This window comes from Microchirus variegatus, assembly GCF_963457635.1.
Source record: "Microchirus variegatus genome assembly, chromosome: 7".
In the NCBI taxonomy this organism is placed as follows: domain Eukaryota; kingdom Metazoa; phylum Chordata; class Actinopteri; order Pleuronectiformes; family Soleidae; genus Microchirus; species Microchirus variegatus.
The window spans coordinates 17774597-17918775 of record NC_139808.1 but is presented as its reverse complement, the minus strand read 5'-3'; the positions used below and the strand labels follow the sequence as shown (position 1 = coordinate 17918775).

Below are 144179 nucleotides of genomic sequence, written 5' to 3'. Positions count from 1 at the left end.
ACTCAACAACACATAAGACAAAACCCCCACCCGAATATGTGACCTATAAACACACACCCCCAGGACATCCATATAAGGAGTTGTGTATTACTCCTACGGCAATTTACCATGGTAAATGGTCTGTATTTATTTAGCACTTCTCTAGTCTTGGTGACTGATCAAAGCTGCTTTACACTACCATTTTTGCCAATCACACTTTCTTACAGCGCATCTGTGTGCAGCACATTTTTCTATCACTCATCTTTCATAGCCATCACGGCCAGCACAGCCGTTAAGTTTCTCGCCCAAGGGTTCAGTGACTTGCCCAAGGACACATGAGCATGTGGAACCAGGAATTGAACCCACAACCTTTGAGTTGAAAGACTCACCACTGAGCTACCACAGATCAGTGACGCATGAGCACTAAAGGTAAACACCCATGAACCTTCTCTGTGGGCTTCTTCTTTAGATAAAAATGAACAGTCATCTACCCACATTATCTACACATCTCTATATTGTGTAACACAATTGCACTGATTGCAAATGCTCCCTGTAGTACAGCATATTCTATTAAGACAAGACTATGACCATGGATGGTTGCTTGCTTGAGATTATGCGAGGAGATGCCCACACATGTACAGTACAACCCATTGCGATGAAAAATAAATAAATACAAAGACATACAAATGCGGGCACTTTACTTGCAAGAAAGTGCCTCGACTGGAAGAGAATATGCATGCATTGAATGCAAGACTGTCACGGGCCCTTTGTTTTTAGTATGAATTAGATTGCAGCTGTATGTACAAGCATGCAGGGAATTGTCACACTGTTAAAATTTCCTGTCAATTTTTTTGCCTAAATCATCTCCTCATGATGCCGGAAACCTATGGTTAAATCATCTACATCCTCAGTTGATCAGATAATGTGATTTTACCCCTTTAAGATAATGGAATATGTCAAGTGTGTGACTTAAAGGTGAAGTAAGTAGTTTATAGTGCCATCTAGAGGAGAGGCTGAAATTTACAACAAAGAACTGCTCCTCTGCTCACCCCCTCCCTTCCCTGAGCGCTACGGTATCCTCAGCCGGTCAAATGTCGTCCTCGTCGTCTTTCTCCGTGTCAGCAGATGAGGTTCGTGAGGTGAGGGAGAGGACGAACTACCGCGGCCGTAGCAGACGAAGCGGAGAGAGTGGAAGCGGGACTTCTGCTACAAGTAAAGCGACGCTTGATTGGTTCTCTCGTGTTTGTCTATACAGGCTCGCGTAGAAACATGGCGTCGCGGCAATGCAGTAGCGGCCCGCGACCATGTTATTTTACATGACTTTTTGAAACATTACGAAAAAGAAACAAACTATTATATAGCGACTAGACAATGCAGGAGCACATAATATGTATACAAAAGTGGATTTTGGGTAATATAAACCCGTAAATACTACACAGTGTCCCTTTAAGGCTATTATTTTCCCAGGGTGACGAAAGGAGAGATGGATTGCTACCGGTGGATGCAACAATTAGGGGTGAAAGATTCTTTTTTTTTTTTGTCAAGATGAAACAAAAAAAAAAGTTTTCTCCACCTAGAATTGTGACATTTCTTCTTGTTTGATTACCAGAAATAGCTAAAAGATGCCAATTTCCCCTCAAACATTTTGGGTTTAGTTTTTTTTTCTACTTGGCCTGATTGTACTTATTTTATTATTAACAGTTAAATGTAGTAGTTACCTTAAAAAAACAAAACAGTTATGTACCAATGTTCCTTTCTGTTTTTGGTAAAAGTCAGCCTGTCAACCCTACTGAACTGCAATGCTTTTAGTATTGCAATGTGAATCAATTATCATCATAAGATTGAATTGTGAGAAAAGCACATTATCCCAGCCCTTGTCACAATGACATAATATACTGTGGTATAGTATAGTGCAGTGCTTAACAATTACATTAGAGCACCACCAACTGCCCTAAATTACCAGCATTAGTAATTATCAAATGCATTTTTTTTTGTCTCTGTGACGCTTAATACACCAGTATGTAGAAGCTGCTTAATCTAAATTATATTTTTAATGCTGAAACATAATTATTATTGTGATCCATGAATTATCAAATAATAATAAAAAAATAGCAAAGCATGTTATTATCTCTTGATTAAGATGTCAAATTATACTTATTTATGTGCATTAACGAACAGAAAAAAATTGTTTTAGTGGTTGAATGTTATGAATGATTAATTTCTTACAGTATAGTGTAGTATATACAGTATAGTATAGCATACAGTATAGTATAGTATCCCTCCTTCTTGTTTCCAATTGTTTTTCATTTTGGTGCCGCTATTACAATGTAGGTGACTTGGTTTTATTACCTCCTTGATCAAGATAAAGAATCCAGCAGCATATTCCACACACTATAAATGATCTCCCTCAAAAATAACAATTACCAGCACAATAGGAGGAATGTAGTTGCATGGACAAGCCCCCACACACACTGTAAAATATATATTTTTTAACTTCCTCTGGATACAGTATGGTGCAGTAACATTCTTGAGGACCGAGCTGAGTTTTCCACGAGACAGCTCGGTAATAGATCACACTGCCCTGACCTGTCAACCAGCATGGGTGAGCAATGTGCAGTGGGGGACTCAGGCAGTCACATGCTGGGGCTTTTTTTTTTCGCTTGTGAAAAGATGAAATAACTTCATCCATGTACAGCTTCATCCATAACCCACCTCAGGTCGAGTTTGGCCCTGCCTGCTTTAGTACATCTGGTGCATTCATTCTGCAATTATATGTACTTAAACCTCAGGATAATCGTAATCGTGAGGCAGACGTGTAATTGTGTTTTTTGAATCTGGAAAAAAAAGAGAAATTCTCAGGCCGTCCAGATGTCATATTGTTAACGGGCCTTCCCACATTCTGTACACGAGTAGAAAAGCCATTACCATGTCAATGCTGCACTGTGACATGGACTTAAGTGTCGAGCGGCTGCAAGATTGGCCTCAGGTGACAGGGCCATATTCTTCCCAGCTGCAGGGGGCTGAAATCTATAATAGAGGACTTGTCAGGACTCTAAAGAGGATTCATAATGATATCTTTGACCATAGACTGCCTGACTGCCAATGGTGCCTTGCCTGTCAGAAGAGCAGAAGCAAATATAATGCCACAGAGGTGCACAGAGTGCTCTCCTCATGGGGAACAATGTGAGATTATTAAGATCTTTAAAAGCCAGGTTTGTACACTTGACTATTTCCCTAAATCATTTAAACCGCTGTCAAATTAATATACACAATGCTGATTGAGCCAATCAGCCACAATCGACTCTCACTACGTTTCTCGGTATAAAGGTGTTTTTTTTTCATGTCACAAACACATTCCCCCACTGCACACGGAATGATGTATTTCACAATACAACTGATGCAGGCAAGGCGGTATAGCACAGGAGCTTCATGCACTAATAAAGCAAGACAGCTGCATACAGTTGGGCGATGGCTGAAAACACCAATGAGCAGCCGTGAGAAGTTCCAGAAGAGAATGATGTGGCTGGAAATAAACCTGGATGCTCAGTAGGGCTGCACAATTGTATTTATTAACAATCACGATTTTGGCTCATCGTGAATGTCATAATCCGATATAGAAAATGTGTGCTCCACAAAAATGATAAATAATAATAATAATAATAATAACAACAACAACTGTGCCACTGTGCTGCTGTTCCTGCACCATGCAGCTCCTGGATGCAAGGCAGATATACAGCGGGCATCTTACAAAATAACTGTTCATGCACATGCAAAAATCTTACTTCAACAGCACTTCATTATACATCTATGATGTATTTTTTTACAGTGCATTATTGTCACTTGCTGAACTGTCAAACCACAAACTATTCCTCAAAACTGCTCAAAACGTCCACCTCCACGTTAACCTGGTAATAATCTCTCTGAATTTTACATTATTCATGCATAAAACTGTGAAAATAAAACGTTTTTGTGAATAATCCTGTACCCTGGTGCGTTCTCATCTTACTTTTCATCGTGTAATGTTCAGATTTTGCTCTCATACTTTACATTTTTCATTTTATTATATTCATATTTGGTACTTGTCACTTGTCTGTCTCTGACCTTTTTGGGGTTGTAACAAGTGGATTTCCCTGGTGTAGGATCAATAAAGTCTAATCTGATCTTACCTAATCAAATATTGTTGTTTATGCCTAATTGTTCTCCACTGCCGTGACTCCGCTGCTGCTCGGAGAAGACACTTTCACTCTCTCAATCTCTGCCTGTTAAATTAATTAAATAGTTGTGATGTTGCGTGATAAAAATAAAACAGATTTATGTATATATATGTATGTGTAGTTACTGGCAACCGACAGTGTTTTGTAGTGGAATCGCAGCAACCGTTTTAAGGGCAGTGCACCTGCAGTGTCTAAAAAAGAACTTTTTTTTTTTTTTTTTTTTTAACCAAGGCTGCTGTGGGGTTGCACTTCTGTCACATCTTTTGTTACTAAGCAACCAAATCCTGAGAGCTGCTGAAGTGACTGAAGTCGCTTCAGCTTCACTGAAAGAATTAATGAATTAAACAAAAACATATTTAAATTGGAACAGGGAAAGTGCTCACTGCACTGAAAAAAGGGTGATATTTTCATCCTGAAAACAGGGAGGTTGCAACAAAAGTGCTGCATAGAAGCACTAATGTAAACACTAATGGCTGCATTTTTACACATTAGATACATCTGCTTTAAGGTAAAGCTTCTTCTTCTTTTTTTTTTTTTTATTTTAAAAGTATTTGATACTTTCTTGGCAGTAACAAAAAAAAAAAAAGGAAAAGTCTTTAGTCCTCTCACTCAATCATTCTTTTTTGCCCCGGAGATGTATAATAACCCCACGCTACCTTTCTTTGTGATAACATACTCCAAGTTCATGGCTCTTCCCCGACATTATTATTACACAGCGGCAAATTGGAGGCGTCTCAGGAGGTTGAGATGACATTCAAATATCCCATCCAGCTCTATTCATTATGGCCAGAGTGAGTGTTCCTCCCCCAAATGGTGAGCCAGGTGAGCAACTCTTCTCTCAACTCTCATCTAATCAGCTCCCCACGGAGATCTGGATTCTGTCCAGAAGCATGCAGTGTGTGTGTGTGTGTGTGTGTGTGTGTGTGTGTGTGTGTGTGTGTGTGTGTGTGTGTGTGTGTGTGTGTGTGTGTGTGTGTGTGTGTGTGTGTGTGTGTGTGTGTGTGTGTGTGTGTGTGTGTGTGTCTGTATGTATGTATGCATGTGTGTGTGTGGCCTTCAAATTTGTATTGCTTTCACTCATTAAGGTCAAATACTTGAAAAAGAAAGTTATGACCCTAATGTTTGTACAAACTCCACAAGCAGTCCGTTTGGGACCGATACATATCTGCAAGGCATTTTCTTTTTTCTTTTTTTAAAATGCTCTTTTCATTATACTTTCAATAAAAATATGAGCTGGTGACAGCTACTCAATAAATATCCACTTATGATTTTTTTCAGGTGGTGTGATATTACCCCAAGGTGCAATAGCTCTTATGCAAGTTATTGACTCTCTTTAACAGAAGTGCTTTCTTCCGCCACTTACGTCCGCTAAAACTGGATTATATAAACTCGCAAACATGGATGAAATTTCATTTTTGTTGAAATAGTACACGCATGTCCCTGTATTGTGTCAATCAAATAAATGACCTAAAGTTGCATGGATCCATTTCCAGGATTTCAATTGCCCTGAAGCAAAAAAAAAATAAAAATCTCAGAGGGAGCGCTGTGAGCTCACATTTCCAAATTAGTGTGTTCTTTTTTTGAACACAGGAAGAAAAGCAGAGGTGGTCAGAATGAACAGGACTCACCCATTTCTACTGTGGAGTTATTGGAGCATATCCCATGAGCTGACATTGTAAGTGGGCTGCGACACTAAGTACTAATCATTTAATGGTATCAAAAAGAGGGGGGATGGTCGGAGTTAGATGATTTTAAAAGGAATATTACTTTGACCTCTAGTGTCCTTTAAAATGACAGAACATTTTGGTCTCTTTTGAAATATGCAGTCTTTAGCAGCTCCTTAAATCTTTGCACTGCCCACATTCACTAACCTCGCTACTGCTTTGCATGTTGGAACAAAGACATTAAGTCACCCACTTTATAATTCAAAAAACAATATCTAGGTCCCAGTATTATCTATCTTCTACTGTATGAAGACTGTGAAGCTGGAACATTACAGGAAGTTTAGGCCTTAAGGGGTTAAACATGAAAATCACTCATCACAGCTGAAAATGTCACAGCACAGAGCCTGAAATACATCTGTTTTTGCAGCACATTTTCAAAAATAACACCGACATTGATTAATTCAACAGGCAATTGTGCTTCATGTGAGGAGTTGTACATTTTAATAGTATAGTGTTTAATGATTACACATCATTTGAAATTTGAAATTGACAGTTGGATTTGGACTAAAACTTCATTGTGGCTCTCAGTTTTGTTTTGATGCTGGCATAATTATTTCTAAGAAAATATGCAAATGCATACACAATTGTTGTTACTGTAAAATGATTGAGGACATGAGGTTGCCTTCACTTGTAATTAACATTCAACTGGTTATTTGCCACAGAGATTTAACTTTTAAAATGTTTACTGGTATAAATTGCTGACCTACAGTCCCACCTTCAACATTATTGTACCTGCATCGATCAGTAATAACCACCCACTATTTCATATTTCATTAAAAGTAAAGGAACTGCCCTAAAATGTGCAATATGCAACACACTAATGACATATTAAAATAATATATATAATAATTTATATATATAATATATAATATATATATATAATAAAACCTTGTAGGCCTCAAAGATCTACTGACTCACAGCAGATAGTCCAAATCAGATATGGTGAAGCAGCATTTATCAGTTATGCCCAGAAGACTCAAGACTCACTTGTTCAGACTTCACCTTGACCATACATAGCACTAACCTAAAGTACTAATAGGTTCCTAGCTTCAGCACTTGTATCATAGCACTTATGGAAAGTTCCTTTCTTGTGACAAATGTACTTATTGTAAGTCGCTTTGGACAAAAGCGTCTGCCAAACGCCCTAAATGTAAATGATAAGTGGAACACCACCAAGTGTTAAAATCGTGTATGTGAGAGGTAAATTTGTGTATGTGAGAGCCAAAAAAGTGAATGTGAGAGCAAAATTGTGTATGTGTGAGGTAAAAAAGGAATTAGGGCCTACACGGCCCCCCATATGTTTGAGCTCTTTCAGGGTGCATTCAAACCAGCCCTTGATGCGCAACAATTCTCTGATGCGCACTCCTAAAAACATAGGTCTTGGTTCGCATCAAGTGAACTAGTGGACTACAATGCAGGGCCCCAAAGAAAAATGGCCCCAACGGACTATTAGGTGTGAAAACGACATTATTATTAATTTCCTGCATATTTTAAGTAAATGCTGTAGTATTTTATGTTACCGTTATAATTGGAATTGTTCAAATTTGATGTTTATGTTTCCAACCTTTAAATGTTATTTTGTTCACATTGAGTTGCCCTTGAGTATGAAACATCATATACTGTAAATAAAGCTTCCTTCTCTTGCCTTCTTTTTTTGTCAGGACTGTATATGTACTTGCATTAGAGTCCCGTGGGAAATGCTGGACCCTCTTTACAGTGTGTTGTGCTTAAATGTGATTGTTCATTACGTTTACAAGATAAACACATTTGAGCACACTTCTGTCTTATTGTCAACCTGTTAACTCATTTCCTGAGAGCTACGAGTTCAGGTTTATATCTTCCAGAGAACTGGCAGAAAGTAGAAGTGTTTTTTTTTTCTCTTCTCCCACTGGACTTGTATGTAACTCAATGCAATACATAACATTAACATAATATTAAATGTGTTTTCACGGTCTGTTTTCCTATCGACATCGACAGCAATTTCAATTTGTTTTGCTATGACATGACGGATACTAAGACTTGCATTTTGCACTTTTTTCCCTTTTACATTTAATGACGTTTACCTTAAATTATATTAAAGAAAATCAGAGACATATGAACCCATTTACACACACGCATGCATGACACAATGTCTTATATATTTATATATATCTATATATATATAGATATATATTTATGGGTTTATATGACCCAAAATCCACTTTTTTATATTTTATATATATTTTATATTTTATGTGCTCCTGCATTGTCTAGTAGATGTATAATAGTTTTTTTTTCATTTTTGTTGTGTTTCAAAAAGTCATGTAAAATAACATGGTCATGGGCCACTGTTGCAGAGCCACTGTTAGCAGCAAGACGTCATGTTTCTACCGGAGCCTGTAAGGACAAACCTGAGAGGACAAATCAAGCGTCGAATATATTAGAACCTCATCTGCTGACACGGAGAAAGACGACGAGGACGACATTTGACCGGCTGAGGATACTGCATCGCTCAGGGAAGGGAGGGGGTGAGCAGAGGAGCAGTTTGTTGTTGTAAATTTCAGCCTTTCCTCTAGATGTCACTATAAACTACTTACTTCACCCAAAACAGAATTTCTTAGTATGGTTAACTAATGGGCGCAACAGATGACAGGACTCTTAGGTTTTAGGTGATTGCTGAAAGTCATATGAGGTCACATTTCTCTGCCCAACAGGTCTTTTCTCTCTCTAAAATAACCAGGGGGAACAATGGCACAGTGATTTAGAAGAGGAAACCTGGAGGATATAACCCAGGTGCATTTTTTTATTTTAAGACCTACCTCAGGTGTTTCATGCAGTTATATTAGATTCACTATGGAGTTTCTATCATTTCTATCAGTTTCTACATTTCTAACATAATTGCTTTGTGTGTTTTTGTGTGTGTGTGTGTGCGCGACATGTCGTCTGAATTATTTTTCTTCTGCACTACGCTTACTACACTACTGGAATTTAACAATAATAGATACATTAAATGATGAACTTGTAAAACTACACAACTAAATGACGAGTTTCATATTTAATAAAGACTATTTCTACACACAAGCACTTATATTCATCTAGCCAGTTGTATTGGTTTATTACAATTCTCATTTCCATCTCTTCTTTTTATGTCCATCTTTTATTTTAAAATGTGTGTTGTTTTTATGACTTACCATCTCCTTTTAAGATTTTTTTTTAGAATCTGTGGTAAGACGAAGGCAAATGTTGACGCTGGTGGAACATATATTTTTAATATTTCAGTAATAATATTTACTGCTTTAATTATTTTCTTCTTTTATTATTTATTTCTACATTCTTTACATATTCATGAATTATTGTAATTCTCCATTAATTAAGTTATTTCCCCTTATTAATTATAAGCTACATACCGATTTATTTATTGATTTATTTATGTACTTACTCATTATTTTGGCAGTTTTGGTCCTACATGCAGCTGAAGAGGAAAATCACCAAAGCTGAACAGGAGAAACAACATGGCCTCACATTTCTACATGTCCTACATGTCTGTAATATGGGTGCAGTCCTCCTGAACACACTGCAGAGAACAGCTCAGGTCAGTGACTGTCATGGGACAGGAAGCCTGTCGTCCTCCTGGATTACAGACACAACAACGTGAGCATGGATGAACCTGGATGAGGCAATTGGACCCTACAGCTGCGGGAGGATGACAGGCTGCCTGCAGGCTCCTGGTCAACAACCATAACATCACTGATGTGTCCTCATATGATAGCTTGCTGATATGAAGGCGGATCAACCCCTCCTGACATTCCTGATGAGCAGAAACAAGAGAAGGGTGGTCCTGAGCTCAGCCGGTGAAGGTATTCATAATCCCCCTCCTCTCACAGCTGCCTCTACAGCACTTTAGAAACCTGCTCAGGAGGATAAAACATGTCCCAATCCACCTGAGGCTGCAGCTGGAGGAGACGAGTCGAGAGGAGATGCCAATTATGGCCCCAGGAGAAGGAGTGTAAAACAAACAACAAGGCTGCATGGAACAATTACAGTACATCCACACACATGCTTACAATGTTCTACGTGCAATTTGGATCAATACTAGTGAAAGGAAATCACGTAATTACAGATTGAACAAAATAATCTGTTGATGGTCTTTAACGAGTCTTTGGTGTTTGGACGCAAGGGAGGTGATTTCTGAGACTCACAAGCAGCAACTGAGGAAACATAATGAGGTCAAGACATTTGGTGGTGATGTTGTTTGGGAGTCATGGTGAGAGGTAAACAATGATGGATTAGCTTACCCGGTTGTGCACATTTTACGCTCTTTCGATCAATTTGGTGTTACAAACAGCAGTTTTTTATCTCACGTCGATTATAACATGAATACATGCATTTCATTATCTGGGCGTCAATCTGGCTATTTGCCTTGGAAGTGTCGTTATTGGTCATATATGTCGTATGTAAAAAAAAAAAATCTATTTACACTAGGTGGTGCTCTCACAATCCCCCCTCCTTTATTGAAAATTATTTATATTTTCTGGGCCTCCCCCATCTAAATACATGATGGCATCATGACAAAAACCTGGCATTTGAAGGGTTAAAATCTTAAAAAATGCATTACTATTCAATATCAATTATTTGGTCAGATAGGTAAAAAAATAAATTCAGCTCATCGAAAGTAGAATATATGATGATTTATAGTATATCCATGGCTTGCTTTTAAAAAGCATATTTTTTGTGCTTAGAGTGTGACTAATATTAGAATCGATCCTAACAGATAAGTCTTCCTACTTATCTGTTAAATGGAGCTCTAAGGCTAGAGCTTCATTGAACCCAAGCACTTCCACATTTGTCACCATGCGGATTATACATGAAACACAACTTCCACTCCAACTGGTGGTACACTCACACACATTTGGTCAAAAGACCCAAGACATAGCCCATGGACACTTGTTCGAGGTTATGCAAGTACCCACACATGAACAACCCATTGTTCATTCAACACAAGGACATACAAATTGGATCAAAATGGTGACAAGAAATTGTGGAATGCCATGACCATGTGCAAGCGTGTTTTATCTCCTGTACTTGGACTGAGGAGGACCACAAAAACATGAGTGAGTCATTTTTTTCACACTCTCCGACTGTCCCAAATATAGGGATTTAAACGATAAAAACTTGTAAGATATTTCACAAGCTAAAAACTACTCAATCTTTCACAAACATATTTTTTATATCAGCTTACAAAAATCACCTTGTGGCCATCCAGAGTAGTGCAAATCCCTACTGGCCACTACTAAACCCGTTTAACACCTAACCCACACAATGTCTGTCTGAACTTTTTTTTTTTTGCTTATTTTAACCATATAAGGACCAGAGAATGTCCTGTAAATAAATGCTTTTGTCCATTTTTCCAGAATAACTTCCAATATCTGGCAGTTATTTACAATTATCTGCATGTTAAAAAATAATATTTTAAAACGATCAAAAACAAAAAGGTTTATTCAGAAAAACACTGCAGTTGTAAATGAACAAAATATTTTGCATGTTAAATTTAAAACTGGAACAGGATAAAACATATTTACAATAACGTTTTTTGACCCATTGTCTCTTCGTGTCCAAAAACAGGCTAAAATGTGTTCTTCCTTCTCTCGCGACAAAGACACTGATTCTCTGGCTTCCTGCAACAGTGCGAGTGAAATAACCGTAATAACCACATATTGGCTTTCAAGTGCAACTCCTCAGCTTTCAGAAACCGCTGGAATATTTCCGATAGCATAAACCATGTGTAATTACGGTAATGCAGAGTGCTCTTAAGCACACGTGTCGTCTGCGATGCGCTTAGTGTTAGAGGGTTAATGGAAATGTAAAAATCTTGATTCCCAAAATGAAATACTTCCACAACCATAAAATAGCTTTAGCATTAATAATAATATTATTAATGCTGGATATAATTACACATATTATTACAACTAATAAGAATATGTGTAATTATATCCATTATAATATTATAATGGATATAATTACACATATTCTTTGTCTTGTATATTATACAATATTAACAAATTAATTATTTGCTATCATTTTTTATTTATAAAATGCATGTGTAATATTCCACCAGTTACAAATGTACCTCAGATACTAATTGTAGGGGAGTTATATCCCTGAGGGAGGGCTTTTCATTGCTTTGCAGATGTCACAGTGAAGCAGGGAAAGCCATGTTCAAATTAAAAATATACAGGCTTAACTCTTGACTGCAACATTAAAAACCACACGGAGGTATTTCCTCCAAACACGGTACCTGCCAACACCGACCCAGTGGCCGCAGGCGCTGTTGTTGATGAAAACAAGCAGTCCGGTGTGTCCTCTAAATAAAAATTCCTGCACTGAAATGTGCCCCTGCAGCAGATTCACTCTGCATTTGATGACACACACACGCACACATTTTTATATGGGGTCTCAAGGTGATAACAGGATTTGATAAGTATTGATTTACGCAAGTAATTTGAGACCCGCCTACATATTGTACATCACAAGTTTTTGACATCGCAGTTATTTGTTTGAGATAAGGCTATCCATCATGACACACTCAAAAATGAGAGCTGAAAAAAAAGGAGAGTAAACCTAAGTGTGTCTCTGGAGCTTAGGACTCATTATGCTTTGATTCCGATGCAGTTTCCACCTCTTTCCGTTCTTTGGAGTGACTATTCTCTGTCGAGCTTTTCTGCTGAAGCCAATCTGTGGTTTGAGCAATGGAAATTTATCCTCAAAATCAGCATATTCTCAGCAAATGTGCCTGCAAAAACAAGAAAGAAAAAAACCAACAACAAAAATAAACCCACCACCCTCCACATCCTGCACACCTCTGACAGAAACTACAACATCACGTAATTCCACGTAGAGTCCCTCCAAAGGGAGCTGCCTATTTCATATTTATACCTAGTGAGGAGATGGTGTACTTCGCTACACCTGTGAGCAAGAGATTTCCCTCGTCTCTAACAAAGAGAAAAAAAGAAGAAGAAAGAAACGCTGCCAGTCTTTAAACATTCAAGTCATGGTTCAGTAAGGTGCCTGCTGTCAATTCTGTTTTTTAACCTCCCTGGCCTTCATTCAGACAGACTCTCTCCAATCCCTCCATCCACATCTCGTTCACTGCCATGAGAGATACAGACACACCACCAACGAGGCCGAGGGTAAACAGGCTCACAGCAGCACTTAATGCAATCACTGGGCAAAGAAAACACATGCCTCAGCAACATTAGGCTACAACACTCTGCAAGGTGTTAAGGTGAATAAAAATGCTTTTGCTCCAGCCCCGTGGCTGCAGACGGGTATATTTCTTCTGAGAGCTGCTTCTCACAGAATTACCCCCCGCTTCCTCTGCCCAGTGTTTGGCTCTTTCGCGCATCAGACAGTGAGGCTGTGTGGAGGCGGGATGGCTCCCTGGTTGGAAGTCTGACGATGGGCTGTGATGCTCACAAACTAAAGTGATGGCTCCCTGTGTGAGAACGCAAAGAGAGACGCCCCAATAAAACCAGATAGATGCCCTGGAGGACGCCAGAGGAGCACTCAAACTGTGGGATTCTAATGACATAATGAGGGCACTTGCATGCATTCTGGATTAATTTTCAGTTTTGCTTCATGCAAGAGGAACACCTGCAAGTGTGTAAAACTCAAGTAAAGACATGCAGCACAGAACTGGTCGTTACAGATGATCCTGTTGTTACTAGTAGTTTAGAAGTGTTGTATTTTATATTTCATCTCCATTCCAAGTTTTACCCCGTTTTCACTCATTATGTGCAATTTGCACCTCCTCTATCAAACACTGTGAAAACTAGTTTTCCAACTTCGATTTGAAGGGCTAAATTGAGAATTAAGTAATTCCCAGTATATGCCCCGATTGAAGCCCAATGGGTAAATACCAAGAAAGCACAACGATAGTTTAACCCTTTAACACCGAGCGTATCGCAGCATTACTGTAATTACTTGACAGTTTGTGCTATCGGAAAAATGTCTTTAGGTTTTTCTTTAGTTTTTGGACATCGAGCCAAAGACTCAAACAATTGTTATTTTAAATACGGCTTATACTGTTAAAATTTCTGGGAAAATGGGCAAAAGCACTTTCTCACAGGACTTTATCTGGCCGGTTTGGCAAACATTGAACATTTTAAGGATGAAAACAAATTAATCGAGAAAATAAACAGATTACTATTATAAAAACAATCATTAGTTGCATTTAAATATTACCATCACAACTAATTAAATGAATCAGTCAGTCACAATAAACAGAACTGAAAGCAAAACATTAAATTAATGAATTGAATTATATTTAATTCACTTCAACAAATAGGTGTCACCAGAATTCAAACGCGGTGCTATATGTGGATAAATATTGACTATTGAGTATTCCTACACTTGTGTAATATACAAGATATATGAAAGACTATGTAGCTGTACTCTGTAACTGCTTTCCAAAAAAAGCATCAATAAAAACAGTTGAGTTGAGTCAGCTGATCAAAATGAATCTCAGAGGGTAATAATTAAATTAATCAACCAGCAGGTGTGTGTGTGTGTGTGCGTGCGTGCGTGCGTGCGTGCGTGCGTGCTTGCGTGCGTGCGTGCTTGCGTGCGTGCGTGCGTGCGTGCGTACATGCGTGTGTGTGTGTGTGTGTGTGTGTGTATTTGGGTGGAATGGGGTGGTGGGAGTTGTAGTCCAGGCGAGTTTAATAAACGGATAAGCAATCATTTATAAACTGTTCCGTCCACAACAGTGTGATCAAAGACTGTGACCAAACTGGACATGAAGTCGCTGCATGATACATGAGTGTATTAGAGTGGAATATTGAATTGCAGTCAGATAAGATGTTCCCACCTCATATATTTGTTATAAGCCATCAATAACATTTTCACTCAGTCGGCAGGCAAAAGAGAAACAAGGGAATGGGCAAAGACTAATGTTCGAAACTGAGAATGGACGTGTAAACTGGAGAGGGATGATTAGGAAACTGGGCCAGTTAAAGTGCTATGGGGTAAATAACAGAATAGCAACTGATTAAATTAAACAGGTGGGTGTGAGGGGACTGGGAGGTTATCTTTACCTTGTCCAATTGTAGGTATTTAATGGTTAAAAGAGATTAGGCAAGGCTTGGGTAATAGTTTATAAACTTATTATTATAATTTTTTTTTTTTTTTATTAATCCAAATCTATTCATAAAACACAATTTGTGCAAAACTGCAATACAAAATGTATGGCAAATAATGCATAAATGAAATGAAATAAATAAAATATGGCAACTAACAAAATTTGTTAGTTGCCATATTTTATTTATTTCATTAAATATTTTTAATTCAATATTAAAATTAGGAGATGCCAAGGTAAAAGTCTGGGTTTCAAGCAGTGCCGGTCCTGGCTTGTGTGCTGGGCGGACGGCCTCCCTGGCACCACAAAAGAAAAGAAAATGATGGCGTTACCTTCTATTTTTCCCCATGTTTGGGCACTTGACAAAGAACTATCAATGGCTCATCAACATGATCTGCCCACATTTCAACCAGCAGTCATCTTGGTTCGCAGATTTGCTTGTTTTTGTTTCATACTGACATTACATGTATAGGCGAGACTCTTGGTGTGTGATATATTAAATATTATTCAATATAATTGTTATATAGTGATCACGTAGATACATGTGCTGCCGCTTGGAAAGCTGAGTTGAGCTTTTTTCGTAACATTTTAGACATAGCAAAAAAAGAGCAAAGAAAAGCAATGGACCTACAATGCAGTTCAAGACTTCATGCTGCTCCATTCAAAGTGAATGAAAAGCATTTCTTTGACACTTCCACTGCAAACAAAAACCATTGCTTCCCCAAGAGACTTGGTTCTCATTCAAAGAAAAATAAATTGCCAAAAGGCTCTGAAAAAAAAAACTCAATTAAAATGAATGAACAGGCATGATCTAATTAAAAGGAGTGTGGCCGTCACATGGTATAAATGTCCCAGGTTAACTGCAATCCTCCAATAGTCGCCACAGAATGAATTAGGTTTCAAAGTCGTCGACTGACCAACATCGCCCTATAGAGTAAACGCTGACAGTGTGACCGGAGAGGACAGAGAATGTGTCTCACTCATTTCATCTCGGTCAGCAGCAAGAGAATGTCTGAATAAAAGCCTGGCAGACAAAAGGGAAGTGCTGTCTCCAGGCCAAGTCCTGACCTGACCTGTCCTCACACTACCCTCAGACCTCCTGCCTCACACTTGTGAACATCATATATGTCACTTGCTATACAAGACAACTGTCCACAGCATGAGCAGGTGAAGGTCACATAGACCACTGTAGGTGCTGCTTACTGATTACTGTATATGTGGTTATATAGAGTCTGCCTGTTCTGGTGTCACAAGTGTCACTCTGTGGTATTAGAAAAGGTAATTTTCTTGTTGCATTGAGTGATAAATGACAGATATAATAAAGGTATTTTACATAGTAAGGTGCAATATACAGTACAACATTCTTCCTTGCAAGATATCAGGTGACAAATATGACCTATTTAAATATGTAGTAAGTTGGAAAAAACTTTATTGGAAGCAACTCAGATCTGTGGAGAACTGAGACAATGCCGAACATAAAACAAGTATGTTAACAGTTGGGCATCCTCTGTCAGTCTGCCTGTGAGTCCCAGCGTTAGGATATTTAAAGGTGTTATAATGTTTTTCCCTTACAGTGTCGCTGTAAGATGCAATTGTATTTAGTACTGTTGCTGACACAATTGAATGATTATGTTAATGCAGCAATAATCAAAACATAATTTGGGCCCAGCCATAATTGCCATAGATGAACACCCACCATACTTGCTGTACACATCACCTGCAAAACTGTGCTCTAACCAAGTACTATTGTGATGAACTTGTAGGAATTATGGTTAAAAACACATTGTCTTTCCCACTAGCCACACAGTCGGCTTCCACCCAGACAGACACCGCCCTCGCCTTCATCAACCTTGTTTGATTAACATAGATCTCTTTGATTTGGTTTAACTTTGCTATAAGAAATTATTGGTGGCCTCTATAGGGTCACACAATTGCCCCAACATGCATGGGGCGTACATTTAGTGCTGCTTGCATCCCTAGTTGTTCATATTATTGGTGAAATTATGAACTATGAGGTTTTTTCTAATGCATGCTTTTTGTCACTTGTTTTTTTTTTTATTATTTCCAAAAAGGAAATAACATACATGCAGCTTAAGGGCACTTGAGTAGTCTTGCCTGTAAATATAACTATACCACTATATAAGCAAGTTTGAGTGAATGAACAATCACAACATCATCATTCAAGCAGATCGCATTGCATCTTGAGTGTTCTCTACACTGAAAGGCCACATGTTAAACTGTTTGTGGCCTTCACTAGCAGACTTGTGTTTGTGTTTCACCGTCTGTTTTACAGTACAGCACAAACAACAGAGCATTAACCTTGACTACATTTTCAGCAGAATGAATTATTGCAGTGGTCAAAAATATAAAAAAATGAATAGATATTAAAACAAATTTTCTTTAAAAAAAATGTGGTTTGGGGATTCCAATGTAGCTGGGAATGTTTTTAAATGTTTAAAAGCCTCTGCAGTTCTAGCAGTCATTACTAAACTTAATCCTCCACAGAGCAAATCTTATACATTGCGGATGTTGAATGTGAAGAAACCCTTTCATGTGCAACTCTGCAGAGAGACATTCTTTCTTTCTCGTCAGCGCTCACGCACAAGAATTAATTTGATTGAAATGTGATTCATCCATGTTGCTCCAATTAAAAAGGGAGAGATGTTTCGCAAACTTTAAAGCTTCAATTTGTGATATCATGTGTTTGCACATCTGAAAATCTACCAAGTGAAAACTAAATGAGACAACTTGGTGACACCAATTCTGAAGGAAGCTGCATCCCCTCACATCCATAACAGATGTCTGAGAACATCTGACTGCGAGTTTGGACATAATGCCCCTAATGTGCATTTATTCATACCTAAACACAAACAAACGACTAGAAAGAAATGCAATATTTATGTAAAACTGAAATGCTATAATATTGTTTTTATTTACAGTGTACAAATGAATATGGTTTATATCGCCGAGCAAATAACACACAGCGACCAGATATTTGTCGACAGACTTCCCTCACAAAATCCACACAGGACTGAGGCAGAAAAGGCTCTGCTGTCGTGTATATTTCTGCGACGCTGTCAATTAGCAACTGATTCTGCCTTTCAGAAAATTCCTCCAATCATCGTGCAGAAACCCAGCGCCTGTGCCAGCCCACTGTTCCATTGACTCACAGAGAAGCTGAGCTTCTGTGGAAGTTACATTTTTTCCACATTTGGCCAGTCAGTGTCGAGCTCACTGCAGTGAAAAAACCTTATTCTGTGTCTTCCCATAGCAAACAGTTGTAGCTGAGCTTCAAGTGGTTTTAAAGGGGAAATAAGTAGTTTATAGTGCCATCTAGAGGAGAGGCTGAAATTTACAACAAAGACCTGCTGCTCTGCTCACCCCCTCCCTTCCCTGAGCGATACAGTATCCGCAGCTGGTCAAATGTCGTCCTCGTTGTCTTTCTCCGTGTCAGCAGATGACTTCGTGAGGTGAGGGAGAGGGCAAACTACCGCGGCCGTAGCAGATGAAGCGGAGAGAGAGGAGGCGGGACTTCCGCTACAAGTAAAGAGACGCTTGATTTGTTCTCTCGCGTTTGTCCTTACAGGCTCCGGTAGAAACATGGCGTCTCGCTGCTAACAGTGGCTATGCAACCGCGGTCCGCGGTCATGTTATTTAACATGACTTTTTGAAACACTACGAAAATGAAACAAAAACTATTATACAGCGACTAGACAATGCAGAAGCACATAATATGTATAAAAAAGTGGCTTTTGGGTTATATAAACCCAGAAATACTACATATTGTACCTTTAATGCGGATGCTGCTATACGGGAAAATCACTTAAAACAATCGGTTATCCGCATAATTCGTTCATAATAAACAGTTGATTCTGAACAAGCTAGTGACACGCACACACAATGTGGAAGAACAACAACAGTATAGCACGACCTAAGAAAGATGAAAACACCTGTAATATGGCTGAATATGCCAGTGAACCCTACTACAAGTGGATTCTACTTAAGAAAAAACAAAAACTAAAAAAGACAGTAGACATTCCAAAGGTAGATGAGATACCAGCGATTGACAACCATCCAATCGTTGGTAGATTCGTGTCCTTATTATTCAATCAAAAAAAAAAAGATTGCTTCAATCAAAATATATATTTTCAATAAAAAAAACGTAATTTCAATTAAAAAAAACCTAGTTAGCAGATGAGAGGCTGACAAACTCCGATCTATATATAAAATAACGTACATTTAGCCTAATGTTAACTTAGCAATTCCAAAGATCCTTAGTATTAATATTCATTCAGCCGTCTCTGCCAGCAAAAGTAATTATCAGTGTTCTAGACATATTATCTGTCATTGTCCAATCAGAATCGTCAGATTCAAGTCACGTTTTATGGTTCCCCCTCTTCTGGTGTGATTTGACTGACGTGGAGCCCAAAAATTCTCCCATTGACTCTCATGTTAAAAAAGTTTTTTTTCGAAAAACAGACCCTCCCATGCATTTTTAATGAGGATTTATGTGCATGCACTAACGTGCTTGCGTCATATGTAAATTGAGCAAAGAGAGGAGGGGATATCTTCTCTTCACTTCACGTCTCTCGATAAGTTGAAAAAAAAAAAATTCCATGCACAAAAAAAGGTTTTGTCACAGAAGGAAAACACCATTAAAATAAATTATTTCATTAGCTGCAAGTGCAGTAACAAGGGTATGTTCAAGTGGTCCTTATAACATTAAAGGTGCATTATGTAATAAATCTAAGGCAACTGGCCATAAAATCCTCCTAATATGTCACAGAGATTCAGGAATAATATTCATATAACAAACTGATCTCACCAGCAACAACAGTACAGCCAAAATATTTACATTAAAAAAAATATTTTGCAGACTGCAATCATGTTCATGTTTTGGCATGTGGCGCCACCTACCACCATCTACCAATCATTGCAGTCAGTAGAGTGTCAGCTGCCGAGCAACCAGGTTGCCACTTACATTAGAAGATGAAACCTAAAAGACCTCCGGATTTTGAATTTGAATGTAGTAACCGTTTTTGGCCACATTCTTACATATGGCACCTTTAAAATCAGATGTAATGCATTTTCAGATACACTTTCACCGTCACACACAGTATGAGGGACGGTTAACATCCAACTGACAAACAAGGGTTATACCTTGTGTTTTGATAGGGCGTGCTGGCAGAATTAATAAAATTAGTACTCTACTGCAGAGTATAGTTTTTCAGATTGAACTCCAGCAACGAAAGGAAACAAGACATGCTGAGCAACTCTGCATTTTACAAAAAGGCCTGGAACCAATACTGTGTTTGGATAATGACAGCTTCATCTGCCATTAATGCTGCAGTAGGAGAAGTTGTTCTCCGTTGCTGGAGATGTAATGATAATGCCGCTGAAGACAATTCTGCCTCCACCCACTCCCACTCCACTCACTTTTGCCAAAATCTTTGACCTAATGGTGCTGGTCAGTAAGTTACATTTTCCACTAAGGCCATTATTGTTTAACCCAAAGTGACCTAAACAATGCAAAGCACTGTTTGGAAGCAGCTGTCCAAATCTGAAAGGTTTTATGAAATACATGATTTCTCAACCCCTGAGGCAGATAAGAATTTTCAAAAAAGTTGTGGGCAATTTAAATGCCTACGTGGTGCAGTAAGAAATGCAAATATTAAATTAAATATTAGAATCATATTGGACGTGTGTGCAAACATACTACAGCTTAGCTATTATTGAAAATGTTCACCTCAGAAAAAAGATGATCAAATGTTGATGATCAAAAGTAAAATGAATAATAAGAAGCTTTAATTATATAGTGCATTTATAAACACAAATACAAAGTGCCAAAAAAAAAACAGCGGGGGGAAACTGTGCAGCAAGATGAAACAAGTAACTGCACTGTAAATAACAAGTTCACATAAATATTACACAAAATTACTGAAAAGCTTTTCAGTTCACTTAAATAATCTTGTAGAGTGCCTTTGTAAAAGGGTTTTAAAAGTCAGCAATGAACTGTTTAAATCAATCCTAATGGCAACTATGAAGGGTTTACCAAGATGGCCTTGGTTAGTGTTCTAGCAACAATAAAGTCAAGAGTTTTAATGTTTTTTTTTTTTTACTAGCCTAACCTCTAATTTGTGGCAGTAAACTTGTTGAAAATCTTCCTCTCCTCAAACATGTCTCTTACACCGAGTCGTGAAGATCATCACAGCAGGCACTTGAAGTTGTTTTCATTCTATGTTTGAGAAGAAACTCTGCTTCTACGTCAGCTTCAGTGCAATCAAGATCACCGAGATCAGCTTGAGATGTTCACTCTCACTGAAAACACGGCTACCAGCGGGGACGCAAAGACATTTTACCACCGAACAAAATCTGTGCAAGCTTAATTCATTAATATTTAAAAAATATCATCTCACTGTTAGACAGCCTCATCTGACTGGAAATGGCTCACTTTCCTGCACCAAAGTTCATAGAGAAAATCAGCATTTTGAGACACCCAGTAGCCACTGGTTCACTATTGCCTCATTTGGTAAGTTTTTGGGTTACTTAGATAAATTTAGATGATTGATTGGTGCATGGAAGAGACAATTGGAACATGGAAGAGACAAGACCACACATTTGAATCTACTGAGTCACTGATTTTCTCGATGGACTTTTGTAAGGGAGAGTGAGTCATTTACAAATGGGAAATTCCACTCAAAAAATTAATATACAAAAAACTACTACTACTCACTACTGACATATTGTGCAAGTACAGCATACATTCACGGCTCAACAGAATTCTGAATCGTGTCTTTAAAAGTATCTTAGGATCATTAGACCGTATATTTTCTTGAAAAATGCATCCTAAACTAAGCCTAAAAAATGTAATCTCAAGAAAAGGAATGTTGTAAATAGTGAGTGTACACATGTGACACAATGACCCATCAGTGGACAAGCTGTCACATCATGTTGGGGTAAAATGTCACAGTGATTGTGCAACAAACAAATACATTTTTAACAGCAAATTAGAAAAATGAAATTCAGCTACAGGGAAATTGGTAACTAAATTGAAATAAATCAATGAAAATAGCCATTAGGTTAGAGCCAATGCCATTTTTTTTACTTTTTAATTATTCAGCCAGAACTCAAACCTCACAATACTGAGGAAAAGAGTCATACTATTTAACAACCTTATTTGCCTTATGGTTCTTAGCATCACATGATCAAGATATGTTCTATTTTTATTACTGATATCTTAAAAACATTCAAACGTTTAAAAAATGTTGGAAAAATATCAAAATAAAACAGGAATTCCTGACACTCAGTAGAATACCTGAACCCATCATGTGTAGACATCACTGAAACTGCTGCTGCTCATGATTCATCTCATATTAATTAAAGACCTAACTCACTTTTCTCACACCTAACTCAGTGATGTATGACTTACAGGACCAGAAATGTAAATGATGGATGATGTAGTGTTGGTTGGTGCAGTGGATGAGTTTCACTTCGATAAGCAAAAATGGCTTACCTTCAGATGGGCAGAAGTTAAAGCCGACGAACAGAAATCAGGAAATCCCAAACGCTCTTTATCCAAACTAAAATAATAAGAAAGAAAGACATTTCAGGGAAATAAATTGTTAATTGCAAAAAGTTACTGGATGAAAACTGACAAAGAACACTAGCCAGCAAACAGACTCAGTAACCCAGCTGGCATAATTAGGCACAGGTGAAACACATTAGGGGCGGGGCAGGCAACCTTAAGCAGGAAACAAGAAAAGTTTTGAAATATCCATCCATCCATTATCTACCGCTTTTTCCTCTGGAGGCTCTTTCCTCCACCAGAGGGTCCTGTGCCTATCTCAGCAGACATTGGGCGATAGGCAGGGTGCGCCCTGTTCGCCAGTCCATCGCAGGGCCACATATAGAGACAAACAACCATTCACTCACACACTCACACCTACGGTCAATTTAGAGTGACCAATTCACCTAATCCCCATATCGCATGTTTTTGGACTGTGGGAGGAAGCCAGAGAACCCGGAGAAAACCCACATACACACAGGAAGAACATGCAAACTCCTTGCAGAAAGGCCCTTGTTCCGAAGTTGTTCCAAACGGGGCTCGAACCCAGGAACCCGGGTCTTCTTGCTGCAAAGGCAAGAGTGCTAACCACTACACTAACCGTGGGCCCTTCTTTGAAATATTTGAAATACTATTTCAAATTAAGGGCGCAAACAAAACACAAAAAAAGTTATTCCACCAACTTTATTCAGAATTGAATTAATTGTGTCTTTTGACATTTCTTTGACCTTCATTTGATTTTCTATTTTTAAGAAGTCACTGTATTTTCATTTATTTATGGAAATCTCTTGATATCCTGTCTTACATGTAAGTCTAAACACTGGCTTAATTACTGAAACAAACTGAAAATCATTTTTTTTCTGCTGTTCTGGTGCACAGTATCACACAGACTATTCACATCTCCAAACAGGTAATGTGATTTTTATAGATAGATATGATGAAATGCGTTTTGTAAAGCAAAAAAATCAACATAAATGTCAGGGATCAGGTGATAACAGAGCTACACTTTCTGAGCAAACAGTCAGTAGGAAGGACACATCATCGCCTTACTGTTTTTTAAAGCTTTTCACAGATCCACTGTGTATACTGCTGGGTTGTCGGTGGAGCATGGACTGTATTTCCTGGAATAAAATAGCCCCGTCTTGGATGTATTTGCCCAGTGATGCTTCAATAGCATTTACTCCCCTCACAGGCGGCTGCTCTCAAATAGCCTGGAGGAATAGTTGTGTCTGAGCTGCTTTTAACTGTAACTCAGTAAGTTGCCTTCAGTTGTGTTGGTATTACAAATATCACAGTGAGATAAGTGTTATTTGTTTTACCGACCTTGCAAATATGAACAAGAAAAGAGTTGGTTCATGCAGAATTGTGAATACTCGAGAGGAAGAGTGAATGCATTTAAGTTATTACAAAAAAAAAGTGGATTCTGCCCTAAGGACGAAAAAGAAAAACAGAACAGTATGAGTTACTTTCAGCATTTTGCATCCCCGCATCTTTGTGAAGTCAGAACAATCAGTAATGTACAAACTCTGAGTTTCCATACATGAGAGACATCCATCCATCCATCCATTATCTACTGCTTTATCCTCCACCAGAGGGTCGCGGTGGTGCTGTGCCTATCTCAGCTGACATTGGGCAGTAGGTGGGGTACACCCTGGACAATTCACAGTCCATCACAGGGCCACATATAGAGACAAACAACCATTCACCCACACTCTCACACCTACGGTCAATTTAGAGTGCCCAATTCACCTAATCCCCATATGTATGTTTTTGGACTGTGGGAGGAAGCCGGAGAACCCGGAGAAAGAGTGCTAACCACTACACCAACCGTGGGCCCATGAGAGACATGATGAGACTAATTTAGGACCATTTCGATCAAATGACACTTTTCAGTCAAAGCTATTTTTAAATGTCACATTTCTTTATGTTTGATCCACGAGGTACACTTGTCCCACTGGCATCATCGATCATCTTTAAGACAAGCTACCAAGCGACTCTCCTGACCACTGAGCAGTCAGTCTCGGGAGACAGATACCTCTGTGGAACATTTGCCAATCAAAGCCTCTCATGGAGGCTTTGCTACATTATCCATTTTCAATCAACCCCAAAGAAACATTTACATCACTTAAAATGAATTATTATTGTGCTGTGCAACTTTCCAAGTAGGAGAGAGCAGATGCCCACCAAGGATTGGACAAAAGTTTGAAAAATTATATTCAGCTTCTGGTTGGGTTTGGTCACATTAGCTGGCCAAGCCTCTTCGACATGTTACTTAAATCAATAAAAGTGATGGATCTACTGTCCATGGCTGCTTTTAGATGTGCACTGAACTCTACAGATTCTCCGGAGATTGTGTGGAGGGACCGTACATGTGAACGGGAGCAAAAAAGGAAGAGTTGCAGAGAATAAAAGAAAGATTGGAGAAAAAGAAAATTCAATTATGTCCCTAAAAAACAATGCAGTTTGAAAGGAGAACACTGCAGGGAAAGCTACAAGTGAAAGGGCTTGGACTCACTCGGGCTGACAATAAAACTTTTGATGTTTCCTTTGCCATAGGGTATATCAGTTTTTACATAACACAGGCATGTAATGACATTCTGTTTCTTATTTGACATACTGTATGTCTGGTTTACCTATTATACCTAATATTATGTGTCACAGTCTTTTATCATGTCTGTAACTCATAGAAATGACACTAAAAATCTTAAATTATGCACAAATCTTCTCTTGTCTTGGTATGTATATTTTATTTGGTTGATAAAGTTTGTCATCTTCAAAAATTGGTGTACAAATTGATTTGGAAACTTGTCCAAATTGGAATGAGCGATTTATTTTTAAATTATTGGGAATTGGGAAATTCAATAATTTAAAATCATCAATATTTGTGTTGAGTTGTCCTCTCACCTGCCATGGTCACGTTCCAAAGCTCTTGAATATGGATGATGGTAAGGGTTATTCTTGACAACAGGTCTAGTGGCTGATGGTGGAACTTGAGATACAAAGTACAAAGTAATACAACACAATTAAAACGCTTAGCTCTTTAGTACAAGTAGCATCATTTCAGGACATGTCTGAGTATGTATCTACAGTATCTATTTGTGAGTGTATTCAAATGTAGCTTACAGGGTCAAATACATACCCCACTGAGTAACATCAAAAAAGTCCTGCTGAGAATGACACTGCAGAAATAATGCAGTCACAAACGACTTTAACTTTGAATAGAGTGGATGGAAGTTACACCGTACAGCTAACCGTCTACAATCAAAAAATAGCATCTACAAACTAAACAAACAATAGCAAATTAATAAAACTACACATGCATGCCCCATCCTCTTTGCTCCAGTAAAAGACAAGGAAAGGGTTAAGACTTGCAGAAGAAATCCTTGTGGTCCAGTATCTTGGCATAGAGCTGCATGGTGGCTATGTCCTGGGAGAACAATAAAAGTCTATAAATCTTTCAAGTCATTTCACAAGTTAAGTTTTGTTCAGACTTACACCAAGACAGAAAACACACCCAATAATCAAAACTTTAAATCCTGCAGGCAGTTCTCTACTTGGGAAATGGCTATTTTAATGTCCAGTATATTTCAACCATACATATCTTCCATAAATGTGGCCATTGTAGCTCTATGATTTGTACTGAATGTGCACATTGTTACCTCTATTATTAAGATTTTGCAAAAATAAACAAAAAAAAAAACTGCAGTATGTGACTTCTGGTCATTCTTTTGATGATATCATATTTCTGCTTCTGTTTCAGTCTTCATGAGCAGAAATTATCTAACATTATTTATAAGCCCTTCATCTGAAAATAGGCTATATAAAGCAATATTATCAAATCTGACTGTGCATATACAGCTGCAATTCAAGGACAGGTGAGAACAAGAAGCATTTATTTCTGGATTTATGAGCAAAAGAATTCACTTCTGAAACTTTTTGTAGGCACTTATTTCTGTTTTCAATCACACTCCAACACCGATGCCAGTCGTGTGCAGCTGCTTACTCATCGGGCAATTAATTTAATGAACATTTAATTATAAAAGTTATGCACCAGCCTTCATACAGCAGTTCCTGTTTAAATACAGTACAGACCAAAAGTTTGGACACACCTTTCCATTTACTTGAATGAGGAAGTGTGTCAAAAATTTGGTCTGTACTGTATATATATATACATATCATTTTTATATACATATCATTTTTGATATTATCATTTGGCTTTGTTAACTAGATGTCTGTTGATGTTGTTTTCCTCATGGAGTATACTTAAATACTTAAATTGGTTCTGTACCGTCAACCTGCCTATAGGGACAACAAGATGTAAATTAGTCACTAGCTACAATCTGGCATGTTTACACGTTGATGTTCTTTAATGTGCAATGTCCCTATTTTGATTTTTTTTTTTTTTTTTTAAGTAAGTATTGGAGCCAGGTGTCAGCCCTTGCTTGAATCCTCCAGAGATTGCTGTTGTGAACATGTTATCCAATGACATTGTTCCAATGCGTTCCTCACTCTGTTCAGTGGTGGGCTGGCGTTACATTATTTTGGGGGTGCATATTTTAATGAAAAGAGAGAAGAAGAAAAAAGCACTACACGAATCAAAAGAAAAAAAAAACAGCTGTTGCAATCGATTAGGAATCAGACATCAGAGAGAGACAAACACAGGAAGAGAGTAGGAGTTACAGTAATGAGAAGTATGCATGTCGTCACAGACAGGATGGTCACAGCAGGGCTAAGGAAATACAACCTCAGCTATAATATCATCCAAAATGAGAATAGAGGACATGACTGTGCCTGACTCAGGTCAGGGTCCAACACGAAAGCCAGGTCTGGGTCAGGTTTGGTAGAATTTGGAAAAAAATGTCATGATCATTGACCATACATACACAATAGTGTAATAGTAGTCTCTGGGTTCAGGAGACACAAGAAGTAATTTGTTAGAAAATAAAACGGCACATATGAGTGGACACCAGTGTAATTGACAGCTGGTATCGTTCAAGAGGAGCCTGATTGCAAAACATCACCAGTCAGATCACGATTCTTAAGGCTTCAAAATGGGAGATTCTAATAGGGTGAGGTCACAACTGGTAGCCACTTGGTTCTCACTTCTGTACTCAGACTGAGTCACTCTTTGACACTCGAGTTATTCATAAAAAAGATTTTCACATGTCAGCTACAGCTGGGATTCCCATGCCAGCTTTTTTTTAAAATGCAGCTCTGAGCCAAAGTTGGAGAAATTACACTCTTGGAGGACAGTGTCTTAACGGCAGAAGTGTAAACATTAATTCTGATTAGTGTTGGCAGCTGTGTGGCGCGTGTCTATGTGTGTGTCTTTGTTGAGGTGCGTGTCGTTCTCACAAATAAAAAAAAAACTTAAATTTACATTTAAAAAATATGTAAGAAGCGGTAAAAGCAAAAAAAAAAAAAGAAAAAAAGAAAGGTGAATGCAGTGTAAGACTCCTTCAGGCCTTTGGAGGTGCAAGAGCAGCGGTTTATTGAGTAGCCTGAGAATGATTTTTGAGCAGCTTTGAAGGCAAATCAATTGCATGTGCCGTCTAAGTACAAAGAACCTCCGATTTAAGCAGTCTAGTTAGCACAAAATAAAAATGAATAAATTAAACATCATAGAAGCGCAGCTCACCGAGATGGACTTCAAGCTCAGTCCTTCAAGTATCAATAAATTGAACAGCTGCTCGTGAAGTGCTGACAAAAACATGCAGTGTCACTGGGAGACACAGTGGGTGAGTCTGTGAAGAAAGACAGGACAGGACGAATGACATATTTTTTTGATGTTTATGGTCAACAAAGGTTGAGTACGACTCAGTCAGGGACGATGACACTTAATTTGTCTCATCTCTGGGACTGCTCTTTTTCCTCAGGGATTTGCAGTAAAGTGGGAAAACTGGGATCATTTAATCAAATCATATCCGTGTTTTCACACTATATGTAGCAATCCTCCAATTGCCAGCAGTAATAAGTACTAGTTGCCAAGTTGCAAACACCATGTCATTAATCTGTTGTGCGCTACACTCGATTACTCCATTTTCTCCAAGGAGCCAGGGAACAGACTGTGGCCTTAACTGTGGTTTCACTACATCTATAATTAGAAAAACAATTATTCAATTCCATGATAATCACGGTTGCAACGCCGTGTAACACACACAAATCACACCGTATACGCACAGCTGCAGTCTTTTCCCACCGTTCCCTCTCACCTTCAAAGTTCATTTGGGGCTAATGAACACAGCTCATAAGAGCTACACACTCCCTGGTGGTTTAAGGAAGATATTTCACTTGTTTATGTTCACCATATGGTTAGTGCTACTTGGTACTGAGGGCCTGAACATGAGGTTACCTTCAAAAGAGGCCTCTACACATAAATTACCTGTTTCATGTTGACTAATTTATTAATACATTGCATTTAAATGGACCTTATCGTGCCAAAACTCTACGAAATAAAACCCTTGATTATTGTCACTTTGTGGAAATGAAAGACATTTAGAGAGGATCTAAAGCAGTGGTCTCAAACTTGCAGCCTGTGGGCCGCCACTTAATATCAAGATTAATATGATGAGTTTGTTCTGTAGGAGTTTGAGATCCCTGATCTAAAGACAAACTTTAATAATTCAGGAAACAATGCTTTAATAATAGCAACGTAAACATTCAAAAACACAACACCAATAGAAAGACAAAGACAAAAAACGGTCATTAACTCTGATGTGTGCACTTATTGACCACTGTATTAGGTAAAGAAGACCGCTAATCAAATAACAGGAGTAGCTTCTGCTTAAATATTTGATGTTTTTTGGCATTCAAAGAAGGTTTTTTCCCTTCCTTGGTTGTAATGAGTGGTTAGAGTCATGATCATAGATCCACATTCTATATCCAACCATTATCATTACCAAACAAGTTATTTTGAATAACTGAAATAAAGATTATGCCTAAACTAGCTTCACCACAGGGACAATATTTCCCTTTTGGGTTGTTTTATCTTTATTTGAATGTTAAAAGTGTTACCTCACTCATGCTCCTTTAATAGATTTTCCCTGAAATGAGCACACGATCGCCCCTTTCTTAACTTTTCTGCCTCTGTTTATGTAACATTATTTGCATGCTGTGTCCTTCATCTGAAAAAAAAAAGAAAACTATCAGAGCTGACTGAGTGAGAATTTGTGTATACACCAGAGACCAAAGCACCCGGATACTGAGAAACACAGAAAGAATCAAGAGGAGCTGAAGCTTAACCAGCATTGTGTGAGCTCAATGACAATGGTTGGAATGTAAGGGACATTTTTAATATTCAAAGATCAGATACTTGTTTTAAGTTACAGGAGATTAACAGTTAGCAACAGAGCTACTGCTGACAGCATCCAGATATCTACACAGCACTCATGGTGATCAGCAATGAAAATAAATTCCTCTGCCAGAGGAAAACCCAGATCGGATCAAAGCTAAAGGATGTAAGATAAGACAAGCAGTGAAGTAAGACAGGGCCTTTAGGGGGAAAAGACATTTTTTTCTATCTTGTCAGGTACTATAGCTCTATTCATTGAGTCTAAGAAACATTACAAAGTTAATTTATTTTCCTCATCATTTAACAAATAGGCAGGTTATGGAGCGAACAATCTTTTCTCTCTGTTATCCATGCAGCCTAATGATGTTGAGGCAATCGCTTGTGTCAGTAAACGCGTCTTTGAAGACAACTGCTTCACAGAGACCACAAATGCCAATCTCCGTTTTGTAATTAAAAGTGTGAGACGCTGGGACAGGGTGATTAAGGAAGTATAGACTCACTGCTGACAGATGAGACGAGGAAAACCGTATCGATAACAGTGGAAAAGAGTTATCAGTGTGGTCCTCTCACCAGTGTTGGCGAGTAATGGAACACATTAAACAGCTTCACGGATCTACAAAACAAGATTATAGGTATAGCTACAAGATAGATACACTGACAGTAATTAGAATATATATTCAAAGTAATTGTTGTGTTATTCATTGTCAAATTGAATTGTGCTGTTTTAATGAATTACCCATAGAAGCAGGATATGAAGGGCAATGACATGAACCCGGAACCAACAAATAAAACAGGGTATGGAGTTGAAAAATAGTCTTGACATAACGGTACATCAGCAACCAAACTTCTTTCTAAGTTCAAAGACTATTTCTAATCCAATTTGACGTCCTGGCTTCAGGATGGCTTGTCTGGCTCAAAGGTCCAGTGTGTAAGAATTAGTGACATCTGATGTTGAGACAGCAGATTGTAACATCAATCTATAAAGCAAGTTGTATCTGTCTGTCTGTCTGACAGGCATATCTCGCTGACCATTCTTGATTTTCACGTTATTTGGAGTAATTTTATAATTTTTCGCTGATTTATCACGCTGAACTTTCGCTGATTTATCACGCTACACCAGGCAGACATCGGCTCATCAGCAGCAGTTGTGCTGTCTGGAGCAGGGATGTGGGAGGCAAGAGGCTGTCCTCATGGTGGGTGAGACATTTTCACACAGTTCATGGTGTTATAATGAAACAACGAATCGGTGTCCATTCACCAATACGTGAGCACATATTTATTTAGCATTAGCATGCTACTATTTTGCGGCTAACTTGGTGAACCTGTTTCCAAAGGTAAGCTAGCTAGGCTACGATTAGCATTAACGTAGCTATCTGTTTTGTGACCGTCAACCACACTCGAATCTCTTTACAAGGCTTATTTGATTTGCGGTGTGCACATACTTCCTACGGGCACTGCACTAGTTTCTTCAAAACAGGAAATGTACACTCTGGTTGGTTTATTTGCTGACGCTGCTGCATTAGCATTTTTTTTCATTGCAAGTGACATCCTTTAAAAATAAATTGGTTATGGGGGAAAACGAAAAAATATGGACCAGAAGGTGGCAGCGGCAGAACAAAGCCAAAATGTGGCTTTGAAATGTTGCCCACATGAATCTTACTCAACAACCTGGCACTGTCTGACTTCTGTTTATTAGGTGAGCCTTTTGTTAAGTGGCTGAAATCTGTTTCTCCTTTTGTCTCTGCAGACATGTTATCAGTGAGAGTGAAGTGTCCATGCTCCCTGATGGATCCACTGACGCAGTAATATGCGCTGTGGTGTGCTCAACAAGGCTCTCCTAATATTCATTCACAAATGTGTTTTCTGAATATGAACTTAAATCAAATATCCACTTTGCTGTTGGATATTGTTTACTCTTCAGCAAATCCAGACAAATCAGTCTGGGTCTATCATCAGCCACATTTTGATGGGCAGCGCAATGATCAGAGGATTATTCTTCTTTCTGAAAACAGTTGCCTGGCGCTGGAGTCAAGGTTAAACAGAGCATTAAGACTGAACCACTGAGGCTGAACTATAAAGTTGCGGGCCATAAAACCAAAACAATAAACTGAAAGACATTGAAGTGTTCCGTAGAGGTAATATGCAAAGTCAGGTGATAATTAACAGTAGATTATTCAGTGTGTATGACCTCTTACATAATAAACGCAGTCACCAGATCTATCATTTACATAAGAACATATTGACAAGTGCAGCCTATGGGACCATTTGGACCATTTGAGAAGTGTCCTTTATCTATACATGCTCCAACTGTAGCATCTCACAAAGACTTTAGAGAGGGTTTTTTTTATTATTATTTTTAAGGGGTCATATTACACCCTATTTCTCCAAGTTAAACGAGTTCCCTGGTGTCCTAATGAACATGTCTGTGACATGCATTGGTCAAAATACCATAAGGATGAAGCACCACAGCAGTTCAATCACCCTGCCAAAACAGCCCTGTTCAGAACGCTCTGTTTAGTAGTATCTCTTAAGGGACAGGAAATGACATCAGCCACAGAGGCTACTGGGAGCTAACAGCAGTTAGCATTTGGAAAAGTGATAATTTGCAGGCTCTAGCAGACATATTGCCATCACATAATATGGCAATGTTATGTGTCAGATGGACAGATAAATCCTCTGAGGCTGGAAGTTTGTGTAAGACTCTGTGCTGCACTGTGGAGCCAAGAATACAGATGGACTTTGCGGACTTCCGTTTTTTTTTTTTTTGTGTGATGTTTTTTGTTTATTTGTTTACAGCCGTAAGTTGTACTGTGTTGGTTGTGCTCTTTTGTGTATGCACGTATGTGTGTGTGTGTTCCCTGTGCCTTCACCACCTTCAGGTCCCTCCTAGATCTTGGCACCTTAGGCTGGTTACCAATTAGGGACCAGAGGGATACGTGCTGCAGGGAACGTCACTCAAGGGTGGCGTGTGACCAATGTGGCAGAGCGTGCTGCATGAGCTCAGTAGGTGAAGCTTCTCTGGCAAGAAGCATGTTTTTCTTCAACTTTAATCACTGCTCTTACTGCACTAATATCCTCTCTCCTTTTGTGTTGTTGCATACAAATCAGCCTCTTCATTTCGAAGAAGCAAGTTTTTGGTTGATTAATTTGCTTTTGTAAATAAAGACTCCCCCCCCCATCCCCTAACATCATTTTGTGTAGCTTTGAGCTAAACCGAGGTTATACCAACAATAATTAAAGGCACCATATATAAGAATGTGGCCAAAAACAGTTACTACACTCAAATTCAAAATACCCGAGGTCTTTAGGTTTCGTTTGCAACGCCATTGTAGCTCAGACAGAACTGGCAACCCGAGTCTCAGCTCGGCAGCTGAGACTCTATTAACTGCAATGATTGGTAGACGGCGGTTGGTGGCGCCATATGTCAAAACATGATTTTAAAACATAAACATGATTTGCGGTCCGCAAATATATATTTTTTTAATGCAAATGTTTTGGCTGTACTGTTGTTGGAGAGTTCAGTATGTTAAATGAACATTATTCCTGAGTCTATGTGACATATTAGGAGGATGTTATGGCCAGTTGCTTTAGATTTATTACATAATGAATGAATGATTTGTTTATAATAATGCACCTTTACATGTGACAAATGACATTTCTCTTCAAGGGCTGTGGTCAGGAATGTATATTCAATATGACCCCGATGGCCAGTCAAGGTGCAAATACTAACTTGACGAGAATAAAGCATTTTCTTTCTTTTATGTTCAAGGCTTTTTGAAAAGTTGGACAATTAGTAGGTGCTTTTATGTAAAAAATTCAAATGGAAACAAATGCAAATAATTGCAATTAAGTCTAATTTCAGAGAATACACACTAGCAGTAACAGAAGAAACTACAGACAAGAGGAGAGATGTGTGGACTAAGGACTGAGTGCATGAAGAACATTTTTTTTTACTATAATATAGTAACATTTAGAGCAGCAAACTAACATAGCCATTTATCAACAGCTACTGGTGCTTTCTTTACAGCATCAAGTTGTGCCTTCTTCTCCTCCTGTGATGACCCAGATTTTGTGGCACCTTATGCTCATCCTGTTGAATTATCTCCCTGTAACAGCAGTGGATAGAAACACACATAAATATGTATTTTCTGATCATTTGGTTCAAATATTTTTACTGAATCGTAGCTAAGGTGACATGTTAGGAGCATTCATCCTCTTTTATTGTAATTTGACTTACATTTGATATATCATCTTATTATTAACAAAGTCCTTAACATTGCACTTTTTCAAGCATTGGTAAAATAATCCATATTTCTGTATGTCTCCTTCAGCAAGCAACTTATTGCAATGTAAATGTCAGGTTGTGGACTGCAACATGTTAACATGGCCTTACACATGTCTAGAATTTGAAGATGGTATTTCCTGTTTGCCTTTTGTGCTTTCAAACTCACTCTCTCTCACACACATACATTAGTGTCACCATATATATTTAATTAACAGTCAAGTTAAGTCCTCTTTGAATTTTTATCTTCAAAATGGTGTCTCATTAAAACTGTATCTTCCAATTTACCCGAGTCATTCACATGTGCAGCTGTGACAAGAATCCACAAAAGATATTGTGATGCTATGCTCACATTATCAGAATACTGCATACCCTGAACCAAATTACAGTCAGTATGTGATGCACTGTGGTTACTGTGTTGTGACTTGTCCTTGGATAAGAACAATCAACAATAAACAGGAACCATGTTTTAATTAATCTGTTTATTACGGTAGTTGTATGTGATTTTTCATTCCAAAACTGTGTCACTTCCGACTTGACATACAGTATAAAACACCCCCTTTTTTTTTTACAACCCTCTTGTACAAATGAGACAGGATCCAGGGTGAAGCCCACGTTTCGCTTATCAATAATTTATAAAGCGGTGATCGACATGGCAACAGCCAAATCTCAGGGGGATTCCCAAGGTTAATGGCATACATGCGCTAATAGGCTGAAATACTAGAGGTCCCTTGACAGGGTATAACAGATAAGAAGGCATCATTGTTTCTGAACTGAGGAACAAGGGTGACTGTGTGTTTACAGAGCAGCGAGGTGACACAGGTCAAACTAAAGACAAGAAAAAGCATCGCTCGTGAGTACAAAAGGTGACATTTGCCTTGAATACAAGAACATTTTTTTTTTTTTTTTGAAGGTTGATTCATGAGATGATTCCGTGCTGTTACTGCTCTCGAGTAGGTAATCAATAATGGAAGCCTGACACACTCACTTCTGAATATACTTACCAGGAATGTACAAACAGTTCAGAAAAGACACTGTAATACTCTACTGTATGTGACAGCAGATTAGATGATACGTTTTATAGATTTTAACTCCAAATGTCACTATAAATGACATCGTTTTAATGGCTTTAAAGGTCCAGTGTGTAAAAATGTGTCAATATTTTTATGGACAGCAATTTTTTATTTTTTTTTATAATGTGTACAATCACCTGATTTGATAAATTGTTTTACATTAGCCAAGAATGTATGTGTATGTGTGTGTGTGTGTGTGTGTGTGTGTGTGTGTGTGTGTGTGTGTGTGTGTGTGTGTGTGTGTGTGTGTGTGTCTGTGTGTGTGTGCCTGGTATTCCTTATGTTGTGGGGACTATATCTGTTTTCCCAGTCACATTATGGGGACTTGTCTTACTTATTGGGACAAAAATCAAGCCCCCATCAAGTAAATTATTACATTTTAAGGTGAATACATGTTTTAAGGTTAGGCTGAGATTAGGGTCAGGATTAGGATTAGGCCAGTGGTTGAGGTTAAAGTAAATCTCCAGGAAAGTCAATGCAACGTCCTCTGAAGTCATGGAACAAGTGTGTGATGTGTGCCCATGTATTATTTTATATTATATTAAAAATAAATACAAACATAGATAGCAAGACAAGTATTACAGTCATGTAATTACTGGTCCTGCAAATAGCAAAATCTGTTCAACACTGACATGCAGTCAACCATAGTGCATGCCTAAGGTACTGGACAGGAGGGTTTAAAAAAACAAGAAAATAAATACATAAAATAAAAAATAAATGTTGTGGGGACCTAAAACTGTTTACACAGTCACATTATGGGGACGTATATTCCTTGTGGGGACAAAAAGCAAGTCCAATCACAACACACTCTGTCTTCTGGGATGAGATTGTTGAGAAATATCGCGGCTGGGGAACAGCGTCAGAAAAGACAGATTTCTATCAGCTTGTTTACAGCAACTAGGAGGTTTTTGACCATAAAAACAAGTTAATGTATGTAAGTAGACCTCCATAAGTAAACATATATGTGCAACAGGACCACTCTATGTGAGCTTTAAGGTTAGAGTCAATCTCCAGGAAATGAATGTAAGTCAATGCAATGTCCCCTGAAGTCATGAGTACCTCTCATGTGTGTGCATATGTGTGTGTTTTAACTGAAATAGGCCACATTCACAATGCAGACCTCCACACTGGGCTCTGAATTGCTGCTCATGTCTGACTTTTGAGGATGTTTACTTCATATCTATTCTAGGACGTAAACCCACATCTGACACCAATATGAACTGACAGCCATGTTGAAAAGACTAGCGTGGAGAGTGACAGTTACAAAGGACGCCGTTTTTCTCAGGCTTGTTTTGAATCCATCCTGGTTTTGGTCTTCCCTCTATTATTTATTTTTTTTTGACATGAATTGAGGCTGCTACCTGAATATCAGTCAAGCCACCAATTCCAATTCTTCTCTGCTGTGTTTTTACCACTGTACTTCAGGGGGATATGGGGAATTTTAACTCAACCTCGCTTCCATAGGAACAAAGTTAAAACTGTTTTCTCAGATGAATTATGTATCAACAAACTTAAAAATGCACAGATTCACATTTTGGTCATATTTTGATAATAATAATAATAATAATGCATTCAATCAACTTGATAATTGCCTGATGTTTCATTTTCTATCTCCAGGTCCAGTTTTGAATGTGTCTAATGTCTTGGTTCGTTACCAAATACCTACAACATTAAGATCACAGTGTACCCATCTGCATGGTAATACATTAAGCTAATGTTGAACATGTTAACGATTCCATCTGCTAATAATCAACATGAGCACATAAGCCTTAGGCCACTCCGATGTTAGCATTTAGCTCAAAGCACATACTGTGTCTGATTACAACTTGGGGGAACATTTAACGCCAGCTAAAATAACTATCTATGTAATGTCATTTTATTTATACAAGACAGGGCACAACAAAACATTAAACTTGTTTTTTTTTTTTAAAACAGAGAGACAGGTAGTTGGGACAATAATAATAATTATTTTATGATGTTTTGAAGGAATGCAGACATATCTTCACAGTATCTAATCATTTTCTGCTCTTATTAAAGCATGATAAGCCCAGTGAACCTGCTCAGCACCAAATAGCAGACATACAATGCACCTAGCACCTATTTGATAATATTTTGATTATTCCCCAAAGTTGGAGATTAAACCAGAAATAAATATGAAGAAAAAGAAAAATCATCAATTAGGTCAATGTCTCAAGAATAGAAACAAAATTGCAAAGTCTGCAATTTGATTCTTCTATTTTTGAAAGTTCTATTTCACAATTAAAAATGTAACACACACACACGTCATAAAAAATTACTATATTTAAGTTATCATCTTTGGAGTAGGATAGAGTAGTTAACATTATGCCTGTCAAATAGTCAAATTATATAACAATTGTAATTGTAATATGTGGCAGAAAATTATATTTCCCTACAATGTTCTGTCCTAACATCAAGTAACATCAAATATTTGATTTGATACATTTGAAAGAAAGAAAGAAAAAAGAAAGCTAGCAAACGCTTCTCACAAATGCATGTTAATAATAGTACATACATACAACTATTACTTATACAACTTATTAAGAAATGATTGTTGTAACAATTAATCAAACTTTTAGAGCTGTTGTACATTTTACAGCTGTGTATAAAGTTTTCTTCTACACAATGACTCACTTTTTATTTTCCCAAAATACAATGGCTAGTCTGCAGTCTAAGCACCTCATGGGTTGTGTGATTTTCTTTTCTTTTTTATTTCACACTCTCACTGTGTCTATGTCACCATGTTCCCTTACCTCTATGCTGTGTACAATGTCACTAAAACTAACTCATAATGAACTAACCCTAACACCTGCTTTCCGGTCAAATTGACCCATTTCATGTTTTTACTAAAAGAACAAAGTATACATGGATACATTTCTCAACTTTCTGTGAAGCACATATTTTGTTTTGTCTTTTGACAAAAAGTACACATGCTACAATGACCTCACATTCCTGTTCTACATATAATGTTCGGGGTCAGTTTGACCTTTGTAGACACGCACACACACGCACACACACACATATATATATATAATTGCAAGAATTAATTTTGTCCTCTTCTGCTTCACTATAGGTCAAAGCATACATACTGTCTGCAGTCACTGTGCTTCATAAAATAAATTGATCTCAATACTCATTTAAGAATTGTAGCTGTACACTCATATATTGTTTGTGTTGCAGCTTTGATTATAACAATTAAAAAAGAGTGATTGACAGTTGGGCTAAAATCAATAAAAACAAGTAAAACAGTGTGTCATTTAAATTTTTCTCAGACAATCGTGTTTGACGTCTTTACAACCCCTTGCTTGATGATTTTAAAGGTTCATATTAGGTATTCGTATGAACTATGATTTTTGTTTGTTTTTTTGTGTGACGCCAACAGTGCTGCGTAAAAAGCTGCCTGCATGTCCAGTCACAGCTGCTGCTGTTTCAGCATTAAGCAGCTCCAAATTCTCTGATCGAATGTTATGTTATTTCAGATATACAGCACATAACTTACCAAAACTAAACTAAACTGCCTTGTGTGTGTGTGTGTGTGAGAGAGAGAGAGAGAGAGAGAGAGAGAGAGAGAGAGAGAGAGAGAGAGAGAGTGAGAGTGAGGAGGGGTGGAGTGGTGGCATCTGGCAGTGTTTTGGTGATCACTCAGAAGTCCGCAGAGGGTGACAGAAGTTTCTCCACCAGACCTTTAAAAAAAATATATTTTCTAATCATAAATATCATTATTGATAAGATTCATGTCCATACAACTTGGTGTACAAAACCCTTCCAATATTGCCAAGCTCGGCAGGAAAACTGCAGACCTGGCAACCCTGAATCAAAGTGATGAGTTCAGTCGGTGTCAGTCTCAGCCTTCAGCAGTGATCTTCCGCACACATCCACACGCACACATGCACACACAGGACTTTTTCCCTGTGAACCTGGGAGGAGAGCTCTGTGAGCTGCCTGTCAGCTGTCCCATGGTGCTTGGAGAAGGCTCATGGTCGTTTTTTAATTCCCAGCCAATCTTCTGTCCATCACACCACTTTATCCCGACTTCAGAGCTCAGCTCAGGTCCACACACTGTCACTTTTCTGACACATCTCGCAGCCTACAACTCAACAATACCAGAAAATATTGTCAGCTCCTCCGCACCCTCAGCTCCAACTATGAACAACAAATCCTATTTTCAAACTGGATGTAGGAGCTTCCCTCCACCACACCAATTCTCAACAGCGTGGACACACAAGGTGTTGTGTCTGTATGCATGTGACAGAGATGAAACCATATTTGAGAATAAATTAAGAGCTTTGTGTTTGGCTCACGACTTATAGTGTGACCCAAGCACTCAAATCAGATTGCCTCACACGTGGCGTCACGTTGTTGATAATAATGAGCGGAGGTGGATTCCACATCATGCATGCACAGCCCCATTGAAGGCAGAGACGCCGCTCCATGAACGCTGCCATTCTCAGAAGATTTCCATGAATAAAAGAATCGCTGCCAGCTGTGAGTCAAACTCTGGCTCTTGTGGATACTTTACATATTTAAGACCCAAACCAGCAGAATAGGGAGCATAGATTTATGGAAGTTTGTGCAGCAGTGGGGATGAGTCTTGGAGGAGTATATTGATATAGGTTTTTTAACGAGTATGCTTTTAATGTGTCAGTTCATTTTATATCACTGTCATCTTAATGTACACTTTTTTGTATTTTATTAATTTTGTTATCATAATAGGTTCTTGAAATTCTCTCCAGTTTACATCATGTGAGCAAAACCTGCCTGTCCCAGGGTTTAATTTAATTTTGTAACCTTAAATATGCAGTTTGTAACTGTTGGTGATTTTTTTTGTTGTCTGTAAACAGAAAACAATGTAAAATTGTTTGTATGCTGTGTCCATCTGAAACCGGGCAGAGACGAGAAGAATTTATCGCGTCAAACTGCGGAATAACTGTAATTCAATTTTTTTATGTTTTCATTCATCTCTGAACCCGTTTGCAGTTGTCTCGCTTTACTAGCGCAATGTTGCTGTTGCCTTCATCTGACAAACACCACTATACAGCGGGGGTTGTGTGGAGCTGATAGACCTGATCGACATCGTGTGAAATCATTTGACAATGGTTTGAATGTAACAAACATGTATTTATGTTTTACAGTTGCGCACTACAGCCTTGAATTGCAAAATGTCTCCCAAAAAAAGTTTCCCCTCTGTAACTGTTTTGGCTTCGTGAAAGCCAAAATAAGCCCACTAATGCTGCACTGTTACAGTGCAGTTTGTTTTTCACTCAGAGATTATGAAGTGAAGATTTTTATCTTCCCAGATAAATGACTACGGGATAAACTCCAATCATCGTAATCCATCTTACATTTAATTGGCTCAACCAGGATCTTTTGCGGCGATATCAATTTTGTACGAGTAAGCACATCACTTGATGAAACTTTCTGATAGGAAGTGATTTCATTCCATGAGTATTTAATAAAGCGTTAAATGATGATAGCACATATAAGTTTTTTTGCGTATTGTGCATGTTGTATAAGTATTTCCAATAAGGCTGCAACTAATTGACTAGTTATCAACTACATTAACGACTAGTCAGATTATGAGCTGCACAAAAAATATTTGCTAATTATATTACCGATCTCCAAAACGTATTCCCTCAATAAATGTGCATGCATTGCTGAAGATGCACCACGGGACACCAGGCTCAGCTTACATTAGGACTGTCACTTTTTCCCATATTATATTTGAATATATTATAAATTATAACACATTCACAAACCCTTTATGAACTGTTTTAATAATAGTTACATTATTAACAGTGCTGCTCGTGTTAACAGTATTAATGACATACAGCAGTCAGTCATTAGAGGGTGATAAAAGAAACTGACTTTCCGTTCTTTATCTAAAATGTTACATCCCAATGTAACAATGCAAACAGCTTCATTTCTAATATAATTTAATAGAAACACAAGTCTGTCAACTTGATTGGGATCCAGTGCGGCACTTTTTATTTACATTTACAATGGAGGAGCGGTCGGCACTGTGTGTTCTTACACAGGTATTTATGACACAAATATCACCACCACTTGCTTCTTCAAGCTGTTACTGTATTGTGACGTTCCACGCATATATCGCGAACACGTAATATTAGTTCCAACGCAAAATTTTTCGGCTCCAGCTTGCAGAATTTGCATGTGAGAGTTTTCTTAGTTGTGTCTCATCCAAAATGTTCCAAAATTGTGGCCCATTTTTGTTTCTTGTTAGCCTCGCTTCAGCCGCCTCTGCCTTTCTGTTCCATCAGTGCGTCAAAGATTTGAGAAAAGTGAGATGTCTCACTCAGAGCTACTACAATTGGCCATGGCGAAACATTGCTCAGCGTAGCATTGAATGCTGTGGGATACAGACAATTACATCACGTACGACTTGTCGATTACTAAATCAGTCTTCGATTAATTTTGCCGTCGACTATTAGCCCACTAGTTGTTGCAGCCCTAGTTTCCAAAACCCCCCAAAATAGCAATGAATTATTATTATTATCATTAGTAGAACAGGCAACCTTATCACTGTATTTTCTGGTTAACTTCACTGCACATGTTATAGCACAGTGGAAACCATAGAACAGCTTCATTTCTGAAAATTAAAAGTCTATTTCAAAAGTATTTCATTATGAAAAATTTATTGAGTCATCTCACAGAGATATCACATCAATACAATGGTATTACATTACCGAAGGAACAAACTGCAGATCCAGTTAATGCATGGTGGTAATACAAAGAAAAGGGCACATTTTTATTTGTTTTTTAATCATTATTATATATTACAAAAGGACATAACACCATTAATGAGGCAATAAATAGCATTTCAGGTTTGAGTTCATCTATAACAGCACAATCACGAAGGACTGATATAGATTTTATAGGCCTTGGATTTATAGTTACACACTATTTGCATATAGAACAAAATATAAAATGAATATCTGTAGCACTTAAGATTAAGAAAAATAAAGAATACAGCACACAAATATCTACAAGGAAAACAAAACCGTCAGTCATTTGAACTCAAGGGAAATCATTTCTGCAATTTAATCATTTATAAACTAATTAACTTACAACAGAATTGTACTAAATTTCTTGATGTTATTATTAGTTGTAATGTTTGGTTTCCCAATAACGTGTCATGTTGAAATGACGAACCCCACTGTGCGAAAAAAGGCATCACATGATCTAAAATTAAAAGCGTGTGCATAGTGAACACATCTGAAATCTCACATTTACACAAGCACTTCTGCACATTTCCCATTTCCAATGTCAACATTACCGCAAACTCATCCATACATTTTACCTTAAGCGTCCATAAGTGAAGGCAACAAGTAAATTAACAACAACCTCCAACAATAGCTGTACTTACAATGTGTTTCCGTGAGTTTTACACAAAGGAGAATTGTTTTTCTTCATGTAAGAAAAAGGGGACGTACAAAACACTAGAATAAGAAAAATAAATGAAAAAAATTAAGAAAGATATAAAAAAAACAAGTCCTTTGTTTTTTTAATTGTTTTTGGTCAAAACACTTTTTTTTTTTTTTTTACTTAAGATGTCCATGTATTAAAAAAAAATGTTATATACTTTTCTACATCTCAGGAAACAGCCATTATACTGAAATTTGAAGGAATCTTCTCTGAGCACTTAATTTCTACTGATATTTTGTCACCCAGAATAATATAAATCTGGATTCCTCTGAACACTATTTCTATTTTGAAAAATCCGACACACGACGTGATTGGAGACTTTAACCAATCACAAGTCAGTTCAGAGAGAGAAAGAGATCTCTCCTAATGGCTGTTATGATAAGCAACACCTCATACTCATCAACTAAGTGAAGTGGAAACAAAAACAACCTAGAAGACAATTAATCAAATACAAAGTATGCAAATATCAGCAAATGAACTCAGATTATCGCTCATAAGGCGTCTTTCAACATGTAACCTGAAACTCAACATTCATTTTTTCTCCTGATCCTGCCCACTCATATTGTAAATACAAATATGAAGTTATTTGTATCTATCCTGTGACTACATTATGCCACACAAAATGTCATAATACAGAATGTTAGAAATAAAATCAAAGATAAATATGATTACACAGTGTTTGTCCTTCTAGAAAGTCTTTATGTGGGTCGACGGCAAGTTTGAAGAATCGAAAGTCAACAAGGCAAAGCAACTTTGTTCAACACTTACAATAAAACAGTGCATGAAAACATAGCACAGAAAACACTGAAGTGGATGATTGACAGGCCGGTGTTAAAGTGTTAATCCTTAAGATTGTTTGTCTTGATGGATTTAGTCACACATTATTAGTGTAAACGAAATATAAAAATACTGGAAGAATAAACTCCCCCCTTTCTGCTAAGAAATAGCAGTTCTGACCAAATTGTTGCTGGGTTGAATTGTGGGTAATGTAGGCAACAACTTTTGACAAGTGAAGGCCAGTTTGGGTGTGAGGACAAGAACAATTCTTATAACATTACAGGGTTAACCATTAGTCATGATGAACTTTGTGGATTGTGCTTCATTTTTGACCTCATGTTGTCTCAATAACAAAAAATGCCATTCAGAGCTCACGATGTAAATTGTGTCAATTATTTAACTATCAGTATAGATGCGTTTCCCATTTACAAGCAATCAGTGGTCGCAAGCACGGCAAATGGAGAGTTGAGAACAAATTTCCACAACGTCACTGTAGCCTGAAATGTTCCTGATGTAGAACTAAAAGAGCTCGTTGAAAACCATGTAATGTAATTAGTGATGGGGTGATTTAAAGGGATCAGCCACGGAAACAAAAAGATGGTTCATCAGTGGATGTCTGCACACTAACAGAAGATCCTTCTTAACTGTCCTGTCTTTTGAAACTTATTTTCACTTTACCTCTGCCCAGATGGTTATATTTGTCTGTGTTTTTGTGTGACCATCATAATAATCAGGCTGCCTAGATTATGGCTGTAGAATTGTCCAAAAATGTTCAATCAGTGAGTGCTTCTGCTCCTTTTTCCTAGATAACTTTCATTTTCAATATCTGTCAGTTGATCAACTGTTTAGGAATTAAGGTACTGAGAAGCCAGCGCTGGTGAATCTTGTTTATGATTGGACAATCCTGAGCGCTACCATAATGACCAGTATATGGGTGCAAAGCTCTATTTCTCTAATTTCCGGTATCCATCCATCAAACTTCTACCGCTTTATCCTTCTCATGAGGGTCACGCTGGGTGCTGTGTACCAATCTCAGCTGACATAGGGTGAAAGACAGGGTCAGACCGTGAACAGATCGCCAGTCCAAAGTTTTCAAATTTTCAAGAGATCACAAATGGTCTCAGAGTTATGGCAATAAGAAGAAGGCATGCCAAATCCTGTCGGTGATGACAACAAAATAATTTAGTTAATGGCCCAATAAAGAAATTATTATATTTAGGTGGTAATCAAAATTTGGAAAGTGAGTGCTTTTTTCCAAGAGGGTTGCACTCTCGGAGTGCTTTCACGAGAAAAGTTCAAAGCTTATTAGCACATCCCCATCAACCTTCTATACACAACTCTGCCTGCCGATGTGATGCATATTTGAGTAACAAGCAGCAGCTAATGGCTGTGATATGACTCGAGCAGCTTTAGAAAATCATTGACGGCTTTGGACAGCATTAGCTACACAGGAAGTGCGTCGTGACTGTGTTTGTGTCGAGGGTAAAAAAAGAAAACTAATTAGCATTAGTTTGCTTTTAACCTGCCACACAGAAAGAGCTGTGATATCATATCTGTAACATTACCCGATAAGAAAGGCCTGCTTATACCAGACACAGGAGATAGCGGATGTGTTAAATAATGCAAAATCCCATATTAGAGATGAGTGAAGTATAGACAGTCACTCCTGACTAATAATCAGTGTTATTGATCGGCCACGCAGGATGCTGTACTCATGTTTCTAATTTACTGGAAAGTTATGAGCACGGCGGTGTGACAATTTCACATCCAAAGCCATCAGTGTGTTTCTCCATCATCTGTCACTAATTAACAACTGACACTCAGTCTTGGCCACATTCATTAATCACAGGGTGACAGTGTAAGCTGTTCTTCCACAAAACTGCACAATCAAAGGACAGGCATTTCCAGGCAGGATCACTGAAACCAGGTTTCTAAGGATGGTGATCATTTAGCAATTTTTCGGAAAAATATTAGTCGCAAAAGCAACTTGTCTATCAAATGCCACTCAGAGACTCTCATTTGCCCCAGCAAACTTGTTGATGGCATCCATCTGACATGGATCTTTACCAAAAGACATGCACAAACTACTTTTCTTCACACGAGTCATATAGGGATAGTGGAGTGTTAGCTGGTTATATGAAGAAATAACACATTATCAACACCAACTGGCTCATCTAATAAAATCTAGGTTTGCTTAAATATCTTGAGAATAAGTTTGCTGCTTTTGCTGACCATTGGACAGCCGTCGCTGACTGGATGGATAAACCACTGTTTGTGACTAGTTGACTCACGAAACAAGCATAAGACATTGGCTGTATGGATCATTTAGTGTAGACATGTTTTGTACCATATTTGCTTGATTTCATAAGAAAAAATCAATACCAGTTATGTCTATTTTAACTTTGGTGCGAAACCTGAGAATCAAATGGCTTGGTTCAGCACAAAGACCGGAAAGAGAAGGAAAACTATGAATTTGGGAAAATTCACATCACAGTTACATTCTAAAATATTATATTGTTCAGTTCCAGATAGTAAACAAAGGCATAATGTTGTTGAAATCAAGAAATTACCAGGTTGTTCATAATATGTTTTGTAAAAAGATACTTCATTAAATGTAAAACAAAGAGAAACTTTTTTGTTTTTCATGGGTTACTATGTTAGTATTTTACTGGTCTGGCCCCTGAACGAAGATTAGTTTGACACCCCTGCTCTATACTTCATTGGGGTCACATTATGTCAAAAATAGAAGTTGAGACGGAAAATGGGTCATGAACATGTGCTGATGTTCAATTTACAAATAAAGATAAGAAAACCACCTTTCCATGTTTATCAAATGTGTGCATCCTGGAAGATGGCAGCAGTCCAAAAAATATGGCAGATGAAAATGTGTCGTAACTGTACCAGTGCCTATAAGTAACAGTCCAACCACGGGTTAGTGGGCATTTGACAAGCTGTCAAAATGATTCCAATCACTCAGTTTGGATTTGCAACCCGACGGTAGAGATGCTTGTCAGATATATTCCACATATCTGACCCGTAGAAGAGGAGAATCATCATCTAAATTCACTGTAATGTCCAGAGCTGAATATAAAGGCATCAGAAGCTACAAAATCAGCGTAGAAAATATGAAAGAAAGAAAATACATAGTGAAAGAGCAAATCTTCATTGAAGCTGGGAACACACACCCTTTCGAGTTAAGACCTGGGGGAGGGAAAGAAATACCTCATTATATTAGGAGTCACATTCATGTTGTGTTTGTTGTTAAGAATATACCAGGTACCATTATATCATTGTTTAAACATTAAACTCAGATCATTACAGTTGAAGTGTAGTCTCCTTTTATACTGATCCTCCAGTTCCTGTCATCGAAATGTTTTGAAATCAGCAAAATATAGGTTGGCAATTCATAAATAATTCAATTTTATAATATGGAAGAATAACATGAATGGAATTAAGAATATAAAATAACAAAAAGTATGATTGAAAAAAAAAGTGCTTGTTCAACTAACCAGGAAAAAGAGATAGATTGAAGTGTTTTCTAAATGGCAGTATTGGCATTTTTTTTCAAACCAAAATTCAAGGGCTCTTTCTAAGCTTGAAAATGTTATTTTGCCCACCAAGTTTTACTACAGGAAATAATTCAGTGTGTTAAAACGATACAAACATTTTCAGCTTTCTTTGTCCGAGTGATGACTGGTTTAATAAATTGCATGCGGGGGAGAACGTCACCAAGAAACAGCTACACGCAAAACTGTAACGTTGGACCCAGGCGCTGGACAACCACTCAGGGGAGTGACTTGCAGGTCAAAAACCACATTTAATGAGGCCACAGAGGGGAAAGAAAACAAAAGGCAATAACAACACAAAGGAAAATAATTTAAAAACAAAGGGCTCAAGGGCAAAGTCAGAAACTCACAACAAAGAGCCAACAATCACAGGGAGAACACGAGTAACAAACAAGACAATTGGGCACGGTGAATATAAAGTGAACTGAGAAACAGGTGCAATCAACAAATGAGAGACAAGTATGAATACAAAAGAAAAGGAAGTATCAAAACTATCACTGGTTCTCAAACTTTTTTATAACAAGCACCACCCAAGACCACATTAAACTCCAACTGCATCAGGCATCAAATCATTCATGTACGGTAGATGCGATCCTCTTATGTCACGGTCCTTGACATTAATCTAGTTGTACTTTTCATTCAAATATGGCTGCATATGGATGTGATTATGAGTTGAAAATGCCCATTGTGCTGCTGCTGCTTCGGCCTGGAGATTCAGCATGTAGGATGCACAAACTATGTATTAATTATTCTTTAGCACAATGTAGTTAGTTAAAACAACACATACAGGACAGAAACAATGTACCACTCCCAATGTTCAGGTAGTCTAATGACTACCTAATTTGTGGTGCATGTATTACCAAAAGGTGGCAGTGACAGCAAGCATGAAGACACTGGACTTCATGTGTATTTGTAGCAGTGATGACATTTACAAGGTTTCTTGAATGCTCCTCGAAGCTCAATACGCTGTAGACCTTGTAAATGTTAATTATTTATTTGCACTTTTCGTTCTTATTTTGATTTCAATCACCCAGTTTTGGGTTGTCTTATTTTGTAGTTTTTGACTCAAAAAGAAGGAAATTTCAACAATTTTTTTTTGTGATTTTTGAAATTTGGTGAGCAAACAATCACAGGCCAATAAATTTCTAATCTGGGTTTATATCTCATACAAAGCAATGTAGCTGTTACCACAAACAGTGATCAGAGTCTAGTCGATGATAATTGTTGGCATGAGAAGAAGGAGACTCCTGTGACGCCATCCACGTGTTTTTATACTCACATTTTGAAGCCTCAGGTTGAACGTTTTGGCAAGTAACATGCTGTTTGGAATACATATTTATAAATGCAGGGTTGCTCCTCACTGAGAGCTTGTCCAGTGCACTGTACACCGACACCTACATCCAAGCATGCACTGTATGATACTTGCTGTCATTCACAGTGGTGGCTATTTCCCAATACATGCCATGTTTTACCATGTATTTGACTCTAAATGGGGTTGTATTTCTTGAAATTGACACAATGCCGTATGTGTTTTTCCAAACTGACATCTTTTTACAGCCAATGGAGACAAATCAATAGACTACAGCTTTCAGGCTCTTACTTGTTGGCTTCAATCTCGACACCATTTCCATTTTCATATAGTTGCAGATCTATTACAAAAATGGACTCTGTGGGAGACCTTTAATAACATTTAGGGATGGCTTGATACCACTTTTTCATGTCTGATACCAATATCACAAGTATTGACCAATCAATATTTTTTTATACTGTATATAAAATTAGTTTATTTTGCTTTTCTCTTTTTGTATCTTAAAATAAGTCCACATGGCTCACTTACATTCTGTGAAATTTTGCAGTTTTGGATCATATCCAATTTCACATTTTGTCTTTTACTATTTGCCCAGTATTGTACCTACACCTATCCCTGATTGAAAGTAAGTCATTTAAATGATGAATTTGGCAGTTGTAATGAGTATTGGCTGCAGGCTTTTAGATAGGAGGAGGTTATATTATAGATAAAAAATAACCTAGAGCTGCTCGTTTGAAAAACTGTAAGAAATATTATGTAAAATTCTTACTTTTAAGCTGCATGAAGTGAGCTGTATTTGAACTTTCACAATGCTGCCTTCAAGTTTTGTAACACCCTGCTAGTTAACAGAGAGAGACGACTGAAACCGATGACTTATTCTTTTTATATTGTTCTCCTCTCCACATACACTGCAGTCTTATTAGAATTTATGTGTGTATTGTGAAAGCCTTGTTCAAGCCAGAGTAATGGTGATACTGATAGAGAGTATGACTCACACTGGGGATTAGTTACACACAGTGCACCCAGTCCCACTGCGCAATTATGCTGCTGAGTGTTGGAAACTTACTGGACATCTTTGGTATGCGGATGGGACCACTGCTGGCACCGTCACCCCCTTTGGTCAGAGCTTTGATCTCAATGAGGTAGTCGTCCCCAGAAGGGATCTGCAGCTCCACGCTGGTCTTATTGGTTTGGACGACAGTAGTCCTGCCTTGCCAAGTCTGACGATACACAACCTTGAAGCAGAGAGCATGTGAACAAATACTTTCTCCGCAGTAATGGTGTGAATGTATGACTTTATAAACATGCATTACATTACATATTAAATACGTACAACATCCAGAGTGTGAAAAATAAATCCCAAAGTCCCAAAAGAACGGGGAAATACATGCAGCCATATTTCATTTGTACAGTTTTCTCTCTGGACGTTACAATGAAGTGAATGCCTATTATGCTGCTGCTTTGTCCTGGAGGAGCACATGCACAAACTATGCATTAATGAATCAGCACAGTGTAGTACGTTAAAAAAACACACAGGACAGAAATTTTTTTTCGGTATAGGACGTTGTCTAATTTCCTAATTTGGGGTGCATGCATTACCACAAGGTGTCAGCAACAGCAAGCATGAACATACTGGACTTCATGCGTTACTGCTGAAATGTACGAGGTTTCTTGAATGCTCCTCGAAGCAGCTCCTCCAGCTAAGCTCAATACGCCGTAGACCTTGTAAATGGGAAGGAATTTACTCGGTCCACTGAACGCATCTCTTTAGCTGCTCCTCTTGAGTCAACTTGGTGTGAACCTGGCATTTCTCAAACCAGCTCTAATGCACTGGGATTTGTTGTTTGCTTTTCTTGAGGTGGGAAATGCTCTTCTGATAAAAAGTACCCTGGAGAAGTTAGTTTGAAGAAAGAACACACACTGCTGGAAGAGTCAATGTGTGGAATAGCCAACTTGAAACTTCCTTCACAGTCCTTCAAAGTACCATGTCGTAGTATTCATGCATATTGTGTTGTATGGCTCGTTTCAAATTAACTGTCTTGAGGAAGAGAAAATAATCAATGTCTTGCTATCTTTGGCCTGTGTGTAGCAGCAGGGCGGTGTATGTGTGTGTGTGTGTGTGAGTTGGGGGGTGGATATGACTATTCCTTGGATAATCTTCAGTGACTGATAAAATAGCATTTCCTCTTGAAATGCTCATCACTAGTAACGTGGTGCTACTGGTGGTGCATATTGTATATTTTTGGAGAGCAGCACAAATATGCAAAGAGGATCAAATATGAGTCATTGTTGTACTGGTTTCAAGAAGCGAAAATCCCCACTGTGGCATGACACCTTTCATTTTATCACCTGGAAGGGATCTTTTAATTTTGAAAGGGCAGACAGGGCCAATCCATAATGTAACACTGGAGTGCTGAAGTCTATCTTTCCACTGCAATAAGAAAGCCATTTATTGAGATGACAGCTGCTGGGCCTCCATTTGTTTCCCCAGTTGTGGAGTTTCTTTTATTACTCTGACAAACTCACCTTGTATCCCGTCACCTCCGACTCATTTTCCATCGCCTTGACGTGTTCCCAGTTTAGAAAGATCTTAGAGTTCGTCAGGTTCCATTCAATGTTCCCCGGGGGCTGACTCGGAGCTGCGTGAGAGATGTAGACACAAGTCTTGCAAATGAATGCATGAACAATGTCTTGCACTTTAAACTAACATGGAAGTCAGCCATGAATTGATCATCTTCCACAGCAGAATGTATTTCATACAATAAACACTTCAACCTTCAGGAGGAAAAAAAAGAACTGAAGAAAAAACTGAGGTCATCAAAAACAGAAAACACACTCTCTTTGATTACCCTTTCATTGATGTGTGTGAAAACCCGGCTAATAGGGATGAAATGAAAAGTTCACCCTGAAGCAGCACAAAAGTCTTTACTGCATTGTGATTCACTCAGCTGCAGAATTCAGTCGTTGAGAGCAGTTTTCATTAGGTGTTGTTGATGCTTTGGTCTTGTTGAGAACTGGAATTAGTGTTTTGTGCCTCCTATGCCTCCCCCAAAATAGTTAAATGTTAAATCATCTCAGCTGAATGGGTAAAAACATCACTGTCATTACAGCAACCTTGCCGTTTAACCACAAAAAAGTATTCATCCTTGAATCCAAGTAAACATCATAGCATGTTTTTTCCTCTATGCATTCCTGAGAAATTGTGTTCATGAGTTTATTTACTGAGAAATATTTTAATCTTAACCACCAGATTGAATTCATTTTAAAGCTGCAGTGCAGTAGAGTGCATCTGTGATTATTCTGCCTCTGTTTGGGCTTTGTGCACATAATTGATGTAACATTATTTGTATGCTGCATTCTCCGTATAAAAATTAGCTCTGTCAAACAATACTATTGTCATGTTTCCACTACATGGTCCGAGCTCGGCTCGCCTTGGTTCTACACAGTCTGGTTGTTTTTTCCATTACAATATAGTACCTCCATCACAGCGGCTGCATGAAATTGCCGTGACTTAGTGACTAGTAACTTATAAGCAGTTGTTTTTCATGTACTGAATCATTAGGACCAGTTAATTAAAAAAAAATTGTTCAGCACTTCCTCCATGACTGGAGCACAGACTTCATCTGACAAAGTCAATGGACTGGAGCTCGTCGCTCGCACACTCGCCATTGCCGGCTTCCAGCAATGCTGATGCTAAATACAACAGACTCCTCTGTTAAATTATGAGATTTTATCAGCGTCTCTGCAGGTTTCAACAAGTCAAATTCAAGACTTTTCAAGACTTTTTAAAGACCATAATGAATCAAATTTAAGACCCATTTCAAATCCTTACTAGCAAAAAAGTACAAAAGACATGAAGGAAAATTGGAGCCATAAATCATTCGGCTTAGCTCTGTGCTGTTTTTATTAAGTTTTCTCCGCTGCTATGCTAAGATGTAACACACTGCTGCACGCGCACAGCACACTAGCTAGTGGTGCTCGATAAATTCTCACCGGGCAGCACAGGTGGCCTACTTTAGTTCCGTGTTGTAGTTATGTTATCGCAATCTCAAATATAGACACATTTCAATGCGAGACTGAAGTTTATGCATGGTAACGTTAATAGATTTTTAAGAACTTTCAAAATTGTATTTAAGACCTTTTATGACATTTTAGGAGAATTTTAGTCATTTTAAAGCCTTGAATTCAAATTATTGGATTTAAGATTTTTTAAGACCGCGGGGATACCCTGTATATACATTTCCTTGCTTAATGTTGGAGATTAACCCACAATTTCAGGATTGTCATGTCTTATTAATCAATATATAGTTTGGCATTATTTAGTTTGATTTTTGTGTCGGACATCTTGCTCATGCCTCTTTCTGTGACGGCACTCAATCAGTGATCAATCAGTGACCGACTGTCTGACAATGTCACGCACAGTATCAGCCCAGCTTGCCTGGAACCTCGCCTAAGCAGGTAAAAAAAAGCACCAGGTACTACTGCTAATGAAAAAGCAAAACTAGAAAAGGCCTCGGAGAGCACAGACCTCCGCCAAGGCAGCTCAGCCCCCAGCTGCCCCCCAACTCCATTACAAAATAATAATTTAGGGGGAAAATGCTGTGAATAAGTTGCAGGCACAGTGTCTACAGAATACACCCTGCCGGCATGCCTGGGTGTTGTAACCAGTGATCTATGGATCACGCCCAAAGTTTAATCACTTGTTCCTGGCCCCATTGTGGACATTTCCTGAATGTCATCCAAATCCTTCTGTGACTTTTTTCGAGTTCTGTTGCTAACTGACGGACAGACAAACTCCGGTGAAAACATAACCTCCTTGGTGGAGGTAATAACTGTGCCGTACAGAGTGAAGTAGATATCAGACCTGACTGAGAGAGTGCTTGTATGTTTGCAGCGGCAGCACAGGGACAGGCTCATGAGTTGTCCCTTGAATTCAAATAAACATATTTGGGTAATTATATGACACAGATTAATCCTGCTGTACATAACGAATAGCCACATATTAGTTTCATTACTGTCCAAAAAATTGCTAATTTTCAACTTCCTTCAAAACTTTCAAGCCTTCTGTTGAATTCATTATGCCAGACTGACTTCAGCTCAGACCGAATTCAGCTCAGACCGAAGACAGCAATCCCTGTGCAGTTGCTCTAAAAATCACCGTCCCTAGTTTAATATGATATATGATATATATATATATATTAAATAAGGTGTATATATATATACACCTTATTTAATACCTAAATAAAGATTGTTTGTCCAACCCATGTGTCTGTGTGGCTCAGTTTTCAATTTCTCTAGTGTATTTTTCCTCACTGTTGATTTGGGAGATGACATTTAATAAAGTTCATGGATGTGAAGTCATCACAGGACCTGTCCTCAGAGGAAAAGGCCTAAGTAAAGAAAAAAAAAAAAAGTCAAACATTGAGTGAGTCAGCCTGGAAGAAAACACCTGCTGGATGTTTGTTTACTGGAAAAAGTCATCCAATTATAGTGAATTTAAGCTGGAATTCTTGCCAAAGCTGGAGCTGAAGTAGTGCAGAGAGGACATGTGAGTGACAAACATGTTTTAGTTGTGAGTGGTCAGAGTTTAGATTTAAGAAAAAAAAAAAAATGAGTTAAAAATGTAGAAATAAAGATTAGCCTCTGTCTTCTGTCGACATCACAAGGAGTGAGCAGGGACAGAGACGGTGGACTGTTGGTAAGTTGTCAAGATATGAACATAAACAAAAAAAAAATATGACGGGGAAAAAAACCATGTCAATCTCGTGTTCCAAAGTCGGGATCTCGAGTTTCCAAAAAAAAAAATATATATAATTTATTTTTTTCCATTTTATCTTTATTTTTTTCAAATTTTTTTGGAAACTCGAAATCTCGACTTTGAAAGGACTTTTCAGCTGCTGGCTCTCCACGCCGCTATCACAACGGAGGACCCCCGCACATACGCAACCAAGCAGCATTGTCATTCCTTTTCAGTTCACAAAATTAGTTTGTGTTTAAACATAAACAGATTCATTTCTTTGCATAAGCAAACTGCTTCTTGCTAATGAGGAGCAGATCTCTCACTCTCACCACTGTGCACGGTGCTGAAACAAAGAAGCCCTGAACATGGTGCAATTGAAAATGTTTGAGCGGCTGCTAGTCAAAAGAAACTTTCAAAGTCGAGATTTCGAGTTTCTAAAATATTGGGAAAAAAAAAAGATTTTTTTTTTTTAATGGAAACTCGAGATCTCTACTTTGAAACGTGAGATCTCGAGTTTCAAAGTCGAGATCTTGAGTTTCCCAAAAAAAATTAAAAAAAAAAAAACATTCATTTTTTTTATCTCATGTCACTTCGGGGACTCCGTACGTTAAAAAAAGCCTGCCCGCAAAAAAAGAAAAGGGGCTTATGCTTGAGTGAAGTTACAGTCATGTGGTTTTCAAATGTATTCCATTATTTGCTGAATTTGTATCCATCTTACCTACTTAACTCAGCTCAAATTTATTATTATGTGACTTACTAAACTCGAACGATTGTGTGTGTGTGTTTCAAAAGGAGACAGACTATATATCTATAGCCTCAATTGTCTTTCCTAAAGGGCAGATTCAAATCTTATTTTTTAATACAACACTCACGCGCCATGTGTTGAAAGCTACTGGTGACTGCATCCACGCTGTCCAAAGAGAGGACGGTGTGACACTTAGGTCTTCATTAATAATTCAGATACTTTTCGGTGCCAAGTAACAGGACAAGAAGCATGTGAACTGCCTTCAGCTGCTACACACTAACCCACCTGTCATACTAATTCTTGTCAAGTGGAAGTAATTAACTTAAGCTGACATTTTAATGGCTGTCACAGAATACGGGCAGAACCTGCATGCTGACATTGGAGTGACTTACACTTTCTTTCTGACTAGCACTGTAGTTTGGCACAGTTTTTCCCATCTACGGTGGTGAAATAAATCTTATTTTTCCTGTGATTTCACTTGAACGAATTTCAAACTTGAATACTATAATTATAATCTTGGCTTCGTTTAATAGTGATGCTTCAGTTGAACCTTGAGTCAGCTTGAAGTGACTGCTATATGTAGAAAAGTAGGGATATATAGTATCTGTACTCTCTTCCTTGCGCTGAAATTGGCTTTTATATGTTCTGCAGCTACGTAAAAGAACTAGACACAGCTTCCTTTATGCCAATCATGTTTAAAGTTTGTCTCAAATGCTACAGAGTTTTTACTTTTTGTCTTTAATTGTGTATTTGTCTTGGCTAGGTCTCCCTTTGTAAAAAAAAAAAAAAAAGACGTTCTCAACCTCAACGGGTCTTTTTTTTCCCCCCTGAATATGTGAAGTTTAAATCAACAAAATACAGTATATGTAATTTCTCATGTTAGAAATATAATTGTTTTAGTTTTTCTTAATGTCGAATTCAATTCCTCTGATGAAACGACACCTGACATAAATCAACAACAAAGTAACTGAGTTACTGCATTATATAAAAGCAACTAGTTACTATTGAATTACATTTTTCTAAAGGTTCAAATATTTACGTCAAAGAATTTGGATTTTTTTACCCCCTTTAGTTTAACTTTAAATTCAACTGTATATTCAATTATTTATAGTAGAACTGAATATTAAATATATGTTTAATGAATGAAGTGGCCAGAAGCTACTTAGATCACCTGTTACTGAAAAAATATATACATTTTTACTTTAGCCTCAGTGAGTGCAAGGGCTGTGTAAATATATAAAAATATATATATTTTTTAATGAATTAATACAGTGCCAGTGACACTTCGCTTTGGTAACAGTCAGTAAATTGCGACTCTCCCTGAGGGAATTGTTTTCCCACCTTATATTCACGCACACTCCTTCATCACAACTGCTTCCTTGATTATATTTGCCAGTATTTGCATCTGCAAGTTTTTACACTGCAAATGAGTCACACAACTGAACCACATTTCTCTTCATTAAGGACAGTTCTCCAAAATCTGCTCTCAGTTTCTGCTCTTTGCTTGTGTTAAATACTGTTCAAACCTTGTTTTTATTGCAGCTGTGCAAAAGCAAGAGCAAATATGTGTGAAATGAAGCAGAACTTGTTGCAAAACAACAGTCACGTTCCCATATTAGCCTTGACATATTGTTAGGTTTATTGCCTAATGCCCTGGAGCAACTAGACAAGACAACGTGCTAAAAAGTTCCTGTGAAGACAAAATAAATTAAGAAAAGATAATCGTTTATTAGTCCCATAACGGAGGAGTTTGCAGTGTTACAGCATCACAGATAGTAAAAAAGAGTAAAGGTAATAAATAGTGCAGCGAAAAATACGTTCACATTCACACCTACAGTCGATTTAGAGTCTCTAATTTACACAAACCTCAATCTGCAAATGTTTGGACTGTGGGAGGAAGCTGGAGTCTGTCCATACGCTCATCCCAATTTTTGTTAAGCAGTATCCCAAGAACATCTTCAGGGAATCATAATTGAACGGTATTCAAATTTTAATGTGAAATCATCTCCACTTTTCCCCATGTGTTACTGTGACTAATTATAAAATGACATCACTCTGGCTCAGAGGGATTTCCAAAATAAATAATATCAAGCAAAATTTTTTTTTGAAATCTCGAGTTTCAAAGTCGAGATCTTGAGTTTCTTTTGACTGCCAGACCATCAAACATTTTCAATTGCACCGTGTTCAGGGCTTCTTTGGTTCAGCACCATGGAGAGTGGTTAGAGTGAGAGAGAGAGCTGCTCCTCATTAGCAAGAAGCAGTTTGCTCATGCAAAGAAATGCATCTGTTTATGTTTAAACACAAAATAATTTTGTGAACTGAAAATTAAATGACAAGCATGGCTGCTTGCTTGCGTGCGTGTGTGGGTCCTCCATTGTGATAGCGGAGCGGAGACCCAGCAGCTGGATTTACAGCCGAGGTCAGTATATTAGTGTGTGTATAGGCAAACGAACAACAACCACAATGACCGTTACTCATTGCGTTATCACAAAATTACAATATTGAAAGTTGAAAGCGTGTTTCGATTGTAGTGGCAGTGGCTTTTACGTTTCTTGGATTATTGCAACACACGTACCTGTAAACACACAAACAGATAAACACACTAGTAAAGTTCTAACAAGTATCCTTTTAAACTGTCCACAGTGCTAAACCAAAGAAGCCCTGAACATGGTGCAATTGAAAATGTTTGAGCGGCTGGCAGTCAAAAGAAACTCGAGATCTCTATGTTGAAACTCGAGATTTCAATGTTTTTTTTTTTTCACGTCACTTCGGGGGCTCTGTAGTAAGGGCCTTAATGTGATGCTGTCTTTTTATTTATTTATTTTTATTTTTTTTATCTTTTTATTTTTATCTTTCTTTTATCTTTAAAAAAAAAATTAAATTAAAATCTTTTTAAAGGTGCTATACAAATAAAGGTATTATTATTATTATTTTCCACTATGTGGACTGCCTCGACGAGGTATGGTACGTTTTGTGTTTCCATTAGTGATGGTATGCCTGGTATCTTTTTTAGTACCTGCTCTGGCGAGGTCCCATGTAAGTTGAGCTGATACTATGCGTGACATCGTCAGACTGTTGGCCACTGATCGGTCACGGTGCCGTCACACGAGGCATGAGCAAGACGGCCGACACTAGAATCAAGTCGAACAATGCCGAACTGTAGATAGGTTAACATTCCTATAAATGTGGGATAATCAACAATTACAAAGGAAATGTCTAAAATCTCATCATTTAACAGAGGAGTCTGATGTATTTAGCGACAGCACCGCCGGAAGCAGCGACCGTGACCAGCGACCTGCATCACAAACCCTGCCACTGTATTTCAGTTCAGTGACTATGTCAGACGGAGTTGGAACAAATATTTTTAATTCGCTGATTCAAATGATTCATTACACTGAAAACAACTGCTTTACAAGTCACTGGTGTGATGACTGAAAGGGCAATAGAAAGCGTGAGAAAGAGAGGTTAAACACTCAACAGAGCAACATCAAGAATACGTTTGGGTTGAAAATCGAAATGGAGACATGATTTCCAATCACACTGCATGACAAAATATGACAGTGTCTGTGACATATAAAGATTTAACAGGTGCGCTACAAGAAAGAGCAGAGTGACACTTATTTTCTGTCTGTAAGTCAGACGGAGCTCTGATGACAGTGTCGACTGTAAGGTAAGATGTAAAAAAAAAAAAGTGAGGCCCGCTGTTGAAAGCTTTCCAATGGCTTATCAAAATATAAAAGCCATTTTGCATGTCACACTTTTGTAATACAAATATTTTGCCATTTTTGGGACACCTGCTGGTAACTTTTATTGGATGAATAATGGGTTAAACAGTGCAAAGACAAAAAAAAGTCACACACCTGAATATTTATTTTGACTATCTTTAGCTTGATTATGACACATATTTGCCCAATGGCGTTATTTTATCTAAATTTAAAGCTTTTGCAATGTCACTTGTATTCACAGTCTCAAAGGAGTTAGGCCTGGACTCTGTGGTGGCCAATCCATTATGTGAAAATGATGAGTCATGCTTCCTGAACCATTCTTTCCCAAGTTGAGTCCAATTAAAAAATCTTGGGATTGTTATCTTCAGATATGCCCAAAAAATTGTTGGACCTAGACCTGACCAACTGAAGCGATGTCAAATCGCCACACTGCCCGAGAGGCTTGAATGGTAGGTAATAATCCAAATATTATAGTTTGTGCCTCTTTCTTTTTGGCTGTGAATGTGATGTGACAGTCAGTCACACACATAGTTCTCGCCAGACCTGGAACAAAGGAATACACTGCTAAAAGCAAATAAACTATAATACAATATTTCAGGTCTGGCGAAGATCACTACTCCTTCCTGTATGTTAAAGGCCGAACAACTTAAATAAGTTTGCCTCGACACACAATATGACACATATCTATGTTTGTGTTGTGTTGTGTGTGGACTTACGTGGTTTCTTGGTTGTGATGTTTATTGCAGGACTGCAGGGTCCATGTCCAGCACTGTTCTGGGCTCTGACTGAGATCAGATAGACTGTACTGCCCTTTAAGCCAGACAGCAGAGCTGAAGTGTCGATAACCTTCACTCTTTCCGCCTCACTCTGCTGAGATCCTTCCTCCCAAAACAGAACCTAGCCAAAAGAAACACATTTAAGAGAGAGCTCCAACAATATTGCCTGCCTTTGCAGATTTCACTATTAAAACTGCTTTTTGTGGCAGCTGAGTCGAGTCAAAATATTTATTTTGGCAAATTTCCGGCTGAGAACATCACAATGTGCTTTAAGGAATGAGCCTCCTTCTGTCTGCACAGCAGAGCCAGTGTATGCACAGAATATGGCAGGAAAGACACACACTTATGGAAATACAGATTTAAATGCCGTTTAAAAGCTAATTTTAGGTCTTTAATATTAAAAATATTAAACTACTATAGGACTTAAATGAGAATAGTACATTAGCTCAGATACTGCAGGTCCTGATGCTGTTTTTACACTACCCAGTGACACAGTATCTGATAATAAGCAGTACCATAACTGGGAGTGAGGAGTTCTAGGATAAGGGGCTTGTTCAGGATCTGTATTCATAGTGAGATCATTCATGACCTGAGAACGCGAGACAGAAAAAGCAGACAGGAAAATGTCAAACAGATGGTTTAAGAGTAGCCTGGGTACTGATTCAATTGGCAGCATGCATGTTTGCAGGGACCTTGCTTGAGAGTAGCGACAAGGCCTGGAGTTGCTGATAACAGATGCATCTGTGTGTGTGTTTTTTTTTTACCCCAGTAGCAGTTTAATTTTTGCAGTTTCAAAGCCACTTGGGAAAATATCTCAAATGCTTCAGCAGAAGTTATGGTTTTATTTTTTTTTTCCCACCACCTCCTAATAATCTAAGCACATACTCAAAGATGGATTGAAAAGTGGGATCAAGGTGCTTTAGCTGTCAAACTGCACCACAAAGTCTGAGAGAGACAGTGGCAGTGCATCCAATCACCAGTACTGTGTTTTTAGCGACACAACTAGTTGAGTGTGCAATGTTATGTGTTTTCTGTGTGTGTTCTATTGTCTGAAGTAGGCGAAAGGTTCTGGGGAAAATGGTGTTGCATGATTATGACTATTGTAGCAATCAAAGTCCAAAAATCAGACGTCCGTGTCGTCTTTGATTTCAGTTAATGGCCCCATTTTTTGATTATTAAATTGATCACTTAACAATTGCAATAATTGCAAATGTATTAGGTCGGCCTAGTTAAAATACTTTCACCTGTGTAGTTGTATAAGGTACTAACACATAGTATTCATTTCTGACTGAACCCATGGCTTCTAGCCTGGACCCAAGAAAAAAAACAAAACAAGATTTAGCAACTTGCAACTTTACCAAAATGTCTAACCAGATAAAACCCTTGCCTGCTCTTTTCTAGAATATATTGAGAATACATTTTCTGCTTTATCTCACTGTTAGATAGCCTTTTCTGACTGGACATTTGTAAACTGCTGACTCTATCCCCCCAAAGTCCATAAAGCTCTATTAACTCACTCATACCAGGCAACTGCTGCTCTATTGCCACCTCATTTGGTCAGAATGTGTCAATTAAGTAAATCGAAGGGAAGGATTTCCAACTCCATAATACCGCATTTGGACTTAGTGATAGAGGCAACAGTGAATCAACAAATCCTGTTTACTGTGGTATCCTGGGTGAACTCAGCCAAGTCTGCCAGTGATTTTGCTCTGCGGACACGTTTGGCAATGACACCGTTTTGGCCACCTTCAGAATCTCCTGAAAAAGCAAACAAATCACAAACTGGTCTTCCCGTGGGCATGCTAGAGGTGGGCTTTACGCTATGACAGCAGAGAAGAGATGTCTGGCAGTTACACATCCAACATGAGATGTGGTCAGGGATTAGCTAGGATAGACAGAAGATGTTAGATGCCATTATTACACAGTCATTGCTCCTTAAAAAATGCTTTCCATTGCTCTGCATATAATTTCCAGATCATTGGTCTGATTGGTTGTAGGTCTTCAGTGTTATCATCGTGTTGGTGGCTAAATTAACAAGTGCTGATGAGTGTGAAGTGTATTAGACACTTTAACACAGCAAATATTTCACTATAATTCTGTGGGTTCACATCTCTGGGGGTCTGTGACTGGGGTTTACAATGCCCTGCAATTGAGTTTTAAGACGGATGTCTGTAGATTTTGGATCATCGGTTGACCATAAAGTGGATGTAGGTTCTTAGGTTAGACATTGGTCCTGGCATTTGTACTTTGATGTGCTCCCCAGGGGAGACTGGAGGTTGAATGGCTAACCAAGGGCATAGAATGATGTAGGAGGAGGAGCAGGTAACCTTTATTAAGTGTGGTTTTGCTTAGGGAAAGTTAGAGTATTTTGGGAATTTGGTCGATGCTCTCCCAGGCGATCTGCAGCGCTTGGAATTGAATTGACACTTGACTTGTAACAGAATAAAGATCTCTTTGTTTGGTGAAAAGTCTTGTGTTACGGAGTCTCATTCTACATCATCATCTCATCACCTGGTGTTCTGAACAAGAAGGAAGCCTGACTAAAACGACAAGCGAAAAAAAAAAAAAAAACTGAAACTGTTGTGGATCAGATGACATCAGCAGAGGAGGTAATCTAATCTATACCAAGGATGGATTGCATTCATGCATGTTCAGGAATGTGGACACACATGGCTTCAAACCGAAACTTAAAGGGATACTTCACTGATTAGCATGTGGCTTTGTATTGCTAGAATAGCAGTAGTATTTTTTAGAAAATGTGCTTCCCTCCCGCAGTTTTTCACTGAGCTGTAAAAAATCCGTTCTCCCTTTTCCATGAGGACCCTAGGGAAGTGTCAAAAAGCGTCATTTGACATGTTCCGAGGGTCCTAGGGTTTCAGACTTGAAACAACAACACTCGTTCTGCACTTTTTCGACTCACCCACAGGGGGACGAGACTTCCCAGAATGGACGAGACTTCATTCCCAGAATGTACACACACAGTGTCCGCCGTCTTTGCTAAAAGTGACCTGCGGCTCTCGCTCTCTTTAATTTGGCCTTGTAAACTAAGAAGACAATGACAGAATGTAGTTTTCAAACTGATATGGCTGCGAGAGAAAAGACCTGCTTTTTGCCATTGCCCGCAGCCGGAACCGGGTACCTGGAGAACTTTTTGGGGGCACTTGAATGTGCCGCCGCGGGCTCTGGCTGCCGCATCGGAGCGGAACTGCACGCACTTCGGCCTGGCACTGGCCGGATCTGGAGCAGTTTGCTCCAACTCGGCCGGGCAGGCAACGGGGGTAGCGGGCGCCGGTCCGGTGGATGAAGGAAACGTGATAAACGGCCGTCTCAATATAAAGTGAGTATTTTGTTTTAGATTTATTTTTACCAGCGTATTTATCCATGTTTATATGTAACGCCAGCTGAGCTAACGTTAGCATATTTACAGTGCATTTACATGTAAGAACAGATCCTTCGATTCGCTAACGTTATAATCATTGTTTTACAGACAGTCATATCACCGAACAGCAACGTGTGTGTAATTGTCTATCAAACGTACTTTTACAACGTTGTCGATTCACTGCCGACAACTATATCACATCGATTATGAGCAGAAATAGAGTGGAATATCAGCATCAGTCCTACTTCTCAGTGATGTCTTCCTGCTAGAAATGGAGATCGTAAACCCTCTTGAGTTTACAGGTTTGCCTTTGGTGAAGAGGCTTAGCATAGCTTAGCATAGCCGACTTGACGCTTTCACCGCTCTGAATCTCTGACTGGCAAATAATGGGAACTTACTGCTTGTCCTTTCGTTGTTTTTACTGCACGTCCCAGTGCAATTTAGCACCATAGAGAATAAAACAGTGTAATTTGCAGATCCGTAATGTATTCGCCAACCAATTCATCAAAGCGTGAGCCTTATAAACTTTACACAACCCACTCTCCGCTTCACTGTGGTAATAGAAGCGAGTCAACGCTGCTGCGGGATTTCGAACCGGAAGTGAGTGCCGCACACCGAGCATTCTGGGAGTTGTTGTCGTTTGTGTTCATGAGCGATACATACATTTTTCTGCCTTTCTCGGCCAAGAAGGCACTTTCTTCAAATATTGGATTATTTCACATTTCTACTCCATAGATAACCCATTTTTAATAGACATTCAACTTCCCAGCGGTGAAATATCTCTTTAATGGTTTCTGTGGTCAGATCTGAGGATGCATACATTAAGGATTGAAGACTGTTCTATTACTAGTATGCAGAAAGGCTCCTGAATTTGGCAATTCACTAATCCTGTCTTCTATCTCAAGCTATCTTTTGTGTATGCTATCACAACTTTGACCATGCTCAAAACATCAGCATTAATCAACCTGCTGATAAAGGTCAACAACCTATTTTGTTCAACAACCCTCTTTTTCAAGCCATCCTGCCTACTGCAGCTTTAAAGTATGTATCAGTAACCGTCACATGTAGAGCTCCTCACCAGGCTTTTTGGTGTTGCCACTTAGTTTTTCTATTTTTCTAGTTTTTTCTAGTTTCTAGTTTTTCTAGTTCTCCAGTTTTAATCAAATTAGCACACTCGAGTAAGGCACAGAAACCTTAAGGCTATGCCTTGGTTATAGCTCTATGTAGTGTCGGCAAATAAAATAAAAGCTGTTGAATATAGTGATTAAGGCCTTTTTCACTACAATCATTTGACATTTGGCAAGCATGAAGAGCACAGGTGTTTCTAATGGCATTAACAACTGCTCCTGTAAAGTTGTGACAGTCGGCCAGCAGGCATGACAACACAGTCAAAGACTGAATCCACTATACTTCTCACCTCCTCTATGTGTGTTTTTGTTAGCTATTTGTGATATGAACATAATATGTTCTAATATTATGTTATGGACCGGTATTACTCACCAAAGCTTCGTCCTAATGTGGCAAAACTAAATTTCTGTGCCACAAGTTAAAGTGATAGTTCAATTGTTTTGGTGTCTGTGAGATGAAAGAGATTCTCAAGGTAATGGGAGATGACAAACAGAGGAAAAGGAAAGTGAAGATTAATGTTACATCCTCCTTACAAATCGAAAAAAGATGGACATTACAGAGGAGGAGTTTTGCAGCATTACAGATGCCAACCGCTACCACTAACGACACCACTAACAAACACGCCACACACTTAAGCTGGCACACGTTTCATTATGTGAGTGTTTTTATAAAGTGGCTAAAATATCTTCCCGTCACTAGCAGACATGTTTCACAGAGTGCATCTGCCCGTCTCGTGCGGGTTCTTGTCACGGGAGGAGTGCAGGAGGGAGGTCGGTGTTCATGTAAACACCTCATACAACCATCCATCCATCTAGCCGCTTTATCCTCCACATGAGAGACGAGGGAGGTGCTGTGCCAATCTCGGCTGGCATAGGGTGACACCCACGGTTAATTTAGCGTCCAATTTGCCTAACCCCTAAATCTGCTTGTTTTTGGACTGTGTGTAGAAACAGGTTCCGACCGGGTTGCAAAGGCAAGAGTGCTAACCACTACACCAACTGTGTAGTGAGTGTCGCCCCCTCATACAACCAATCTAATTTATAGCATGTTTAAAACAAAGCAGTTGACCAAATGCTCTATAGCAATAATGCAAACTATTTTTTAAAAAAACACACATGTACAGAGCAAGTCTCACATTCAAATTGTAAAACAAAACAAAACAAAACAAAACAAAAACACACAATGTCGAAGGTTAAGGAGGACAGATGTGAATCACACTTCAAAAAAACTTGTCTTATGATGTTCTAATTCTTCTGATGTGGTGACTGTATAATGTGCGTCTCCAGGGGTCTAATATTTTTATATACAGTACAAGACTTGAGTCATAAGAGAGAAGATAATGCTATCATGTTTTTTTAATCAAACAGATCACAATATTCTGTTAGTTCTTTGTTCTTATGATGGTGTTACTGAACATAAAGTAAAAACTCTTTGCCCAATGTCAAATGCCAATGGGAAATCCTTCGAAAATGGGACACCCCCATTCAAGAGTGTGACACATCATCACATAAGCAGATGCAACGTGTTTTCTCCTGAGATTCAATATACTTTCATAGAGGAAAAAGTCACTGTCACCTGTGATACTGCAAAGTGGAGACATGTCAAAAGTCTTTGAAGTCTTGGAATACAAGTGGGCCAGATTGTGGTATACACATGAGGCTGCAAACACATTATGTTGTGGTATAGCTACACAAATCAGCTTTATGACGGTAACAGCTTCCCTGGATTAGGTCAATCTGTTTGAAGTGAGGCCCTAAAATCTCCTTATAAAGGACTTTTAAAAGCAAAAGGACGACCTATGTCTACAAGTGAACATGCAAAACAAATGGGGTTGGGCTTAATAGTAGGGGGAAGGGGTAAAATGGGATTGAGCCTCCAGCTTAATCTCAGTCTACCGACATGCAGAATGTGTTAAGGTAAACCGGAGACAGTAGGTGTTTAGCTCTGTATGTTAGCCCTGTCATGGACTAATGACCTGTCCAGCGTGTACCCCACCTTTCACACTATGACTGCCGGGATTGGGTTGAACTCACCCAGATAAATAACCCTGATCAGTGTAAGTGGTAGAATAAAAGAAGTACTGTTGGCATTAATAAATAGTAATACATAGAAACCATGTTGCTAAGTAGAAGCAACACTGCCATCTTCAATGAGAGCATGTTTTCCATGCCATCCTCAGATGAAAGGCAACCTGCTGTGGATGAAGGAGCCTAGAAAGTGTTTCCTAGAACTCTGCCAGTCTGTCACAGCAGGACAGATCAACGGCAAAGTGCATCTGATGAACACTGGCCAATGAAAACCATTTAGGCATAAGCGTTGGAGCCTTTGTTTTCGACTGAAGTTATGTTATCTTCATGTGTGGGGTCAGCTTTGAACTCAAAAAGGGAAGGGGGGGGGCAGCTTTCTTTTTTAAGCTTAGTCTCTCCACAGTGACACTTTGAAAATATGTGAAAGACACAGTTTGACTGACGTTCTCAACGATGTAAAATGTTGAGAAAGTCTGGTTTAAAAGTTTAAACCACCCACATACACATACCAACTAGGAGGAGTAGGAGAAGCTTTTATCGGGAGGGATGTTTTTAAGTAGCTTAAATCTGCTTTTTCTTCTGTCTCTGCCCAGGTGGGTCCACAATGGCAGTTCATACCTGGCAAAGTCATACTTGTTAATAAGTCAATACTGCGTTTGACCACACACCAGTGGCAGTTGCTGGTAGAACTGAAATGCTATAACAGTGTTTCTATTTACAGTGTGTAACAAACCAAAATGGGCTGCCAAAGCTAATTTTCTACAAACCTCCCTCACAAAATCCAGAGGGAAAAAAGCCCCTCCCCCCATCCACTGTCATAGAAGCTGATGATTTTCCCGGATTTTGTCCAATCACCGTCAAGCTCACCACAGTGAAAAAAAGCCTATTCCAGGCGTGCTGTCACATAGAGAACAGATGAAGCTGAGCTGCCGTGGGAATACAAAAATTGCATAAGACAATCCATCATCCCTGATAAACAGCTGACTCTGAATGAACTAGTGACATGTTCTAATCGTGTTCTAGCACATGTTTAGTATTGAAATGTAAACACAACACAGAGCATTGACAACATTTTAGAGGAAGATTCCCTTGCTGCCGTAAAGCAATTGCAACTGCCACACACACACAAACACAATTAGAACCAACTAAACTAACTTTCTTTAAAGTACACCTAATTCCATGCATCTCTGATCCACTGTGTCAGTGAGAGTGCCTTCACTTTCACTTTCCATGGAGTAGTCCACATGAATATTCCTATTGGCCCTCGTCTATTTCAAAGATGCGGATTCATATGGTCGAGCCGCTGTAGTCCTATTCTAAATGTTCTCATTCTTATAGCCCAGCCCGGGGAGTGTTTAGTTGAGTCATTTTCCAATGCCATTACAGTTTACAATCATCTAAAAGAAAAGGGGTCCCAACAGACAAAAGTGTATGACTGTACAGTATGTCAACCCAAGCTGCGGAGTTACAGAAGCACATAAGCAGAACGGCTTTGGTCTATTCAAGTCCAAACGGCCATTAGTCAATGAGCCGTTTCAGATCAGTTTTCAGAATCTGTACATTTGTGGCAGTGTTATGCAGCCTCATCAGTTCACTGGTGTACCCCCACTTAATTTCCCCTCAAGTCTAATTGCAGTGGAACCAACCAAATTGTCACTCTTGGTAAAATAAATCTCCGCTGCTTTTTATTTCTGATCATAATAGTGTTTTATATGATTGCTCTAATATGATGCTCTAACACACTTAAATGAAATTAAATAAATTGGTCATGAGGGGGTTTAAGCTTACATGGGTAAGTTAAATAAACTGTGAATCATTGAATGTATATTTAATATCAAATAATAACTTATGTCTACAGAAAGTAATGATTATATGAGTATTCATCAACAATGACTAAAATAACACAAATCACAAAAAGGCAACAACTTGAAACTCCATGTCAATGTCCAAATGGAAGACAAAATAAAACTGGTCCTAAACTTGACCTCTGTTGGACACCCTACTTTACACATGGTGTTCTTCAAAAAGGAGACGGCTGCAGCTTCATCTAGTGTGGAGTCTTACATGACTAAGGTGTGATTGTCAGTATTACAGGAAGTGCTAAGTACTCACAGAACAAATACCATGTGGCAGGTGTCTGCCTCCACCATTCCATTTGTAGGAAATGGTCAAAATATTGTCCGTCTATTCTTAAGGGTATATTTAAGTTTATATATAAAAGTACATACATTTAATATTCAGCAAACCACATTTACCACCATAATTATCCCATTTGATACCATTTTTCTACAGTTAAAAAAAATGTGTGGTCAGGAGATTCAGGACATGGTTTGAGAGCTGCATATCCTGTGGTGTACTTCATCAAAAACAGATGGCACAGGTCCAACAAGCCCAAAGATCAGGACATGACCACAGGAGGATCCATCTCTCCAGCTACACATCTGGAGCCAGTGATCAAGGTGAGACTTCAAACACACACAAATTAAACCAAAAGGATTGAAAGCCTACAACCAATTAAAAAAGGCATGACGAAAAAAAACACACCTGCATGTGAAACTTTCATGAATTCTCTCCACCCTAATTTTTTACTAAACCTCTGAAAAAAACCGGGTGTGGAGGTTTTTCCAGACACGCCCCCAACTGAGAGGCAGACCCAGAACAAGATGGAGAGGTTAATTATCTCATTTAACCTGGAAACACCTTTGGATCCCCCAGGAGGAAGTGGAGGAAGAGGGTGAGGGTGAAAGACTGCTGCCACCATGACCCTGATCTTGATCGATGGATTAAAATCAGCATATTTGAAGGAAGACATTTAATGTTATGAGAATAAAGTTGATTTGTATAAGATAATATTAATAGAAGGGCCTTTCTGCGTGGAGTTTGCATGTTCTCCCATGCGTTTTGGGGTTTTCTCTGGGTTTTCCGGTTTCCTACCACAATCCCAAGACATGCAGATTTGGAGATTAGGCAAATTGGACACTCTGAGGCTGGCTTTAAACACAAAAAAATGAGAGTAGAAATCTTATAAACGTTCCACCATCGTGTTCCCATCTAAAGGGTTGAAAAGGCAAAAGTGTGCTCACGCTGGCTATCCTCCCGTACGCGTTGACGTCAGATCCATGTAAAGTACAGCCAAACAACAACAAACATGTTGGATTATATCCATCACTCGGACATTCAAGTTGCCTTAGCTGCTCTGATACCTATCCAGGAGTCATTTCAGCAATTAAGCCGAGTTACCCCGAGTTTTCGACTGTGGGCTACTTTGTGCTACTAGAGAGAAGTAGAAGGAAGTTTCAACGTATGCGCGAGCACCTGGTGTTGTTGTATGGCAGTGCTTCACAGTGCCACCTAGCCACCTGGCATGCATACTACATCAAATTTCACACACTTTTGCGTCACCGTGTGCATGCAGATTTCCACCCAAAGATGGTCGTCTAAACGCAAAATAAAAGTGGGAACGCGATGCCACTTTTGCGGTTTGTGTTCAGATCGTTGTCTTGTAAAGCCAGCCTAAATTGACTGTGAGTGTGAGAGTGAATGGCTGTTTGTCTCTGTATGTGTCCCTGCGATGGACTGGCGTACCCCGCCTATCGCCCTCTGTCAGCTGTTATTGGCACAACAACCCCCCGCGACCCTCATGTGGAGGATAAAGCAGTAGAAGATGAAGATGGATGGATCAATAATAAAATTATTTGCCACAAAACAAATATAATAAAACAAATATTAGGTAGATAAGTTGCAAAAATAATGAAGAATAAATGAAGATTCATAAAGAATAGGTGTTTGTTGAACACAAGCTTTTAGAGTGTTGAGGTTAGGTGTGCCAAACATATGCCCTACATTACAGAACCAGCCCACCAGAGAGTCCAATCCGGGCCACAAGATTAATTTGTGTAAACTACTGTTGTAAGAATGCTGTGGCCCCTATAAAAGCCGGGCGAGTGTATGTGCAGGGAGAGAGAGAGTGAGCGAGCAGGACTGTGTATGTGTATGTGTATGTGTATGTGTATGTGTATGTGTATGTGTATGTGAAGAGAGAGAAGCCGGCGTACAGGCAGAGTTAGCATTAGTCTCTATGAACTGGGGTAATATGTGTTGTATTTCAAGCCTGTAGAGTGAAATAAACATTCAGACTCTTCCAGATCACCAGTTAACCTGGAGCAGACACAGCTGCACTTCCCTGACCACTGTCCAGAAGCAGAGCAGGAAAGTCAACTCTACATTGAAGGTAATCAACTACCATAGTTATACATAGAGTAATTCCTAATGTGTCCCAGAGGCACGCAACTATCTGTAGGAATATGAAATAGCAGTAAAATAATTTCTAGATCTTGACATGTTCTAATCATATAACATTTTTCAGATACCCGTGACTAAATGTTTGTACCTTTTGTAGATCAACTGTGATCTGTAAGTTGTAATGCATGCAATGTATCAATGGTAAACTTGAGCCTAACATTTTCAGGTTTTTCATAAAAAAAATTTTGTGAAAAGATTCATTAAATATATAAAAAAGGGAAAACATGAGAGTTATTGTTGTTTATAGGTTATTATGACATAATTGTACTTGTCTGGCCAGTGTTTTTATTTACAGTATAACAAACAAAAATGGCTAAATGATGAAGCCCATTTTCACATAAATGCAGTACATGTGTACATATGTATGTATACATAATATGTATATATGTACATATATATATATATTTATACACACACATACATATATATATGCATTCACATTGTGTGCGTGTTTAGCTTCAACAGCAGATACGCCCCCCCAAATTCTTTCAAAACAGTGAATGTTGCTATATTTTCCATGCTTTGAAACCTAATTTATTATTGCTTTGTGTACTCTCCAACACGCTGTGATAGAAGAAGGGCAGCGCTGAGAGAAAACAGTCAGCGCAAGTACATATATGATTGCTACTTCAGCACCAAGGACAGCTCCATGGATGGATCAGGACTTGCTCAAATTGCAGTCGGATACATCAATGTGTCAATTAGACTAGATTTACAAACATCTCCCTCTGCCCCTGCAGTCGCACAGATACTTCTTGATTGATTGGAGAGGTGGCAGGATAACAGGGCGGGGGTGACATACTAGTCATTCTGCTAACAAGGACGATGGCATCCTTGTAAATCACCTACTGATTATAGGTAGTTAAGGTACAAAGGTTGTGTCTGCAATAATATGATGCCACAATCAATACAGAGCTAACATATTGTCATTATATTTACCAGAGAAACGTCAGGCTGTATGTAAGAACTGACAAGCCACTTTTTGAATTAACATATGATCTATGGTTTGAACACTAATCTATACAATTGAGTTTCAAGATATTTAAAAACAAATACTACCCATGTAAATAAACTATATAAGAATATTGATATCATGTGCCACAGAAACTACTACGGTTGGGGTATAATATGCTCCTTTTTATAACCTTGTTCTCAGGAGAAAACTCCACCGTAATATTCATGACCCGGTAACTCTTAAGTCAACTCGCAATGTCCTTTGTATGATGTGCATGTCATGATATCATGTTGACAAGCTCCACTTAAACGCAACAATAGATGCAGCAAGTAGCACGATGCTCTGTAGTGGTAGAGAGAAGATGAAAGCATCCAGCTGAAGGCAACTCTCCATATTTTCTCCCAAAGAAAAACTCATTCTTTGGCTAAAAAAGACTTCATACGAGGAGAGAAATGAGACAAGGGTTGATACTGATCTGACGTTTCAATGATGAAGGGCTGTACATGCGTGAGAGGACTCCTAAATAACTCAGAGCTAGTTCTCCTCCTCGATTGAAATAATTATTTTGATGCTACATATAATTATGTTATAGAATACATTAATTTGTGACTGGCTAGAATAGGCATGCCACAATCCATTTTCTTTAAGTATGACGTGTGCAACAACTTGTGGTGCTCAAGTATTGCATATTGGACTTAAAAAATCAATATTCAACATTTTCTCTGCTCGGTGCTACTTCTATAATTCACAGTGTAGCCATCATAGAACCGTATGTTTTGTGAAATATTGCACACTGAGCAAAAGCATCTCCATTGAAAGACCTCCTCCATGGTCCATGCTCACATTTAAAACACCTTTTTTGTTTACTTTCACACTTTAACCCTACCCAATAAAATTATTGATTCACAAACATTTAATGAAAATGAACTAAAATGCAATATTTTGTTGTTATTGTTTTAACATGTATTTTTACAGGTGAACATTGAGACACATGGTCTCATTTTCAAGAGAGAACCGAGCATTGAACTGTGAGCCAAATATTGATCCTAAATCATACTGTGAGACAAATCATATCAGTGGCCAATTTGAGGTTTTGGTGACCTACATCAACTTCTGCTCACCTTTTTCCTTTTTTCTTTCACCATCTCCACTTTCTCTGACCCCGTATTTGATGTGTATAAGTTTGTTTATTGTTTTTCAAACCTTTTCCTTTCTATTTACACTGTAGTGTTGTGGCTCTTGGCATCCATTGCAAAATGTGACATGCCTCAAATTGATACTGCATGGTCTGACACAGATTGTGGACCAGGGTGTTTAGACTCATCCTGCCCAGTGTGGGGAAAAAGAACACTTACACAGTATTTGTTATTGTACATTACAAAGGTGTTTTGACACGAGAGAGGAAAATAGTATGTGCATTTCCTGAAAAGCTGCAGGATAGAGACACATTTGTTACAGCTGAAAATGTTGATTCTGACAGATTATTTGATGCCATCCTCTGGCAGCTCCTTAAAGGGTAGAACCGTGGCTGTGCGCAATATTGGCAAAGATAGCACGCTGTGATTTACTGACTTAAATAATACTCACTAAAACATGCCATCATTTTCAAGGGTAAAAAAAAACACACTACAGAGAAAAAATAAAATGAGTCCAGTGTGTGACATTTAGGAGTGTTTGCCCTGCATGTTTTACAAATCTAATTTAATAGGTCAGCTAATCACCAATCTGTGCAAAAGCCTGATAAAGACCAATTCATATAAATCCGGCGTATTGGAGCAGGGAAACATCTAAAACATGCTGGGCTGTGGATTTCTTGCATCAGGATTGATGATTTTCTTAGCCCTAAAATAAGAATTTTACATATGCTTTAAGCAATGGGCTTTCTTTACAGAGGGTCTTTTGCAGAGGCCCAAAAATGCTGTGCGTTTTGCCTTTTGAAATAGAAACTCCACAACACAAGTGATAATTGGCATCACCCACATAAACCTAATGCATAAAACAAAAAAGAATGAGGAAATGGCAGAAAGAGTGACTGGTTAGATTTGTGTGTGCTCTGTAACCATCATACTTCCCTTAACGTATTTGTTGCAATCTGCAGTCGCACCATATATCCCTAATTTTTATACACTGGACTTTTACCACAATCTAAGTGTAGCTATAAAATGCAGCATGCAAAATTAGAGTCTGTGTGTTGACGATACTCTCACCGCTGCTGCACTCTCGTCATCGTGGTGCTTGAATCCCTTGTCTTATAATAACAATGTGTGAACCAAACACTGGCGATGACCTCAAAGCTTCAGGCCACTGGGGGATACTTCTCTGTGTAAGTATCTGGGGTTTAAGACAGAACGGCTTTTTTTATCTAGGTTTTTCACGGCCAAATCCCAAGAGAGTGTTTGTTGTTGTGGGGGAGAGTGATGTATGAGGTTCACACTTTCTTTTATTTATTTATTATTTTTTTAATAGCAGTTCTCAGACAGCGTTAGCTATTGAGGAACAGCTGCCACCAGACTGCTCCATCCCATAGATTAAACTCACTCATTCTAGGATTCATTTATTGCATCTGTTTTTGAACTTTCCATGTAGCACAATTCAATTCATCAGCTCCTCTTTTACATACCTCATATGCAATGATCTTTCCAGTTCTGTACCTCCAGGGAACCGGTTCCCAGTGCACTTCAATTTCAGTGGCTGACAAAGTGTGGCCCGCAACTCTCGATGGTGCCTTCGAGGGCTCTTAAAGGGATGGAACATGAATTATTCATGTTTGCAAATTAAGAGTGAACGCATATATTTTGAATTAACACAATCGTCTACAGCATGCACAGGTAAATCAACAATACCTTCCTCTGCAGATAACACCTTCACCACAGGACTGAACGGCCCCTCTCCCAGGCTGTTGTACACGCCCACTTTCACTTCAAACAGGGACAAGGCTGTGATACTGTCATTTCTGTAAACGTATCTGGACGCATCAGATGATACCAGCACCGTCTGGATCCAGGTGCTGCTGCCAGGCAGGCGGAAAGCCACAATATAGCCAAAGTCTTCTCCACTGTGATGTTCCTCTGGAATTGGCTGATGTAGAAAAACAATAATAATAGTTAGGGCTGTCAAAGATAAAATTATTTAACACAGTTAATGATAAAGTCGGTAATTATCCGTGCAAAACAGTCATTTGTCAGTCACACAGGCCTGCAGTCATTCAGATAGTGGAGGAGAGACTGAGATAGTAGCTGAAGATGGAGAGAAGCGAGGGATTGTTGGGCTGAACGTTTTATTTTAAGAAGCTGAGTGAAGGAACCATTGATAAAACAAAAGTTCGATGCGCCACTAATTGCCGAGACCTTCGCAGAGGAAAATCCCCCACATCGCCAACGAGTGGAAAGTAAGTGGCAAACAACTTTAGGCAACGATTGTGTCCGTAACACGCTGGCAGCTGCCCGGTGACTTCCATTTGGACACCAACCTGGTGGCTGAATGCTTTCATTCTCTACAGAATTGCAGTCATCCATGTTGAGCCTTTATTTTAGGCCTGAGTCTCTTTGACACCACATAGTTCTATGTGTAGTTCTGTGTTTAGAGAGAAAGATACAATTAAACAATGGTGTCTGAAATGCACGCTGTCTGATTACTCATTAACTTAGTCATTAGAAGAAAAGCAAATGTATTTATAATTAGTTAATTTATCTATTGACAGCCCTAATAATAATACTACTACACTGAACTGGAATAGTACTTTTAATTAATGCTTCAGGACTCATTACAATGGAACTTTTGTTGATTTTTGTTATTATTCTGGCTCTGTTTCATAATTGTGAACACAAATTATGTATTATGTTGTGTCCTTCATCTGCAAACGGGCTCGGTCAAGCAATATTATAAACTTATTATTATTATTATAATATCAGACCTGACTGAGGGAGCGTAATGTTCCCATCATCAGTGCAGAGACAAGAGATTATCCCATCAAACTGCTGAACCACTGAGTTTGTTGAGCAGTAGAATTGACTTCTGAGGCTTTTCACGTACACTCGCGCTTTGACGTTGCGTATTCAGTCAAACTCCAACTGGTTTACAGTGGTCTTGCTTTACTAGACCAATGCTGTTGCATCTAGTTGTCTGAGTTTAATACAAATCAATTTCTGTGTGCAGCATGGATATGTCACCAGGTGACACAGGATCTAAACACTGCTATACTGTGAACAAAATAAGATAACTGTGGGATTGAGACTTTGTTAACCCCCCCCCCTCCCCCAACTCCGCGTTCTGGTTTCGATTTATACAACTCTCAATTCTAAGCCACACCAGAGCAAACACGCTCACGATGCTAGAAGTCCATTCTCGTCCAGAGATACAGAGAAATCTCTCTCACAACGAGGACTCACTCAAAAAAAGTATAAAGGGGAAAAAAAAGAAAAACACCCATGATCCTCTTACCTCCCAAATGATGACAAGTTCTCCTTGAGCTCCTCCGCCACCACTCACATTAACTGGTGCAACCTTGGGAACTGAAGAGGCACAAAGGAAACGTAATCACCCTGATGGTTTGGACTGTTATGTCTCAGGCAGGTGTAAAGGATTGTGCTAATACACAGCTTTGAATGCGGTGATCACAACAGTGGCTCTGTAGAGGCTTTTATTTACACGGAACAGGTTCATCACGCAGCAGAGGAATCTGGGTTTTTTTTTTGTTGACAGTGGCATTAACGTCCATGTACGGCAACGTTATTAAACCGGCGCCGTATGTCAGCCCCCATGTGTGAGGCACAATGGGAAGCTTGTTCCTGTGTTGGATGGAATTATTACTGGCTCCAAATTGACACTTTTCCTGCCGTTGCCTTGTGGTATGTGCGCTTCACATATTATCTGTTGATCTAATTGTTAAAAAATCATGATATGAAGTCCCAGAGTACTACCGTGTACACACACACACACACGCAAGCTGAGAGCTGATACCTAAAAGTGTAATTAAATTCAATCTAAAACATTTGTGTGTGTGAATCAAAGTACTACAGTGACATGGAGCAATGAAGGAAAGCAAAAAAATCATTAAACTGGTAAATCACATTTTTCCAAGTGGGACTGATAATTTATTTTTAGTTTTCTTTTATGATGATAAACCACAAATGGAGAGAATACCTGCTGCTTTGGTTCGAATCCGTTTTGATGGCATGCTGGGTTCTCCCACACCAACACCGTTGATTGCCACCACCCTGAATTCATAATCCACCCAGGGGTTCAAATCTTTCACTGTTGCATGCATCATCTGTCCAGGCACAGAATCAGGAACTAGGATTAAAGAATTTAGAATTGAGATGTGCTTCATTGTTTTTGTTTTTTTTAATGTTATTATTCTCATTCGTTATTGAGCAAACATTTCACAAATGGGCACAAAAAAAAACGTTTTTCACTCAAGATTTGTGTGCTTACATTTTAAATAACATGCATTTGATTAAAGTTGATTCAGTTATCAAACATTCATCTCTGGGAAATGGCTGGTTTACCTATTCTATTGAAATGTATATTAGATGTTTTTTAATGGCAGTAAAATGTTATACTGTGCTCTTTTATGATTGATATTTTTGAAATGGGTGACAATAATATTTAATCTTAAAAAAAGCAAGTCACAATATGGAAAGTATAAAAAAAAAACAGTTTTACTGTAAGTGAAGGAACAATTGCTTCAGGCAGATACTGTACCTCTGAAGATAAATGTATTTTGACTCTCTTTCAGCTGCTCAAACTTTTGTTTCATTCATTTATTTATGTTGTATGTTCCACCAGGTCCACAATTCTTCCAAAATACACAGTATATCACGTATACTGTAATCTATGAAGATGCTGTGCATGCACAGAAATGTTTCCACAGCTGCAGCTTGACTTATGTAAACAGCAGATGTGGGGAAGCACAAATGGAATATTTAGTTTTTTACTATACAAAACAACAAAGAAATACATAGGAAGTGTGTGGAAAAACTGGCATCATTTTTCTCAAAGGATGACACAACCCAAACAAGAAAGTTAAACTGTATACCATGGGACCGGAAAACAGACCAGCTCTCTTAAATTATGAGACTAATTTCACATTGATTTTACAGTGTTATTCCTAATGTTACATTATTTTAAGTATGATGTGGTGTAGCAGGTGCTACCTGTTCTCACAGTCTGCCAGCCTATGGAGAAGGGGGTCCTTGCCTGCACCATGTACATGGTAACAGGACTGTGGTTGTCAGACCCAGAGCCCCAGGACAATTGCACAGTGGTGTCAGTGATGTCAGTCACCTGCAGGCCCTCCGGGGCACCAGGTGGTCCTGCAATAACCCAGAAACATGGACAGAAACCTGAATCAGCCTCACTGCACAGTAACAGTCAAAACAAATGAAATCACTTGCAATGACACAATGAGACCAGATCGGATGGAATTTTACTCACTGGAAATCGAAATAACAATGATGTTTATTCACTATTTAAATTTTAATTTGCAAGCACAAAACACAAACTGGATATGACCTCAAATACAGATGAATTAAAGTGGAGAGGAAGTCAAGTTAATGGTCCCATATTATACTCCATCTCTCCACGTTAACCACTTCTTCCCTGACCCTCTTTTTGGAGTCCCTGCTCGAAAATGACGTGCCCAAACTAAATAAAGTAAATCTCTGCAGTTACAAGCTCTATGTCGATTATCTTGGTATCAAAATACAGATTAGACTTGTGAGATTCCACCAGAGGTGTAAGTTTCACTGTAGATGCCACTGTGTCAGAGTAAATGTACATGGAAACACAGCATAACTGAAGGATTGTTTTTCTCTCGCCTAAAAAAATATTGCATTTTAAAGCAAATATCACCTTTAAAATAGCAGAGCTTTAAAACACATGGAGATCATGTAACAACATGTGGACATGAGCTGTGCAAAGTCTGATGCTGCTGAAATGAAGCAGAGTGAAATTACAAAGGTTTTAGTAAAGAGATGTCTAGGCGTTCTCTCTTTTGGCACAGTTTGGCACCATCTGTGCCATTTGGGATTTCTTAGGTACCAAATTATTAAAAAACCCATTTAATTTTAAATATGTCACTACAGATCTAAAAAGAACTTGTTTTGAAAAAAAAAAAAGTATGATAACTGGCTGTAAATGGATGCTTCCTGTGCAGTGCGTAATAACAACTCTGTGACTCTGCGTCTTCAGTTTTGCGGCGCCATAGCTCTGGCTTACCTTGGTCAATTTGGGTGATTGACAGCTCGTTTTAAACCTCTAAACCGGTAGAATTAGATTCCGGTCTCCAAATGCATGTGAATCACTTCATTAGCGAGTCAGAAGGACATAGATGCATATGACGCATTTGTGCGGACATTCGCCCTTCTCTAATCAGAACGATCTAATGTCGCTCTGTAACAAAGCATGCTGGAAAGTGTAGTTATTCATTAGAAGTGGTTTTGTTCTGGTGGAAATAACTTATTTTGATAAACAGCAAAGGTAAGACAACATTTCTGCTTGTATTTCTTGAAAGTCAGTTGCTGTTTTGCTCTTATTTTGGGGCTGGATCCGTGAGTCTTGTGACGTCCCAGTGAGTGCGGAAGTCAACATTGTGTGTTTTATCTCCTGTACTTAGACTGAGGAGGACCACAAAAACATGAGTGAGTCATCTTTTTTTCGACTGGTAGAGCCTCCAGAGTCCCGCATATAATTATTAAAATGATTAAAAATTTGATTTTGCATAATATGGGACCTTTAAGTCAAGATTAGTGAACAGTTTTTCTATCACTCTTTGTCAATAGACATTGATGGTGTATATTTATCATATATAGTGTTTTTACAGTCCGCTGCTGCTAGGAAAAGATGCATTTTCACTATCAATCTCTGCTGACAAGTGAATATTAACCATATAGAAATAAAAACACATTAAATAAAATATGACATAATACATTTCTCAGTTATAGAGACCACATGAGTAAGAAGAGGCGCTGTGATCTGTCAAATGAGGACATTTCACGATGGAAATATTTGTGCTCCAACCAGACAGAAAAAAAAGGGAAGCAACAGATATATATCTGCCCTTAACTAGTGGCTCCAGGTGGTATTTATATTTGCTCGCTCCTGTAAAGAAGCAGCAGTTGCAAGATATGAGCAGACAAACAGGTCCTGAGAATCAGAGAACTGATCTAAAAAGCACCTCCTTTACTTGTGTGACGAAAATGTGCATTCAAGAGTCGGATATGATTTTCACAGCAGGGTTGCTTATTATGGCACAACACCTGCTCCTCACTAATTTATCAAAAACACTTGTTGTCTCCAAATGTATGGAGAATAATTCAGTACACTGTTGAGATAAAGTTCTCACAATGTTACAGTGAAAATGTTAATAGGTGCGCATAGTAATAATATAGATTGGCTATTTTTTTTCGCAAATTATAAGAAATAATGGGTTTGGTGTGAGAGCTTTATTTAAGCAGAAAAAGGCAGTAGCCTGCATATTGAGTCAGGAAGCTTATATTCTTATAAAGGTCAATAGAAACACAGATGGCACCGCTTTTCCTATCACCATTACGCTGTGCAATCAGTTTTAACATCATAATAACAATTTTGACGAGATCGTTCAGTTTGTCTGTTTTTTTTCAAGTTTGGTTGGACGAGGTGTTGACACATTTTCAACAGTGAATTTGCCAAGTGCACTGAACCACTCTCGGACCAGGGTATAACATGGCTGCCAGCCATGTTCTGAAAAAAAATCAGAATTTGGCCACACAAAATGTTCACCGGATAAAATCTCTGCCCATTCAAGTGTGTGACATGTTCAAACTTCAAAATAGGTTTGCCACTTTATCTCACGATTAGACAGTCTTTTCTGGCTGGAAAGTGTTGCTTGTAAACAGCTCAATATACCACACCAAAGTACATTGAGAACATCTGAATTTTAAACACATGAGGACACAGGAGCTGCTAGTCTACTGCGGCCTCGTTTAGTAAGTTTGTGTCACTTGGGTGAGTTCATTTGAAGGATTTCTACGGAGCCTCAGACAAGACATGGGGGGGTAAAAAAAAATGTGATATAATACTAATTTGTCCCCAAGAAATAGGTATAATTTGCACACAAAATGAATAATATTAATAACATTCTCAAGAATTCCCTGGAGAGCTGCACAAGTAAAGCGGGTGTAGAGGGGCTAAAGCTTCGGGATGGACAGAGATAGTGTGATTGAGTTTTATTTTAGATTGGGAATGAGTTACACAGATATTCTCAAGAGCCTGGCAAGTAAGTGTTGTGCCAAGGTAGTTATCCCTGACAGGATTTGTATCGGATTTGGAGTGTGCATGACCCCGCCTATCGCCCTCTGTCAGCTGAGATAGACACAGCACCCCCTGCGACCCTCCGGTGGAGGATAAAGTGGTAGATAATACATAAATGAACTCATATGAACTTAATAATGGATGCAGGAGTGGATTAACAAGCTGCAACCTGTGATGTAATGTATTATTTTATCTAAAGACTTGAGTGTGGGGCAGTAATTCAAACTTAGACGTTGGAAAATGCTGCCTAACTACAAAAAGGGTGGCAAAAATATCGTCAAGACATTGTAGATTTAGGGAGGTGGAGGTTTTGGATGAGTGGCTAAAGTCTCCTTTTCCTGATTTACGCTGGGCAGTTTGCCCTGCGAAGTTGATAATATCAATAGCTCATACAACCCCACTTCAAAAAACCTGGACTATCCCTTTAAGGCAACAACGTGTGTATTCCAGCTTTAATGTGATTAATATGGCACAACTGTAATAACCAGGGATTTGAAGAAAACAAGGCAGGGTGTTAACTGGTGATCCCACTGAAATGATGACAAGCAGCAACATGAGATCAAACAAAGAGGCCTGGACTTGGAGAACTGAGATTTCCTCCTAATCCCTGAAAATCTGCAACAGAAGCACTGAGGCCTCAGTGGGACTACCTGCTGTTGAAAGAACACCACTGGCTGTCAACAATGCTTTTTTTTTTTTTTTTTTAGATGATACACTCACAAACCCACAGTACAATCTGTATGTAAAAGGTCCACCATCTGTCTTAAGATATGGATTATTGGTGGCAAGCGTTTATGACTTTGCTTTTATTGCCTAAAACCCTCTGAGCTAACAAACCAAATTTTCCACCATTAAATATTGGTACAGTACTACAGGAAAGGCAAATGCATCTGTGGAAACATTATCATTTTTCTGTGCATAAGTGCATAATATACTGTACAGTCTATGATGCCAGTCCATAATGATACAAATAAAAGGGATCAAAATCACCTGGGGTACATGATGCCTTGTATGTACCTACACTTTGTGAATGACGGTATTAAAGGGATAGTTCCAGTTATTTTTGAAGTGGCGTTGCATGAGGTACTCACGTGCAGTCTTGCTCGGTGTGATGAGAGCACCTGGGGAAATGAGCAGAATCTGGGGAAATGGGGAGAGAACATGGCAGCAAATGGGGACAGGAAAAAAAAAAAGAAAACGCATAATCAAATCTACATCAGCTTGGGCGTATGCTATCTTAAGAATGCTGTTTGCAGTGTTGTAGGAAACAGAAATTTGTGTCACTTTGTACACAGCTCACTTTCTCTCACGCCAACGTATATTGAAAATAATCAGTGATGTTTGCTCACAGAGGAGCTGCTGGTCAATTGTTGCCTCATCTGTGTCCGTTTGTGTCACTTAAGTGAATGTGAACGTAGGATTCAGTACGTCAAAGTCACAAAATAACACATCTGAACTTGCTGACGGAGGCAGCAAGTGGATCAACAACTGCTTTGTGTGGCGATGTAAAATCGCTGATTTTCTCAATGGGCTTTGGCGCGTGAGTGAGTGCTTTTATAATGTGACACAAAGTTAATTTTCCAGTTGACTAAGAGCAAGATAGAGTAATGAACATGTTCTTGAGAGAGCATACACTTAAGCTGGCATTATGTTTTATTAGGTAATCCTCTTGGTGAGTGGCTAAAATTTGTTTTTCCTGGTGTCCCAACTGGCAGCCATGTTTTCACTAAGCTTGTCTCTTGCTGCTTCTCAGCACAGGCAGTGTGCAGAGGGCAATTAGCTGTATATGCAGCTTAAAAACCCAACATTTCAATGACATATTTAATTCAGTTCATGAAAGTTGTAGCTGCTTTACACAAAATATGTGGACATCTCAGATATGTATATGCGTTGCCAGAAATGACAGGGTGATCATCGATTCCAAAGGTTTTAAATGGAATAACATTTTGATTAAAAACTTGGGGTTCATGATGTGACTGCCTTCTGGCTTCTGTGAAATCTGACATCGCAGAGAAACATCTGTTATTTGACAGCACTGAGATTAAGTATGTGTGCCATGAAGTGATGAAACACACACACACACACAGGAGAAAACCCCTTCACAAAGAGTGCTACAAAATGACAAACAGTGTAAGTGAGGAGGGAGAGGAAAAAGAAGAGACATACCTCTGACAATTAGGTCTGCTGCTGCCGAGACTGTGTCGACTTCCGTTTGCACCATACACACATACTTCCCAGAATGCTTCAACTGAATGTTCCTCACCATAAGGTCACCTACAAATCCCTAATAAAAAGACACGAGAGTATAACACATGTGGAGAAGAAGAAGATGAAGAAAGAAAGAAAGAAAAAACAAAACACACAGAGTATAGCAGAGCCAAAAGCAGAGTTATGGAAAATCCTGAGAAAAAATGAAATTATTTTCTCACTCAGCTGCTGTAAATCCCCCCACATAAGAAGCTTGGACGGATTCACCGCAGAACAACAAAAAAAAACACAACAAAAGACAACCACACACAACAGTACGCAGCAACTTCCTTTCATTATTTTCACAAAAGCGGCACAAAATAACGTTACAGTTTTGTCCACTGAATAAGAGTTTGCTGTGTTGATCATTAATTCACATGACACACACATGTCTTTATCGTGTGTCGCCTGTACTAAATAAAGCATTTATGTGATTATGAAGGTTTAGGGACTGTATCAAATTTGACTTGTTTTTAGGTTTTTTAGAAGGAGAAAAGAAGACAGAAAGAAAAGTGAGTTCAATACATTAATTAAAATCGCGTTAAAATGTCAAATATTTATTTTTGAGATGAATGTTTGCATTATTTTCTCTTTTCCTCTTTCTTACATTGCTGATATTTTTAGATATCACATGGGAACAGCAAAAATAAGGATTGGGCTCCAGCCTTTTTCATTTGCACGCGTCACTTTTTTTTGTCTTTCTTTCTGTCAGTTGCAGAGAGATGTGACGGTCTAAGGATAGAGGGTGTCACTCGCTGTACAGACTGTTAACCCTTCGAGGCAAATTGTGTTTGTGATGATATGTCATATAAATAAGATGGGGATGGGATGGCGTGATACCACTGTTGTGTGTAGATATTGAAAACAAAAATCTGATCCAATAAAGTTGTGTACAACATCATCTACAAAACATATCACAACTGTAAAAAAAAATATATATATATATGGTATTAGGTATTTATGTGATATTTTGGATATCTGATCTCATGTCTTTCTTCGTCACACGGATACCAAGTATCACATCAACCATTACCATTCAGAGCTACGGCTCATCAAGATTTTCCAGAGCTACTTTTTACACTTTTACTGCAGAGCGCATAGCCACACCAGGGTATGCACTCTTTTGCTGACACAAAATCAGTAGTTTGTGTAAAAATCAAAGGTGAGTCGAACAGCTGTTGTGATCATGCACACTGTGGAAATGTCAGAGCTGCACAGCGACTTTGGTGAGCCTGGTCCTCTCAGCCAGGGGGGAACGTAGATCTTGTAATCACACAAAATATAGGCTCCTCTTTTCTTTGTTTCCCCGTTTTTTTTAAGTGGGAAGAAGTTGATTGATTTTCTCTTACAGTGAGATCACCTCAGGGCAGGAGAAATATCATCCAGGTTACACGTTTTCCCTTTAGACACAACACACAGCAACATCTGCTGGCATCCCTGAATTAAGGGAGTGCGATCCTGACACATGGGCTCAAAGGCAAAATGCCGTCCTCAAAAACAAGTATTTCCCCGGTGCTTCTGTGTTCTCAAATAATCGCTTTGACATTTTAGGGGGGAAGTAAAAACAGTCTTCACTGTACGTCTGTGCAGTGTGGAGCTAGAGTGGCTAAGATGCAATTAGCATAATTTTGCATAAAGACCGGAGGCAAAAATAGACTCATAAGCACCTTTATAGTTCTCTTTTTTAACTTTTATCCCTGCACCAGGGATGTTTTTCACATCCGGGGTGGATTTTATGGCACAACACTGAATCCTGAGAAAGTTATCAACACTAATGTGGAGATTCTATTCTCCTCATTGTTTTGCTTAAGCAATAATGCTGTTCTTTTGTGCTGTAAATCCAGTCCTCATCTGCCTGCTAAAACTGTGTCCCATTAGCCAGGAGAATAACATTGTGAAAGCAATACTTATAGGGGAACAATATAAATGCACATGATGTCATGTTCTTTCTGTCACCATTTCTGTCACCAACAGAAATGGCAGATCTGCAGGATTTTTCATTGGGAGTGATCAGAACGGACAGGATTAGGAATGAGCATATTCAAGGGAGAGCTCAGGTTGAGCGGTTTGGAAATAAAGAATGAGAGGCAAGGTTGAGATGGTTTGGTGCAGAGGAGGAAAAGTGATTATACTGGACAAAGGATGTTGAAGATGGAACTGCTGGGCAGGAGGAAAAGAAAAAGGCCACGAGAAGGTTCATGGATGTTGTGAAGGAGGGAGGTTGATGTAACAGTATAAGAGACAAGGGAGGCAGAAAATGGAGGCAGAAGATTGAGGCAGATGAGTCACTGTGGAGGCCACAGTGATTTAAAAATCTTGAATAATTTGGGACAGTCCTATACAAGCCAGATAACTTTAGCTAATTTTTCTGAGGAGTCATCAATAATAATAAAATCATAATGTTGATTTTCTGAATTCTGTTCCTATTTAGAGGAACAAAAAAAGGTGATACTGTGGACATTGTGTGATAGGCAAAATACTCATCCACCCAAATTGCCTATGGTGTACCGCAGGGTTCTATTTTAGGTCCAATTTAATTTTTTATTTTTATGCTCCCACTTGGCCAAATCATCCAGCAACATAAATGTTTCTTTCCATTGCTATGCTAACGACACACAGATAACCCTCCCGTTGAGACCCAAAGACATGAATCGCTGGATGGCCTATAACTTCCTCCAACTGAACAACTCCAAATCAGAAATAATACAGTTCAACCTGCCAAACACCATCTCCAGTTCCATCAGTCTTGGTCCGTTATCTGGTAACATTAAGCCCACTGCCAGAAACCTATAATTTTTGACTCAGACTTCACATTCACCCTTCACGTCAACAAAGTTGTTCAGTCCTGTTTTCGCCACAACAGAACCATCGCAAAAATCAAAAATGTTCTATCACAGCCTGACCTAGAACAAGTTGTCCACGCACTCATATTGTAGAACTTTCTAGCAGTTATTCAGCGTGCGCAGTGAGAAATCAAAGTGCGATTGTCATCAAAGCAGTCGTCAACAAAGCTTTGTTGACCAAAGTACTTCTTGTATATATCTAATCCTTTATTTGTTTGTAATCATCTGTAACTGATCATCAGAACCCGTATGTTTTGTCGGTTTACAACCTATTAAGTAGTGTATAAAGTTGTGTGTAGAATAAAACCTCTTAAAGACACTCGAGTTGTCCGCCATACTTGTTCTGATGGCCCTTTCGAGAGGGTAGTTTATTGAGTTGTAAGAAGCAGCTGGTAAAAATTTTAACACATATTCTCTCATCTAGATTATTGCAATTCCCTCCTAACCGGCTTCAACCACAAATCCCTCTCCCGCCTTCAGCTGATTCAAAACTCAGCAGCCAGGCTTCTCACTGGTTTTATCAGACGGCATCACATTACTGCAATCTTGGCTTCACTCCACTGGCTCCCTGTATGTTATAGAATTGATCTTAAGATTTTACTGATCACTTGTAAGGCTCGTCAAGGTCTGGCCCCTGAATACATCACAGACATGCTGACCCAATATGTGCCCGTTCGCAGCCTTAGATCCGTGGGCGGGTCTCTCTTAACTGTTCCGAGGCCGAGGCTCAAAACCAGGGGTGACCGTGCCTTCTCCATCAGGGCACCTCGGCTTTGGAACAGCCTGCCTGTGGAGATAAGGCTTGCTGAATCAGTGTCTTCTTTTAAATCACTTCTTAAAACTTATTTTTATAGACTAGCCTTTATGTAATGTTGTCTTTTTTTTTTAACTTTTCATCTCTTTTTATCATTTTAATGTTTATCATTTTCTCTCATATATCTTTCTTTGTATGCACCATTAAATCAGTTTAATATTTATTTTAATTATAGATTATGTGTACAGATTACATTTATATGTGTGTATATTTTTTTTGTAATGTAAAAGCAAACTGTAAACTGTTGTTTTTAAAGGTGCTATACAAATAAAGATATTATTATTATTTATTATTATTGACAGCTGGTATAATCCAATGGGAGCCTGGTTGCAGGTGATGTTTGTGAAGTTCAACACGGAGCCAGCCTTATTGCGAATCTTGAGGCTTCAAAACAGGACTTGAGATTCTCATGGGTGATGTCACAACTGGATTGCAAACAAACTCTTTCATATGACATCATCAAACAAAAATAAAAGAAAGAAAAGAATATATAAGCACATTTTTAAAGATATCATCAAACTATCCCTTGAAGATTGTGTGCATTTCTGCTTTGCAGGGCGTCCAGTGTTTACCATTAAAACTTTAAATCTGTTATTGGATAGCTGGAGTAAGTCTCTTTTTATTATGGTCTGTTACCATCCAAGTCAATATTTTTTTATCCAAGATTTGATGAAGAATTAGATGGTTGAGAAACAGGCAGGGGATTTCTCTCTCACACACACACACACACACACACACACACACACACACACAAAGAAATCCTTCATCTCAGCTCGATCACACACACACACACATTGCCATATAAATAAACCGTCTGAAATGTTGCTCTCAAGAGCCTCAATATCAGGTCTGGCTTATAGAAAATGATGTAGGTCAAGTCATTGGCCCAATATCAAATAATGTGCTCAGCCGCATTATACGTACCCCTCCGATCATTTCAAAGTGCTCCTGTCTGCTGAAATCAATGGCTTTGCCGTTGAAAAACCACTTGTAGATGGGGGTCAGGGTGGAATCGCTGGACACCTCACATGGCAACACGAGGCTCTGTCCCACTGTGGCGTCCAGACTCAATGGTGGAATTATGATCTTGGTGGGTTCTACAGTATTATGGGATAAGAGGTGGGGGTAAGGAGAGAGTCATTCTTTACTATATCTTGACACAATCCTGCCAAGAGGAGATAATAAAGCTTAATTTTCCGAGAATAGTGAGACATATTCTGCTCTATCAGTGTAATTAAATGACTTTAAATAACTTCACTTAGGGAGCCAGTGCCTCTCATAACTCCATAATGAATAATTAAACACACTGCAATCAGACTGTCAACTAGAGAGAAAAGAAAATGTAACACTATAACTATAATTGTAATTATCAAAAAAAAAAATCGTACAGCAGCTTTTTTTTTTTTTTTTTTTTTTTTAAATCAAATGTTGTTGTGCAAATATTCTTCACTCGCAGCCGTGTGGTTTGGTGGTCTGCCCCACTCTGCTACATGAACAATAACTCACAGCTGACAAAACCATAGATGACTTATACGTCTGTCAAACTGCCGGCAACATAAAACGGCTATATATTTCATTATCAATTTCATGCTTGAGCTGATATATTTCTTTTCCCTTAACAAAAATTTAAACCCCCGGCTTAGAAGGTGCAGTAGTCGAAACTTCAGGAGAAAAAGAACACAAGTAGAAATACCTTTCACCAGCAGTGTTCCTGTGCTGCTGGATGTTCCAAAATGGTTTCTGGCCACACATGTGTACCTGCCTGCATCTGATTTGGAGATGTTGGTGATTCGGAGAGTCCCGTCCTCCATTATAGTCTGCCTGAGGAGAGAGGGACAAAACTGAATCAGGACATCACAAGCTCTCATCGTTCATTCCCTAATCAGTTCAATGGTTGTTAATTAAATAAGAAGCAGTGATAAGGAACAAATGCACTACTTCCTAGTTGAGATATGAGGTCTAATCTTTCAAGCAGTTTGAATTTTTTTCTTTCTTTCATCCTCTATTTGTTTTTGTTTTGAACAAAGGCTTCAGAATCGACTCCGAAAGTCTCTTAGCACGCCTCAGAAGATAACAATTATCTTAGCTGAGGCAGAACAGGTTTGCTGTAGGGTCAGCACTGTATTGACGGCACATATTCATCAGCTCAAATGCACATATTAATTGGACACACAACAAGCCACCAGAGCTGGGAAGGGTGGCGAGAGGAGGAGGAGGAGCACTGAAGAGAGATCTGAATGGGATCTACACCTGAAGCATTATCTCTCTACAACACGTGGCAGATCCTATCAACACACTATAATCTGTTTCTGAGAAGCGGGAACATGGATGTTAAAAGGTGCACGTATAGCAGAATTGGACTTGGGAAAAAAAAGATGTCAGGCTGGTCTCATGGTAGAAATTTACTTGGAGTCTGCGCTTGAAAAAAAAAATAAAAATCAACTTGTAAAATTCTCTGCTGTGGAACTAGTAAAGGGTTTATTTTATTTAACTAATACAACAGTTACACAGATTATCATTATGCAGCAGCAATCTCTCCATGGTATAAGACTTCAAAATGCAATATTTCAAATGTCTATGGTAAATTTGCCTGCAGCACAAAAGAAACAAATATTTTCATGTTGGTTCCTGAAAATAAATATGTATTCACTTGGGCTGAGCTGAGACCCAGAGAGCATGTCTGACACAGGGTGCTTTGCACTGATTTATTGACAAAAATATCAAACCCTGAGTGATGGAGGAGCACCGAGAACATGACCTGGGGGGCAATGAGCTGCAAAACAAATACAAACGTGAAGAACTATCTGCTTTGTAGACAAACTCCGTTCCACACTGTGAGTTTCTATTCTTGTCCAAATGCACTCCATGCCTGAGTAATGCCTGGGTAATTTTTCTCTCTTTCCTCATGACCAGCCAATGGGAAAAATGATAACTAATCAATCCCGTTGGAAACATCTTGACGCAGGTCCTGCGAGTTACAAAACATCTATAGAAAACTGGCTGCACACATTGATCCGAGACCAAAAGTGGAATAAAAATGAAAATCACAGAAGGGAGGCATCTCCGCACACTATTCGTACAGTATGAAAGCTGAAACCACACCTCAGCACACGTTATTGTGTTAAGTGTGCAATAAAAGGTACTTAACTCGATTAATCTCCTCTTTTTTTGTTATTTTAGCATCTATAATTTGGCCCACAAAACACTGTACTGTAAATTTAGCAACAAAGTGGTTGCTGGTTACATATGATAGTGGTTTCCCAAAGAGAATAAAAAGCTCTTTCAAGATACAGCAGCTTTTGCAGTTGAGTGAGATAATCATAATTGAATGAGTGAGGTTCCTTTTTTATCTTCCAGTTGAAGCCAATTTTAGTCATAAATTCCCTTTTTTTTTATGATAAGGTGTTTGTGATCATTGACTCATATCTTGGCAGTGAAGTAAATGAATGAAACTGCAATTAACATAAGATTATAATGGAAAATTTTCCTCAAGATTCCTGCCAGCAAATGCACTGCATGTGAGCTCCTCAGGTTTATCTTCCTGGATTCACACAATGGACTCCAATTAATGAATTCCCAGCAAAACTGGGAGCATTTGCATTTGAAGCAGGAAAACTCAAGCTCACTCAAGGAAACATCAAGCACCGTTGGTAAAACACGGGACTTTTTTTGTCAGTTGGTATTTGGTGAAGCAAATTATCGACATTGAAAAAAAATAATTTTCTTGTAGCAGAATCGAATATGGAAGAAAAACCACATTAACAGTAAAGTTACCACAGTGTTTTCTGCCTACATATTGCTGCGGTTTTATCAGAATATACCTCTCATTTGATGACTTAATCTCGAGTGGTGTGAGAAGTGGCCATTCTACTGGAGAAAAATGAAGTCACAATAGACTTTTAAAATGAGAAAACGAATCCCATGCAGACATAATCCACTGCCACGTGAAGCTGAATAGCTCAAGGCAGAGATTATTCTTTAATTAGACCAGCTGTAATATTAAAGACTTTTTTTGTTGTTTTCTTTTAAATCATTATGTCTAATGTGAGAGTAGTAAATAGAGGAAAATAAAAGACTGAGAAAGTTAAAGGAATACTTCCATATAGAATAAATAAGTGTTTCTTGGTAACATGGACACAGGAGATGTTGATCTATTGCTCACTTGTTTAATATGTTTGTGTCACCGAGGTGAATCAAAACAAAGGATTTCAAACACTGAATTCACTTTCAGCATTTGAAGCAGCAGTGGATCAACAACTCCTTTGCGCCGTGATGTAAAATCTGATTTCTCTGTGGACTTTGATGCTGGGAGTGAATGGTTTAAGGAAGAACACAACATATTCTTAACAAATTGTAGAATTAAGCAGGTGTATATTTTGATTTGTTTAGCGTTTTGTTTTTCCTTGTCTCCTCTGTGGAAAAGTCCTGTGTCAGTCAGTGCTGATTATGGGCCTGATTTACTAAAGCTTTGCGCGTGCAGAAATGTGTGCACACTAGATTGCACATGCAGATTTGCGTTGATGCTGATCTACTAACAAGGCACAACGAGGAGTGCGTCCCTCAGACGGGCAAAATAGCACTCGCAACCCATTTAGCGTTCTTGCCTTAATGCATATGCAATATGGGGCGTTTACACGCTATTTTGCGTGTGATGGGAGGAGAAAATGTATGTTATTTTAGCACGTGCAAAGTGATTTATCAAACCTGAAACTGATTGCGGTGCTTATTCTTGCATCTATATTTAGCACATTTGAAAGGCAGGTCTTAACTGGCACATCGGTGCGCACACATGGCTGCGGTTACGCGCATTATCCTCTGAGAAATCCATAAACAAAAGTACTTTTTTTAAATCAGGAAATTACTCTTTTCCAGAGCATGTTCAACTACGCGTTCACAGATGACACACCGGGGAACATAGGCTGATCAAAGGCTGTTGGCACGCGTAATGGAAACTCAGCCTGACTGAATGAACACAGATGAAACCAGGGACGGACTGGGACTAAAAAGCTGTTGTCATGATCCACTTTATTTATTTACTTATTGACAAAAAAGTCACTCATCCATTGAAAGTAGACCTATGTGTAATCTTGAGAGAAACAGCAGAACTCGCTCCATGGCAGCTATCAGTGAGCTGCAGGTGAGTCAGGAGGAGAGCGCAGAACCTTTTTTTTTCGGAAAAATCCATAGTTTTCTTTGTTTGATACGTCAGGTAATGATGGAGCTGTGTGTGCGATAGAGCCACATCTGAACCATATCTGACTTATGGAGGTCTACATACATACATTAACTTGATTTTATGGTCAAAAACCTCCTAGTTGCTGGAAACAAGCCGATACAAATCTCTCCTCACTGAAGCTCTCGTCAGCCGCGGTGTTTCAGACTGAAATCTCACCCCACGAAGACAGACTGTGTGGTGATTGGCCAGCTAACGACAGCTTTCCCAACTGTCTTGTGATTGGCCAATACCTGGCAGTGACGTAATCAGCACACCAGCTCTGAGAAGCGCAGCTCCGCCTTCTGGAACGGTGGATGGACTCCTATTCATTATCAAAACATTGTTTTAACAATGTTTAAAAATAAAGGCCGCAGTCCCTTTTACGCCTTTGACCCACAGTCGGACACAGAGTCAGAAGACACTGTCGCTCGTGAAACACCTCCACAACGGACGTTCTTCTTCTTCTGCGGTTCAATGTACGCAACCTGATTTGCCCGGACTAATGCCCGACCAGGACCAAATAAATAGCGTTAATTGGAACTTCCTGTCTAGGTCCGCTTTAAAGTTGTCCCTGTATTTCTGAAAGATGTTCTCTTCAGAAGGATTTATTCGTGAACAAAGGGAAAAACAACCCAAGGACACATTAAAAGGGAACAAAATAAAACCTTTAGGAAAGTAAACAGTTTGCTGTTTTGAAATGGGAAAGGTACACATTTCAGAGGCAATGGACAGATATCAGACCACAATGTTGTTGTGCTTTTTGTTATTTGGATTTGTTTGCTGCTTGGGACTGTTTTCCTGTGAACTGGCTACATTTTCAGTAAACCTTTGAACTGATTCCATAAGCCCAAGTCCTTTCAGAGTCTAGCCTGATACAAAGCCTGTCTCATCTCCTCAGTCCTATTACCCCCATTGCTACTTTACGAGAACAACAACATGTTAATTATACTGCTCTGAACTGACAAGGCCTCCCTGATGGTGTTTTACACAAAAGAGGCTTTCAACTGAATGAGCGTGACAATGGCTTTAAGGGGAAAATGCCAGACGTGTCAATGCTGTCCAACTCGCCTTGAACAAAACTATCTAAATTAAACAAAATTATGACATCAGGTTAAAGTGTTATCAACATTGGGAGAACTAGGTAGCTTTGATAGGATATTTTACAAGCGATCAGTATTAGCAGATCAATGCAGCCCGATGGCTGTGCTGCCTTCACCGGTTTCTTATTTAAAGGCTAATTTAGCTGAAATGTTTTTACACTGGTGCTGCACAATATATTGTAAATTCAGTGTTGGGGTAGTTACTCAAAAAAAGTAAATAGTTATTAGTTACTGCTGTAAATTGTAATGAGAGTACTTTACTAGTTACTGGATCTGAAAAGTAACTTCACTACTTATTACTTTACTTTCCCGTTTCATAATTCACCGTGTAGATATATGGACAAACATCACTTAGCCTGCCCACATAGTGTTTATTGTATAATGTATACATAATGGCATCTAAAACCATATGATCCAACACAGACTGGATAATTTCTCTGTGTGCAGTTTTATCCCTTATATCTATATATGACACATACATAATGATCTTTATGACGAGGATCGAGTACAGTTGCGATGAAATACAGATCAAAGTAGATCTTAGTAAAATGCGTCGACAGATTCTCAAGAGCGCACTTTTCATTGTTTTCACTCCGTGGTCTCAATCTTTGTGAAGAAGAGGTGCGTAAAGCCCAGACAGAAATAACGGCAGTACATTAAAGCTGGTGAGGTGCTATGAGGTGCATTCAATGACCGTCAGAAATTACTTAATAACTTACTTACTTAATACTTCTGTAAATAATTATTGGCCAAATATTTGCTGCCACCTCCTGGTCACAGACACACTACAATTGAGGTATTCATTGGGTTATTGGAAAATACACTTAATTTATTTTTAAAGCAAAACAGTTTTCTTGGAATAGCATGACTTCTGATTGTTTTATTGCTCATGCTTCAAACTAACACTATTCAATTTAACTTTTTTTTGATGGAACTATCAGGCTTTTTTATTTTATTATTATTCTTATTATTATTAATAATAAGAATAATAATAATAATAATAAGAATAATAATAAGAATAATAATAATAATAAGAAGAAGAATAAATTAACATTTATTCTTATTATTTATTTTCCAAAAAACATCTGTCATCTGCAGCTCTCACATTGTGCTCCCACTGGCTATTATTGTATTGCATTAGGTTTTGTGCACTGGCCGAGCACAACAGCACCAAGCTGTTTCTTTCAGTTTGTAAGTGTTGCCTCACACCTTAAAGCATGACACGGTGTGGCCTCTCATGTTGCTGAAGCCAGAGTTTCTCTGACAGCTGTAGCAAGATTGTTTTTCTCTGTGGCTTTCTCACAAACTGTGTCCTTACTGGGCATCTGTTCTACATTCAGCGCTTTGAGTGCTTTGAAGAGCTGTGGAGCTGTGTGGACGCCAAGTTCTCTGAACTCTCAAACTAAAGCTAAACCGTACTGTGTTCTTTGTATAAAGCTGATGAGCGGGGTGCTGGCCTCACTGTCATGTCCAGTAAAAAGGCATCAGTCACAGCTTCCATGCATCAGCCGAAAAACAACATCTTTATGTGTGAAGATGGAGGCGCCTGTCTGAAAAAGATGACTTCCTTGCTCCAAACATGGCTAGTTAAAGCAATGTACTTTTGTTGCAAAACATTTTTTCTCTGTTTGGTCTTTATGGACAGATATAATGTGACATTATTTGTATGTTGCAATCAGAACTGACAGAGGGAGCATTTGTGCATATATCCCATTAAACTGAGCAGTAGAATCGGCTGAAAAAAAAACAGAATCTCTTTCTGCAAACAACATGGTGATTTTGCTGGGCAACATAGAATCTAAACACCGCTATACTGAGTAATACAGAGAGTAATTTGGAGCTGATAGGCTTTATCATCACTATGTGAACTCATTTGATAATGGTTTGATTCATTTTTTTATATTTAAAAGTTACAGACTTCAGTTTTAATGCAACCCTGACTACTTAATTCCCTTTAAGCCAAAGCATAAATAACAATGTGTCCTCGAAATGAACATGGCCACAAGAGTAAACCCTTAAAGCAGAGGCCATCAGTGGCACAAGCAACGGTGCATACAGTACAAATCCCTACCTCTTGCTGTCCTTCAGCAGTTCGCCTCCTCTCCACCAGGAGATTGTGGCCCGTGGGGATGCGTGGGGGCGACACTCTAACATGACCTCGCCCCCCTTCTGGATCACTGTGGATTTCTTCACTGAGCGGCGGGTGAAGTCAGGTGGAGAGGCTGAGTAGCAGACACATGTTAAGGTAATTTTTCTCACAGCTTTGCATTAGCCAAGAAAAGTTGAAGTGCATCACTGGCTGTTTTGGGAACCACATTCTAACACCAGAGAGGCTTATTGTGAGAAATAATTATGGAAATGAAAAGAGCAAGGCCACGGTTCACTGCGGTGCCAGTTCGGCCGGTTTCATTCTCATTTATGTACTTTCAGGTATGTTTCTTCATACACACAATGGGACTCATGCAAGACTAATTTGTATGAATAGATTTGTTCTTAAAAGGAAAGTTCTTTTTTTTTTTTTTAAGTGTCACTGTACGAAGCACTGACACGCATTCAGACACTTGAGACACGGACCTAGGCACAAGAAAAAACAGACTTTAGTTGCTCAGCAAAGGCTCACTTAGCAAATTCTACATCCACTTATGTGTATGATATTTAAATGAATATAACTTGCCATTGGAGCGTTTTTTCTGAAAAAAAGAAAACTTCAGGATTAGAAACATCCTGCATGAGGCCCAGTGCATCTCTGCCTTGCACTACACTCAGCTCAGTCAGTGAAACGAGGTAAACAAAGTGCTTACCTACAACCTTAAGCTCAGCACTGGCATACATAGCTCCATGTTCATTCTCTGACACACACTGATACATCCCCGAATCTGAAAGGCTGATCCTGGATATGGTCAGTTTTCCAGCTTCGACTTGAATCCTCCCCTGCAAAAAAGAAGAGATAAATTGCAACCTCTAAAAAAATATTGTTATGGCCCTGGTCCTTGTTTTTATCCGACTGAGCATGAGTGGGTGCTCAGTTGCTGAGTCATGAATCCCTTCAGGTCTCTTTCTCCGGGGATAGGTCTGTGGGTGTGGCCTGGGGCCATCATCACTGATCATCTGACTGAGAAAGTTTCAGAGCTCTACAATGTGCAGACGAATGGAAATATGATAGCTTGTATGAACACTTCCACCTGACTGAAGTACTGTACGTGGTCCTAGGATTGGTCCATTTTGTGTGAGAATAGAGTCAAATGACACATCAAATCCAATTTGTTTGGCTTGGTTGTTGTAGGATTGGTTAACACAGGGTCTGGCAAGATTTCTTTGAGAAAGTAGAATATATTATTTTGTTATTTTGGTTGTAACCTTGTTTAATTTGTGTGTTTAATGTAAAATAAAGTGTCCGCTTATTGAGTTTTGAGTGTTAATTTGCGACTAGGAATTCAACAAAGAGTTTTTCTTTTCCACATAACAATGTGTTACTAATATGTTTTAAAGTACTTATTGTCTGAATAGTGCATCTCACCTCAGCTGCTAGCGGCTGACCATTCTTCAACCATCTGTATGTCGGCCTCGGCTTACCAATGGCTTTACACTCCCACTGCAAATTAGCATCTATCGCCATATGAGCATCTTTCAGTGTCTGCATCCAGTGCAGATGTTCAACATCTGTGGAAAAGATCAACGATTATGAATATTTCAGATAAAGAACAAATAAAATAATAAGCAATAAAAAGACACGTAACAGTTAAACTGCAAGTGCTGTAGAGTTAAAGAGTAGAGAGTGTAAAGAGTCGCCTCTTTTTTTTCTTCAAACAACGTGACCTTTTATCTAAAGACATAAAGAATTATTTCACAGCTGGACAGTTTGGGTCAGATTTAAGGCTGTGGCAAATGTGCATCTCTGGCTGCCTGTTTGTAATTAGCTCCTGAGTAACTATGGCAGCAGCTCACTACAAAGTTAGAGCACCAGACTGACCTCAAGGTGCATTTCTGCAGTCGGCAAAGTACAAAAAAAAAGAGAAAGAAAAATAACAACACATCGTGATCCGAGGACCCTCTTGTAATATTGAAACAAGAGGGGTCAAACAAAGTAGACGAGAAGAAAATACAACACAAGGACAAAAGGCTGCTCAAGTGAAGAAAAAGGAGGGAGAAGAGAAAAGCAAGTGAAGCAGGAAAGAGGAGAATGCTGTGGATGATTGTTGATGCCTGACTACCAGCAAGTAAATGAAGCCAAATTCAAACTGTAAATGTTCTAAAAACCAAAAACAGTTGCTTCCTGCTGGGATTTCACACTTTACCGACTGCAGGTTCAAGATTAATGAGAACAAGCTCAAAAATCCTTCATCCTCCTTATTTACTTATTATTTAAAAAAAAACAAAAAAAAAAAACATATAAGATGTTGTTCATTCTTTGTCATATGGCTGGCCTGTTTCCTTCCTATGTTGCTGTTGAATTATAATATTTTTGGAAAAAATTTACTGGAGCATCCTCTGTATGGACAATACATTTGTACAAGGTTCAGTCAAGAGGGGGGAAATGTGACTGGGCTTATAAATAATTAATTGTTACATTGTCTGGGGGGGGTGTTGGTCATATTCAAAGCCAATCACACAATCACACTAATCTCCTAAAGCTTCACATCCGATGTCATAAAAACATGAAATAATGAATCGTATTACATTTTACAGAGGGAAGAATAACGAGTGTCTGTTTCAGTCAATCCAGACCAAGCCTTATCATCACTGCTTCATTTACATATTCATTTTGCACGTGTTTGCAGTAGCACAAATAAATAAATAAATAAAAAAAAGTTCTTGCACACCGAGCTGCACCAGTCCCCTATAGGTTCACTTCACACAGGGATTAAATTACCTAGTCACAGTGTGTGCTTGCAGCTCTTTCTCTGAAATAAAATCAGCTCTTATCAATTTTAGAAAAACAGAAACAAACAAGAAAAAAAAATTCTCTGTAGGACAGAATCATCACAAATTGCCAATTTCAGCATGGTTTAGCATAAAAACTGCCTGTTACTGCCTGTGACCTGTTATGCTCCATATCACAGTATTATAGCCATATAGACTAAAGTTGATTCAAATTGGTGTTTAAAGCAGTGTCACTTGTGGCTAAACTAGTGCGAAAAACTTATAGAGTTGGAATGCACATCTGGTCCAGAACCATCCACTCAGACTGGGATTAGGGAATGCTGCAAAGACTGTCTTTATTTTTTTTGTCGTTCATTTTTTGTTCTCGTGGACAGCCAAGGTATAATTCATTATGAGTCGCTGATTTATTAAAAAACAAAGATTTATGTGCTGTCATACATTGCATTTATGCTGAACTAGAAGTATGCTTTCATTATTTTATGAAATGGGTATACAAGTAAAGTCCACTGTTTGTATTTTTGATTGAAATCATGAAATAATGGCCAGGGAGAGTAGTTGTTGCATTGGTTACAGCTAAAGAATGCGTGAAAGAAAAACAATATATTGGTCTGCTCACTGCATGTGTTACCATTTGAACACTTGCCATGTCAAACTAATGATATATTGATAATATAATTTAATACACATAATACAAATGATTTCATTCATGTCTATGTGGGACTGCGCATATCAATGCTTAAAATGCTATATGGTTTAGAAAAGAAAAGAAAGAAAGTTTTAGCACACCGTACAGTGTGATTGTACACATTAGCCTCGCCCCCAATGCTGCTGAGACCTATAAAGTGGAAAAGACAGGGGCTATGGGGTTCTGTCCAATCACACTCAAGGGTTCGGTCTGTTGATCCCCATACTCTTTCTATAATCTTTGAAATGTTTTGTTTTCAGCAATGTTGCAGTGCTTTCTCCTATTTTCTTTTGTGAAATGGTGTTTTGTTTTCTCCACTGCTGTATTGAATTGACCTTCACGGCCACCGTATACATATCTGTTGTCGCAAAAACCCGGATCAGGAGCAGCCGTAAGAAGAAGATGAAGAAGAAATAAACAATAAATCTCTTTCTTTTTTTTTAAATGCATGTGACTGTCAAGTGAAGTGAAGGAAATGAAATGGCACTAAAATAGAAAGAGCAAGAGCGAAAGAAAGAAAGAAAGAAAAAGTTTACATGGTCCTTACTGTGGAATATAAGTTGCCCTCTGGCAACATTTCGTCCTTTGCTGTTTTCGGCTATGCACTCATACACACCGGCATCCTCTGGGCGAAAATATGGAATTTCCAGAACCCCACTGGCATGATTGATTTTAATCTTTCCAGGAAGTGGATTTCCATCCGCTCTTCTCCAGGAGATGGAAGGCACAGGGCTGTGGAGGTCACACACACACAAAAAAAAGTCATGCTGGCCACATGCTCCCGCTCACACAGACCGGAGGGACTGCTGTCATGTTTGTCCGTCTGTTTTGTTGTGTCTAGCTACAGATTTTGAAAAATGCAGTTGGCAGGAGTCTAAAGAGTGCTGATGTTTCCGACACTTACTTTCCTAAGGCAAAGCACTCCAGCTTCACAGACGATCCTTTGGAGACACGTAAGGTGTCGGGAAACTGAACCTCTATCTTTGGCTCGTATTCCCCCATCACTACTGCAGGGGGGTATAAAAGCAAATCACATCAGTCATAAACACTAAAACATGGACACAGTTTCATGTAATTCATATTGGATGAGAGAGCCATGATGTGGATGACACTGGCAGAGAGCACGCACACATGTCGATGGCGTATTCAACAGTGTTTGGCTTAGCACATGGTTGAGCAGATTACAAATCTGTCTCAGTTTAAATCTGAAGTGGCTCACATAAAAGCATCTGACGGGGGGTTTAGTATGTGTGGCAAGCTCTTTCCTCTGTGTTTGTGTGTCTGCATGTGTGTGTTTTTGTACATTTCTCTTTATGTAAATATGTGTCCTCATGCAGACAGAGAGGGTTTTCTCGCATGCATAACCCTGGGTAGTTTGGTTCAGAGGCACTGGGATGGCGCAAAAGCCTTGCTCATAAGCGAAGGCAAAAAACAGAGTCACGCTCAAGACGAAGCCATTTATCTCCTTGGCTCACCCTCACTCCAACAGCAGGCGTCAGTTCAGCGTGCAAGATAACCAGGAGGCGGCAGAGGCAAACTGAGGATTGCTTACCGTCCCGCCGCACCACCACAGGGGTTGGGGAGCTGAACACTGTCGCATTGGTCATCATGTTCCTCACAGCACAAGTGTAGTTCCCCGCATCCAGGGCTTCAACTTTGGCGATGTACAAGTTGCCCGTCCTCTGGGAGACAAAGCGGCGAGCATCCTGTTGCAGAAAGTTGCGCTTTCCATTGAAAACCCATGAATATTTGATCTCTAAAAAACACACATAAGGGATAAGTGATGTAAAAAAAGTCAAATGGATGCAGAGACATTAAACAAGATGTGCTTTCCAGTGACTTTTCCAAAATGACCCGGGCAGCAAAAATGTTCACACAAAGGAAAAGGTATCATTACAAATAGATTTTCTGTCTCTATGCCAGAAATATATCCTGTATATATAAGGTGACTTAAAAGGAAAATGCTTGTGATATTCTATATTTTTCTTTTTTAAAACAAACCCCAAAAGACAGTTTGATTGATCCTGTGTTTTTCTTTTTTTTTTTTGTTTCAGCTGAACAGTAAATCTTTCTTCCAGCATACTGTGTGTGTGGTCTATACAAGACACTTATGAGCTAAAGTACAATGGCCAGCACAGCTTCATGCAGTGTTATTGTTTGATGTAAGGTATGGGCTCTACATGACCTCTGAAGGAGCCATGTTGTACCAGGCTCCACAGTGTTAGCAGTAGATCCATTTAATCCTGTAAGTTGCGAGCTCGAGCTGTGATGGATCACAGGTGTTACAGAACATCCCTTCCAAAAAACCTTTTTTTTGGTTTTACTTTTGTCACTCCTCAGCGCACTGTTGGTATAGGCTCTAACCACTGACACTGTAACCCTATGGAAACTGCAAGTTGCTGTCTTTGTGGAGACTCTCAGCCACAGCCATCTTTGATTAGATTTTTACACCTGCCTTCTACACTATGGCCAACACACTCACGGTCAATATTATTCATATAGCACATTAAAAAGAATGAGGGCCACATGGTTGGTGTAGTGGTTTAGCACTCTTGCCTTTGCAGGAAGAAGACCTGGGTTTGAGCCCTGTTTGGAACAAGGCATTTCTGCATAGAGTTTGCATGTTCTCCCCGTGTGTGTGTGGGTTTTTACCAGATTCTCCGGCTTCCACCCACAGTTCAAAAACATGCAATATGGGGATTAGGTAAATTGGTTATTGAGTGAGTGACTGTGATGGACTGGCAATCTGTCCAGGGTGTACCCCGCCTATCGCCCTATGTCAGCAGAGATTGGCACCCCCAGCGACCCTTGCGGAGGATAAAGCGGTAGAAAAGGGATGGATGGATAGATTAAAAACAACCAAAACAAAGTGCTTTCCAGAAGTGTTCAGGCAAAACAATGTACAAGTTACAAATAATATGTTTAAAGTAGCAACTTACTCTCAGACAGCATCAGGATTAAAAGTAAGACTGGAATAAAAACTGGAATATAAAAACATCAATAGTAATGGAGAATATGATATGGGATGGAAGACTATTCCAGAGCTTTTGGGAAGTCCCGTTCATACCTCAAGTTTTAGAGACGGTTTCTTCCATGTGGACTGTTGAACAGGAACACCTGTGCTCACAATGTGTAACCACTGCAACATATGTGTTTATTAATTATTTATTTAATCTGCAGCAGCCTACCTTTTGTAGATAACATGGTTTACATGTTTGTTTTGCGTCTGTCTATCTTGTTTTTTGTTTTTTAATGTTAGCTTGTTTTTCTTCTTTATATATTATTATTCTTCTTCTTTCCAACACAATACAACAGATCATCAAGGAGGATGTGTGTGTCAAAATGAAGGAACAAAGAGTCAATGAGAGATGACTGCCGGAATAGCAGAATTAACTTATAGCCTTGGAAATAATACACAACGAATAATGACACCCTGGGGTTGTGTTTATAGGTCACATATTCAGGCTTTAAAAACTATTTTTTTTTTTCATCTTCTAATGTGTTCTGTCAAAGTTATGAGTAATTGTATATCACATTAGTAGTGAGAGAAAGTAGCAATAATTGTGTACAAAATAGTCAGTTTTTCTTTAGTTTTTGGTCATAAAACTAAGCCAAGTGAACTTTGAACTGTGACATATTTCCAGCGAGAAATGCGCGCGGATATTATGGAATCGGTCTCGCGCGTCCACGTCGTTGTCATTATTATGCTAAAAACACATTTTTGGCTTTATCTTCCAGACTGATGGAGATATTGCCTTCAAATTTTGTACAATGATTCATGTAACAACTATCTACAAGTACAATCATTATTACTTTGGCTATGATTGGTAATAGTTACATAATAAGTTAACTGGTTAACTTATTAGTGGCATTTTTTCTTTATTATTGAGCTCATTTGGACACATTGAGGATATCATGGGTTTATTTAGCACTTATTCATAATATTTATTACATTATAATATAAATGTATTAATTATCATATAAAAAATAGTTAAGCCTCCATTTCTTTATTAATGCATTGAATGGAAAGTTTGAACATATTGTATGCTTTTTCATGAAATTTAATAAACATAGTGTATGCTTTTTCATGACATTTGGACACTTTGAAGATATGGCAGGTGTGGTTAGCATTTTAATATTCATAATATTTAACAAGGTATAATAGGTTAACTAGTTTTATTAAAAACTAGAGATAAATTTATGAGTTCAGGTATTCTGTGTTCAATATAGAGTTTATATGGATACTTATGTATGTATAAAGTGTAGTCAGCATTATATCATAATATTTAACAGTTATTTTGTTCAATTTATTAATATTAATTAAAACAGTTAGTGGCAGGTGCGAGTGCGTATACTTTGGGTATATTGGAAAGTTGAGGATTGGACAAGTTCGCGGATATACCCCTTGCTGTCGGCCCCCGACAGTGTAGGCTAGTTTATTTATGTGTTTTCAGATTGCCTTGGTTGTGCTTAAAAAAAAGATATAAGACACTCTATATTACACATTCTTATAGCCTCTGTATATACTGTATGTTTAAACATAGTAATGGAAAAAAGCAGCCAAAATGGTCTGGGTTCTAAGGGTTAAGGGAAAACACTGAATAAGAATCATTACATGCAAAGTGAAGGCATAAACTGATAGATCTTTCATGTACTACTGAAGACCAGTGGCCTCATGTATAAAAGAGTGCGCAGGTGTGCCAGAGTCTCCAGCGGCTGACGAGCGCGCACCTGCATCAGCTGTCTCTTCTGATGAAAGGCGCTGCGTTGGTGGAATAACTTTTATGCAGTTATTTTGTTATAGTATGGATTAAAATAGGATAAGGAAATGTTCTACTCAACGTTCAAGTCCCATTTTCTTACAACAAATTAGTTTGTAACTTTATTCTGGGGAGTTTAAAACATTGTAGACTGACGTGTATGAATGTCTTCACATCAGCAGCTGTGTCTATTTACATAAAGAAAATATTCATTTGTGTTAAATCAATTTCAGTTATTTGCTCAAAGTAAGACTTAAAGAAAAGTGTGACTCACTCACACACGCGCGCGCACACACGTTTGAAGTGTGTGTGTTTTTGCGCAGGGATCAGTTTCGTCTTCAGTCTCCTCTCTGATCTTATCCACACATGTTCAAACGAACTTGGTGTATCAAGGTTGTTTGTCACAGAATAACTCATGTTTGTCACTGTAGACACATTAATAATATTATTTTGAAACACTCTGATAAGTTTCAGAGCTTAATATTGCAGCGTCTCCACCTGACAAGAGTGTGCGGAGCGCTCCGCAAACTCTCACGGCAGCTCGAGAGTTTGCGCTGCAGTCCGCAAGGTTCCACGCCAAGTACATTTTTATAAAAACCATCGTGTGCGTGAAAGCACGCGTACGTCGTCTTTTTGTGCGTACGCACGGTTTATACATGAGGCCCCAGGTCTGCTGGAGAGCTTTGGACTCACAGCAACAAAAGACTTGCAGGTACATCATCTCATGTCCTCTGACAGTTTAATCCTCAGCCTGGCTCCTTTTAGACCACTTACCTAATGATTGCTGTAAGGAGCGTCAGATGATTCCTCTTATAATAAGGTGTATCACTGTGTTCCTCAAGAAGTGCATCGACAGGCATCGAAGAAGCTTTGGCATCGTTTGAAACAATTTTTAACTGTTTTTCAATTTTAACACACCTTAAGCTTGCACTTTTATGTAGTGCAAATCAAATCAAATGTGTGTCTATATTCTGTTTAAGGGGAAAAATACAGAGATGGAGGCTTTTTAGAGGGTGATGGAGGGAAAGCCGGAGGGCAAATCGATAAAGTGTGGAATCCCGTGTGGCCACACGATTCAGCTGGAAACAGAGAGTGGAGAAACGCTGGTACGCTGGCGTGAAATTGTGCTGGTGGGCAACGAACAGCTGCAGGAGTGCGGACTATTTGAGGGGGGCCTGCTAATCAGCAGCACGCAGACACAAGTCAACTCACATCTGCGCCACAGGATAAATGCTCCCCCAGCCACAGCGGGCTTTATTACCCACAGATAACCTGTCCACATCGAGGGTGGTGGGAAAAAAAAGACAGTTGGGGAAGTGGAGCAGCGCAGACTTTATAGATGACAGCCTTGTCACAGATCATATAGGTGAGAAAAGTGAGCTTAAGGTTAAGAAGTGTGAGGTGATGAAGTATAGATGTGAAGGCAAGGGTCTGAGCAGGTAGAGTGGTGGCTGATCATAAAAGAAAAAGTTCCTTACCTGACAGATAAGGGGGGGGAAGGAAGAGCAGCAGAAAGAGAAGTTGGTAAGGTGTGAAAACAAAAGAGGCACAGTGGTGTTACATGGGTTTAATAAGAAATGGAGTGAGCAAGCATTAGGACTGCTGAGGCAAGCAGGAGTTTGAAATGACAGCAGACTATGCAGAAGAGTTAGGAGATAGTTGCTGTACCTCCGTAATGGGGTGGAGGGCCACAGAGCAGAACCACAGCTTGACCCTCTCTTACGGACACCATGTTCCTCGATTTCTTGCTGAAGTTCTGCAGAACTGTTGAAATAAAGGGGGGGGGGGGTAAGAATCTAAAATAACACAAATCCAACTCCTCAGGGCTTGACAGCTGTAACAATTGCTGGTGACATCCCAAGAGGGACATTTCATTCTGCAGAATATGTCTCTGCTTGCACAAGCCAAAAATGATTTCTCCTGTTATTTATCACAACGTGTGCAGCAGATCAGGCAGACATAGGATGCACCAATCAAGCTTATGCGATTACTCCCACCTTTAATTAAATGCTGGTGTGCCATTTGAGAGAGTAAACAGATTAAAGACATACCAGTCCAAATTCCTGTATAAAATGGCAGCCAAGTCACAGGAGGGATCTGGCAAATATCAGCAGTGGTCAAATTAGAACTAACTAGATTAAAAATGCCCCTAAATCAAGACACAGTTAAATTCCCTTTCCCTGCACCATTCTACTGATGGTAGATGGCTCAGTCATCTCAGACACCACAAATTCTAAGACTAAATTCAAAAATTTCAAGCATGAGGAAATTTGGCAGCCAGGCCTGTTTGTGAGAGCAGTTCATCAGCACTAAGACGTTGATTGAATGGCAAGAAAAAAAAACATCACACATGATGTGAAATGAAGGCTGTGATTCGTACTTGACGAGGTATTTTGAGTATTCCCTTAAATAATGCATGGTTGTCTCAGAGGTAGATGAGCTTTTGAAACAGGGGGAAAACCTGATGTCAATGTCAATTTTTTTTTTTTACAATCAGACTATAAGCTGAAATTGTTAAATACATAGCCACAATCCCATCTGTGCGTGATTTAATCACTGTTCTTTCCTTGAATTACAGCAAAAATAGTGCATCAGTTTGTTGATGTTCCACATAATTAGAGACATCTAATGTGAGACTGCAGATTGTAACAAAAACGGTGGCCTGTACATACAACAAAGGATGTGAACACTCTTGTGAAACTCTCTCCACTCTCTTCTTCTTCCTTGGTTCATGTACTGAATGTATTCCATGTTTACATATAGTAAGCTTTCACTTCAAACCTGAAAACGCCCTTGCCTGAAGTGAATACAGTAAAAAAGGCTAATTTCTAAGGCTAATTTCTGAGGCTAAAATGAAAACCATACATGTTTTATTTTAAAGCCATCATGCACTAATGCCAAAGTTATGCAAATCATACTTATGGGTAGTGTTTTCAGTTTGTGCCAATAAACCCTACACGATATTACACACTAAGGCACACTTGATAAAAAAAATAGCTTTATATTATGACAGCAATCACTGATATAAAAAAAAGAGTATTTGCTCAGTGACATGAGTTTTAGTCTGAGGCATCTGACTGTAACTCTAGAATTATCCCACAACCCTTTATCCAATCAGGAGCCAGAATTCATGGAGCTAGTCAAAACTGGAATAAAATGTGATATTACTGACAACAGCATGAACTGTGATGAAATTTGTTACATATGTTTTAATATTTTCCATTGGAAATCTATGAAATAAAATGAACATCTTTGAACATTTGATTGTTAGTCTGACTGAAATACAATATTAGCTGAAGCAGTCTTCTATTTTAACAGGGTCAAATTTGAGAAAACTGAATAAATAATTTACTCACATGCAAATTGGATTGTTGCCTCCCTGCTGACAACGGTCCCAAAGGTGTTGGTGGCAATGCACTGATAAACCCCTCCATGATCAGTGACATGAGGGTTGTTGATCAACAGGTTACCCTCGATGAGGCTGAAGTTTGGATCAGAGTCTGTGTTTATGTCTCTGCCATCCACCTTCCACCTGTCAATGAGAGAAGTCAAAAACCGTCATTTCGGAGAGAAACGTCAGGAAGGAAGTTAACTGTTTTATCTGCCTGTCTTATAGCTAATAATTTTTTTTAACACAAATTAACACTGATGCAATAAATTCAAAACACTAGCATCAGAAGTGTTGATGTATGTTTTGAATTCAGGAGCTCATGGTACATACCAAAATGATGCAAGTGTGTCAAACTTTTTGTTTTAGGCAAAGTTTAGGGTTCTGTGAAGTTACATTTAGAGTCATACATGCAACACAAATAATACCTCTTTTACATGGCACGTAGCAAACATCATACTTTACCTAAACACAACGAGAATGGCTACACAGTGAATCAGTGCATGGATAAAAAAAGAAATAAAGGTAACAAAGAAATATTTACAGTTGCTAAAGTATAATTTGAAATCGGGCTCCCCTTTAAACACTGTATAGTAATTTATAAAAACACAATTATGTAAAACACCACATGACACCATTTAACCCTGCAAATTGCAAGGAAATTGCAATTTCTAAGTCTAAATATGGCATACACATTCATTTACACATGATTCATATGATTCATGTTTAAAAGAGACCAGAATTATACACACTGAAGAAATTAGACACTGGATTTCTTCTACATTGCGATATCAGTCCCACATTACAGAACATTATGCTAAACAGACTTTACTGTAGCACATGGAACCAGCAAACCTTTGTGGAGATGAAAAAAAACCAAAACCAAAATGTATGGATTTAAAAAAGAAAATAAAACCCTCATAATTCCTTCACCTGGCTGGATTTGGCCATAGCACTTCATCGCCACTGCAGGCTATTTCATGCCCTACAAGACAGTGAGGGAAGAATCTTCTTGAATGGCGACTCCATCCTTGCACAGACTTTTGTCACAGGTCACAGACAAACTCACCTGTTGCCTATTTATAGTGATTCGCGAGTTTACAGTAGACACCTAAGTGTCTGACAGCTGTGGTCTATGAATCGGATCATAGATGAGGTGTTATATAAAGGCATCACTTTAAAATGGCAAATCATTTCATGCTTTATTTCTGGGTTTGATGTAGATAAATATGTGTAGTTCTTTTGCAAAAGGTGTGTCACTCAGATTGTGCTTTTAGTTTTTTTCTCCTTGCATGCCAGATTTCACAGGTTTCACAGCAATTCTCAGGGACGATAACTGCCGCAAATCCCACTTTTCATGCAGTGCTATCAGTAATAATATTACTGATAGATTTTAAAGGTTACCATTTCCAAGTAGAACAAATTATGCATGCAGATTCAATTAGCGTTCTGTTTAGAGTTTAGGGTTGTTAATACACAAGCTTCACGTTTTCAGAATTGTGTGAATTGTTTTATAAAATGTGTTAAAAAAAAGAAAAATACCTTTAATACAGCATGTGTCACACTCTTAATCATGGTATAGTCAAAAATGCAGGCTGAACACTCACCTGTAATGTGGAAGCGGGTTCCCCTTTGCCCTGCAGTTAATAAAGACCTGCTTATCATCAGTGCTCAGAGGAAAAACGCTGTCACTAGGCTCCTGAGAAAAGACAGGACCATGGCGCATATTCTCTGCATTGAAGAAAAAAAAAAAAAACGCACATTAGCTGTACAATGGTGCAGAACTAGTGACACTGAATTAATGCAAAAATAAATCACTCATCTCTGTGTATAAACTCTACAACCATGTAATTAGCTGCCAACAGGGCTCTTGGAGTTCATTCTGCATTTAATCAACCCTCTCATGCACATGTCACAAGGCAGATAATGCACAGTGATGAGAGAGCAATTAACTTAAGATAACCCAATAGCATGTGTCTTTTTGTCCCCCCCCTCCCCCTCCGTCTCAGAGCGCTTATAAGCAGGGAGGTCACTGTGCTAGTTTAAAAAATACAGATTCGTTAAGGTACACCTCTTCAATAACTGACAATTAATGTTTTGTTTTTAAAAAACAATATTCTTTCAGTATGGGGCGGGGTGCACTGTTAATTGTGAATTGTGTTATCGTTGCATCTTTCAACCTTTGCGTTATCAAACATCGTCATTATACACACAGTAAGAACAATAACATTCCATGAAACTCAGACTTTGCAGTCTAAGGAAAACTGGCATGTTGCATTTAAACTACAACAAGTATGATTTCAATTTAAAGCAGCTCAAAGGTTGAGTCTAATCATCAAGTCATGTATTGCTAATGTTTTGGGAAGAAGGTTATAAGCCCCTCCCACCAGATGAGCACAGACAGTCGCATTCACTTTATATGAGACAAATGGCCTGAGGCAATATCTAGGTTTCCATTAAATTTGCAAATTAGAATCTATGTGTGTTTCCATCCACTGCTGTTAGGGAAATTTCGGGAGCTAGTTCACCGAGACAAGCAGGTGGTAGTGAAATCCCCTCAAAAAGTTAATGGCGATGTAGTATAATGTGTGAATGTTTGAACCCTAAGCCACCTAGGCATATCTAAAGTGCCATGGTGGGTTCAAAATCGAGACTGTGATCGCTCGTGGTGGTTCGATAAGGACACATGTACGGACGTGCACGTGGACTGTTAACTGTCCTGAGATGTACTACAGCCTTATGCTACTGCTGCGTGTTACGTCATTACTGTCAAATATTAAGAAAAAAATTTAAGGGAAAAAAAAATAAAAATGTACCCTGCTGTAATGGGGGCGGGTGTAGATAAGCTTTGCTTCTCCCGCTTGCTCTTTCGGTCATGTGTATGAATTTAAATGTTGATGTGTGCAGATGTTGATTAACTGTCATGCCCGAAATAAACAAATCATTCATTCATTCATTCATTCAAAATAACTGTACTAAAGAAAGAAGCTTGAAAAAGTATTTTTCTTTATTCCGCTTACTTAATTTTTAATTCTCCATCCTGTCTCTCCTGTGTTTCCACATCTGCCCACTGCCCAAACACCCCGACCCACCAGGAACTGCAGGTCCGTCTCCTCAGCAGAGAATCGTTCCCTTTTCCAGTTTCCAGCATTCGCCACTTAAATAGCAATGCACCAGATAAGGAAAGGACAAGCAAAACTCTAATTTATGCACTAAATAAAACCCTTTGCTCCTTGCATCTCACTTTGTGCCTCAATTACATGCTGTGCAACTAGTATCAAACATGGAGTTCGACACACCCCAATGCACTTATACCGCACACTTTACACCACAATATACCTTATAGCTCATTTAAATAGGGCCCTATGCATCCAAACAAAATGGGTTTTGACTATTTAGAGGGATCTGCAATTACCTGAGCTAATGAGTTTATTTGTTAATTATTTCATTCTGATCACAATAACAGTGGAATTACTTGGTTATGGTGTTTAAATGAGCGCTGCAATCATCAGAGTATTGCCTTACTTTGGTCATAATGCAATTATTAGAGAGCGTGTAAAGCTGTTGTCCATATGCAGGTTTGAGTATGTGAGTCTGTTGTTCTGGTTTGCTCCAGACACACGTTCAATACACAGTAGTAATTAAAAGATGTTGCACTAATCACTCCTGTGAAATTTCAATAGCTGCACACACACACTTCTGTCCACCCTTCCTTTCCTCTGACACCACATATGTTACACCAAGCTGCACACCAGCGTTGCTCTCAAAAAGAAAATCTAATTTCAGTTTTCTTTTTATAAAACGTCTCTAACCTTGACTAGGACAAAGAGTTCTCCCTCCCTTATCATCATCATCATCCTCCTAATGAGAGTGGGAGTCTTTGCCTCAGGTAAAGGCCTTGTTTTCCAAGCCTCTGGGGGCAGTGCTTCATTTTTACCTTGGTTGCAATGTCCTTTAAATTAAACAAATTAATGAACCTTTAATAGTCAGGCCATTTCACCTGGGAAATGATCGGGTGGTTTGCGCAAATGCTACCCTATAAACACATCAACTGGACTGACCACTGGCATACATACGCACACACAAATTACACTTAATTAGGTTTCATGGGAATGCATACAAATGTAAGCTGAAAGCGGGATATGTATGTACAAGACCACAAGCAATGCCATACGCATTCCCCTACGTTCTCCGACTGTGTTTGCAGGCTGCACATACCACAGCGGGACCGAGAAATGAGATGCTAAATCAATGGAAATTAAATCATAAATAACAATACAATAGAGGCCACTCCATATGCTAATATATGAATGAAAATGTTTGTCGACTTGAAAATGCTCAATTGAGCTCAGTACACAGAAAATCTGTCAAATGTTACCATTCACACTAAATCTGACTCGGTGATGGAGGCTACACATTTTCCCATATCATAAAGTGCTGGTGCTAAGTGAGATTTGAACTCCTCAGCTGTAGCTTATGCAGGTATTAGAAGAGTGAGCATTAATGTTATTTTACTTTTTCCATTCACTCCATGGATGTATGTATTCGGGGGTGCAGAGCACAGAATAAATTAATGTTGAGAAAAGAGTTAGTTTTTTTTTTTTTTTTTTTTTATAGTGTCTGGCGACACTTCATGTAAGCGGCAGCGGTTGGACATAAAGAAAGAAAATTGCATAATAAAACAAGGAGGCATAAAAATACCAGCGAGGGCAAATTCCTTCCCACGGAATAGTTTATCTGCAGATGTAAATCCAACAGAAAGTCACATTTAACAATGATGCTGCTCTGATAAGACAACTTCAAAATGTCTCATTATAACCATTCTTATGACACAAGGCAGTTTCAGTTTACCTTGTGATAACTAACAAAAACAACACCACTCAATTCTGTCTCCTCGGCTCGTGTTTATCCTGAGATGCTTTGCTGAGCTCTTTAAAATAAAACTGGTGTCTACAGATTTGTTTTATTTCTGGAAATACTGTTTGCAGATTTTATAGCCCAAATAGAAACGCAACCATAATTCAAAGAGTAGTGCTGCATGAAAGGATTGTGATAAAATTCAGGTCAATAAAGATCATAAGCCTTGGACATATTTACTGGATAATACATCTGAAATGCATGTATGCAGGGACTGTTTTTACTGCTTGCATACTTCCTATTGTAATCACAGTTTGTTCTCAAGAGCAACCGAAGTGATGGTAGACAACACAAAAATAAAAAGGTAACAATTGCCGCTCGTGTGGAACTGGTTCAGACAGTGCAAAATGAGGACCGGAAAAAAACACAACACACTTCATCCATCACCTCACATAATGAAAATGTGGCTGAACTTCTCACACAAGCCCTGCAAGTTTGGCCCTGCAACATCACTCGCGACTGCATACTGCATTAGCTATGAGCTCATGCACGTGTTGCTAACAAGCTGATGGTAATGTAAGGGTGGGTTTACCAATTCCTACTCTGCTACCAATGTAGTAACTGAGGTATGTTGAATATTTGTACTCTTGGAGAGCCAGGAACAATTGTGCATACACCAACACGAGCAACACATCCATTTCCAAAAACACACTGCATGCTACAGGACATCATCATGTTTCTGCTCTCCCCGGGCAGAGAACCACGTACTCAACCCCTCACTAGTGCTGCTAACAGCACAAGCATTAGGAGCTAAAATAGGGTTCAGCAAATAGTGTTAATGAAAATGAAAATTAAATAATTCATAAGCTTAAATAATTAAACCTCTGGTTTCCTTGGGCTTCATCAGGATGCTCTTCGATATCAATATCAAAGGCTCTGTTTAGACCCTGTATTAACATCCACCCTGAGAGATCTAATCAAGTGAGTTGTGCTAATGCCTGCCCAAAACTAGAAGATAATATTGTCCAGATTTCAGTACCGCTCTGGTCCTTCCAACAATCGTGGTAGTCTTCCGATTTTTTGGTTGATTTGAACAGATTGTCTGGCCAAATTATCCTGTAGTGTAGTGTACAGAGATTGGGGCGTGAGCAGAACCCTGCAATAACCAGCGAGTTGACTGGGAAATGGATGTTGCCTACTTTTGTTTAGAACTGTGTACAACACAAGTTGATTCCATCTTCTCAGCCATGACTTCATCCACAGCTGTTGACCGACTACGACAGTCCACCTCCATGTCTGTTTATATTCTGAAGTCACGTTTAATCACACTAGTTTGTGTGATATTCCAGTCAATGTGAGGAAATATATTGTGATGTTTTGCCCAGCCCTACTTCTGAGAACACAATTATTATTACTATTTTTATTTTAATAATAAATATTATTCCACAGCAATATCACGCATGAGAAATAAGCAACCTATTTTCCTCTAAGAAATGCAGGTGTGTCATAAAAGTCGACCTGACTTGGCATCTCACCAGCCAGGCACTGTTTGAGTGACAGAAGGATTAACAGTTCCCATGGCAACAACATCTTCATTTTCCAAGGTCAAAGATTCTCCTTCCCATCCAGTTACCAAAGAGTGAGGGATCGTTTCCTGTTTCCTTACTCCTTACTTCCTTTGGCCCTGAAAAAAAAGGAAACATAGGAGGACAAATGAGCACGGTGGAAAGAAGGATATACAGATTACATCAAACCTTTTGGGGAAAAGGAAAAAAAAGGGCTGGAACTTGTGGAAAATTGGTGAAGCATTAATAATTCATTACACCAAAATAAGCAGAGCCAAGACACCATGCTGAAGAACCAGATAGCAGCTGATACTAGAGGCTGTTCTTTAGTATATCATCTCCCATGAGCAAGGAAAAAGAAGAAAAAAAAGGCTCACAGCATCTGCAACAGATGAGCAGAGCATTGCGCCAATGGCAATGTTAAGCTTTCTAAAAACTGTTGGTTCAACATCTTTACTCTAGCAAACTGTGTGATGTGTTAAGTGCAAGGCATACACAGCATCGCAGGGGATTCTACGGAATGAAGCACACACACTGAAATGAAGAAAAGAAAAAAGAAAAAAACCCTATTCAAAGCATCACGGCAGCACATTGTTCACAGATCATGATGCTGGCAACGACAATGACATTGATTCCTGACAGAAAAAGAACAAGTAACAGAGTTCATGCTGTTTTACTACAGTTTTTTATTCAGTAAATTTGGACTCCTGCATTAAAATCTTCTATAAGCATTACCAAAGTAGAGTGACAATAAAATAAATCCTCTCCAACAATCCACTGACCATTCTTGTCACTCTATTACTGTATTATTTATTACTATTGACTAATAAATGAGTCAGCTGTTGCCGCATCTGCTCTAAGGTATGGCATGTTGTGCTTCTGGGGATGGTCAATTTTTATAATTAATCAACAATTAATTATTATTCTTTGGCTGCTTCTCGGACATTTGCTATCAACTTACCCTTGAAAAGGACTAATACATATGTGTACTGTATCTATCAATCTTTAGCTCTTTTTTTTGTTTGTCTTACTAGGCAAAATCATCATCTACAATTTGCAGCAAATGTTGCCTTAAAGGGACACTGTGTAGTATTTATGGGTTTATATGACCCAAAATCCACTTTTTTATACATATTATGTGCTCCTGCATTGTCTAGTCGCTGTATAATAGTTTTTGTTTCATTTTCGTAGTGTTTCAAAAAGTCATGTAAAATAACCTGGTCGCGGGCCGCGGTTGCATTGTCACTGTTAGCAGCGAGACGCCATGTTTCTACTGGAGCCTGTAAGGACAAACGCGAGAGAACAAATCAAGCGTCTCTTTACTTGAAGCGGAAGTCCCGCCTCCACTCTCTCCGCTTCGTCTGCTACGGCCGCGGTAGCTCGCCCTCTCCCTCGCCTCACGAACCTCATCTGCTGACACGGAGAAAGACGACGAGGACGACATTTGACCGGCTGCGGATACCGTAGCGCTCAGGGAAGGGAGGGGGTGCTTTTATCAATAAATTATAATGTAACATTTCTCATTAGGTTAATCTCTAAGGAGATTTGTGAGGAGTTACTCACTAAGGACATAATTAATAATGATACTCATAAGCGGTAACAAATAAAGGAGGATCCCAAGTTTCATCTGTGCCAAAAATGACCTCAAAATAAACCTTGACACAAAAACGATGTACCATACAGACGAATGTATGACCAGATCCATTCTTCATCGACAGTGTCACAATAATTGCAAGGTCTTGACTTTATCATAGGGCTGAACGATTATGGAAAATAATCTAATTGCGATTTTTCGTGCCAATATTGCGATTGCGATGCGATTATTTTTTAAAGGTCTTAATCTTCTGTATTATTAAACAAAGACAAGCAATACATCATAAGTATGGCCAATACTATATTACATTAAAAATAAACTGTTCTTTCCTGGAAGACAGACCTCTGTTATGATGACATGAGGTGATGCATGAATAGATGATTTTTATTTAACTACTTCAATCACAATAGCATATTTGGAACTTACAAACATCTGAACATAAAGTGCTGAGAAGGAACCCTGGTGTTAAAATGATAGTCAGTCACAATTCACACGAAGTGCAGATTGCATATATACACACATATTTATAAAAATATGTGGCTTTACCACACTCAGTTTTTTGACATCTGTGAACTGCTAGACAGTCATTAAATATAATAATAATAATAATAAATAAATAAATAAATAAATAAATAAATAAAATATACACACAACCCGTTTTGAAGTGCGTTCATATGGCGTAACTAGGGATGGGAATTTCAGACTTTTTTTTTTTTTTTTTTAACAGCAGCGGCAACCGCAGCAATGCGGGGGTGGAAACTAACTATTCTACAGTGTACTACGTCGTTTTAGGCTCAAAAACTGTCCATTATTGAACATCAAAACAGCGATAATAAAAATGAGGGTCAAAAAAAAAGCGGAGCAGAGAGAACCTCTCCGCTGGCACAGGTGTGTCTCCAGACGGCTCAGGTTTTTGAACCTGCGCTTGTTGTGTCCACCCCCGTTCTTCACATTAGCGCAAGCTCGTTCGCACTACACACGCGCACACACACACACTTGGACACGCACAGTCACTGAACAGCTGTTCGGACAGCGGCCGAAGCTCCATAGTCACCTTGCCGACCCGCCCTCACCTATTCCATTCACAAAAACGGGCCGTGACTCTTCCTCCGCAATGCGCGCATGTGAGAGCGCAGGGAGCCTGCATGTGACCAGAGTGCAGCGTCTGTGGTTAGACGATCTCGTTCATTATATTTATATCACATGTTTTACACGCGCATGTCACGTGAACAGCGTATAATAGCAGCCTTTGCGGTTAGAAAATTGCACTTGATCATATCGCGATATTATCGCAAATGCGATATATCGTTCAGCCCTACTTTATCATGTAAAGAACCTTGAGATAATGTATGTTATGAATCGGCGTTATACAAATAAAAGTGAATGGATCACAGACAGAGCTCAATTACTAAATAAGACTCCTTTTACCATTTGAGACAAATGGTTTCTGAGCACAATATGTGGACAAACTTTGCCTACTAATCATTCCTTAGCTTTTCTTTGTCCTTTTCTTCATTTTTTTTAGTAAATCGTTGGCGACAAATGGATGTGGCAAAACAGGGCGAAGCACAAATCACACCAATGTGTAGGAAGTGAGGTAGATTTATTCTGCTCTCCATTATTTACTGGTAGAGGGAACAACGCTGATCATCTGAGCTTCATCATGTCAGTCATCCTCACTGATTTGGTTTGAAGAATATTGGCATTTGTTTTTAACGGACTGCCATTGTGTTTGTGATGCTGCCCACAGTGTTGTCAAGAGTCTCAATCACATATGGAAGGATTAATCAATAATGGGAAATGTGGTTGATAGCTTTCTCTATGAGGGTCACTGGGTTGATATATTCCCTTGTTCTGGAGAAAACGATGAAGAAACTTCATACCGAACAATATGAAGCCAAATCCTTCTGACCTACTTAGAGAAATATTTCCTTTTCCAAGAAAGTGTTTACCTCGTGCTAGTCTCAGTTTCTCTTAAGAGTCAAAGGTAATTATGTGTTGGGTGAATAGGTGCTAAGTGAATGACACAAAGCTGCATATGGCAATTATAGTTAGATGCAGTTATTATAGGCTCTACATGAGAAACTTTAAATCGATGCAAAATGTTTTCCAGACATTTTGTCAAAACGCCTATCTGCAATCGATACCGTTATAGGCCTGCACCTGTAACTAATTCCAAATCAATATGTTTTAAATGCAGACATGCTTGCCAAGTGCTCTGTGAGGACAGGGCCTCAGAACGAGTCAAATTACATTCAAATAAAAGCAGAAAAAGAGCTGCACTTAGTGAGTGCTCTCATATTTATGATTGACAGTTACAACTAGATGCCTTTTACACCATTACATGTGGAAAAGTATGAACTTTCTATAATTGATTAAGTAGATTTTTTTCAGAAATAGACCACATTTTGAGCTACAATTTAAATATGAGCGCTCTGTAAAATCATGGTGATAGGCCCGGAGCAAATTTTCTTTTGTGCCCCTACCCCTGCCCTAAACACAAGCACATGCTAGTGCGCACTGCACACACTCGTACAAACGCGCACACACACGTACACGTGCACACACACACGCAGACGCGCACAGCCACTCGAGCCAACTGCTATTGTAATATTGTCACCGTGTAGGCTAACATTACAGGTGACTGGCCACACACTCATCCTGCAAACCAGCCTTTGAGCGCCACGGACAGCGGTCGAAGCTCCATATCAATTTGCTATTTCAGACTTAAAGCAGACTCTGAAATCAAGGAGTTGGTCGGGGAAACTTGAGGATAAATTCCTGCTGTAGTGGTCTGCGATGTGCGTCCTGGTGAAGTGCGTGTCAATTCTGGACAGCAGAGATGAGATGCAAAAGTCTTGGGGAGTCACCGGCTTTGTTGTGTTTACGTCTATGTAATGCATGTAATGCTCAAGCATGACTTGAATAAACCTGGTGTGATCGACTGTTTTCACACTCGATTGTCACAGTGGCGATTGCAAGTGCAAGTGTGTCTGCTCCAAGAAGCAGCCGTCATCAAATTTCTCCCCACTTACAAAAGTCTACATCTTTAAATCAAGACTCTTTAGGTTCATAAATGCTTGGCTTTTTCAAATCATAGCTGTGCTATATTCTGAGTTACTGGGTGGATGGCGGTGTGGGCTGTAAATTCAAATTTAAAACATGAATATTTTCAATTAAACATCTTCCACTTAATTGCTAATGTCATATCATTAGCATTTTAGTCTCATGCATGTGAATAGAAGACTGATTATTTGCCAATATGAGCATGCTCAATGAGGAATTACAGCCTTGGTATGTAGTGGATTGTGAGTATATGGGAAAAGATAAGCGTCCAATGCAGGAGCTTGAGGTTGTCGAACAAGCCCCTGCAGCCATGAGTAATTAGTGCACATGCTCTGCCCAATGATCAATGTTAATTTGTGTCTGTTGCAGTCAGCTATCCACTTTCACTGTCAAGCTGATCAACTTTATTTCCTCTACTCACAGACATGTGTCCTTTGTTCATTTTGCATTCAGAGTCAGACTTGGGGAACCTGATTGCATTTAGCCAAGAGACAGTAGCTGTTGTGCATAATGTGGAGACGCATGCAGAGGCCACAGTTCTGTAAGGTATATAAGAGAGGGAACTAGCACTGCTCCCCCTGTCAGATAGCACAACTCTGTTTTAATGATGCATAGGTCCTTGGCATCCTTGGGGAGGATGTGTTCCTTGGTCACAGTCCAGAAATTTAAAGTAGTTGCTTGTGATTCCCATGATTAATTTATATACCCTAGAAAAAAATACAATGCTAATATTTCTTGTGCCCGGCGGATGGTGGTCACAGGTGTCGGAAATACCAAATGGGATGAGGCCAAGCTAATGGTGCCTGGAAGGGAAACTATCTGTCAAGAGATAATCCCTAATACTGTAACACCCCGGCTTAGATAATGTGCTTGCCCCATCTCAAAAGCCCACGATATTAAGATCATTGTGGAGAAATGATTAAATGTGGAATGCATATTGACACTTACAGTATAAATGTATAATAATCACGAGGGAAGTTTTGCCCAGTGTAATGTTGAGAGATGATTACCTTGCCAGTCTGGAGTAGCCAAACTGGGCTAAGAATTAAATGAGGGTGGAGGTTTCACATCATTATCATCCCAGTAATTTGTTTAACATGTGACTGTAGAAATTAACTTCAACTGCCTTGCAAGCGGTAATTAATCCCTTTGTTTTGCCTTTTCAATGATAAAAGTGACATTGAACATTACACAAGGCCCCATTAGAAACATCAGTCACATGTCACATTATCATGGCCAGAATGTCCAACACACAACACATAGCCTTGCTCATTATAGTCATTAGAAGGCAACTAGAAGAGAAGTTATAAATGATCATAGAATGATAATGCACAAAAAAAGGTGCTAGCAAATTAATTGGCCAATAGCCCCTTACTGCCATTCCCAAAGAAGATTCCAAAAGAAATCATCAATAATGAAAAAAAGGTAAATATCATAATATTTCTAAGAAAATCTGCAATAACAGAATCCTTCACAATATTCAAAAGACCACATTTTTAATCAGTGAAAAAATAATTGTGTGTATTTCCACACTTGTCCAATAACCTAATAACTACGAATGGCATAATTCATCAATTTACAGGTGGCAGAAGCAGCAAACATTTGGTGAGTAGATTGCATGAGTGCACGCAGGCATACTGAAATTTACAGGTTTCCTTGAATGCATCATTTGCAGGGTCGATGAATGCACCTCCTAACCAGTCCTCTAAACTCAACATTGTGTGAACTCTGCATTACTGAAACTAGCTCTCATGCACTGGCAGTTGTTGGTGAAGGCAGTGTAGTCACTGGACACTACTGGGTACAGGGTCTGCCGATGCCAAAAGGTTGTAAATGTCCTATTAATTAGCTACAAAGATCTTGTTTATGTTTCTTGTTTATGTTTCGAAATCATGTTTTGGCATGTGGCGCCACCTACCGCCTCCTACCAATCATTGCAGTCAATAGAGTCTCAGCTGCAGAGCAACCACAGGTTGCCAGTTACAGTACGTCTAAGCTACAATGGTGGAGAAAAACGAAACCTAAAAGACCAATTTGAATTTGAGTGTAGTAACCGTTTTTGGCCACATTCTTACATATGGTGCCTTTAAACATCTCTACAGGCTATGGTTCATTAATCACAAAAGGTGCAATAATATAAATCCCAAAATAAGGCTGCTGCTCTCAGGTTACAGTTCATCTTCAATCCACGAGGGAGCCAGAGCACCGCTGCAGCTCAGATTACAGACCTGCCATTCACTGTGCAAGTGCATATTACCCGCTGACTATGAAGAGGAGGAGACGAATATTGAAAGCTAACACATTGTCACTTCAGTACAGACTCAGCAAACAGAAACTCACATGACGTCTGGACGTGGAGCGATTGTAGATGTGAAGTGAATATATTATGTATTATAAACATGCCAAGAAAGAAGATGCAACAAACAAAAACAACATGTTTTTTTGGACAGATTTTGCTTTTCTTAAGAGAGAGAGAGGGAGACAGAGAGAGAGCTGCTGGTTCAGGATTTATGATGAGCTTTTGAGTTGAATAAGCTGTAAATTTCATTTACCACAGATTACAACGGCTATATGTTTTAAGGGAATCTCTTTAAATTAAGTGCTGGCAGAGAAAATGTTTCTTGCTCTACAGTTTTTCCAGAGCATACTGACTCTTTTTTCAATTCAAACATGTCCAACACTGAGGATATCTAACTCGTGCAAATTTAAACTCAGAAAGCACAAACCTCTGCCAAGGCCACTCAGTTTCAGTAGTGTATCACTACCAAAATCCCATTGGCCTTAGCCTACAACCCGAGAAAATTTGATCATAATCTGTTCTTTACAATTTGAGTTGTGCTGCACACAAACAAACATGAAAAACATCTTTGGTGGAAGCTACAGTACATCCAGACCAATGCCTTCCCCTTCATTGAGGATGCAAACTGTGACTCAGTGCTGCAGAGTGCCAGCTCAATAAACTGGTAGCTACATAGATGGGGTTCTAAACTTCAAGAGGAGATCATTTGCACAACCCAATAATTGCATAATTTTTTCTTATAATGTCTTCCCCTTAAAAAAAAATAAAAAAAATACATATATATATATTGGTATAGAGTGCTTAGATCTCATATCACTCAGTGAATGTCCTGTGCCTGTATCAGACGCACCCATGTAAGGATTCAGACGTGAATTCTACTGCTCAAAAAAACCCCACTTGTTCAGCAGTTTAAAGGAATAGATGCTTCTTGCCCTGTATATACATAAACATCAACAACAGTAAGCATCACCAAACATTACAGATGCCAACTTTATCATTGGCCTCATTCGTATCCTCCATTTGCATCACATTTAGCTGCCAGCTACTCTTCTTATAGTATATGTGTATCTTATCACTTGTTTTATATTAACGACTTACTATTATTAAAATGCTGGATGATTTAGCCAACACAAGTGTGCTCATAATAACCAGAAGGTCAGCACACAGCATATAGCACTGACCTCAATAAAAAACAATCGGTTTTGAATTAATGGAACAGGACATGTGCAGATAATGTATCTGCTCCCACACACATTTCAAAGAACAGGGGATGACAACATCGTATGACCGTTCTTGTACCTGGAAAAAAACAGCTATGGTTGCAGTCATTTAATAAATAAAACAGCTCAACAGAGAGGCATGGTCCCCAGGATTGAGCACTCACTGAGTAAGTGGAGAATGCTCACACCTCTTCTGCAGCCAAGACAAAATCAGCCCTTTAGTCAGCTGAGAGAGAAAGACAGAACAGAGGAGACATGGAAGTATTGAGTATGCTCTATGCAATGATTTCATGACAAAAAGACTGAACCAATCATAGTTCAGTAAGTAGTGGAAGTAAGAGGGACATAATTTGCAAGACGCACCAGGTTGGTTGGGTGGCCACTTCAACACAAGTATCTGTTACACACTGAATATTTAAACAGTTTATGCGGAATGAATCTGAAGGTAAACATACTAAAAGTGTCAATCCTTAGAGTAGATTAATGTTTCCTCCTCCACCAGTGTAGAGCACATTTTTGTTATATTTCATTAAAATGATGGCCTCATGGCACTTGTATATGGGCTCATCGATGAGCAAAAAAACTCTCTTATTTTACAGTATAATCCTAATGTGGATTATAAAGTAGTCTATTGGTGAATTCCAATGCCTTGCTTAACCCTCAATCTCAAAAATGCGCGCTCCCGCTAGTGCAAGTGCTGTCCCTATTCTCAGAAAAATCAAGTTGAGGGGCAAGTTTAAGGGCTGTATCGCCCTCAATATTGAGATTTTTCCGAGACCACCCTTGGGAGCAAGGGCTACCCAGAATGCATTGCGTGTTTTCACATAACAAAGATGGCGTCGAAAGCAGCGAAACGAGTATGCTACAAATTAAGTATTTTCTTTGTTAGTAGTAGGGCTGAACGATATGGACAAAATTTCATATCTCGATATTCATGCCAGATATCTCGATATCGATACGATACGTTCGGACTACAGGTTCGGTGAAAACCAAGCATTGTTCAGAAAAATAAAAACATTATACAAAAGACTGTGGAAACTTTCCACATGGAAAGTGCTGGTTTATTGATGAGAACTCACTGCCAGTCATCAACATTAACATAAAGTTACCAAAGAATAAATAAAAAATCATTTTTCATCATCATCACATTTTTTACTGCAGTCATCACGCAAACCTGTTGGTCCTCCTTCAAGTCCCAGTCTGCTAACCGTTAGCAGCTAACTCATCTCATCTCATCTCCTGCGCTATAATTATCACCTGTGTGCTGCCCGGTGAAGAAGGACGTCTGCAGACAGCGGCTCTTGAGTTCGGAGTTTGTTGTAATAAAATGGATCGTTAAACTGATGTAAGGTTCGGTTGTCCGGCTTGACCACAGTTCCGTGGTTGTGGCGAAATGATCGATGATTTATGTTTTGGCACAAAATCGCCACCGGCCTCATTATCTACCGCACTCATGTCACTTTTCTTTCTTTTTTTTGATTTTCCCACTGTATGTCGTGTGTGTGAGTGTGCGTCTCACTCTCCGTCTCCCTCCCGCCCTCCTATGTTTGTCATTGGTTTGCTTCAGCTGTCGATCCACAGCAAGCATGAAATAAGGTTTGTGATTGGCTGGCCGTAGTGGTGCATTCAAAGGCAATCGTAAAAAACATGTTTATTGTGACTGCCGGAGCTGTACATGCAGGGCGAGCGCGGGGGAAAATCTATAATATAGATATATATAGATATCGTTTATATCGAACGATATATCGTTCAGCCCTAGTTAGTAGACATATAAAAATTACGAAAACCATTGTATTATCTTAGTTTAGGCCCATATTATGGATTACTGACGTCATTGTAGCGTAACATTTATTTTTATTTTACGATCTTTTGTCAATAGCCGGCGCGCACACGCGTTCGTTTGCTATAGTTTACTTTTCAATAAGCCGTGGTGTGTGGTAACTGTCAGCTGAATATGTCCGTGGTTGTATTTGTATGAGTATCATCTTATAACTAACTGACAACCTAATAACTTGACTGACGGATCGTAATAAATAATCGTGACGTAACTGTGTTCTTCTTCTTCTTTTTTGGAGTTGACAGACGCAGCTTTCGCGTTATTCTGCCCCCCACAGTCTGAAGACGTATCTGCATTTAAGGGGTGTCCCATTTCAAGTGACAAAATAACCCTCAACACTTGGTTTTAAGGACCAGTTAAGATTAAGGGTTGAGCTTGAGGGTTAAGATAGGAATTGAAATTGGCCCTATATATAGCAATAATACCATTAAAGCATTGGGACAGCCACACAATACCTGGCTTTAACTTTGTGGTATATATTAGGCAGAATTCATGATAGACGTCATATTTGAATATCACCTATATCCTCAGAGTGTTTGCTGCTAGACAGCCTCCAACTGAAAACTGATGTTTATGCTGGGGAATTATTGATTAAATCAATAATTCCCCAGCACTAAATTCCAGAAATGCAGCAATTTAAGCTCGTCGCGGCACAAGAACTGCCAGTCCACTGCTACCTCATTTGTCAACAGTTTGTGGCACATTGGTAAACTCCAACAACACAACTAGTATGTGCTGTGATGTAATACTACTGATTGGACCTTGGTGTGGGAGAGTGAGCAACGCAACTTTCAGTCTACAGTCAGAAATGGCTGTTTGATGGAGATGAGATGAAGGTGCAGACGACATAATATTGTTCACTTAACCATAGACATAATTCTACCAAGTGTGCTTTCCTTATAAATAAGTATTTCCTTGTGTCCTTTCCTGCTTGCAGCTATGTCTTCAGTGAAAGCGGATGTCAGTGCCTTAAGCTGGCTTCCTATGACAATAAGAGCTGGGGGCTCAGCACATTCAGCACTGACTATGTGTCAGTACTTAACAAAAACCTGAACTGTCCCCTGCTAAAGAAGCTTTGTTTTTCCAAAAGACAAGTTGTAACGTTCTCATTATTTTCAACATTACAAGTAATTTTACTTGTTGTCCCTCTTTAGCCTTTATCTGCATTTGTGTTGCTGCATCAAAAGCAAAACGGCATTTAAAATGAACTGCTGCTGAACAACAATGTTGGCTACTCAAATGTGGTTAGTGAGACTAGAATCTCCATCTTTCTTGGAATACAAGTTTTAACAAGGCTAATGGAAAAGATTATAGGCACTTAAGAAAGATGGTACTTCAGAACAACCGTGATGCTATACCTGACCATGTAGTGACAGGGAAAATAACTTTTACATATAACAATGGAAGTTAATTCCAAGGGCTTATTAAACCAGGCTTCATTTCTTGGTTTTTTTTCACTCCAGTGATCAAATTCTGTGAAACTCAGCAGGCTTAACAAGATGGCTTTAATGGTAACTTCACTACAATTGAAATATCAATGATTGAATGAGCAGAAGCACTATTGGATTCATAATGATTTCTACCAACTCATTTAGCATCACACCTTTTTCACTGCAATTCATTGTGTCAGCAACTAGGGCCCATTTCAGGTGCATCGTCCATCAATGAAGGAGGAGGAGGAGTACAAAGATGTAACCGTCACACAGTGTGACAAAAGGCAGTGCTAAGCGACTATATCCTCCCCTAATGAGATTTATGCAAAGGTTAACCCAAAATAAAGATTGTGTAAGGTTATAGAAACATATAAGGGCGAATACAAAAAAGAAGTCCAACATTTCTGAAGATAAATGATGCAATTCATGAAGCAAAAATATGTGTACTATAAAAACTTTGTTTCAGAAGTGAATACGGATATTATTTTTAATGCATCCTAAACATATCAGGGTAAACTTGTTTTTCCTTGATAACGCATTTTTTTTTACACCAAAGAGGATTATTTCAACATGCATCTTAGGTATGATGCAAGAACTGTGCTTGAGGAAAACAGAGCCCTGATATATAAACAGCGTATTTTGAGAAATCGCTTGGGAAAATGGAAACTTTTCAGCAGTGGGACTTTATTGAAATTCAAGACCAGGCCTCCTTCAAAAATTGAATGTTCTGCATAAGCAAATGTTAATTTGCAAGTGCTGTCATTACTTAACTGAGTTACTCAGGCAGGCCACAGCCCTGTTTGTCATATTTGGAAACTACACTAACTTGATTGTTCAGAATTTTCCATGCGCCTGCAGTTTTCAGTTCTTCAAACAGTCTCATGCATTTTTCTATTTAATATTTCATGGTAAAGCTCCAAGACTCAGGAAATATGGAATACAAGTTGCATTTATAAAACCTCAGACCACTACATTAACATGCTCAATTAAAGGCTGGCATAGGTACTTAACATTTGTATCAATGATGAAACATTATAAAGAGTTGACGCATAGGAGTCTTGGAGAATACCTGTGACTTACTTATGAACAAAAAAAATTATTAGCGAATGCCAAGACGATGAAATAGCAACTGTTATGTATCCCAGATTACATCTTTCCACTTTCAGCATAATAAAACAGATTGAAAGGTAAACTACAGTATATTCTCAATCTTTTAGCCTATTTTAGCACATTGTTTTCGTATTATGGTAAACTGTTGACAAAGGGCTTGCGCATTTAGTTTTAACACTTTGTGGGGCATGATGATGTGTTTAGGAGGTCAAGTGGATCCTTCAGTGGTTCAATTTGTGCAGCAAAGTGGATTGAACCTCAAAGTGCCTCTGCACAGCACTGGCAGTGTTGACGTGATATGTGATTAAAATACAGGTAAATGCGTTGTATGAATGTGTGGGGAAAAAAAAAACTGTGCTGGAAAGTGCTTTGAGTGGCTGTCGAGACTTAAAAATGTGCTGTTGAAATTGTGTCTGTGTGAGTGTGCAAGTGAGAAGAGAAGAACGAAACAGGAGGAGCTGAGTGAATCAAGCTCTACTCCCACTGCTGTAGCACAAAATAAGATTTTAACTGTGATTTTGCAGCAGTAACTGGAAAGAGGTTTGTCTTGCTTAGCAATAGAACTAAGCAGTTCAATGCGACCCAATGCATATCATCCCCCTATCCAAAGTGAATGAGAACATTCTCAAACTTCTCATGAGTCTCACAGCTTCCAACAACCTCCAGGTGGCAGGAAAATTGATCTGAGCAGACACTTTCTTCGCTAAACCATAATGCAGTAACTAACCAGCAATTAGAGGATGAATGTTGAGCATCTGGGTTTTCAGAATTTGAGCAGAAGAAAAACACATGTGCAGGCTAATAATGAAAATTACATTTGGAAGAACCCGATTCACTCACAAACACAAGTACTAATGTGAACTTGAACATTTGTGATCGGGTACAAATGGTTGTAGCTATAGGGGCTTTTTTGAAAGACAATGTTGTACCCATTATTAAAAGCCTGTTTTTGTAACTTGTTAAAATGTACCAGTTTAAGTACGATTAAATAACCTACAAGTTTTACCTTCACAATACTATGGTGCAGAAATGTACCCGCTCAAAAGGTGCAGCACATTAATTCAATGTTGACCAATTATTTGCATGAATAAGTATAATAATAATTCATGGACTAACATTGCAAACATACACAATAGTAATGAAAATAACTTTTTTAAGGAACTTAAAGGTGTCTTGCACCTCTATATTTGAGTGTTTACATGAATGCTAATGTTTTTATTTCACCATATTAACCTCACTTTACAATAAAATGACTGTATACTATGGATTCATGAACTTGGCTGAATAACCCACAGAAAAGGCAATTAAAACCTCTAATAGTGCCAGTGATTGGTCAATGCTGTGGTGTTTTTTGTTTTGTTTTTCACCCATGAATTAAACCTGTCTGAACTGTGACATCACAAATGCGCTGAAAACACGAGTCAGAGGGGGAAGGAAACAGTAATTAGACAACTGAGCTTAATGACAATACAATGGCTACTATTTTGTACTATTCCTCTTTCAGTCATTGAACGCTGTTGCAAGTTGGAAAAATTAAGATCAGTGGTGCTGACTGAAAACTATGTGCATTGTAGAGTCGAGAGATTATGTGAGGTTTCCTTGGATATATCGCTCTCTCTGTACATGTTTTATTGAAACTCTGGTGGTCCCTGTAGAAATGCTTGACATAGAGGTCTGGATTACACAGAGTAATCAGAACACTGTGTTTTTGGACAGACATGATGTGGTTGGGCCCTTCAAATGTAATTTTGCTGTGTTGTGAGGAGCACAAATGAAATTCCAGCCACCCCCGTGGAATTGCTGAAACAGCAGCACTGGTCATGTCAAAACCTCAGAGCACATAAAACCATGGAACCTATCTGAGACCAAGCGAGTCAGGCTTGGGAGGGAGAGGGAGAGATTTAGAGGTTCCATTAACCAAAAAATTCAATGGCCATGACCAACACATCACTCAAGAACATTAAACAGGGCAAAACATGCAATTTGTTCTCGAGGAACTGAGGTCCAAACCATAAACTGATCTTAGAGCATGAGCAGCTGAAACACCCGGCTGACTGTCTTACAAAGATATAAAAGAGACTTCATGTCTGTTTAGATAATAAACTCTAAATAAAGAGAGATATTACTGCATAAATTACAGAGACTAATTTAAACATTTTCTCAGTTGAATCCACACTGTTTCTTTGGACAGTATTTGCATTTTAAGTAAATCATTTATCAGAGATTATAAGGGAAGTCCAATCTCGAGTTTTGAGCTCCTCTATAAATCAAGATGTGTTGGAAGTTAAAGAAAAAGGATCAAGACGCCGAGCATGTACCTGAGGGTATGTCGCCTGGCGACATTTGCATGCTTCACACAGGAAGTGATTTGTTTTATGTCCGAACAGATGGTGGCAACAACGACAAAACAGAAGCAGATTAATGAATAATCAACAACAAAAATTACTTAAAGTTATGAACTGCAGCTTTAACCATTCATGTGATATTTAGTTATATTTTTTTTGATTGTGTTGTATTTTATGTTTTTCTTTTTCTAAAGATCACACATCTCTATGCCAAATCTGTTTGTTGAAAAATGTGGACAAACCTTGTTCAGACCAGGTAAGAGTTGGTAATGGACCTGAGGAAATTAGATAAAGTGAGTATACTACTGGCGACCTGTCCAGGGTTCACCCCGCTTTTTACCCTGTGTCAGCTGGGATTGGCTCTCCAGTGGCCCACGAGGGTTGAGGGTAGACGATGGATGGATGGATGGACTAAGTGGTACTCTGAAACCTTGTTATACTGCAGTGTTCTCATGCTACTCTGTCCCAGACAGTGACACAACAAGCAATTACTAGCTCACCAAACAGGATAACATTTGAAGCCACTGCATCAACTACATTGAAACATAATGAAATATTAGTGCCAGACTTCTTCATAAAGCACACTATGATGGCGGAGTCCTTCACTATCTTGTCCAAGGACACTTCAACACAGAAACTGGAGGAACCAGGGCTCAAACCACTGATCTCAGTTTTTGGGGACATTTTGCTTCACCTCCTGAGCCACAGCAAATCCATCTTCATTAAGGTTTGTTAAAGCAGATGTTTGTGTATAAGACAAATCTCAAAGAAGACTCTACAACCTGGATTTTGTTCAAGGCCCGTGTATCCCCTAATGTCAACTCGTGTTGCACAGATTAAGTACATTTTAGTTTGAAATTACATGAGCCTTAAAAAAATTAATTAAATAATCAATGGCATTTTCATATAAATAAATTAGAACTGACAAAGTTGACTTTAAAGCCATTGCATGCTGTTAATTTAAAAGGGATCAATCACATTAATTCCCTCTTCATCTAGTTAGGCTCCCGGTCTGCCTTTTAGGGCTTTGTGCCTAACGAGGCGACTCCAGAGAGATGGAAAAGTGAGGCTAAACCGCAGCCCACAGAACTTTCTGAATAACATCTGCAATATAAAAAGTAGGCTAACCTACCTAGAGCATTTTTTTTTACCTGTCACAGAAACACAAGGTCTTCAGCTTTGCTCCTGAAATACAATAATCATACTTGGCATTATACACCCAGTGTCTGAAGTCCTTGTAAATGACTAAAACTCAACTGGGAACTTTAAAAATAATTTATTTGGGCTCATGTTTTGGAAAACACGGCGTGCTTCATAGTGAGCTGCAGTGGGACTCATTTTCAGCCCAGGAGTTATCATACCTTTCATACCAGTCTACAGAACATATACTACACTTTTTCCCTCTACCACTTCAGTGATTTTGTGCATCACCAGAATCCATTTTCATTGCCAATGACTTCACTATGAAATATAAATTAGCCTCAAACATGAACAAATGTTCTCTGCACCCATTTCTTCTTCTGACACAGTCTCTTGAGTATAACATCAATGAACACCTGGGCTGTGCAACAGCCTCAGAAATACTACATTTAAAAATGCAAAAGTATACATTTCTATCATTTGAAAAGCAAGGCTACCACTTGAAGTGTCTTAATTTAATTGAACGTTTATTTACAAAGAGCAGAGTATTATAAAAAATCAGTCTGAAGCAAAAATGCTGTTCTACACTCACTGTAACTTAGGATACCTGCCCATTCTACAGGTATAGGCTAAAGTGGGTTAGCGCTTCCTGTAATGCACGTTTTTGACCTAAAATATGTTGCTGTAAAAAGGAGAGCATCTTAGATATGCATCTGAAGCAGAGGTCAGAGGACACAATTATTTTGACTGTTACAATGGTCACAATGGACTGACAGATGACTGACATTGGACAGAAGAGGGCCAGACCATAAGGTCTTGCTACAAGACTGAAAGAAGAAAGCAAAAAAAAAATCATCTTGTATATGATATGTTATGTAAGACTTGTTTCTTCTTTGTTTCTAGACCTGTTTATTCACCATCACATTCTGGCATGTGTTTCTTAGCTTCGCTTTAGCAGTTTTATTGCCTTTTTATTCCCATCTTCCTCACTCGCATCCGCTCACATTGCATGTGTGTGTAACCTCTCTCGGTGTATTCTAAATTTATGTCTGAAGTCCCAGTGCATCACACTTGAGAGTCCAGAGGTCAGGGTTAAATTACACTGCTGCTAAAAGCTGCTGTGCGATCATTTATAAAGTTGTTGTGTTTACTGACTCTGTCACCGCTCCCCCTGAACTTCTCCCTACTTCCCCATTTACCACTAAGGGTGTGCAGACATTCTGCTATGACACACTTGGAGCTTGAACAGAAATAAAACCACACCATCATCGCTGTCCTTGAATGCAGCGTGATAGAGATTCGACCTATTGCGAAGTCAGAAACAAATGCGGAAATAGTTGATATTGAATGATGACTGAGGGTGATGTTTTTAGGGTTGACTTTGAATACATAGTTAAGGCGTCCAACGGTTTTAATGTGCCTAAGGAACAAGAACCAACACATGTGAGTTAGTTAATACTGTGAGTTAAAAATCAACAGCCAGTCTGATTATATTTTCAATATTTTTAGAAACATAATTTAAAGTAATGCTATTGTGATACAGAGCTAATTCACAATATGAATCACAAAGCATAATAACTCCTTTGTCCTTTCTTGTGTCCAAAAAAAGAATTAAAAACATTTGTATATATGCTGTATAGCAGAGACTCTAATATTGTTTCAGTTTCTTAACTTTAACTGTCACTTCTGAAGTTGTAGAACTCAAGAGGCCTCATGGATAAGAGGTGAAATGTCTTGAAGCACATCCACTTCCCCACAGCTAAATCTAGACGGTCACTATGACCTGACTGACCACGTACCTTCGCTGACATGTTTACATGACATTAGAATAAAGTGAATGATTGTGTTAGACAAATAGCAGACTCTTTAAATACAAGATTGTCCAACTGAAACTGTCACATTTCTCAACCCTGGGTAGGTACGAAGTAGAATAAGGCGAAGAGCGATGAAAACATGGTGAACACTGAGTGTGTAATTGTTTGGACTGATGAGGCGACTGAGCCTATGCTCAGCCTAAATTATTTAATATTTTAAAAACGATGGATGTAGGGAGACTAAGAATGATAGTCAACATGCTAACAATTAACCACAAGCTAAAAGAGGCATATCGCCACCTAGTGTAGTGGACCCAGACACACTTCTGTCAATAAACTGATTTATCAAGTATACTCAAATAAGGACAGTAGTACACTTGAACGGTTGAAGATTATTTCTCTAAGGGCTAGAAACACATTTATTTTATTTTAAAGAGGGAGACAACAATCTCAATCATATGAATATTATCACTGGCCTTGATATACTTTTTTTTAGGAAATATCATCATCTCTGTTTTTGTCCAATACCTTTTCATGCACTGAACAGTTATTTCAATGGCCAACTTGAAACCCCACTAAGTGCCCACAGCAATGGAGTCACATTACAACAGCTGTACAGATTATGAATGATAGGGAAACTCTCCTCTCACACATAAAAGTGCTACAAATGAATAATTCATGGTTTCGAATATCAGACTTTAAAAAAAAAAAAGATCAACCTTGTCGTCTCGGGCCTTTCCTCTCCAGCAGATTGAATCCGGTGATATGAGTGATATATTAGCTGGTCTGAGATCTGCAGTTCATTCACTGAAAGAGCCTCACATTTCTGTGAAAATGATGACAGCTGAAGTAACAGAGCAAATAAGATGAAAGTAACTTTGATAGTCCTTGATGAATGACATGTATTTGTGCAGTCCCTATTGGTATGACCTAAATATGGAGATCTATTATCAAGAACTATTGAGCAAAATTAGAAATTTGTGTTGTCCTCACTATAAATGTCAGAGTTTCTATCTGGAACAGGACAATCTTGTTAACTTCTGGTCTGCAGAAATATGACTTTCGAACCCTGATTAAACACCAACATCCTGAGAAGCTTGTGTATTAATGTTTTAATTTTATAATTGGTGATGCCTGGTTGGGAAATGTATTTAGAATAAAGTCATTATGTCCACAGCAGTGAAACTGAATGAATGAGACTTGCAAGGATTGTGGAATAACCTCAGTAAGTATTTTCCATTTCCCAGAACACCTTCTGACAACCCAAGGCACCGGCTGTGATAAGGGATGGCTCTATACCACTATTTTTCTGTCTGGCACTGATAAAGATACCACCACTTAAGTATCTGCCAATGCAGATATCAGTGCAATTCAATCATTTAACATATTACTAATTATAAACTAATTGTGCCGACACAATGCCACCTAGCCAAGTAGCTAAGAAGATGCAAAAGACACATTTAACAGCTGTAAAAATCCCAATTTCCCAATTTGAATAGTTATGCATCGACAGGTTGTTTTATTATTAATACTAGTGATGGAGTAGGAAAAAAAACGATAAAGTGTATTTTCTTTTTAAACCTTTCATGTCTCTGTGTTCTCGCCACAGAGCGAATTCCCACCCAAGGTTGACTGTTCTTCTTCTATTCATTTCCATCAGGCTGTACACTGAGGGGTGTTGTTTAATCTCTTTTTCTATTGCTCCCCTTCTTCTGCTCTTGTCGCTCAATCAACAATATTCTCTTTCTCTTGCAAGGTTGAGTTGTTTTTGTCAATTCAGCTGTTCCAGCATCTGCAATTTACTTCACTGGCAAAAGATACCAGGGGAATGCTATGAACGTACATGTTTTGGCTCCAGAATGCGTGAGGCGGTTCCCTTTGTGTGGTAAATAGCACTTTGATCACAGTTTCTGTTAGGACCTTGGGGCTCTCAGCGAAACCAGCCCAAAGTTACACAACCCTATGCGATGTTGGTCGAGGCACAACAAAGGCAGAAGTAAACTTGACATTATGGCAAAATCACATTGAGCATTTGCAAACTGGAGTGCAGAAGATGCCCAAATGTTATTTTCCTTTGTGATTCAACCACACAGTGTCTTTCCTTCATTCCCTCGTCTATAGCTTACAGTGGTTGTGTTTCATTATTTTTTTTGTGAAATAAAAGCGATATTTCTAAAATTTCGACAAAGTACAATTGCTACTTGCAGGTGAATTGGAGGGTTTTTTTTTTGCGTAAGAGCCGTAATTCTCTTAAGGTCTAGTCTAGTGACATTACATTTTTCTCATAAAAAATCTCATCCCACGAGACTGCACTTTAAGGAAGACGGCTGAAAGCATTTTGCAACATCAGCTCAAACTCTAAAGCAGCTTAATGTTTTAAGAACAAATTTAAAATCTAATATAAAATCAGAAAAAGTTACATTTCTGTACCAAAGCTGATGATTCCGCCTCTTCTGACACCTTCGTGATAAGGGATATTTAAATAAAAATGACCATCACAGTTTTTCATTGTGTATTGTATGTTTTGGGTAACATCTACTGCACGTCTGTCCGTCCAGGGAGTGGATCCCTCACCTGTGGTTCTCCCTAAGGTTTCTACCCTTTTTCCCTTTTACAAGGGTTTTTTTTTTTTTTTTTCCCTGGTAGTTTTTCCTTACCCTGGTCGAAGGTCTAAGGACAGAGGATGTTACCAACCCTGTGAAGTCCCGTGAGACAAACTATGTTTTGTAAACTGTGGGCTATATAAATAAAGATTGATTGATTGATTGATCACTGACTTGTTTCTTTTTGATATACACATATCCGGAGCTACACGATCAGTGTATCGTTTTAAAAAGCAGTTGAATAAATAGACGATAGTACCACGATGTGTTGAAAGGCCAACCGATGTCAGAGCGGGTGAACTATACACACCGCGACATCTTGTCCGTAGTGAATCGGTCATGTGACCCAGTAATTTTAATACTTATATGTGGGACTCTGGAGGTCCTATCAGTCGCCAAAGTGTGAAAAACTCACTCATGTTTTTTGTGGTCCTCCTCAGTCTCAGTACAGGAGATAAGACACGCGATGTTGACTTCTGCACTCACTGGGACGTCACAATGCGTGAAATTGGAATTGTTGTCTCGTGGAGCTCTGCTTTGTCCATAAAACACGCAAGTGCAACGGTAGTCTGGAAGTCCGCGAAAAGTGCTATTCTTGGCTCCACAGAGCAGCACCTACACAATCAGTGCAGTCCTACTCAAATTTTCAGCCTCAGATTTATCTGTCCAGTGGATTCATGTCATATATGACAGCAATGTCCTGCTAGAGCCTGCAAATGATCACTTTTCCAAATGCTAACTGCTGTTAGCTCCCATTAGCCTCTGTGGCTTATGTCATTTCCTGTCCCTTAAGTTTTTCGTTTTAGGGAACTAGTATAACTTGGAGAAATAGGGTATAATATGAGTCCTTTAACTTGTCGCAGGTTCCAGCACCATTGCCATTATAAAAAGGGCTAAAGGAGTGTCATTGTTTTTCCCAAAAAAACTATATATAGGCAGCCAAAAAAATAACACTCAAATACACTTAAGGTATCCCCCATTGAAACTTCCATTACTTCCATTTACCAGGTGACCAGAGACATGACTGCACATGAATGCTTATGTTGCCCAGTGGATGAGTAATTAGGCAAATTCATACTAATGAGTTCACTGCAGCCTCATTAAGTGCAACAAAAAAAAAAGCTAATGTTTTTAATTACCACTTGTTCCTCTGCCCTGCAGTGTCTCACATCTAAAAAACAAACTGTGTGGAAAAATGCTTTATCTGATTTTATAAGAAGGTGATTATGAGGCTTCACTGACCATCAGCTATTTGTTGATAAAATTCCCTGTGCCGTATCTCTCTCTGCCCAATTGATGTGGAAATTACACATCTGAGGACATCTTTGTAAGCATTAATTTTTACTTTAAGGGCTACTGAATTGCAACACTTTTGGTGTTTTAAAAGTCAAGCAATTAGAGAAGGTGGAAAAAAATTGAAAAGCAATGTCACCGAAAAACCCATCTGCCCATTGATGTGCTCGCAAAAATCAAAATGAGGAATGAGTGCTTTGGCGAGAGCCTGGGCATGTTATTCCCTGAAATAATCGAAGCTTCCTCGGGAGGTAAAAGCAACCACAGAAAATTATAGTTTTCAACTGCGATGCAATGACAGCCTTGTTTGTGACATATAAAAACACAAAAATAAATTCTGCAAAAAAAAAAAAAAAAAAGTGGAATAATAAATTGTTGCTGCTGCTGCTGCTGCAACATCAGCATCATGGCATCGTACAGCATCCTCACAGCTACTCAGGCTTCTGTCGACACTTGCTGCTCGTCTTGCTGGCTGGGCAATTGTAGCTGTCAGTCACCTGAGTAATGTGGGAGACAGCCATGGTATATTTCAGAGTATGTGTGTGTGTTGGGGGGGGGGGGGGGTTGTGATTTTATCATCTCCCCTCTGGTAGGTTACACAGCAAATGACTGTGAATTGTGGTAAAGTTGGAGGATAAACACCAAATGCATTTCTCGACAAGGCTTCGACCGAGCATCACTATGGAGGGAAAATCAGGTTCATTGCTGTCTGATTATCCCACCGACACAACAAGGGTGTGAGCTTACAAGCAAGTGTGCTCTGGCTGGGAGCCTCACTCTGTCAGGACTGCATGGGGAGATGCGGCAGAACATAAGAAGAAGCCCCATAATACAACTGCTGCATAAAAAATTCATGGCATTTTGTTGCGGCCACGGTTGACTCCCCTCAGCGGTTATGGTGGCAGCTTTTCTTGGAAGGAGCTTAATAAAGAGAGAAGTCTGTTGATTTAAAACATGCAGCCACAATGTTTCCCCCGTACTTTTGAGCTCACAGAAGTTTGATTCATACTCTTTCACCTTCCTCCAGTGTTCCTTGAACCTTCCATTATCTCAGTGTTTACAGTCTAACGTGACCAAGTGTGTTTGAACTTATCTCTTGTCTTACAGCGTGGATGTGTGGGTGAGTGGTGGTCTGTATGGGAATATGTTTCCATCTGTTGGATAAACATTATACTGCATAGTTTTACACATTATTTCTTTTTCTTCACTATCTTTGACCATGAACTGTGATCAGCAATTTTATTTACTCAGATGATTAGCTTGAAGGATAAGATGACAAATACAATATTTATGTTTCAGAAAGTAAAATCATTCAGATTAGAGCATACGCTGTACTGACATACTGTATTTGGATTCGAAGTCAGGTTCATCCAAAGCAGAATGTGGCTGCAATTAGCGCAGCGTCTATTGCTTGTTGAGAGAAAGAGCATGAAAGAGGGATCAGTGAGATTAGAGCTCCTGACCTATGCTAAATGACACAGACAAAACTTAATTTGTGAGGATGAAGAGGCCTTCAAAGCTTTTGAACACAACAAAGGCCTTCTATGTGTGTCTCCATGAGACAGACAATATCAATTTATAGTAATCCTTTTAACCCACCTCATCCACCCACACAAACACTCAGACTCAATCAGACTCTCTGCACCAATGTTTGCAGAGAAGAAGATTTGAGGAGACATGCAGTACTGAAATTATTATGATACTGCTTTGAGATATTACATAGTAGAGTTAGAGTGTATAATGTATTAAAGGTTGGGATGCAACGATGCATCGTGACACGATTAAAATCGGTACAAATGCGTGACGGTTCGCACTGGTTGACAGAAAAAATTAATCACAATTGCGAGAGAAGTAGGTTATGTTCTTTTTTTTTAGAAATAGGTTACGTTATCTTAAAAAAAGTCACTGGTTGGTGACTTACGTCACTACGTAGGTACGGGGCACAGAACGAGGGAAGACATGGCGACGGTAGGCAACAACTTTGAGATAGAGGATGCATCGAGCTGTTTAAAATCACCTGTGTGGCAGCATTTTGGATTCCCTATATACACAAATACAACCGGTGAGAAATGGACAGACACATGTAAATATTGCAAGAGACTGCTAACATATAGCGGCAACACGAGCAACATGCAGCAGCATATTAGCCGCCACCAGAGTGAGAAGCGAAGTAACGTCGCGCCACTTCGTAAGCTGCCAAACTATAATACCTCATATCTTAATACACACAGCACGTTTAGACTCTAAATGGCCAATTTCTCGCCTCAAAGTATCTTAAAACTGCGTTCCGTGACACAGAAAAGTGAGAAACGGCCACTGTTTCAATGTTATTCCGCTTCCACAGTCTTTCTCTCTCGGACGCCATTGCTCACTGTAGCCAAAAGCACAACAACCTTGCGTAGCGACCCCTACTGATCGGGCGGGAAATTGCAGTGTTTATCCTTCACCACGACGAAAAGAAGTATGAAGGCTCGAGGGGTCCCTGTGGTTACGCAGTCGGATAACGGATTACGCAGTTGAAGTATAATGTGACCTTTACTTGTGAGCGTGTTTCTAAAGAAAGGAGATATTTTTCATGTATATTGTTATTTAAGATGACCATGTAAGTTGCACTTTTTATAAGAGCACACAAACTGTTTCTGTAAAGGAAGCACCTCTAAGTTTTTTTTCCTATGAATAAAAGATAATTTTATTTGGTCATAATTTGTCTGTAGCTCATTTTGATTAAAGAAATTAAAAATCGTGAACCGCATCGAGTCGTGAATTGAGTGTATCGTTACATCCCTAATTAAAGGGGTCATATTATACCCTATTTGTCCAAGTTCAACTAGTTCAGTATTTGGAAAAGTGATCATTTGCAGGCTCTAGCAGACACATTGCCGTCATATATAACATGTATCTACTGGACAGATAAATCCTCTGAGGCTGGAAGTTTGTGTGATTGGCGTTGTGCTGCCTCAGAAACAAAATCATGAAAAAAAAAATGTGAGAAATGGCGTGCATGGTTTCAGCGTCTGCCAACATCAGCATATGTTTGTGGACACGTAATTAAATGCTTGCAAATGCAACGGTGTAGTAAATATACATATTGAGCATGATTGAACACACAAATTAATAACTAGTGTCTGTTACAGCTTTCAGTCCTTTCAATCTGTCCACGCCACATTTAGTATCAGCTCAGCTCGCTTGGACCGGTTACTATCGTGAATGGAAAAGCAAAAAAAAAAGAGAGTCAAGCCATGCTGAGCTGTGCTACAACTGTATAGTGTAAAGCGTCATTTGCATCAGTACCTTATACAAAAAAAAACAACCCATCACTTTAAACTTTAAACATTCAGACAGTGCAACCAAAGTAAAGTCAATATGTAGTCCATGATAGCGTGAAGAGAAAATGAATTTTGGACCCTGTCCTACTTAATGTTTTGCCTCCAGTCACCCTGGCTGTCCCCAGGCACAGAGGTGTCAGTTACCAAAAAAAAAAAAGAGCAACTTGTCATATTTTGACTAAAGCTACAGAGATATCAACTAGCTGAAAGTAGTTCATAATCTTTACCTAACTAAAAGGCAGCCTGTTTGCTATTTAAAACCATTGCATCGCATTTAAATCACTATTAATTCACTACAGCAGGTTGGGAGCTCTGAGTTCATGAATGTTGTGTAGAAACCTTTAACAACAAATAGCCAAACACTTTTGAGAGCTCACCGTGTAATTTCACAGGATGTCTGAAGTGAGGCAGCTGTGGTGAAGCAGCGGCCTGAGTGTGTGAGGGACAGCTGCAGGCGAAACGAGAGGACAAGTGACTGAATCTGAGGAGAAAACAAAGACACATCACAGGTATGAGTGTGACAGAGAGCCAATGTGTCTGGCTCACACACCCACACACGGAACAAGAACTGTAGGTTAAAGAACACAGGAAAAAAATATATATTTCATCCCCCAACCTTGAACCTCGGTGTGTGTATTCAAATGCTGTCTATCATCCAAAACAACCCAGTTTCTGAGGCTGTAGCTAATAAATCTGACACATGTTATTTATTTCTTATTTTACAAAGATTCTTGACACATACATAGGAGTTCCAGGTTGAACATTTTAAATTCTATGTGGGTAAAATAATAATATGGTGGGAAAGAAAAATGAGGTGAAGCGCTGAGCTTTGAGATTGACATGAAGCCCTCTACTAGAAACAACATCACTCCTTTGGGTTTATTGAAACAACACTGCAGCTGCACCATGAGTGTATTACAGAATAAAGGCTCACATTCCCTCTTGAGTTCATGTCCGGCATGTTCAATACACTGGACATGTCGACGTATATTATTAAATCACAAACTCAGGATTGGGTCCCAGTCCTTAATTGAGATTAATTATCAACATGATTTACATTACAATATATATTACTGATTGAGTTCTCCTTCGGGCCACACGGATGGTGTAGTGGTTAGCACTCTAGCCTGTCTGCATGGAGTTTGCATGTACTCCCAGTGTGTGCATGGGTTTTCTATGGGTTCTCCGGACACTCTGAATTGACAGCAGGTGTGAGCGGCCCTCCAGTCCATCACATGTGGCCATGTGATGCGACCCTCATGTGGAGGATACAGCAGTAGAAGATGAATGGATGGATGGTCAGCACTCGTACCTCACAGGAAGAGGATTTGCAGTTAGAATCCCATGTTGGGGGGAGGTGACAGCTGTGTTACTGAGGTCATCTCCCAGAACGCAACAGACCAGTGTAGAACTGTGCAAAATGAATCTATTAAACCTAAAGAAACAACGGCGATCAACTGAGATCATCATGCATAAATTGTTCATCGTAAAATTAGGATTCTGGATTGCTATGTCACATTTATAGGTAGAATTCGGTTTTGTTATAGTACCAGAGTCTTGAGTCATGGAGATGGAGATAAAATGGAGATACTTGCGTGAATTATGGGTTGCATAGGATTATAATTCTAGAATGTTAAATCTTAGTTTAGACATGTTGAGCCACGTTTTTTTTTCAAGCCTATGTCCAAAAATCTACATTTTAGGATTCTTGAATGTAAGATCACAACCCATTATTATCTACAGTAGTTAAATCTAGAAACCTGTCATCCTAAGGTTACAGATCTAGAACGCTACATTACAGTTCTAGAAGGTTGGGTATGCAAGATTTACAAGAATATAACATTAAAAAAATCTGGAAATTTGGATCACGTGAGGTTAGAAATTTAAAATAAGATGTCAAAGTCCTAAGATTATTTTTTAAAGCAAAGTTCCAGAATCTTGAGTCATGTAAAAGTTACAATTCTAGATTGAGTTTGAGAATAATGGGTTGCAGGAGGTGAGACATCTAGAATGTTAAAGATGAAAATGAAGGCATGTAACAAACCCAAGTGGAGCTTATTCATTTGAGCAGCGCCACCTCAAGGAGACATCAAGTAGTGACGCCTGGCAAGCGAAACTGGCAGGGGCTGATTATTTAAGAGCGCCTAGCGACGATATATCACCAAATCGATATTTTGACCCTCCCCTAATCTCACGGCACCTTCAAGGTTATTTTTGCTGTACAATGGAAGCTTCTGTTTGTAGATAATAAATGGAACTTTGCTTGCAGCGTCCCCAGCCACCTCGCCCCCCAAAATACATCTAAATTATGGAAATGTACTGTATTTAATCAGCTGTTAGGCAAAGAAAAAACATTTATATTCACTTACTTCCCTAGAACCTTGATTAGAAGTTAAGATAAATTAGATCAAACACTGATATTGATCTCCATGGGAAATTAGATAATGAAATTAGGTAATGGGGTATATATTATTATCTCGTTTCCATTACTATTCTGTCATAATGTGGAACAGACTTCAGTTTGTGCACCTTGGGGAGAGATTGTCTCTGCTGCCACCCGTTCATCGCCATGAGAAACACAGATTTCATTTACATTAATATTGACTGGCTCATTGGCACTGTGATTTCCCATGATTGAAGCGCATCATAACGTCTCATTGCATAACATGAAGAATAATATGTATAATTATAAAATAATAAGCTATACAACGTGTGTCCAAGTCAGAGTATGTTTGTTGTCAGCAACATGAGGAGTGCACATTTGAGGCTGATCTGGTGATAGATAGCTCACAGAAAATGTCATACATTGAAAATCTAACAACACGGTCACACTGTATACAAAGTGGGTGAACAAATACCCACAGAGTGGACCTGTTTTGAAAAGGGAGACTTTTCAATTTCAGAATGTAAATGTCTTGGGACTTGCTGCTGCTAAAGGGTCGTGCACTGCAAACATCAACAAAAATGTATTTCCAAACACTCAATAAAAGCTCTGTATCATTTACCCAAACAAAAGGAAGATGCATGATATAGATATGTGTGAAAGAGGAGAAAAAGATGAGAGAGAGATTATTTACATATCATCCCTGCGGTGTATATTTAAATGATAATGTGAATTTTTGCTGGGTTATTTTTTTCCATCCTTTTCCATCCGGACCTCACATGCTGTGTATTTATACCAGAGGAAGATTCACATCAACCAAAGTGCCATCGTAATTATCGGAAATATCGTGATTAGGGAACCATATTGGCCTCCTCAACGAGTGCTGTGAGCTGGCGAGTGCTGCTGAATTTGTTTATGGTTTAAAACGTTAGGTCACAGTTATGTAAGGTAGCAAGCCTAATAAGCTTCCACTTTAAATAGCAATATACACTCTGGTTGGGCTGGTTTGTCCATTTGGGCTGCTGAAGAAACACTATTTTTAAAGTGATTATACCCTGATGCAAACATATAATACTTATAGATACTATATTCGATTTCTGCAAATAAATCCATCTAAATCTAACACACTTGAACTTTAACAACAGGCTAATGAGCTTTTTTTCACATGCTTTGTTTTATAACCGAGACAAAAAACAATTGTGTTTTTTAATCAATTTTTCTCGATGCTTGAACAGACTGTTAACTGTCAACCCACTTAAATCTTGATGAAGTAAAGTGCATAACGTGTGCAACTCCAAAGTGTGCAAAGGACATCTTATCGTGTCAGCTTGCTGCACTTGTGTTCTGCAGCCTTTCATTGGTAATATAGTCCAAATTGTTCTCAAAATACAATACAATTTGCACAATATTGGGGTGGAAATATACTACATAGCTGTGTTGGCAATAGCTGCGATGTCACTAATTTATGGAAAAAGTTGGTGAATATTTGAGACCAGGTTGTCCATCTATATATGAATAAATTAATGAATATGTTTATTTAGCTTACACTTGGAACATAAAGTGAGATCATTTAAAGCTCACATAGAGTGGTGCTGTTGCACATGTTAGTTATGGAGGTCTACTTAGATACATAAACTTGTTTTTATGGTCAAAAACCTCCGAATTGCTGTAAACGAGCCGATAGAAATCTGTCTTCCATGACGCTGTGCTCAGCCGCAATATTTCAGACATAAATCTCACCCTCAGAAGACAGAGTGTGTTGTGATTGGCCAGCCAGCTTAGAGCCTTCCCAACTGTCTTGTGATTGGCCAATAACCGGAAGTGACATATTAAGCACACCCACTCTCAGAAGCGCAGCTCCCCCCTCTGGAACGGTGGATGCACTGCTACTCATTATCAAAACATTGTTCTTCACGACTCCCTGCCGCAGTCCCTTTTATGACTTTTATCCGGAGTCAGACCCAGAGTCAGAAGACACTGTCGCCCGTGAAAAACACCTCCACAACGGATGTTATTCTTCTCCTGTGGTTCAATGTACGCAACCGGATGTACCCAGACTAGTGCCCGGAGCAGGACGATCTGCTGTTCAGGAGAACCGCTGTTTACGTAACTGGACCGGGTTTTTTCAGAGATCTCGCTGAGCCTAAGATTACAATACAACACAGCGTTCTCAGCAATGGCTGAACTGTTTGTTTTGAACCTTCAGGGCTTCATAAACAAGGTAATGATGCAGATACACACTAAAAAACAGCATCAATTGGAACTTCCGGTCTGGGTCCGCTTTAATACAATTATGCCAATGTAGCATGTAGCTTAGTTTTGCTTTTCGCAAGAAAATCAGAAACAGAAATACAAAATATATATTGCACTTACAATCATAGTAATAGACTTTCACTTCGCATTGTAAGCTGTAAGCTGAGTTTGCTCCATAACTTTACCCCCAAAACTGGCACACATCTACATTTAATATTTGTTCTGGCTTTGATAGATTCAAACATAAATAATCCTCTTAAATTATAATTATTATTTGCTTCTGTTAATTACATAGACAGGAGTATTGACATTATTCTCACAGAACACATCTGATCAGTCAAGTGGTTGTGTTTCACGATGTGCCCTTCATTTCTCAAAACTCAGTAATTGGTCAATATAACTTTGTCAGAACACACACACGCACACGCGCACACACACGCACACACACACACACAGAGAGGAGAGAAATGTAAGGAAGCGGAAGGGGTTGAATGGTTCTATATTGAATCACAAGCCCAAAAAAGCAGGATCCCCCAAAGTCCCCTTTACCCCTGCCCTCTCATGGACCCCCAACTCACTCCCCATTTCCTCAGTGGCGTCAATTAATTTGTCTCTCACCGAGTCTCGGCCTGAGAATATCACCCCAAGAGACAAGACACCCATTAGTGCCAGGTCTCAGACTCCATTTAGACCATACAGCTGAGGGAGGAAATGCCCCTGCACTCTGAAATTAGTAGCTATAAACTGTTTGGCTTGAAATATTATTTTTTTCCTGATATTGTGATATGATTTGCAAAAACATGGATATACATATTTTTACAGTTAAGCTTCAGTTAAATATTCACTGTGTGGTAGATTGTAAAAAGTGATCTCTCAACAAAACCTATTGTAAAATGGCGTAGAAGATAAAACAATAAAAAGGACAATGAATAAATTGCATATGCAGAAGCAGAAATAACAATGCTTTCTTAGCGTTAATTTTACATTAATTATGTGATTTATTAGAAAGTTTTTTTTAATTGATGAGTGCGCACAGACATCTGTGTTCATAATGTAAGATCTAATGTGACATTTTTCATTTTTCCTGGAAAACTGGAAAAACTGGAATGCAGCTGGAGGAAAACAGATAAACGTGCACATGGTGTGTAGTACAGACAAAGAACACCATGAGCATGGAGGCGTGCTGAAGGTTGCAGAAAAGTGTCCTTGCACTTCTGGGTGATTGGTCTATATTTGGTTAGCGAGCCACCTGGATACTTTGTCAGACACTAACAAGCCACCTACCTGTCAATTAAACAAGGGACACAGATCCACAGATACAGTATGGGCCAAGCAGTAAGTATGAAGGTGAAATGTTTTAAAAAGGGAAATTCCATACTGTAGGTATCAACAAAATGACAGCAAATACCATAGTATAAGAGGACGTGACAAGGGTTTCATGAAGATTATACCGACAGCTACAACGTTAGGTCCTCCTCCTGCATTCAGTGTTCATTTGACCAAACTGTAATTGTGTTTTCAATGCTACACACAATATAGTGGAACGAGATGTTGCATCTCAGACCAAAAAAAAAAATGTTTCATTTGCCTTGTTTCCACTACATGTTCCCAGCACGGCATGGCACAGCTCGCCGCTACACAGTTTGGTTGGTTTTCCATTACTAAACTACCTCCTCAAAGTGGGGGGG

The 144179-nt window shown here is 38.9% G+C and overlaps 1 protein-coding gene across 1 annotated transcript; it reads right to left on the bottom strand.

The window, feature by feature from the left end:
• Window positions 1-49359: 49359 nt before the first annotated feature.
• cntn6 (contactin 6) lies at window positions 49360-112806 on the bottom strand (the record flags this gene model as incomplete). The annotated part of the gene is made up of 21 exons (XM_083891941.1): window positions 49360-49587; window positions 50879-50991; window positions 59279-59459; window positions 73750-73865; window positions 73973-74207; window positions 75570-75640; window positions 76272-76421; window positions 77285-77443; window positions 82587-82704; window positions 87249-87421; window positions 88018-88145; window positions 94711-94861; window positions 95441-95570; window positions 96157-96299; window positions 98753-98937; window positions 99110-99212; window positions 99758-99961; window positions 104634-104729; window positions 106322-106497; window positions 107961-108084; window positions 112746-112806. 21 exons carry the CDS (start codon window positions 112804-112806, stop codon window positions 49360-49362), a joined length of 3045 nt encoding a protein of 1014 aa, XP_083748067.1.
• Window positions 112807-144179: the final 31373 nt, after the last annotated feature.